Raw genomic sequence first — 130,436 nt, 5'->3', positions numbered from 1 at the left:
CCGGGTCCACGCGCTGCCCCGTCTGCAGCCTCCCCCCCACGCCGAGCCCCACTTCTCTCCAAGATGCTTCAAGCCTCAACTCTGAGCCCCAGAGCCGGGTCTAGATGCTCTGAAGTTCCATTCCGAGCCCGGCGCAGCTCCCCGTCTCCTTAATTTCACTTTGATCACTGCCCCTCCCGGGTCCCCCAACTTTCGATGCTGTGACCACCCGGCCCCCGCAGGGCACACACCTCTCGGTCTCCCGGAGGGACCTCGCCACGCCCCTCGGCCGCGCCCGCGCCCCCAGCCCGCGCTCACCCGCGTTGTAGAAGGAGTCCAGAGCCGCGGTGTCCCCCAGCGCCAGGGTCCCGAAGGGCAGGCTGTGCAGCTGCGGCCGCGGCCGAGGTCCGCTCAGCTGCGCGCAGGCCTCGCGCAGGCAGCGCAGGGGCAGCGGCTCCGCCTCGCCGCCCGCCTCGCCGTCCGGCGCGGGCTGCGGCTCCCCGGTCAGCACGTAGACCACGCGGAGCGGCCGGCTTCGCGCGCAGCCGCGGCCCGGGGGCGCCGCGTGCGGGCGACCCCGACTCAGCGCCTCGGCCAGCGGGTCCTGCCAGCAGCTGCCCGCGCGCTCCAGGACTCCGGACCGCGGGCACGGCCCCGTCGTGGGGGGCCGCTCGGGCATGGGGCGACGGTCTCTGGGCACTCGGAGCCACCCTGGAGCCAGGGATCTCGGGCTCGGGAGTCTCCTCCTGGACCTGGACACCCCGAGCTCCCGTTCCGGGGGGTCCAGGGCGAAATCCGGACTCGGAGAATCGGAAAGCGGGCGCTGCGTCCCGGGAATCCCGGGCATCTAGTGATCCGAGTCACGTGGAGGGCCCCCGGGTTCGGTGTGGCTGCCTTCGCCACCCAGACTCCAAAGGAGAGTGCCCGCCCTCCTGCCCTCACCCGCAGCCGGAGCCCAGCCCTTTCTCAGCCGACTGGGAAAGCCCCACCCTCGGCCCCGGGCTGCACCACTCCCCAGAGGCCGGGGATTCGCCTCTTCCCTCCTCCCTCGCCAGAACCTCAGAGCCCGGCGTTTCCGGAACAGCCCGTGCCCCTTGCTCGCCAGCACGGCAGGCGCACCCGTGTGTCGTGTGTCCCGGCTCTGGCGAGGCAAGAGGTGCGAATCGCTGCCCCTCCCCGGAACTCGGAACCTGACGTCTGAGCCACAGCCTGGACCTTTCCCCCGGGGCGCCTCCCAGAGAATCCCACCTGCTGTGCACGGACACCGGCGGAGAGCTGAAAGGGCTGAGTGCGTGCATCTCAGGCTGGAGTCCCACGAACCCCTGAGAACCTTTAGAGCCACCCTAAGCACTGCTGGGTGTGTGCTGCCCCCCAAAAGTAGCGCCAATGCCATGGAGCCCTACTGACCTTTGACCTCCACCCAGACAATGACCCCATCAACTGTGAAGAGTTCAGCAATTATCTCTCTAGCCACCCAAAGGAGAACCCCCTGGGGCTGGAGTGGTAGTGCAGTGGGGTAGGGGGCTTGCCATGCACACACCCGGCCCAGATTTGATCCCCAGCATCACATACTATCCCCAGAGACCACCAGGAGTGATTCCTGAATACAGAGCCAGGAGTAAACCCTAGGCACCGCTGGGTGTGACCCAAAAACCAAGGAGAGAAAAACCCAAAGGAGAACCACAGAAACCCCAGAACCCCAGACCTTAGTCTGCCACAACTACCTAGCCCATAACCTGGCTATCCCAGAGTTCGGGTGGAAGCAGGTACTGAGAGGGACGGGCAGGGGGCAACAGAGAGGATGAGAAAGCTGTATCCACCTGCGGCACTAGGAGGTCCCAGGGCATCCTCTGGGGGGATGTTTGAACTCCTTCAAGCCTCCCAGCATCCAGCTGCCCCTCTCACCCTGCTTGCTACTCCCACATCTGAAAGCCACCTTCCTGAGTGGGAGGGAGGTTTGCTGGGATATCCATCTCCATCTCCAGGATCTGCCCTCCTGAGTTTTGACCAGTAACTGAAAGAGGCTCCTGAGCCTAGAAAGGGCTAAAGTGATTTTATTTTTCAGCATGGACAGGAGTGCTGAGGGCGGAGTGCCGAGGGCTCTGAAGCTATGCAGGAGAGAGAAGCGTGTCAGCTGCTCTGAGGGCCCTACCGAATCATCATGCGAACCTTGCGGTAAGGGTTGCCCACACCGAGCCCTGAGGCCCAGTCAATGCCATATTTGTGGGCGGTGGCCTTGGAAATGGCATAGCGCCCATTGAGGTTGGCCCTATAGCAGGAACCGTACCACCAGGCACCTTGGACAATCACAGCACAGTTGCCACTACTTCTGTCGTTGTCAGCGTCCATGGTGGTAAATGGCTTCCCACTGTGGGAACTCAGGGAATCCCCTAGAGGAAGGAGATGGGAAGGAGGCATGTTGGTGGCTGTCACCTGCTTTCAGCAGAGCCACAGAGCAACCGAGTGTTATCAGAGGACAAGGGGCCAAGGGTTGTCCAAGGTCCCTCTGCTGGTCCCAGGTGTCCTGGGGATTTGGACACAGGACTGTGATTCCAAATCCACTAGTTTCTCCCCAACTTGCCCCTCCCCCAATCCTCAGTTCCCTCGGGCGCCTTTGTATCCTGCTGACTCCAGCCCTGGGGAGCTGGGAAGCACTTCTCTGATGCCCATGCAGAAATAGGGGTGCCTCTCAAGCACCTCCTCATAACCACTTCCCTCTTTAAAGTCTCTCCTCAACAGCTGATGCTTCTCTGGGAAAAAAAAAAAAAAACCGCCATTCCCGGTTCCTCTTTTGAAACAGCTCATGCTCCAATGAACCTCTGCCGGCTACCACAGCCCCCTCCCTGCCTCCATGCCCATATTCCACAGAGGAAAACTGAGGTGCTGCCTTGAAAGGGCCATGTCCAAAGTCTCATAGTGACAGAAGGACAGTGGTCCAGCTATGTGGCCCAATGGTAGTGCAGAAGCCTGGCACGTGCGATGCCCCGGGTGAGTCCAGCATTACACCAACAAGAGAAACCCTACAGAATCCTCAAGCTCAGTTGTTCGTCTCCTGAGCCCAAATTTCCCCTCCTGCACCTTCCTCTCACAGTTGCCACTCCTCAAACAAGGAGACTGAGCCTTGCAGAGAGATGGGATGGGTCTGGAACATTCGCAGAGGCCGTGCTGATGCAGGCAGAGGAGTCTCCCTCACCCCCTTCTTCTCCTCTAGGGCCCCCCTCAGGCTCACTCACCTGCTGTGCCCCCTAAGAAACTGCCCAGCTCTAGCTGGTAGTGGTCGGCTTCCCCCAGGAGGCGGAAGCTGGCGTAGTGGGCAAAGGTGTGGTTGTCCTCAAAGTCCTCCAGCTCCACCCGCAGCTCCCAGGTACCTGAGGGGAGGGGATGTGGAGGAGCCCCAGAGGCCAAGTACCCCTCAGGCCCCTGGGGGTCCCCTGGGAACATACCCTGGAGAGTTAGCTGGTACAGATTCTCATTCCCCAGCCAGAACTCGGACTCCTGGCTCCCAAACCCTGCTTTGTAGGAAGACCAAGAGCGGAAGAAATCCACGGAGCCGTCCTGTCGCCTCTGGAACACCTAAGGGGGCAGAGAAGGCTAGAACCCTGCCACTGCTCCAGGCTGGGAATGGAAATCGAGGGCCAGTGGCAGCTGAGAGGTGTGGGAGGGCACCCACCTTGGACTGGGAGTGTGTTGTTAGTGAGTAGTGAGTTCAAGGGGGTTTTGCCTGTGAATACGTTGATTCCCTCAATAATTTTTTTTTCAGCATGAGGGATCAAACCCAGGGTCTCTCACACATGTAGAGCAAGTGCTCTACCGGTGAGCTCCATTTCCACTCCCTTTTTGTTTTGAGGTATGCATAGGAAGGCTTTGGGCTCAGGGGCTGCTCCAGATGCCTGGGGTCCAGCCCCGGGGTCCCATAGGCAAAACAAGTGCACAGCGCTTTTAGCTATCCCTGCTCCCTAAGCCTCCTTTTTAATTTGTTTGTTTGTTTGTTTGGTGTTTTTTAAATTATTATTATTTTGGTTTTGGGGTTTTTGTTTTTTTTTGTCATTTTTGGTCACAGGCTCAGGGCTTGTTCCTTGCTCTATGCTGAGGAATCGCTCCTGGTGGGCCTCAGAGATGACCTGAGGCATCCTGCATGCAATTGACTCTGGTTCAATCCTCAGCACTCTTCTGCTTCCTTGCATTTTTTTCTCCCTCTACCTAGCATGTCTTTCTGCATCTCTTCTAGCTAAAGAACTTCTACACAACCCTCAAAACCCATTTCAATGATGCTTCCTCTGTGATGCCTTCTCAGACTTGCTCCAGCTCTCAGGAAGCTCCGCAAACATTTGTCCAGTGAAACAAGCCCAAAGAATGTCTGGGCTCCAGTGGGCTCTGGCTCCCCCTAGGGGACAGAAGGAAGAAGGGCCTCTGGGGCTTGGCCTGTGAGGTAGGGCACTCACCAGCCAACCACCCCCTGCCGTGTCCATGTCACAGAAGACTGGAGGACTCTGCTCTCTGATAGGCACAGATGGTACCAGCCACTCAAGGTAGCACCGAGGCTCAGAATGTCCTGACAACTTCTAGGTCCTGGAAAACACAACAAACTGAGCAGGGGACCGAGTGACTTCCGACCCCCCCATCCAGAGAACGGAACAGACCCGGGGGTGGGTAGGGGGTAGTCCCGTGGCCCCCTCAGTCCCTTTGTGCACTGCAGCATGTTCTGTCGAGGCTAGGGCCAAGCCCGATGATTCCACCACACCCCAGCAAGGCCCGTTCCAGGTTTCAGGCTGCTGGGAAGGCTGCCTCACCCCCAGGGCACTCAGACAGCCGGCCAGGTGATCCTGCTCGGAGAGAGGGGGAGGGGTGCTGCTCTGAGGGCTGAGAACCCCCCACGGGGAATTCCCGTGACCCTCCAGAATGGAAGGGGTGCAGGCCCTTCCCCAGGCCTCCCCACCCCCCCACCCTCCACACCCAGAGGGGCCTTTGGCCACAGCCTCTCTGGAGTCCAGGTCCAGGAGCAGAATCAGAGTAACCCCAACCCCACACTCACCACGCTCTCCCTTGGGGCCCATCTTGCCTGGTGCTCCAGGTGGTCCTGAAATCCCAGAGGGGTCTTAAGTCCCGTATCGTGCCCAGAACCAGAAAAACAAACAGGGCTTGGAGCCAGGCACCAAACTCTAGTTATGCTCCGTCCTGGCTCTGACCCCAGAAAGGAAATGCCCTTATCCCCTCTGAGCTGCACTAGCCCCCTCTACAAAGTGGGGACAGTACCTCATCTGGGGCAGGGGTCACCTTAAGATGTGGAGGGGGGCACTCAGAACCTGGCACCCTGCCCTGCCCTCCCCAGACTGTGGCTTTATTTTGTTTGGGGACCATGCCCACGGGTTTTCTGATGTGCAGGGGTTATTCCTGGCTCTGCACTCAACAATTACTCCTAGTGGTGCTCAGGGAACCATACAGGATGCCCCAGATGGAATCTGGTCAGCTGCATGAAAGGCAAATGCCCAACCCACTGGACTATCACTCCAGCCCCTGACCGTGGCCTAATTAGCACCATCCATGCTCCACTGGCCTCTCCCTCACCCCGGCCCCCAGCCTGCTCCCTGACTTCTCTTACCTTGGGGACCAGAAGCTCCTTTCTCCCCAGGACTTCCTGGGGCTCCAGGACAATTAGGCAGGAAGACGATTTTGCTGGCTTGCAGTTCCCGGGGTTCTGCTGGGAGAGGCGGGGTGGGGGCCCGGGGTGAGGAGAGAAGGGGATTAGTGCGCTGGTACCAGAGCTGGCAGGATTACACCATCTACATCCCCGTATGGAACAGTCTAGGTTCTCACACCAAGGGGGAAGCATTCCAGTGAGGAGGGTTGGCAAAGAGGGGGCCCTAGGCCACTACCTGGGCAGCTGGGCTGCTCCTGGGTCCTCACTAGGGTGGGGTCCCCGAGCAAGAGGAGCAAAAGGGAGAGTGGGGTCCACTGGAGATCCATCTTGCTGGTGCCCCCAAAAAGGAGATGCTCCTTTATAGAGGGATCAGGCTGCAGGAGGATATGGAGCAAGATTTCCTGCCATTGTCCCTTTCCAGGCATATCCGACCCCTTTAGGAGCCAACGGGAAGGGGCAGCATTTCCTTCTCTTACCTCTGACACAGAGAAAGTGAGATTATTGCTGCCCTAGCCTCTGCCCCACCCCGCCCCATCTCTCCAGGCATCGGGCTCACACAGGCTGCTCTTCCTTTAAACCGTAGCTTGTTCTGTGTCTTCCACCTGGAGTAGATCCTCTACCTCGACCAGGGTCACTGCCCGTCCTGATGTCGTCACAAGCTTTCCTTCCCTGTCTCGTCATCAGGACTGAAAGACCACCAGCCCCGGTTGTTGGCACCCAGTGCACCCCGAGTGGTGCTGGGTGCAGGCTGCCCAGGGCCTTACCTCCTCACAGTCTGCTCAGTCCTTGTGACTGGGCCTCTCCTATTGGCCCTGTAGGTGTTCAGTAAAACTGGGTTAAATGAATAAATAGACCCAGAGAGACTGAGGCCCAGTGATGGGAAGGGGCTTTGTTCTCTCAGAGCCACAGAGACTCTGCCCAAGCCTAGAGAGAAACCTCTGTAACCAAGCCACAAGTCAACCGTAAGGCCACCGGGAACTCCTGGCAAAACCTGGAAACAGCTGCCAAGGCCCGTCCCATGGGCCGCCCACTCAGGGCATGCCAGGAATGAGGCATGGGTCGGGGATGGTTGTTGGAGAGAGACATCATGGTCCAGATGCGAAGGGTGCAGTCTGAGCTGAGAAGGCCCTTGGGTGATACGGGAAGAGGGGGGGTTGTTCATTCATTCATTCATTCTCTTGTTCATTCATTCATTTGTGGCCTTTGTTCCGACCACAAAGTTCTCCTCTGTGCCAAGACCATAGAGGTGGGGTGGGGTGGGGAGGGCTGAGGTATGAAAGGATGTAAAGAAAAGTGGTGGATGGGTGTTTGAGCATTGTATAACTGAGACTTTAACCTGAAAGCTTTGTAACTTTCCACATGGTGAATCAATAAAAGAATTTAAAAAATAAAAAAATAAATAAATAAAATAAAAAAAAAGAAAAGTGGAAGTGAGTTTGTCGGGCTGGAGGGATCGAGTGAGGTGGACATGAGGGCCTCTGCCACCCCACCTCTAGGTGCTGTCACCTAAGGTGTCTGACAGGCACCCCATGCTCTGCAGGCAAGCTGGCCCATCAGCGCATTCCTTATGGTCATCAGTGTGCAAATGGTCACTGGACATTACAAGCCCCCAGGCAGGTTATGACCTTCTGGCAAGCTAGAACAGACAATTAGGTTTTGCTTTTTGTTTTGGGGCCACACTCGGTGATACTCAGGGGTTTTTCCTGCAGGTGCTCTGGGGACCATATAGGATGCTGGGGATCAAACCTAGATCAGCAGTGTGCAAGAAAAACACACCAACCACTGTCCTATTGCTCCAGCCCCAGGTGGCTAGTTTTGTTTTGAAGGCCACGCCTGGTGGTACTGGGGGTGAGGGGAGAATGTTTCTCCCAGAGGTGCTCGTTGGACCCCCAGTGGTTTAGTCAAACCCAAGCTGCGCCCACGCCAAGCACAGCCACAGCCATTTTGCTTTCTCTGGCGGAGGGAGCGATCTGATTGCCCGTGAATGCGGCAAGCTGCAGCACTGCACGAAGAGCAGGATTCCACTCAGTGTCCCAGAAAAACCCAATGTGTGTGTAGCTTCTAAGCACACAGAGAGAGGTCTGCCACGGAGATAACCAGCATCATTTCTGGGTAGTGGGACCAGAGGGGAGTGCAGGTCTTAGTGGGTGGAACTCTTGGCATCAGACATTCGAAGCACGAGCTCTACACGGAGCTGCCCTGAGGCCCCGTGATTGTCATTCTTCCCTGCCGGCCCCTTCCCGAGCCTTTCTTGCTGCAACGATCAGGCCACACATTTTAGTTGCAGGTTGCATACACACTTAAGTTGTGGTGCACCATAGGCTGCACGTGTGTGTGTGTGTGTGTGTGTGTGTGTGTTGGAATCACAAACCGCCAGTGCCGTTTTCTCAGAGGCATTTACTGCTTTCAGAAGAGAAGCCATCCAATAAAGAACCATCCTCGGCTGGGTGGAAAGCCCACAGGAGGGACACTTCTTTCTGCAGTCTCAGAGGGAACAGGCCTGACCCCTGCGGGCGCTTGCTTGTTGGCGAGATGGTCCAGGCAGGAGAAGCTGCTGCTGCAAGGCAGGCTGGGGAACAACTAGAGCCAAAGAGCTCGAGCAGTGCCCGGGGAGGGGCGAAGGAGCTTTCACGGAACCAGGCGGGGAGAGGAGGGTGCTCACTGGGAGGCCAGGGAGGGCAGGGAACCCCTTGGGGACCCAGGGAGGTGAGGAGGGGGTGCATAGGCTTAAGTGCAGTTTGTACTGATGGAGTGAGGTGTCCGCTCCATATCCCCTGGAATGGGACCTGCCACTGCCTCCCCCCCCCCCCCCACATGCCCCGCCGCCTGGTGTTAGCAAGGAAACTGAGGCCCAGAGCTCTGGGAGAAGTTGTTTCTTCTCAGCAGACAAGCCCAGGGCCAGACTCTTGGACACGACGTGCCTGGTTTCAGGCGAGGGCTTCCTGGGTGGGTGGAAGCTGTGATCAGCTGGGGGGCGAGCTCTTCAATGCCAGGCTGGGGGGGCACGCCGGAGGCAGGCAGGTGGGGTCAGACTCTCCGGGATGGAGGGAAGTGGCAAGTGGCAGGGCGGGTGGGCATCTGAGTACCCCAAGGGCTCTGGCAAGAGACCTTTGCAGGGAGGGGCCCTTGCAGTGGAGCTGGGACAGTCCTGCTCAGTCTGAAGCCAGAGAAACCAGGATTCAAGTCCCAGCTCTGTCTAGGCCTGCGGGTGACCTTGAGCCAGAGGATCAACCTCTCTGAGTCCCGACCTCCAGGGAGTGACTATGACAAAAGGTGACTGTGGGTCCTGGCTGAAGTACATGGAGCAGAAAGCGGCCACCTCCAGCCCCCCCAGTCCATACTCCCTGGACACAGCAAGGCAGCCAGGGCTGGAAAGAGATCCTTTATTGAAGGGCAGGGAGCCTCAGAGCCAGGCCAGGCAGAGACCCCTGGAGGGAAGATGGATGAGGCAGCAGGAGCTTGAGGGGGGCTGCAGGCCCCCTGACAGGGGAGGTGGCCAGAGAGCAGGAGTGGAGCCTGCCAGTGCCCAGCGCGGCCAGGAATCAGGGGTCAGAGCACCCCACCCCCACGCCCGCAGTGGGCTGGCCTCTCGTCATCCTCTTCCCTCAGTGGAGAGTCCAGGCCGAAAGAGCCTCAGTGTCTGTGGAGGCCAGGCAGAGGCATCGGGTGGGCGCCCAGACTCAGGCAGGACCGTCCCCCACCCCCTGAGCACGGGCAGCAGATGGAGAGCAATTGTGAACAGAGGCTGCGGCAGCCCTCCCCACAGCACACGGCACACGGAGCCCCCAGCAACTCCCCTTCTTGCAGGAAAAGCAGACAGATGCACACATGGCCGGGCAGTGCCCGGTCCCCACGGCCTGCCCCTCACCTACTGGGTCTGAGTCTCCTCCCTGCTGGCAGCATGAGGGGACAGACGGGAGGGCTCAGTGTGGCTCCCACACCGGGTTCCTGGCAGAGGGAACCCACCAAGGCAGGAGGGGCCAGGGTGTGGTGCCAGGGAAGGCTGCAAAATCTCTTGTGCGGCTGGCAGGGGGGTGCCAGGTACTCACAGAGACTCGTACGGGTTGTTCTTGGCCTTGAGGAAGCGCAGCATGAAGAAGATCATTGTCTGCACGCTCAGCACCAGGATGATGCCCCCCACGAAGCTGGCACTGTCAAAGTCAGGTCCACTGCCCTCGGGGACTAGGGGGCTCCCTGTGGGGTGCGGTGGGGGGAGGTCAGAGCAGCCACCAAGGATGGAGGATCTGGCCCTGCCCCGACAACCAGCTCACGGGGAGCCTCAAGCCACAGCCCAGCTGGTCAGCCCAGGCAGGGCAGTGGGAAGCATCTGAGGGTGGGCACAGCATGGACTTGAACGCTGACCTGCTCTGTGCCCAGACAGCCCTGACCTCCCACTGCCAGGACCAGATGCCACGAGATCCCTTCAGCCTCCCTGTCCCACTCCGATCCGGTTGGATGAGGAGGGACCTCCCCGACCCCATCCCAGAACTCAGGTTTCCAGTCTTCAGCCCCAGGTCTTGAGGTTCAAAGCCCAGCTGGAGCTGAGGTGCCTCCTTCAGGATCCTACTCCTGAGACCAGGTTCACCCCACATCTTCCTTCCTCAGCCGGGAAAGGCACTGAGGGAGGAGAAGGGCGGAGGCCAGGAGGGGAGTGACCTACATCAGAAGGCGAAATGGCCAAGGCCAGACGGGTCCCAAGTCATTCGGATAGTGCTCCCCCACCCCTTCCCTCTGCCCAGCCTGAGGGACATAGGGGCTGCCTTTGCCCTTCCAGCTGTGCCAGTTTGCCATCAACTCCCACCAGGGATTCGGTGTCAGGCTCTGGGCCAGGTGCCCAGGGCTCAGCTGCTGGTGCCAGCACCCGCAGGAGCAGCAGCGGACAGAGACCCAGAGGGGAGGCAGGTCTCCTCCCATAGAGGGAGGTTGTGAAAGGGATTTGAGAACACAGCGGGGGAGGTGGTGGTGGTCACAGTTACATCTCAGGGAGCCCTGAGAATTGTCTGCACGCTCAGCACCAGGATGATGCCCCCCACGAAGCTGGCACTGTCAAAGTCAGGTCCACTGCCCTCGGGGACTAGGGGGCTCCCTGTGGGGTGCGGTGGGGGGAGGTCAGAGCAGGCACTGAGGGAGGAGAAGGGCGGAGGCCAGGAGGGGAGTGACCTACATCAGAAGGCGAAATGGCCAAGGCCAGACGGGTCCCAAGTCATTCGGATAGTGCTCCCCCACCCCTTCCCTCTGGGGAGAGGGCAGAATAAGGGACAGAATGTCCCACCCGAGGGACAGAGTGCAGGTACAGCAGGTAGGGCATTTGCCTTGCACCTGGCTGACCTGGGTTTGATTCCAGCACCCCATATGGTCCCCTGAGCTCTCCAGGAGAGATTCCTGCGCATAGAGCCAGGAGTAAGCCCTGAGCACGGACGGGTGTGCCCAACCCCCCCCAAAAAAAAGAGAAAAGAAATTAGCCACCCGAGCTGAGGTAGAGCTCAAGCCACGGGACCTGAGCCATCAATAATTCAGCCTTTGAGATCCTGTTTCTGCCTTTAATTAACCAAGAGCCTCTTCCACCACCCCTGCCAAGCCGGCGACCTCCTGTCCTGAGGGGCAGTGGGAAGAGAGGGATGGGGTTCTTGCCTGCTTTGTGACCTCCCCCACTTCGAGCCTGGTGGCAGAAGTAGGTGGAGATCCACTGGCAGACTGAGCCCTACACCCATCACCTAAGGGAGGCCTGAGGAGTCACCCCAAGTCTCCAGGATTTTCAGAGCTTTCTCCACATCAGACACTGAGTCAGGAGTTGTAGGGCCTCAAAAAATTCTCACAGTGACTCTTGTTAGGTATTTGCCAACCCATTTCACAGATGTGGAAAAGACTGGGAGGGAGAAGTCCAAGGGTTGAGGCCACGAGCGTGCCTGAAACTCGGCCTCTTTCCTGCACCCCCTGCACCCAGCCCTGGTGGCACTTACCTGTTGTGACCATCTTCGGCTCATAGGTAGGGTGGTGGTGGGCAGCTGCAGAGACAGAGACGCCGTTAAAAACCCAGAACCCTGCTCTCTAAGGCCCTCCAAGTTAGAGACTGGACCTGTGGCTCAGATTGGGCTCCTGTGCCAGGACCACCCAACATATTTTCAAGCCCTTGTTCCTGTAGTTCTGTCCAGCAGATGTGCCCTCTCTCTTCACAAGGCACCATGGTGCCGCCTCTTCCAGGGAAGTCCTCCCCTCGATACCTTCTGAACTTCCTTCCCACTTGACAGCTTGGAAGCGCTAACTCCACTATCCTCTCCGTTACCAATTTCGGAGGAGAAAAGAAGCCAGAGAAAGGATCTTTCCGAGGGAGCAAGAAGTCAGGACGAAAATCAAACCCAGGGGATCCTGGGAGTGGGCCACTTGTTGGGAGAGACGACTCCTTTCAGGGCTGGGGGCGGGGGTGTTGGCTCTGGCTGCTGATGCCTCAGAGACTCCCTCCAGCTCAGCTCAGGCCGTGGGAGCCCCTTACCTGGACAGGACGCTGAGTGGTTGTAGACGGAGCAACCTTCCTTGACGGCCTCAGCTGGGGCCACGCAGTGTCCTGGTGGGAGAAGGTGCAGGGCAGAGGTTTGGAGAGGGAGCCGAGGTTCTGGGGTTCAGAGTTGGGATGGGGGGCGGGGAGGAGGGCAACTACTACCTGGCTCCTGATGACACTGCTCCCACACGCAGCCAGAGAGGTTGTGAGCCCGTTGGCTCTGCACACAGTGCTCGCAGAGCTTCAGGTGTTTGCAGCCCCCTACGACAGCTGGCCCAAAGTTCATGCGAAAGAGTGCGCCCCGCCCAAAGCCTCGAGCTCCTTTACCTAGGATGAGGGGGCGAGCAAGTGCGACCCTCTCCTAGCAAGGCTCTCCCTTGCCTCCCCTGCGCCCCTCTCCACAGGAGCCCCGGCAAACATGGCCATGCACACCTAGAATCTCCCATCTTCACCCAGAGGCCCCTCTCCTTGAATCTGAAGTTGTCCCCGCCCCACCTCACACACCTGGAGCTTTTCGCTTCCGGAAGCTCCCTACCCGCCACCCCTGGAGCTCTGCGCTCCCTGGGGAGTGCCCTGGCCCCTAACCAGCCCCCGTTACCAGCCACGGCGAGCTGGGCACACAGGAGGAGGCAGCAGCAACCGCCACAAATAGCTTGTAAGGTGCGGGGTCCCAGTGCGGCCATGGGCGCGGGGGCGGGGGCTGGGGGTCCGCGGAGAGCTGGGGTGGCACGTCCCTTCCGGACTCGGCTCTGTCCGAGAGTGGGGAAGGAGCCCGCGACGGGGACAGAATAGAGACGAGTGGGCGTGGCCACGGGGGCGTGGTGAGTGACGCAACCTGCGGGGGCGGGGTGGGGCGCGGACAGAGTGGGTCTGGGGGGGAGCTTGCGAGCACGCAACTGAAGTTCTTAGACCCGCTTCCCAGGTGTCGGAACTGCGGCACCGAAGAGGTCAGAGTTAGCGATAACATCTGGATTTGATTTCATCTCTGCGGACTCTGAGGCAGGAGAGTCGCATCCCATGACCTCCGCACCTGCTGCTCGTCCCGGCCCCTGACCCTGCTCCAGCGCGCCCCTTCACCTCCTTCCCCATCTTGCATCCTTCTCTCTGCACCCTTCCCTCTGCACCCTTCTCTCAGCCCACCATCTGCACACGGACACATCTCTCTCTCTGTCTCTGTCTCTCTCTGTTTCTCTGTCTCTGTCTCTCTGTTACTGTCTCTTTCTGTCTCTCTCTGTTTCTCTGTCTCTGTCTGTCTCTCTGTCTCTGTCTCTCTCTGACTCTATATGTCTCTCTGTCTCTGTCTGTCTGTCTCTTTGTCTCTGTCTCTTTGTCTCTGTCTCTCTGTCTCTGTCTCTCTCTGACTCTATATGTCTCTCTGTCTCTGTCTCTGTGTCTGTCTCTGTCTCTGTCTCTTTGTCTCTGTCTCTCTGTCTCTCTGTCTCTGTCTCTCTCTGACTCTATATGTCTCTCTGTCTCTGTCTCTCTGTCTCTATCTCTCTCTCTGACTCTATATGTCTCTCTGTCTCTGTCTCTCTGTCTCTGTCTCTATCTCTTCTCTCTGACTCTATATGTCTCTCGTCTCTGTCTCTCTGTCTCTCTCTTCTCTCTGACTCTGTCTCTCTCTTTCTCTGTCTCTATCTCTGTCTCTCTCTGACTCTGTCTCTCTATGTCTCTGTCTCTGTCTCTCTGTCTCTCTCTCTCTCTCTCACACACACACACACACACACACACACCTGACCTCTGACAAATCACCAGCTTCATTGTTCCTAGGACAGATGGGCCTTGCTGCAGCCCTGGCACCTGCCCCAACACCTGCCCAGGTGAAGTCTTCTGAAGGCATCATAGCTGCTCCCCTCTTGTCAGGTCCTGTTTGAAAAACACGTTTTAGGGCTCAGTGGTTCATCTGCCTTGTATGTGTGAGACCCAGGACTGAACCTCCGGGTCTCATTGTAAAGCTTTGCTCTCAAGAGCACTGTAGCACTGTCATCCCGTTGCTCATCGATTTGCTCGAGCGGGCACCAGTAACGTCTCCATTGTGAGACTTATTACTGTTTTTGTCTTATCAAATATGCCACGGGTAGCTTGCCAGGCTCTGCCATGCAGGTGGGATACTCTCAGTAGCTTGCTGGGCTCTCCAAGAGGGGCAGAGGAATCGAACTCCTCTCCACAGGAGTCCCCGCAAACATGGTCACGCATACCTAGAATCTCCCACTTTCACCCAGACCCCCCACTTCTTGCATCTGGGGTTGTCCCTACCCCACCCCACACACCTGAGGGCTCAGCTCCACAACTGAACCCTCATCAATCTGCCAAGCCACCAAATTGTTCTAGAACTATAACTCCTAGATTGCTAGGCAGCTCCTAGCAATTAATAACGCTCACTCTCCTCTTCCTGGTATCCCCTGGGGAGGCGAGGGGTTACTTGCTGGGTGTCTCCATAGTTATGATGCTCCCGCACATCTTGTTCACAGACCTCACTGGTGGGACCACCTGACCTCTGCACTCACATACTTTTAGTTGCAGGACTCGAGCTGTGGCACTGTGGGTGTGGCCACACTACCAACAGTGTTGTCATCAGAATTGCACTTGGTGCAGCGCTGGTCTCAAGCTCACACTCTCACTCGTGCAAGCAGGTACTTGGCTACTGAGCTGTCCCTTTCCCTTATTTGCAGTTTCTTTTGGGTTGTGTTTTTTGTGGGAGGTTGGGGTTACTTCAGTACTTACCATGTGGTGCCGAAAAAATGGAGCATGGGTCTACAAAGCATGCATTTACTTTTTATTTTATTTTATTTTATTTGCTTTTTGGGTCACACCCAGCGATGCTCAGGGGTCACTCCTGGCTCTGCACTCAGGAATTACCCCTGGCCTAGCTTAGTGGACCATATGGGATGCTGGGAATCGAACCCAGGTTGGCCACGTGCAAGGCAAATGCCCTACCCGTTGTGCTATCACTCCAGCCCCTACAAAGCATGCATTTAGATCTTTGATCCATCTCTCTGGCCCTTACTTACTGCTTTTTAAGCTAGTTTCCACAAATGTCTTAACCCTCTGGACCTGTATTTTGTTAGCCCAGGTGCAGACTTCAGCCGGAAGTCACCCACCGGGTCACACAGTCACACCTGTGGGCCAGCCTGTAAAGGCAGACTCCAAAAGTAGTCAAAGGCTGTCCTTCCTCTCTGTGCCTCAGCGCCAGCTCTGGCTTCTGGAGCCTCCTGTAACTGCTCGTGAACATATTTCTCTGTCCCACTAGTCTTGGAGACCTCCGAGGGTTTCCTTCTCAACAGCATATTAAGCATCTAATTGCTCATTTCCCCGTCAGAATGGCAGCTTCAAGAGGAAGGTAGGGTTGGCGGGGCTGTAGCTCAGTGTAAAACACTTACCTTATATGTAGGAAGCCTTAGGTTTGATCCCCAGAATCTGCTCCCCTCAAAAGAAAAGGTGATGGCTTTTGTCCATTGCTTGTGCTCTGTGTCTTGAACCATGCCTGGCAGATAATTTGTGCTTGGACCCACCTCCCCATTTCTCTGAAAACTTTTATTGGTCTTTTGGAGAGAAACAAATTTACAGGAAGGGATGATAACTCCTACTTCTGCCAGAACCTAAATATGGTCAGTATTTCTTTTGCTTCAGGGTTTGGTACCAGGCAGCCTGACCTCTGCAGACCTGGCTTCACAGCCACGTAATGTGCAATTTGGGGGAAAATTAATTCTGCTTCTCTAGGCAGGTTGTTGCAAATACTGGATGCTGACCTGCCCCTGGGAGGTGACAAGGAAGGACGGGAATGTGAGGGAGCGAAGCAAGGATGTAATGGGGACAGAAGGGGGGAGTCACATCTCCAAAAGAACATGATACCACCATATCATCCCAGGTAGACTGGTCTGGGCTGACAACTCTGGGACCTTCTCAGAATGGGGGCGCGCAGATTCCCCTTTCTGCATAAAGGCACAGCAGTCTGCAGCCACACCCGACACCCTCAACACAGAGGCTCAGCTCCACAACCGAACCTCGTCAAGTTGCCACACCAGCAAATTGTTCTAGAACTATAGCTCCTAGAATGCAAAATTTCATAGTCCTGTCAGCCCAGTAGGATCGCAGCAAATCTGATGGGAAAGACGTTGAGCAGTCCACCAAGCTCAGTGAGCCAAAACAATGACCAGGAGGCTCAGCTGGCACCAACCAGCACGGCACATCCTCGACGACTTTAGTAACATCATTGGGAGATAGAATAATGATCACAAATGGACTCTTATTCATCTAAGCTTTTATAATTCCTTCATGTTGTAACAAACAATATGAAGTAAATTTATTTGTGCTGCAAGGGGTTGGGAGGGAAACTGGGGACATTGGTGGAGGAAAGGGCGCACTGGTGGTGGACTTGGTGTTGGAATATTTAATGCCTGAATCAGCTTGGCAGAGTCTCTTGCCCCTGCGCCTGGCTGTCTTCACCAGGGCCCCTCAGAGCAGGGCGGGTTGAGTTTCCCTCCCCACCCCGATCAGAGCCCCAGCAGCCAAAGACCTCTGGAACCCAGCCACAGCCATGCTCAAGGCCCCTCTCCACATGTTCAGATGAGCCTCACGCATGAAGGAACTGGCAGAGGAACCCAGCTGTGTGGGACCCGAGGCTGAGATCTCCAAGCCTGCTCGGATCGGGACTGGGCCTCCTCCACCCAGATCCCCCATTTTCTAGTAGCTTGGCAGCCACACCCACAAACTGCCCCCGGTGCCGTGTAATCCCATCAATGGACAACATCCAGAAACTATAAAACAACGCTCCTGGAAGCAGGGGGCCGAATTCCCGGCCGCTCGACCTCTTATAGCCTATTTCTCCCTCTCCAAAAACCTGGCAAGCAAGGCACCGAAAGCATACTGTCCACACAACAGAGTCTGGCAAGCTCTCCGTGGCATATTTGATATGCCAAATATGGTAACAATGATGGGTCTCATTCCCCTTACCCTGAAAGAGCCTCTAATGCAGTACCACTGGGAAGAACAAGTAAAGAGGGGCTGCTAAAATCTCAGGGTTAGAACAAATGGAGATGTTACTGGTGCCGGCTCAAGGAAATTGATGATCAACGGTATGACTGTGACTGTGATACAGTGATTGGTAAATCATGGGATTATAATAAAAAATTTTAAATATTTTTTTAAAGGAATGCATGAGAGAGAGAAGACAAGGGTTACTCTTTTTTTTTTTTTTTTTTTGCTTTTTGGGTCACCTCCAGCAATGCACAGGGGTTACTCCTGGCTCATGCACTCAGGAATTACTCCTGGCGGTGCTTGGGGGACCATATGGGATGCTGGAAATTGAACCCGGGTCAGCCGCTGTGCTATTGCTCCAGCCACAATAAGGGTTACTCTTGCCTCACAACAGCAGGTCTTGGGACAATCCATCATTGGATGGGCAGTAAGTGTGTGTGTGTGTGTGTGTGTGTGTGTGTGTGTATCTGCTCCTGAGTTTCTCAGATCAGACACTGTCACTGCACTCTCTTCCTCCCTGGCTGCCAGAGTTGCAGCTCCATCCTGAACAACACAGTAATTCCCTGGATTGGGAAGCTCTGGCCAACAACTACTTCAGCACAAGCAGCATCATCCATGTTCTTTGCCGTAAAGCAACCTCAGCAGAAATTTTTGGTGGGGGCATATCCAGTGGTGCTCAGGGCTTACTCCTCACTCTGTGTTTAGGAATTACTCCTAGCAGTGCTCAGGGGGCCATAGGAGATACCAAGTATTAAACCTGGGTCAACTGCATGCAAGGCAAAAACCCTACCCACTGTACTATTGCTCTGGCCTCCTGAGACAGAAATTTGAAGAAAACTAGTCAAAGGGGATAAGAGCATATATCTCTGTACTTCACACCAGGACCCCTCCTGTTTTATTTCCCCCCTTTTGTGAAGTTGGGACTCAAACTCAGGGCTATACGTACATGAGACACACATTTTCCCACTGAGCCACACCCACTAGTATTCATTTTATTTTAGTTTGGACCAGTGCTCAGGCTTACTCCTGGCTTTACACCAAGGCAACACTCATGGTGGGGCTTAGAGGACCATTTGTATTGCCAGGAATTGAACCCGGGTCAGCCACATGCAAAGCAGGTGCTTCACCCTCTGTACTATCTCTCTCACCCCAGAATCCATTGGGGTAGCAAGACAACTGACTTGGTCACAATCTAGGATTCCTTGGATTATGCAAAGGAAAGTGAACCCAAACACAGATGTGAAAAATATGGCCTGTTTGAGAGGGAGATGCAAAGAAAACAGCAAATGAAGCCTGAGAGCAGAATGGAGTCAGCGTAGCTGCAAAGGCCTATGTGGGATCAGTGAAAAGGAGTAAGGACTCAGCAGTGACTGTTTCTTTTTTTTTTTTTTTGCTTTTGGGTCAAACCTGGTGATGCACAAGGGTTACTCCTGGCTCTGCACTCTGGAATTAGCCCTGGCGGTGCTCAGGGGGCCATATGAGATGCTGGGAATCGAACCCGGGTCAACCACGTGCAAGGCAAACGCCCTACCCGCTGTGCTATTGCTCCAGTCCCAGCAGTGACTGTTTCTTGTGGGGGAGCACACCCAGCTATGCTCAGGGTTACTCCAGACTCTGTGTGTGCTCAGGGATCATTCCTGGTGGGGCTCAGGAGGCCATAATGGGTACCAGGGATCAAAATTAGGTCATCTGCCTGTGAGGCAAGCTTCCTACCCCTGTGCTACCTCTTGGGCCCCTCTGCAGTGACTTTATCAGTGGTAATTGTACAGACTTTCTGTGAAAGTCCCAACAAACTATGAAAACAAGATCTGTGACTGCTGCTCAGAATAGCAGAAGAGAGTCTATCTGCCACACCCAAGTCTCTCTGCTGCCAGTCTCCCAGCAGCCTTCGCCCCTGTCTGAGAATGTACGGGGAAGAAATGGATCCCTGAGCCTAAGAGATGATGCCCTGGCATACATACCCTCTCTAATGCCCCCATCTTCCTTAATACACAAGTCACTGTTTGCTCTGTTCTCTGTCTCTCTGTCTCTCTCTGTCCCTCTCTGTCTCTGTCTCTGTCTCTCTCTGTTGCAGGGGGGAGGTTGTTTTGTTGTTGTTGTTTTTTTTACTTTTTGGGTCACACCCGGCGATGCACAGGAGTTACACCTGGCTCTGCACTCAGGAATCACTTCTGACGGTGCTCAGGGGGACCATATGGGATGCTGGGAATCGAACCCAGATCTGCTGCATGCAAGGCAAACGCCCTACCTGCTGTGCTATCGCTCCAGCCCGGGGGGGGGGGGGTTGTTTTGTTTTAGTTTGGAGTAACATCCAGCAGTACTCAGGGCTGACTCCTGACTCTGCGCTCAAGGATCACTCCTGGAGGGCTCAGTGGACCATACGGGATGGAATCAGATTTGGCTGTGTGCAAGGCAAGCACCCTACCCACTGTACTATCACTCCAGCCTGATGTTGTGTTTAATCTCCCAGTCAGCAAATCTTTGTAGAAGGTCGCTCTGCACGGGGTGCTGTTCCCAACGAAGAACAGAGCAACATCTCCACCCACCTGGAGCTCAGATTCAAGTACAGCCAGCACACGAACAAACCTCATTTCAGGGGTGCTGCGTGCTTTAAACAATAGCAAATCAAGGACAGGGAGTGGAGAGGGTTGGGGAGGGGAGAGATAGTCTGAGTTATCTGCTTCAGGAGGGGTGACAGGCACAGAGATCTGAGTGATATGAAGGGGTTCTAGGCAGAGACAGGCAGGACCCAGGCCCTCCGATAGTGAGTTGCTCCAAGGAACCTCCTCAACATTCTGTCTCTCTCCAGGAGGTGTCACCATTCCTAGACTCTCAGTGCCCACCTGCCCCCCTGTGTGTGGCTGCCAGGGATCGTGTTCCTGACAGAGGGGCCCTTGGCACCAACACATCCTGTTCTTGGCTTACCAGGCCCTTCCCAGCAGGCTTCAGAGGTGGGCACCAGCACTATCCTTACCCTAGTCAAGAAATCAGCACCGGGGGCTGTAGCGACAGTACAGCAGGTAAGGCGTTTGTCTTGCACGCGGCCGACCCGGGTTCGATTCCCAGCATCCCATATGGTCCCCCGAGCACTGCCAGGAGTAATTCCTGAGTGCATGAGCCAGGAGTAACCCTTGTGCATGGCCGGGTGTGACCCAAAAACCAAAAAAAAAAAAAAAAAAATCAGCACTGAGAGCTAAGGCACTCAGCCCACCAGCCAGCTCAGGCAGACAGGAACTGAGCCTTTGAATCCAGTCTGCCTTCCTGATCACCATCACCCACACAGCACCCCTAGCTCAACACACGCAACCACAGTGTCGTCATTGTCCCCATTCCAGGACTCGCTTCTTCTTACGTAGTCAGCCACTGGCTGGTCCCTCCTTCACTGTCTGGGGTCTGTGGTAGTGTGGCACTGGCAGGAGTAGCGAGTAGGGGGGTGTGCTTCAGACCCTCACCTGCCCAGCCCTCGCCCCTCCCCCCTCCCCCTGTGTCTGTGGTCTGGGTGGTTCTAGCTAGGATGAGAGCAGAGGGAGGCTGGAGGGGTAGACAGCTTTGGAGGGTGGGCTGGGGAGATGAGAGTCTTCTAGATCAGGAAGGCAGAGCTGGGGGTGAGGAAGTTCCCCCATGCCCTGTCCCGCGAGGATGCTAAGATGCGGGGCTCAGAGAAGCCCTGGGCACTAAGCTGCCAGGCTTTCTGCTTCCAGGTTCTTCCCGGATCCGTGCCCCACTGCTTCAGGGAAGTGTTCCCACTGTCCACTCTGCCTGCCTTCCAGATCCTGCAATAAATAATTCAGTTTCTGAAACTGTGCCAGGTCCCCTCAGCCCATGCTGTGAGCACGCTATTGGGCAGACAGAGTGACGTCACTGGTCACCGGCTCTGTCCTGGCCCTGCCGCACCAAAGGATATGCCCTGGCAGGATTGACCCTCCAGGTCACTTGGTCCAGACCCCTACCCCTGCCCTGCCCACTTGAGCACAGATCTCCTCTCCAGCACCCTAAACCTGCTTCACTTAACTTTGTCACCTCAGTGCCTGAGACAGGAGACAGGGTCGTAGTGACCTGAAGTCCCAGCACGGGGTCACTCCCTCTTCCCTTCCCACTGCCACCATGGGCTCCTGGATCTTGTCATGCCACAGAGTCACCTGGCAGCGCTTGTGTTGCCCTGAGGTTACCCTTCCTACAGCAGCATCCCACCTCCGCCATCCCCCAGATCGTGTCACCGCACATACCGTCATTGCCACCCACCTCTGCTCCCTCGTGCTCCTGTCACCGTCACCCCAGAGCCCCGTCATCCTCACAGGGGACGCCCATTCAGCCCCATCCCTGGAACTCCGTCACCTGAAAGTCGTCGACTTGTCTCTGTCAGCCCGGGGTCCCATCACCCCACAGCCCACCCAGGCCCCCTGTCCGCTCCCCCCATCCCTCCCTCAGGTCCCCTGCAAGCCCCCTGCGACTTTTCCCAGGCTCTCCCACCGGCGCCCGGGAGCCCCGGCCCGCAGAGGGCGCGGCGTCAAGGACAGCGCAGGCCGGCCTGAGGGGGCGGGGCCGCAGCGCGGCCGCTTTTTATGAATGGGGGAGCGGGCGGCGCGCGGCCTCATTACTATGCGGCGCACCGCGCGCTGCGCCCCGGCGGGCGCGCCCATTGGCCGAGAGCCTCGCTGACGTCAGGGAGCCGGGGGCCGGGGGCGGGGCGGGGCGGGGTGACTCACGCCTCCTCTCGGCGGCCGCGGGGGCTTCTCGGGGTCCGCGCACACGCCCGGAGCAGCCCGGACCCGAGCAGAATCTCCCCGCGGCCCGGCCGCACCTGCTCCTGAGAGGTGAGTGCGGGCACCTGCGCCGCGGGGCCCCGGCCTCCGGGAGGAGCCTGAGGGATGCTGGAGCACTGGGCCCGCGGGGAGGCTCCCCGCCGCTGACCCGGGTCGGAGGTCGAGACCGCGAAGTCAGATTTGGGGCTTGCAGGCGGGGACTCAAGTGTCAGGGTAGTTAGAACCATCATCTGGGGGACCTGGCGAGGCGTGAGCACTTGTATAGGCACCTGAGGCCCAGGAGGCGCTGGCGGCCGTCAGCGATGCGATCGGGGCCAGCTGGAGGCTGCTAGGGCCACCGGCCCCCGGGCTCCGGGGGCAGAAGGAAGGGTCTGACTTCTTGGGGGTCCAGACGTCCGAGCAGAAGGCGGGGTCAGACCCAAGATTTCGGTGTCCAGGCAGAAGAGGGGTCTGATTTCCAGCAGTGGGGGGGTGTCCACTCTCAACACCAGAAGTCCGGGAGGGAAGAGGGACTGCCAGGTACAGAAGTCTGGGCCCGTGTGTGTTGGGGTGGCGGGAGGGGTACGAATTTCCAGGGCTTGTTAGCTGAAGAGTACAGAGTGGGGGGCAGCGGGAGCTCACGCTCATTCCCGAGGGGCGGAGCAATCTTGAAGCTCGTGAGGGGTTGAGGAAGCCTCAGAAATTGAGTGTCATCCTATGGAGAGCGAGCAGAGTCATGAGATGTTTCCCTCCCCCAGTCCGGAGCCTTCCCGGCATCTCCTGGATCCTAGAGCTCCCCCCAACCCCCCATCTTCTAGAGTTCACAGACTTCTCCTGGGTTACACACGTGGGACCCTGCCAGCCGGACCCTTGAACCGCAAGGAAGGGGGAGAGGCAGGGGGTCCTTTGGCATGGAGACTGCCAGTCAGCCTGGGCCTGGGAGAGCACCAAGGGAAGGAGTTCTAGGCCCGGATCCTGGGATGAGGCAAGGGGACCCAGCCACTGAAACTGAAGGACCTCAGTAGCCTGTGGTCACCTTCACCTGCTCCTGGCAGTGCCCAGCTCTGCCGGCTTCTCACGGGCCTTTCTCCTACAGGTACCATGATGTGGGGTGCAGGCAGCCCCCTGGCCTGGCTCTCGGCTGGCCCAGGAAGCGTGAACCTGAGCAGCGTGGGTTCAGCAGAGGGACCCACAGGCCCCGCAGCACCGCTGCCTTCACCCAGGGCCTGGGACGTGGTGCTGTGCATCTCGGGCACCCTGGTGTCCTGCGAGAACGCGCTGGTGGTGGCCATCATCGTGGGCACTCCCGCCTTCCGTGCCCCCATGTTCCTGTTGGTGGGTAGCCTGGCCGTGGCCGATCTACTGGCAGGCCTGGGTCTGGTCCTGCACTTTGCCGCTGTCTTCTGCATTGGTTCGGCGGAGATGAGCCTGGTGCTGGTCGGTGTGCTGGCAATGGCCTTCACGGCCAGCATCGGCAGCCTGCTGGCCATCACAGTCGACCGCTACCTTTCTCTGTACAACGCCCTCACCTACTACTCGGAGACCACCGTGATGCGGACCTACGTGATGCTGGCCCTCGTGTGGGGCAGTGCCCTGGGCCTGGGGCTGCTGCCCGTGCTGGCCTGGAACTGCCTGGATGCCCCGGTCACGTGCGGCGTGGTGTACCCACTCTCCAAGAACCATCTGGTGGTCCTGGCCGTGGCCTTCTTCATGGTGTTTGGCATCATGCTGCAGCTCTACGCCCAGATCTGCCGCATCGTCTGCCGCCATGCCCAGCAGATTGCCCTCCAGCGGCACCTGCTGCCCGCCTCCCACTACGTGGCCACCCGCAAGGGCATCGCCACACTGGCCGTGGTGCTGGGCGCCTTTGCCGCCTGCTGGCTTCCCTTCACCGTCTACTGCCTGCTGGGTGACGCCCACTCGCCGCCCCTCTACACCTATCTCACCCTGCTCCCTGCCACCTACAACTCCATGATCAACCCCATCATCTACGCCTTCCGCAACCAGGACGTGCAGAAGGTGCTGTGGGCCGTCTGCTGCTGCTGTTCTTCTTCCAAAATCCACTTCCGATCCCGTTCCCCCAGTGATGTCTAGTGGCATGACCCTTGGTGACCTTCAGCCCTGATCACTCCAGAATACCAGGAAATTAGGTCCTCCAAGGCTTTGTCCCAACCCCCCAAGACCCAGCTGGTTCTGGAGTTCTAGGACATGGGGTGTTTCACAGGAGGCTGTTCAGAACCCTGCAGGGCCCACTGGCCCCGTGGTTCTAGAATGTTCAAGTGGTCAGAATTCCACTCAAAAATGTCCCGCAGCCCAGCTGGCTTGCAGTTCTAGAATGCTGCCTGGGTATTTTACAGTGCCATTCCAAGTCCCTGAGCCTGTCCCTTCCTTGACCTTGACCATGTCACTTTACTTTTGAGTTTGAAAGCGGAAGAGTCAGAGAGATTAGACCTCAGCTAGAAGAAAGATGGATCTGTATATATGTACACATACAGAGTATCTATTTATGATTTATTTATTTATTTATTTATTTATTTATGGGTGGTAAGGGGAATAAAAGAGACCCACACCTTGAAATCCAGGCCATTCCAGGGTACCCCCTCCCCCTCCTAAGTCCCACACCCCCATATCTGACCTCAGTTCCTAGAGGGGGAATGGGAGATAGAGAAACCACGTATTTTGTTATTCTTTTTGCTTATTTTTTATCAAAGAGATCATAGAAACCAGAGCCTTCTCCCCAGGCCCAGCCCCCTGCGGGCTTGCTGGGGGACCACACCAGCCTCTGGTTTTTTATTTTTTTAAGAAGCCATCACCTGAGCAACCAAGAATTCCTCTACGCTGGGGGCCGGCTGCCCTCTGGTGGCCATTTTGGGGAACTGCAGCCCGGTCAACCAGCCGGGACCAGGACGTGCAAACCCCAACCCCATTCCTGCCTCAACTCCAGCGCCACAGCCATGGCCTGGGGGCCAGGCCTCACCCTGCGGTGCCCTTGAGGAGCCAGGGCATGAGCCAACACCTGACCCCTCTGCCAACTGGGGTATGGTCCCTAGTGCATTCCTTACTCCTGTCCCTGGCCCAGCCCACAATAAAAAATGATTTTGTGATAACCATGTTTTGTCTTCTATGGGAAGAGAGGGAGGGTGGTGTGGTCTGACTCCAGGTTAAGGTGTCTTTTGGAGAATCCACAGAGCTGGAGATCCAGGGTGAAGGGTGACTGCGCAGGCCACCAGGACTCAGGGTGCCAAGCTGATGGGCCCCTTGACTCAGAGCCAAATGCTGTAAGGCCAGGACCTACCTGCCCTCTGGGGTGTCACAGGGACTAGGGTGCTGGATCCTTTTGGGACCGAGGGTACACATATTCTACCCACAATAACCTTAGTTGGGGGCTTTGACATGAAGTATTTGCTCCAAACATGGCAGCCTACTTAGTAATGGCTAGGTTTCCCTGTGTGACGTGAAGGACACGTTACCTCATTTATGCCTAATGAGAACTCTGGGGACCCACCTATGCACATTTCATAGGTGAGGAAATGAGGTTAAGAGCAGGTCAGAGCAGGTCAGTGACTAACCCAAGGTCACACCGCTAGGAACTGTTGGAGCCAGAGTTCAGACTGCTAAGATCCTTCTAGAACTTGTGCTCTTCCTCTCGTCTTACTTCTTGAGCAAGGAGTTCAGGATAGTGTGATCCTGACTTGTGTTGGGGTTCATCCTCAAAGCTCATGGCTTCATTGGGTAGAATCTGGTCTTTCTGTCTTCATGTTTTGATTTTGGGCTTTGGGCCACACTCAGCTGTGCTTAGGGATCACTCCTGGCAGGGTTCAAGAGACCATACGTGACACTGGGATTAAGTGTCATGCAAGGCATGACAGGCAAGTGCTGCATGCAAGGCAAGTGCCTACGCGCTGTGCTGTCTCTCCGGCCAAATCTGGTCCTTCTGAAGTTGGGAGAATTCAGGGAGTGATGTCCGCTGCACACACATGCTCTTGAGTACAGCTTGAATTATGTGAGGGAGTCAGGAGGGAGAATTTCAGAATCTGTTTACCTGGGTGGAAAGTACCAGGATTAGGACACTTGACCGGCATGTTCCAACGTGGTTTGAGTCCTGGCACCCCATATGCTCCCCTGTGCATTGCCAGAAGTGATCCCTGAGCACAGAGCCAGGTGTGGCCCCTCCCACCCCCAGGTTCAGTGTGTGACCAAAAGGAACCTGGCTGGACAAGGCTCCGGGCGGGCTAAGCCTCAGGGGTGGAGTATTCTGTCACCTGCCCATTGTACAGGGGGAGAGACTGTGGCCCAGAGAAGAGCAGTCACTTGCTCACACTGCCCTGGCAGCTCCAGGAGGGGAGCCAGGCCCCTCCCTTTCCACGGCCAGAGCACTGGGCCTGGTGTCTAGAATCCCACCCCAGCAGCTAATGCATTTCTGCTGCTCCAGGAGGGCAGTGAGCTTTGGGTGGGCTCAGAGGTGGGTGCAGACCTGGACCAGCCCCACACAGCCATGCTGCGGGCATGGAACGGGGTGGCCAGGGCGAGCCTCCTCCTCTCTCCCTGGGAAAGCACCCCCACCTCAGGGTCCCTGCCCGGCTGGCTGAACACGGCCTCCTGGGGGCGCCTGCTCTCCCCATTTCCCCGCATGGACCTTGAGGCCTGGCGCCTGGTTTCTCTCTGCTGTCCCTGTGACCAGGTCAGAGTGTCTTGGGGAGACAATCCTCAAGACTGAAGGCCAGAAAAAGAAAGAAAAAAAAAAAAGAAAAGACTGAGGGCCAGAGACCTGTCGCACCAGAATGGCGGGGAGTGTGGCTGAGCTTGCAAAGAGGGTGTGCAAGAAGCCCTGCTGAGAGGTTTCCTCTCTAAGAGGTTTTTCCCCTTCTCTCATTCACCTAAAGTCACTGGGACTTCAACTAGGATCTGTTTGGTTGTTTTTGGGGGAGGGGTGAGGCTTGGGGCCACATCTGGTGGCGCTCAGGGGCCCATGCGGTGGCAGTCCAGGGACTGAACTGGGGTCAGCCACATGCAAAGCAAGTGCTTTAACCCTTGTCCTGTCTCCTGCCCTGAGCTGGGTGTGAACCCAGCCCCATCTAATTCCAAGTGGTCCTTTTGGGGGTGATGGAACAGATTTCATGAGCACCACACAAAGGGCAGGCAGAAAAATGGGTATGGGAGGAGCCTTAGGCTAGGGAAAAGTTGAGGGTTCCCAGGCTCTCTCCCCCAGGCCTTTGGTAGGAGAGGCATAGAGAAAGCCTCTTTGCTGTCCCCCAAACTCCTTAGGGGCTCACCTAGACCACAAAGGGGATGTGACCCCTGCCTTCCCACCCAGGTCCTGCTCCAGGGCCCCGCAGGCAAGAGCATGGGGGCTCATACCATATGGGCTCATACCCCAGCCCGGGCCCATACAGGTCCTCTGCTTTGTTCCATGATCTACAGGGGCTCAGGGGCTCAGAACTACTCAGCCTGGCTGGGAGGTGCTGCTGGGGGCCTCCAGGGACTGTGTGGAATTGGAGATCAAACTCAGGGCCTTGTTCATGCCAGGAATATAGCGTTACCCCTTGAGCCACAGGTCCTCTTCTGGCCAGGGGACGTCTGAGCTCTGGGCCTCCTCCCGGTCCCTATCACGTTCCCCCCAGGCTGAGCCCTTCCAGAGCAGGAACTGGGCACCCCCCTGTCCCCACCAAGTATGGGCAGTCTTCTCCTTCCTCCTCAGATGGGGGGGGGGGTCAGGGAGAAAGGCAGTGTCTGGGACAAGGGCAAATCCCTCAGATGGGAGCCTGTCTCCTTCAGCCCCAGACTCATCTGGTGCTCAGCCTGGGGCTGTGTGTGTGTGTGTGTGTGTGTGTGTGTGTGTGTGTGTGTGTGTGGTGTGTGCGTGCACGTCTGCGCGAGTGCTTGTGTTTTCTGGGGGGTGGGCAAGCCGCCTAGTCTCTGCTTCTTTCTACCAGCTTGCCAACCCCCATGCCTGACCCCACCCGCTACCAAGGCCCTGGAGTGAGAGCCGAGCAGTGGGGGCTCCCCGGGCTGGGGGAGGAGCCTTCCTTCCTTCTGGGGTGGGCTCTGGGGCGAGGGGGGGCCATGTCTCCTCCCCCCTCCCCAGGCCCTGTGTGGGGGAGGGGGCAGCCCCGAGTGCTGAGCCCCCAGCGGGGCCGTGACCGCCTCTCCCTGCAATAAGTGAGGAGACAGCAGCTATTAATATAAGATGAGTTCACGGGCTCACAGCTTCCGCAGGCTGGAAAACAGGCTCCCGGGGCCGGGGGCTGCGGCAAGACTCGTCTGCCAGATTCTCTCCCGGAGCCTGGAGCCCTCCAGCCCCAGCAGCTCGGCATCCCCCCCTGCTGAGCACGGTGTGCAGGTGGGAGTGTGTGCACGGACACACACTGGCAGCAGGGGTGTTGAGAGCACACAGGCACACGCAGACATGCATGTATAGACACCAGCATACGTGGACACAGATGCTGACTCCACGTGTACGACTGCAAGCCAGAGAGCGGCCCTGCCTGCACCAACCCTGCTCATGCATGCATACAAGGTCCCTCGCAAGCGCGCGTGTGCATGGCCCAGACATGCTCGCATACCTGAACCTGTCTGCACCCCCACACGCCACCCTGCACATGTGTCTACAGAAGGGACCCGGAGCCAGGTCGCCTCTGCATGCAGGTGGGCAGAGTGCGTGCACATACGTGCCCTTCTGCACACAGTGTGCCTGACTCAGCACAGGCTCCCGAGGCTGAGAGCTCAGCCGCGGAAGCCCACAAACAGGTCCAGGGTTTGCAGCACTGATGGAAGGACCTGGCCGCCAAGCTCTCCCCTCCCCCACCTCCTGACAAACAGCTCCAGCTCCTGCCAACTGCAGTGCCTGCCTTTGACTTCCCACCCCCCTCCCCCCGCCCCGGGGGTCCCCAGATCCCTGATTAACCCCCTCGCTAATTGGCCACCAGCCCCTTGACTTTGCTGCAGGCCTTCTGGGGAGCTGGGAGCCAGAGGCTGCAAATTGGCCGAGTGGAATGAATCTGGGGAACTGTGTGCAGGGGCGGGCGTCTGGCTGGAGCCAGGCAGGTCACCCCTATTCCAGGGCTAGAGGGAACACTGCATCTTTCTCTCGGGATGATGGGCGCCAGGCATGCACGTGGCCATGTGCCACACCACTCTTGCACACAGCCAAGAATACTCAGGAAGAAACCCAGTATACGTGGCATGCACGCAGAGGCACTTCCGAACCCGCCTCTCCACATACAAACCAGCCACGTGACAGGCATCCACACACTTCCATGCGCTCCTAAGCATGTTCACAGGCCTTGTGAGCAGATCCTGAGTGTAGACCCCAGGGGCCCATCACGCGGCACACCACTCACGTGTCACCTTCTGACAGGCTGGGGTGAAATCCCCTCAGCCCACCTCGGGTGGTCCCCTCCGTGACAGTGGGGAGTGGTGGAGCCCCCCAGGCTTCCTGCAAATACCTAAGTCTGGGCCTGCTCTGACTTCCCCTTTGCCTTGCCTGTGTCCTGACCGGAAAGGCAGTTTCTGGATTTAGTCTCTTAGCTCCCGTCTCCCTGGCTTTGTGCCCTGGTTCACTGGGTCCTCTGCTCCCTTGGAGCATTGGAAATAAGGGTTTCTATTTCCATGCCTGCTGCCAACTTGCTGCGTGACTTTAGTTAAGTCACTGCGTCTCTCTGGGTCCTTTCCTTATCTGTAAAAGGGATATGTGTACACTGTGCTCGTGACACCAGGTATTGTATGTCGTCCTGCACCACCAGGGTGGTCCTGCTGACCCCCAGCACGACTGGGCCTGGGCAAGTGCCCCATCACCACATCACCATGAAGTACCACTGAACCAATCCCAGCCAGGCCGAAAACTGCTGGCAGAGGCCCTGTAAATAAGCAGGACTGCTCGGTGACCCTCCTGGGACTGCCCAGAGGAGTGTCGGCCATGTTTACGGCTGTGCTTAACTCAGGCACACAAGTCTGGAGGGGCGTTAGTTTCCCCAGAGGCAGAGAGGCCCGAGGGGAGGGTCCCAGACACCATCCAGGCAACTCTGCACAGGCAGGAGGCAGCAAGGCGTGAGAGTGAGCAGAGCTGACCCTGGGAGGTCCCGGGGCAGGCGCTGCTGGGGGCTGGGCGGGTGGTGTCTGCGCAGGCCTCCCTTCACTTCCTGCTGACGGTTCTGCCGGGAGACTCCTGGAGGGCCTGCTTGTGTGCGAGTGCGTCTTTCATCCTGCCCAGCTGCAGAATGTCCTTTCTAGCCCCCCATCTCCCGGGACCGCGAGGCTGCCCATGGGGAGCGTTTGATTCTGCTCCCCGCCTGAGGCCTGGGAGGAAACTGGCTGACCACGGGCCCGGAGCAGAACTCGCAGGAAATGGGGCCAGGCTGCCCTGGCGGCCGGGCAGCCAGGAGGGGGCAGTGAGGAACTGGTGGAGGCAGCGAGAAGGGAGGGGCAGCTGGTGTGGTCTGTCTGGAAAGGGCCGTGAGCCCTGAGCGAGAGGGCAGGGCGCTGCCTCACGAGGGCCCCTGGCAGGGCTGTGTGTCTGAGTGTGTGTGCGTCAATGTGCCTCTGAGCACGTGTTGTGCAGCACACGCATGTGTGTGGGGGGGGAGGGGGAGAAAGGGAACCAAACCACCGTGCCCGGCAGGTGAGGCTGCAGGTCACTCCCAACTGCCCGTGTCCAGCAGGGTGGGGGCCTCAGTCCAGCCTCCTGATTCCTGTACCCGAGCCCAGGGCCTGGGGTGGAGCGCACACGCCCTGCGGCTGCAGAGGCCGGGCCAGGGGAGAGATCTGAGCCCACGGAAGGCAGAGGGCGCGAGAGCTGTGGGCCAAGGCCCGTGCTTCAAGCACACCAGCTACGTGGGCTGAGGCAACGCAACCTCTCAACCTGCTGCCCCACGTGGGCAAGGGGTGGCCACTGACTCACAGGACGGAAATAGAGCCGCGGCGGTTCTCGGGCAGGGGGAGGCATGGACGGGAGGACTGGCGGGAGGACTGGCGCGCCCGCCTGCGGCTCCCCAGTGCGGCCGGCTCCCCACACCACCATTTTGTCTTCTCCCAGGGCGGGCGTCTGGCTGCTTGTCAGTCACTGGCCTCGGGAAGCCAAGTGCTGACTAAACACAGGCCGGAGCAGGAGGGTGGAGCGAGGGGCTCCGCCGGGCGGGCTGGCTCGGCGCCCCCTCCCCTGCACCCCCACCTCCAGCGATGAGCTCAGAGCGGCTGGCGCAGCAGTTGCTGACAATTGAAAACTTCTGCCCCTCTCCTGGGATGCCAGTGGGTGAGTGAGCGGCAGGCGTGACCGGAGGACTCACCAGCCCTGCTCCCCGCCCCTACCCCGGGGCCACCCCGCCGCGTCTGCAGGGCGGAACTGGGTGTCTGCTCGTAAATTACCCCCGGGACAGTTACCCACAGCAGCTGGGCTCCCAACGACCGTTGCTTCCTGGGTAGGTAGTTTTTTTGGGTCAGACTAAACCCAGCCTCCTCGCCTCCCTGGCAGGAGAGGGGCTGCCCGGCAGCCGGGCCCTTTTATCGGATTCCATTGTGAACCGTTCTATTTAGGGGAAGCTGCTGGGGTCTGCGAGGCAGACAAGATGCCGGCCAGATGTGGGAGGGCCTCGGGCTGCACCAGCATTCAGCCCGTCCTCTCCTACCTCGTGCAAGGAGCTGCCCACAGCTGCTCTCCCCCAGGCCCCGGCACGTCCCCTGCGGCCAGCCGAGGGGCCTGGTCTGGAGCCCTAAACTCTGGGCTCCTAAACCAAAGTAATTCCTGGTCGTTAGCCCCAGCTTGCGTGCGGGGTGTCGCCTCCCACAGCCAGAGGCCTCCTGCCCTCAGCCCGCACACAGCCTGGTTTGGAGCTCTGGCCACCACCTGTGGCTGTCCTGTGCCCCTGTCAAGTGTTTCTCTCTCTCTTCCCCACCCCCCCTTTACACACACAAAGAGCCAAGTCTCACACACACACACACAGGCAAGTGAGCAGCTACAAAGGCTTTATCAAATTATTAAAAATGTTGGCATTTATGTATTTGTGCATATTCCTCACATGGAATCTCGAGGCTGCTGGTTTCAAACGTGATGCACAGGAGCCAGGACACTGCACACAGGCAGGGGCACTGCCGGCTGGAGCCCTGGGGAGCGAGCGGGCCGAGAGGAAAGGGCCGTGTGGGAGCCCGGATGGACCCCACTGCTCACGTCTCCATGGCAGCTCCCCTCCCGGCCTCTTGGGAAAGGGACCCGCTTTCAGACTGGACCCCACCACACTACAGACCCACTCCCTGAAATCTAGATGTGGCAAACATTTCCAAGAATCCACCGGAATCGGTCCTTATAAATATATTTATGTCAGAGAAAACAAGGCACTTTGGGAGCATTACGGCTTATTTTCCTACACGTACAACATTCTAGACGGAAAGTAAAAATTGGTTAGTTTCTCATGTGAGTTAATTGAGTCAAGTTAATACAATAATAAATTGTTCCCTACTCCTCTCCGAGGCACAAGACGAGGTGGGTCTCTGGGTGGCACCTGGTCCCGCAGAAGGGCTGAGCCCCGCTCAGAGTCTGCCGCTTTCGTGTCTCCTGAGCAAAAGCCTCTGGCCTGGGGCACCGGCCACGGCAGACCTGAGGTCAGGCGAGGGGCTGTGGTGGGGGGCAGGCCGAGGGCCAGGAGCCAGTGGGAATCCTGTAGCAGGGTCGCCAGCGCCACCGGGGCCTCAGTCTGTCCAAGCCGGCAGCCGCGTCAGAGGGTCGGCGCCGCGGGAAGAGATTCCCCACTCGGCCTGACAACAGCGCCTCGGCTCTGCCGGTGACATTGGCCAGGGTCGTCTCCGAGGGCGCCTGAGCTTCTGTCAGAGGCAAGCTGGGGCCTGGGCCAGCTGCTCTGAGCCTCCGAGGGATCCCCAAGCCCACCCGTGCAGCCCCTGCCCCCTCTGGAATGTGTCCCGAGGCTGAGCGGCCACAGGCCTCCACACTGAGCGGCAGGCTGGGCCCCCCAGCCCCAGGAGCCGCGGGAGCAGGAAGGGAGGCAGAAGAGTCCGTAAGGGCCATTGTTTCCCACTCCTACCGGCCTCAGCCCAGTTTAAATAATCACTAAACTCTGCATTCTACATTACAGGGTTCCGAAAACACACAATTACCTGCACAGGATCCTTTATCATCTTAAAGGGCTTTGGGTTTAAAGAAGCTTTTTTTTTTTTTTTGGTGCACATATGCATAAGTAGAGCCCAGAGGGCCTCTCGGCTGACTGGGTCCCCAGCCCCCCCAAGCTGAGGAGGCTCCGCAAGGCCGGCTGCTACAAAGCGCCGAGCTTGGCTGCATAGATTTTAATGAGAGCGTCAGGCAGAGCTGTGCTGTTGCTCTCCGGGACTTGCAGATCATTACCAAACCAGCTGTAGGATGAGAACACAGCACATCGAAACCCTAGGAGGTCACTGAGCTAATGATCTAATCCTACCTTCCGCAGGCAGCGCCCCTCCCCACCTCCTCCTGCCCCCCAGCCCTTTCCACTGCGGACGGACAGCAGACGCTGTCCATTCCACGAGCCAGGCCAACACCGCCCCTCTCAAGGTCAGAGCAGAACCCTGGCGAGTGGTGCTGGCTCCCCCTTTTCCGGAAAGGAGGGGGAGGGGTAATTTAGTCAAAGCCATTAGGCGCAAACCCTGGCCTGGCCGGGCCCCAGGGCTCCTATCTGGGAGAACCACTGCCCTCGGCTGCCTCTCCGGCCCCTCAGGGCTCTGAGAAAGCACCTTCGGCATGCACAGAGCAGGCTGGGAAACCAGGCAGAGGCACAGAGCCCGCTCAGCTCCGCACTGGACCCCGGTGCCAGCCCAATGCCAGAGACACCTGAGCTAGGGAGAGGGAGGAGGGCACGGGCCGGAGCAGCCGAGCAGAGGGCCTGCTGGCACCTTCAGGCTCAGTTCCCAGGCCCCGAGTTCAAGGAAGGGAGGAGAGGGGGAGCGTTCAGCCAGGGCACCGCGGCAGGACCCGTGATTACATGCTCTCCTCCAGCCGGAGGGGTTTACAAGAGCTTTGGCAATTACTACAACCATTTGCTGCGCTGGGCAGAGACAGATCCTGTTTCTCTTTGTTTCAGGGCTCTGAAAGCTCGAGAAGCCAGGAGAAGCCGGTTTCAGCATAAGAGGCTGCACAATAGTTCGGACGGAAGAGAAGAGACCTCGCTGTTGGCCACAGCTGACCAGTTTTCTCCCTGAATAATAGCACCTGTGTGTTAGCTCCGGGGAAGGGGCCTGAGCGGGGAACAGGACTGTGTGCAGGGACAGGGGGAAGCTAGACGCTGCCTCGCAGCCCCCCTTGCGGCTACCAGCCCCCCCCCCACCTCCCGGCAGCTACCAACAGAGGCTGCCAGCCTGAGGGACTGAAGTTTCTACACTTGGCAGAGCCTGGGCTTAAATTGGGGAAATAAAAAGAGGGGGGAGCTGAGAGGAATTGAAAACAGCACCTGTCAGAAGCTGCCGAGCCGCTTCCTCCTCTCACTACCTCTGGGCCCCAAGGCCATGCGGGAGGGGAGTGATGGGAAAAGAGGAGCCAAGGATTATGGGAAGCTGAGGGCCTGGGACAGGACCCTCGCCCCACCACTGGGACCCCACCTGTGGTGAGAGATGGAGAAGCAACGCCCCGACTCCAGCAGGGGCCCGAGATTTGGTCCCAGAAAGCACAGGTGCCTTGGAATCAGGAACGCTGGGGTCTCCCCGTCACCACCCAACCCTGTGACCCTGAGCAAGTCTCCTCCCACTTCTCGACTTTCAGCGGGTCAGACGGGAGTCTCAGTCCCCTCCAGTTCCGGGTCTCGATGGCCAGCACAGGCACGGGCCCCTGTGTGGCGGGGGTGGGGGCTGGAGCGATAGCACAGCGGGTAGGGTGTTTGCCCTGCACGCGGCTGACCCGGGTTCGATTCTCAGCATCCCATATGTTCCCCCGAGCACCGCAGGAATAATTCCTGAGTGCATGAGCCAGGAGTAACCCCTGTGCATCATTGGGTGTGACCCAGAAACCAAAAAAAAAAAAAAAAAAACCAAAAAACAAAACAACCCTGTGTGGCGGGGCTAATTTGGTCATGAGTATAAGGGGTTAGAAGTAGGAGGCAGTGCCAGGTGGCACTTGGAGGTGAGGGCGGGCATTTCCGGAACACCCAAACATCACACTCTTCAGAAGGACGCCGGGCACGGAGGCAACGAGCTCAGCCTTCTGAAGGGCGTAATTTCTGGGCAGCGGAGTGAGACATTCTTGAGGGGCCTGGCGGAGCCTGGGAAAAAAGGGCACCCAGACACAGAAACTGTTTAGCAAAAGGCAGCCTCCCCCGCTGACCTGACCGCCGGGAAGCGGTGCCCAGGAAAGCGCGCACGCGCGCCGGCCGTAGGGCCAGAGATGGCTGCATTATTTGAAGTAGCTGAAAGCTAAGCCTTGTGGAAGTCCACAGCTGAAAATGGCTCCCAGGGAAAGGCACCAACGCCAATTTCAAACCATTCAAAGAGATCTGCTTAAAAACATGAAGGGAAGGAAGAGGGAATGTCTAAGCTACTACACCCCAGAAGCTCCACAGGGCCTGGCTAGGGGGGGCGGGGTGGGGGTGGAAAACAGACATTGATCTGGAGGAAGCACTTGGATATATCTTTGGTTGCTTCAGGGAAGACTTTGGCCCCTTGAAATTCCTTTTTTTCCTCCCTTTCCCACCCCCCGCCACGAGACTGCTGGGGTAGGCATCAAAGAAAGCAAGTAGGAAGGAAGGAGAAGGTGGGGAGCGGCCAGAAGGCGTTAATCCGACCAGTCTTCCTCATCAAACTCCGAGGAGTCATCTTCCGAGTCGCTGTACTCCACAGCAATGCGGCGTGACAGGATGGTGGCCACGTCATTGCCCACCACATCCCGCTTCTCTTGTTCCCGTTGTTCCTCAACCCTGCGCAGCTGAAAGCCTGGGGGCGGGGAAGCAAGAGAAAAGGCTTAGGGAGGCAAGTGCTCACCCTCGGAATCCACCCGGGCTGAGGAGGGGATCGTGGCTGTGGGTGGGGGGAGCAGCCGGCAGGTGGAGAGAAAGAGGGGTCCCCTGGGGAGGTAGAGAGGGAAGAGGGGCACCGGCAAAGGTGCGGGCTCATGGAACACTGGCTCCGCACTAGACACGCGTCTGAGAGGAAGCTGCCATTCTTCCTCATTCCCACAGGGAAGGCTGCTGCTCACCGGGCGGAGGATCTCGTACCCCAACTGGCGGGGACTCCGTCTGCCCAGTGCCACAGTTATCACGGGGCTCAGCTACCTGAGATCCCCCTCCAGATAATCCTCCGGATCGCTGAGAGTCACAAACAGAAGAGACCACCTTTGGGCCGGAGTGATAGTATAGCACGTAAGGTGCTTGCCTTGCACGTGGCCAACCCGGGTTTGATCTCTGGCATCCCATATGGTTCCCAGAGTAAGCCAGGAGTGATTCCTGAACACAGAGCCAGAAGTAACCCGAGTACCACTGTGCAAAAAAAAAAAAAAAAGGGACCCCTACCTCCTCCCACAAAAGTGAAGAAACCACTCTATCAACTTGAACAAGTCAGTCGCTGACAGAAAGAGAATAAATATTCCATTAGGGTAAAATGGTGAAGGACAGGGGGAAAATGAAGGGGAAAAGACAGATGTGGGGAGGGAAAGGAGCAAGGGAGAAAGGAGAAAGAGCAGGCAGGACGGATGTGAAAGGCAGAAGGGGGAGGGCAGATGTGACTAAGTCCCACTGAGGAAGGCCTTTTGAGGACAGTGGTTCTGGCTTTTCTCTGCAGTGCAAACCCTTTTCAGAACCTGTTGACAAATGAAGACACTTGTCCAAGGGGGGAAAAAACAGACACAAACATATACAAGGCACAAATTCTCAAGAGTCAAACATCCCAGGTCAATGGGGCTAGGGAGAGAACTGAAAAGGACTGAAGCATATGACCCAGGCCCTGAGCTTGACCCTTGAAATTACCTGTCCCCCCTGCCCCAGCTCTACTAGGTATCTCTGAGAGCAGCCCCTGCCCCAAGGATTGCAGATTAAAAATCCTTTACCTGAGGCTGGAGAGCGAGTACAGGGGAGTCAGGCACTTTCCTTGTGTGCAGCTGCCCCTGGTTTGATCCCTAGCACTGCACTGATCACCACCAGGGCTCACTCCTGAGCACAAAGCCAGTACAGCCTTGAGCATCAGTATTCTTTTTTTTTGGGTCACACCTGGTGATGCACAGGGGTTACTCCTGGTGGTGCTCAGGGGACCATATAGGATGCTGGGAATCGAACCCGGGTTGGCTGAGTGCAAGGCAAACGTGCTATCGCTCCAGCCCCTGCATCAGTATTCTTTTTTTTTTTTTTTTTTTTTGCTTTTTTTGGATCACACCCGGCGATGCACAGGGGTTACTCCTGGCTCTGCACTCAGGAATTACCCCTGGCGGTGCTCAGGGGACCATATGGGATGCTGGGAATCGAACCCTGGTCGGCCGCGTGCAAGGCAAACGCCCTACCCGCTGTGCTATTGCTCCAGCCCCATGCATCAGTATTCTTAAAAAAATTAAAAAAAAATCCTTTAGGGGGTCAGAGAGAGATAGTACAGCAGGTAGGGCATTTGCCTTGCATGCGGCTGACCCGGGTTCAATTCCCAGCATCCCATATGGTCCCCTGAGCACTGCCAGGGGTAATTCCTGAGTGCAGAGCCAGGAGGAACCCCTGTGCAACGCCAGATGTGACCCAAAAAGCAAAAGAAAAACCTTTACTTTGCATAACACAAATATAGCCAAATGCTGGAGTCTGGCGTGGGCGAGACACCGATTTTGACCCCTGGCACCAAATGCCCCCCTGAATGCTACCAGGTGTGGCCTTGGTGACTCATGAGGAACGGGCATTCGACATGACACACTGTGTCTTGCATGTGTCAAGGCTCTGAGTTGGATCCCCAGCACTTCCTTAAAAACAAAGGGCCAGAGAGATTGCTCAATGGCCTGAGTTCATGTATGTTTTGTAGGTGGAAGGCGCTGTTAGTGCCCCAACACTTATGAGTCCCTAAGCACTATACTAGGAGCACCTCCCTAAGTACCAGTGGGTAGAGGGAGAGAGCAAGAGGGAGAGAGAGAGGTGGGGGTGGGGGGAGAGAGAAAGAGAGAGAGAATCCTTTAAGCAAGGTGGAAAGACTTCCCAGTCTTTATTTTGTCTTGTCAGGGGCCAGTACCTGGTGGTCTCCGAGCACCATGCAGAGCTGGGCATGGAACCTGGGTCTCCCGCTTGAGCCAGCTCCAGGTCTCAAAGCCTAAATCTTACTTTGGTGCTCAAAGCCTTTCCTCAGGTTGATCTTAGGGCTGAGGCACCAATTTCTATTCCCCAGTGAAAACTATTTCTTGCGAAGGGCGGGGCCCCTGCACTGCCCCAGTCAGCCACCCCAGGTGCAGGAGAGACAAGGCTTTACAAAACTGACACTCCCCCCCCCCGCCCCCCACGGTGACTTACCTTGACGAATGGCTGAAAGCAAGTCGCTGCGGGCATCGCTCACAGGAGGCAAATTAGACTTGGGCTTGGCAGCATCCGAAGGTGGAGGTGGGGGGGCAGGCTGGCTATCCACACCGCTGAACAGGGGAGGAGGGGGGCCCGGGGGAGGAGGAGGGGGCGGAGGGGGCGGAGCTCCCCCTGCTGGCTGGGACAAAGGAGGTGGTGGCAGGGTCGGATAGTCAGCAGCAGGTGGCGGGGGAGGTGGTGGAGGGGCAGCAAAATCGGGGTGAGGTGGGAAAGATGGGGGCGAAGGTGGCGGAGGGGGTGGAATGCCCATGACGGGAGGCGGCGGTGGAGGCGCAGGCGGGGGAGCAAACCCAGGCTTGGGGCCTGGTGGGGAGACCACAGGAGGGGCTGGTGGGGGGTGGCTCGGGCTGACCACACTGGACCGTTTGGTTCCGACCAAGCCAGACCCCCCTTGGTTGTTGTCTGATGAATAGCTACAGGAACAAAGAAAACAGAGCCCCAGTCACTCTCAAGGCACAAACACCGACTTAAGAGTCTGTCCGGAGTCCCCGCAGCTGAGGGATCAGTGGTGGGGATCACTTCCCTCAGGCTCCCACAGAGAGAAAAGCCGGGGTGGGGGGGCGGGAGGGGTGAACTAAGCAGCACAGCTACAGTGTGTGTGTGAGTGTGTGTGAGAGTGTGTGTGAGTGTGTGTGTGTGTGTGTGTGTGGGGGGGTGCTATCTGCAGTAATCGAAAAGAACGGGAGGAGGGAGGCAACTTAAAAAGTCAGTTCTTGGGGCTGGAGTGATAGCACAGCGGGTAGGGCGTTTGCCTTGCATGCGGCCAACCCGGGTTCGAATCCCAGCATCCCATATGGTCCCCTGAGCACCGCCAGGGGTAATTCCTGAGTGCAGAGCCAGGAGTAACCCCTGTGCATCGCCAGGTGTGACCCAAAAAGCAAAAAAAAAAAAAAAAAAAGTCAGTTCTTAAAAATTCTCCCACCAGCCACCACCCTTCCTCTTCTGTAAACGGCCTTTGGTCATCTCAAAATGGCTCCCACCACCTCGCCCAGGGAGCCCTACAAAATCATACAAATCAAGAGGCTCCAAGCTTCTGGTCCACTTTAGGAAGACGCAGGAAACCGGCCAGGCCTTGCAGGGCACGTGTACCCAAAAGGTTACCCGGTAGGGGTGACATGCTGGCACAGCGGGGCAAATGACTGCCTTACATGTGGCCACCCAGGGTTTGAACCCCAGCACCTGATACGGTCCCCAAGCTTTGCCAGGAGTGATTCCTGAGCACTGCCAGGTGTGGCCCCAAAATAAAAGCAAATAAACAAAAAAAAGGCAACGTAATGGAATAATGCTGAACTTCAGGTCTTTGATGCAGAGTCTCCATCACTGAGCATATCTCTGTGGATGAAGCCCACTCGATGCATCAGAATTTACAGGACTCTGGTTGGATTAATCCCACATGTGCACTCAAAGTGCAGAGCTTTACTCAAAGTAAGCTCTAAGGTTTGCTGGGTGTGGCCTCCCCCTACCCACAAACAAAACAAAACAAAACAAGAAGAGCTGGAGCGATAGTACAGCGGGTAGGGCGTTTGCCTTGCACATGGCTGACCCGGGTTCGATTCCCAGCATCCCATATGGTCCCCTGAGCATCACCAGGGGTAATTCCTGAGTGCAGAGCCAGGAGTAACCCCTGTGCATCACCGGGTGTGCCCAAAAAGCAAAAAAAAAAAAAAAAAAAGAAAATGAAGAAGAAAACTGGGCCAGAGACATAGTACAGTGGGTAGGGTGCTTGCCTTGCATGTGGCCAGCCAAGGCTGAACCTGATGGTTGTATCCCATATAGTCTCTGGTACCCCATATGGTCCCCGGAGTACTGCCAGGAGTAATTCCTGAGTGCAGAGCCAGGAGCACAGTCTGGTGTGGCCCCCAAATAAAAATAAAAAGAAGAAAATGAAAACTATTAAGGGGGAGGGGGGGAGGGAGGGAGGGAGGAAGGGAAGGAAGGAAGGAAGGAAGGAAGGAAGGAAGGAAGGAAGGAAGGAAGGAAGGAAGGAAGGAAGGAAGGAAGGAAGGAAGGAAGGAAGGAAGGAGTAGCACTGTAAGGTGATGAGCAATTCATCAGGAGAGGAATTGTAAGGGGACACTGAGAAAAACCACCAGAAACTAGTGAATTGGTATACCCGGCGAGGGAGGCCACGCCCATCTCTCAGGCACTCCTCAGACCTCACAGCTCTCCTGCGAAGGCTCTTTCCTGACCTTCCTCTAAGAGGAACCTCAGGGTCAGCTTTGGAGCAGGATGAATAATGTTTGTGAGAAAAGCAGAGGCTGGAGAGAGCTGAGTGAGCCGAGCACATGCTCTGCATCCAGGAGCCCAGCACAGCACTGCCCCCGCGCCCCAGCCCGGCGCTTAGGAGAGACCCCCAACCACCAAGCTGGAAGGAGTGCCGGGCGTGGCCCCAACACACAAAGCAAAGATGATATATTAAACCAAACTGGTTTTGGTGCAACATTAGGAAGCAGTGGCATCCTCATTAAAAACCATGGCACCGCTCATGCGGTGAAAGGGGGCAGGAAATCTTCACGAGCCCGAGGGCCAGGCCTGCGCTGGGCTCAGACTCAGGTGAACACACCTTCAGTGCTCACGTGGAAAAAGTGGGCAGAATGGAGGTTCTGAGGGTCAGCAGAGACAGGAAATGAATGTGACACCAGGCCCGACGCTGGCGGAGGGAAGATGCAGGGCGCCGCTCCGGGTAGGGCTGCCTGGCGGCCGCTGCCAACCCCAGGCGTTGTGCGGGGCTGAAGAGTCCTTCCACCTCTCCCTCTGCCCTGCACTAGCAACCACGCCTCAGAAAAGCATCCATCTTGGAATTTTCCACAGACCGTCAGCGCTCGCTGCATCAGACAGGGCTAGCAGCAGGCAGGGATCTGAGATTAGTGCTTTCAAGAGCCATGAAGAATGGTCTGGGGCGGGAGGCACTGATTCAGTCTCCACCGGAGGGGCTGTCCACGCCGCTCCTCTGCGCACCAGCAGTGCCCAGAGAGAAAGCGTGACCTTTCAAGGCTCTCCCTGGCCAGGCATCGGCCTGGGAAAAGATGTGGGAGACCCTGGGATCAGACACCTCACAGAGGCCTCTGAGCCAGTCTCTGCTGACCCTCGCCACACCTCTATCCACAAGGACAGATTCTACCTTTCCTCTCACAGTCCCTTTGTTTCTTTCTTCCTACAGATTTTGTCCAGCAATAAAATGAGTTGGAAGCAACAAAGAGAAAGGTGACTGCGAGGTTCTTAGAGAGCTGTGCAAGGCGTCAGCGAAATATTGTAAGGATAACAGATCACACCACATTTGTTTCATTAAAACTAAGAAAAACAAGGAGGTATGTTGGTAACTCCCAGCTGGTCAGGAATAGCTGATAGGAACACGGCTTTGGGCTGAAGAGATAGTACGGCAGGTAAGGCACCTGCTACTCAGGTCTGACCCCGGCATTCCATCTGGTCTGCCAAGCACCACCAGGAGTAACTCCTGAGCACTTGGATGTGCCCAAACAAAACAAAAACAACCCTCCCCAAACAAACAACAACAAAACAGTGTCTTGATTCAGACTGACCTGCTTTCCTATCATGGAGTTCTTATTGGCTGTGTGACCTATGTAATTTCATTGCCCTCTCTCTGCCTCATCATTTACTCATTTGCAGAACAGGTACCTATCTCCAAAGCACCCTAGTAGTTAGGTTACATTATGTCTTTGATAATGCTCAGCACCTTGTAAACATGACAAAACTAGTTACTTCTATGAGCTACACAGACTTACCTGAAGCTATTCTATTACACTATCTGGACCTGGGACGATCATTCTGTTTTCCTAAGTACTGACCCAACACCCAACAAGGGTCGATGTAGGAGATACAACCATTTACCTGAATTCAGCTGGCGGGGGAGGCAAGCTGTCTTCAGAAAAGGACGGAGAAGGCGGAGAAGTAGCGTCTGTCTGTGGTGGTGGTGGGTAGCTGACAGAGTCCACGTTTTCCACAGAACCGATGCTGCCATTCTGGTACACCAAGGAGGGTGGATACCTAACAACGAACCCAATACCAAATGTCATTTAGGGGGCTGGAGCAGTAGTACAGGGGGGAGGGCATTTGCCTTGCACGCAGCTGACCCGGGTTCAATCCCCAGCATCTCATATGGTTCCCCAGCAGCACCAGGAGTAACTCCTGAGTGTAGAGCCAGGAGTAACCCCTGAGCATTGCCAGGTGTAACCCTAAAAACAAGACAAACAAAAGTCATTTAAATAGAGCCTGAAATGTCATTAAAAAGCCCGAGCAACAGTACGATGGGTAGGGCTCGTGCGCTGCATGTGATTGACCCAGATTTGATCCTCAGCATCCATTGGGGTCCTTCTAGAACCGCCAGGAGTAATTTCTGAGTGCAGAGCCAGGAGTAACCCCTGAGCATTGCTGGGTGTGGTTCCAAAACAAACAAAAAATAGGCTGAATAGGACTCTTGGGTTGTCTTAAAAGATCCGACAAAAATGTATCTGATACAAAAGCTAGGGAGAAATAAAATAAATATATTCCCCCTGAATCTTGTTATATCAAAATTTTATCTTAGGGTTCAATATTCTATTGCTAAGTATCGCCTAGATATTTCTGCTGTGTTGTCTGTAGGCACAGAATTCAGCCCAGATTATGAAAGCTGTGCTGTTTCTCTCCCAGTGTTGGCCTTGTCAGATCCAGCAGTTCTTTTAAATTCCCTCCCAAATGTTAGGAGCAGCCGATGCCCAAATCCCAAAGTCTGTCTTGTGGCAAAGGGCAAAGCCAAGCCCCAAGGCTACTGAGCTGCAGACACGTGACTGGCACACAGCCTGGTTTTGAGGTCGGCAAGCCTCTGGAGTGCTCAAAGGCCAAGGAGGCATTTGATTGCAAAACCATGCTGAGGACAAATGCAAGTTGCTGTGTGGTAGTTAGACAGTCTGTTTGCCAGGTCTCTTTTCAAAGAAAATGAACAGCAGATTAAAGCAGGCAGCTAGGGAGTGGGGAGACAGTACAGGGGTTAAGGCACTCGCCTCGCACATGGCTGAGCCCAGTTCGATCCCTGACCCTGCATATGGTCCCCCCCATAAGCACCACCAGGAGTGGCCAAACAAATAAACAAAAAGGTAAGGAGCTAGGCTTTGTCTCATAAAAACACTGTCCTTCGAAGCATTAGGCCTTGGGTGAATCTGCTCTTGGTGTAACAGCAACAAGCCTCTGAACAAGTACAAATACACAAAACATCAGCGGGCAAAATGGAACGTTGCTTTGCTCCCCCTCCCCCTTTCTTTCCACCACTGCTGGGTTCTAAAGAATTCACAGAACACAGACCTGAGGGAGGGCAGAGTGGAGGAAACTCTCTGAATCAGATGATGCTGCAATGCAAAATCCCCAAGGCCTGGAACCCTGAAGCCTGGCCTGTCTCTTTATAGATTTACCAACAAGCATCTCCCCGTAAACCAGATATGCCTTCTGATCCCCAAACTCTTAGACAACAGATAAGTGGCAAGTTTAGGCTGGAGAACAGTACAGCATGGAAGGTGCTAGGTTTGATCTCCTGCATCCTGTATGGTCCCAAAAGAGATTACCATAGAGGGAGGCCAGGAGTAGGGGGTGGGGTGTTGGGGAATGATGGTTGCAGTGTTTGGGGAGCCCATGGAGGCACTGGATGCTATCTGGTCATGTGGGCTGGTAGTTTAAAGCTAGGTCTTAAAGACGCAGTACTACTAGGGTCCTACAGTGCCTGGGACCACCAAGGCCACCCCAGCAGTGCCAAATCCAGAGATGCTTAGGAGGCCCTGAAAGTGCTGGGGATCAAACCATGCAGTGCCCAGCACACATCCTAGCCCTATAACGTCTCCCCAGCTTCCATCTTCATTACTATTTAAAAATCATTTTATTTTTTGTGGTTTTTAGGCCATATCCAGCAGTGTTCAGGGTTTACTCCTGGCTCTGTGGTCAGGGATCATGTGTGGCAGTACTCGAGAGACGATATGTAGTAGCAAGGGAACTGAACCAGGTTGACTGAACGCAGGGCAGATGCCTTAAGCCCTGTGCTATTTTGCCAGCCCTTTATTAGCCCTTATTTTTTCTTTTTGGAGGGTCACACATGGCAGTGCTTAGGGTTCACTCCTGGTGCTGCTCAGGAGACCATCCATGCTGCTGCTACCCAAACCTGGGCCGGCCTTGTATAGGCAAAAAGCCTTAGCTATCTCTCTGGCCTCCAAGCAAATTCATTTTTGGTGTTAGTGGCAGGGGGGGGGGGTGGGGGCACAGGTATACCTGGCAGTACTTCGGGCTTACTCCTGGCTCTGTATTCAGAGATCACTCTGGTGGGCTCAGAAGACCATATAGGGGGGCAGGGGATTACTGAACCCAGGTTTGCTGTGTGCAAGGCAAGTGCCTAATCTGCTGTACTATCACTCCAGCCCAAACAAATGTCTTTCTTTTTTCAGTTTTTGGGTCATATCCAGCTGTGCTCAAGACTTAATTCTGGCTCTGTGCTCAAGGATCAGACCAGGAGGGTTCAGGGGGACATATGAGGTGCAGGTGATTGAACCTGGGTCAGATGTATGCAAGATTCCCAAATAAATTCCTTTAGTTCAGTTAAAACAAGTGTCTCTCTATATATATCTGTCACTGTATCACTGTCATCCCGTTGCTCATTGATTTGCTGGAGTGGGCACCAGTAACATCTCCACTGTTTGACTTATTACTGTTTTTGGCATATTGAATACGCCATGGGTAGCTTGCCAGGCTCTGCCATGTGGGTGGGATACTCTCGGTTGCTTGTCGGGCTCTCCAAGAGGGGTGGAGGTATCGAACCCGGGTCAGCTACATGCAATGCAAATGCCTTACCTGCTGTGCTATCACTACAATTATGTATCTCTATATATTAAACAATTATATATCTCAATATATCTATATATAAATAAGTCACTGTATCACTGTCATCCTATTGTTCGTCAATTTACTCGAGTGGGCACCAGTAACGTCTCTATTCCTCCCAGCCCTGAGATTTTAGCAGCCTCTCCTTACTCGTTTTCCCCAATGATTGGAGGCTCTTTCAGGGTCAGGGAAATGAGACCTATCGTTACTGTTTTTGGCATATCGAATACGCTATGAGTAGCTTGCCAGGCTCTCCAAGAGGTGTGTATGTATGTATGTATGTATGTATGTATGTATGTATGTATGTATGTATGTATGCATATATATACACACATATATATTACATATATATAAATAAACCAAGTGTCAATATATATACACACATACATACACATATACACTGTAGCACTGTAACACTGTCGTCCCGTTGTTTATTGATTTGCTTGAGCGGGCACCAGTAACATCTCCATTGTGAGACTTGTTACTGTTTTTGACACATCGAATATGCCCCGGGTAGCTTGCCAGGCTCTCCGAGAGGGACGGAAGAATCGAACCCGGGTTGGCCGTGTAGAAGGCAAACGATATACACACACACACGTTTATATATGCATTTTTTTGTTGTTGTTTGTTATTAACAATAGCTATTACATAGGGAATTGTTTTTTGGGGCCAAAACTAACTAACTCAGGAATCAAGCCTGGGTCAGTGGCCATGTGAAAGTCAAGTAACTGCTGAATTATCTCTTTGGATTGTTTTGTGGTTTTTTTGCCCATACCCAGCAGTGCACAGGGCTACTTCCAACAGGAATTTGGGGGAAAGGGCTTGCGCTGGGTGGGGCACGAGGCACCATGTGACTAGGGGCTAGAACTGGAACCTGGGCTCCAACACATACAGCATGCACACCAGCACTATGTTATGTGCATCTCCTCGCCTATGATAAGGTATTTAAAGGCCACTTTTTAAGGGGCTGGATCGATATAGGCCAGCAGTGGAGCACCTGCCTTGGATGTAAGCCAGCCCTGGTTTGATCCCTGACCCCCACCAGATGAGGTCCCTGAGCAAGTCCTGAGCACTACCAGGTGTGACCCTCAAAACAGTAACAAAAAAGAGACTGCTTTATCCAGTCTGGAGAGATAATACAGCAAGTAAGGCTCTTGCTTTGCCATGTGACCAACCAGGGTTTGGTTCTGGACACTCCATAAGATCCTCTGCGCCGGGGCTGCAGTGATAGCATAGGGGGTAGGGCGTTTGCCTTGCACTCGGCCGACCCAGGTTCAAATCCCAGCATCACATATGGTCCTCTGAGCACTGCCAGGAGTAATTCCTGAGTGCAGAGCCAGGAGTAACCCCTGTGCATGCCAGGTGTGACCCAAAAACCAAAAAAAAAAAAAAAAAAAAAAAGATCCTCTGAGCCTTGCCAGGAGTAATCCCTGAGCATAAAGTTAAGTCCTGAGCATTGTTGGGTGTGGCATCCCCTCAAAAAAAAAAAAAAAAGCTAAGATTTTTATGGTAGGGTGGGATAGATGGTTCAAAGAGCTAGAGTGCATGTTTTACATGCTGGAGTCCATGCTTCAAGTTCCTGAGCACTGTCACTTATGGCCCCCAAATCAAGCCCCCAACCTCCAAAAGATGATTCCATAGTAGTTACTCCTACACCCAAGAACAACTCAACCTTTTCCTTTTCTCGTTCACAGACACACGGCACAGGCTGGCAAGGTTCTCTGCCAGTCAGGATGTGATGTATTCAAGGGGAAGTCAGGGTGACACTCATGCCAAGCAGTCATGGTGGCTTGGCTTTGAATGTCACACAGGTTAGAACACCAGGATAAACATCAAAACAAGCTTTAAAATCATTAAAACAACAACAAAAACAAAACAAAAAAAACCCTGAAAAACAAAACCCACAAACCCCCAGTGTTACTTGGTATTGGGAAATGAGGTCGGACTGACAGCGACCATTTCTCCAAGGAGATATATAGCCTGAATACTGGCCGCACGACCTTTCCCACACTGTCTCTGAGATCCACTCAGTCCCTTGGCCGGCCTCTCTCTCAAGACTGACAAAGGCTCGCTGAAAAGTTGCTTTGACGCACAAATACCCTGCCGGCTCCCGTCTCCGCTCATGCAAACTGCATAGCTCTTAGGCCCGACCTTCAAATCAATGCACTGGAGACAAAGGGCTCCCAAGGCTACTTTTCCTCTCCCATTTCCTGTCTTTCCTTTGTGGTCCTGAGATATTCCAGCATCCGACAAGATAAAGGCACTCGAAGTCATAGATTTTCTTTTCCACAACCATCCAATCACCTCCTGCAAACAGCTAAGTCTCAGGCCCGAGAAACCACACAGGGTGGAAGGCACTTGCCGAGCAGGCAGCTGACCCTGGTCTGAATCCCCAGCTCCACACACAGTCCCTGAGTGCCACGATGAGTCACTCCTGAGCAAAGAGCCAGGAATAGCCCCTGAGCACTGGCAGGTGGACCACCTGCCCCCACTCCCCCCATGAACTGCTGAGTCTGAGGGTCAGAAAGAAGGTGGCTCAATGATGGAGTACAAATCTCACAGTACTGGCACTGCAAAAAACAGCACCTTGAATCAGATCAGATATTTCTCAACCTTCAGGCATTCCATTCTGGTGCCACGCACAAACCCCAACTCAGAGTACATTATTTCTTTTTTTTTTTCCTATTACTTATTTATTTTTTTGTTTCATTTTGGGGGTCACACCCGGTGATGTACAGGGGTTACTCCTGGCTTTGCACTCAGGAATTACTCCTGGCGGTGCTCGGGGGACCATATGGGATGCTGAGAATCGAACCCAGGTTGCCACATGCAAGGCAAATCCCCTACCCGCTGTGCTATTGCTCCAGCCCCATCGGAGTACATTACTTCTTAAGTATTGGAACGCTTCTCTTCTCTTTTCCTTTCTCATATTTCCTAAATAAAATTATTTCACTTCACTAAAATAAAATAGAATTGGGAAGACAGTAGCCCAGGTTCAATCCCTGGTACCACAACGTCCCCTGAGAACTGCTGGGAGCAAGTTCCAGGACACCGCCAGGCTTGGTCCAAAGAAACCTAAATCAAATAATCAATTAATTAATATTAAAAACACCTTGCGGGGCTGGAGCAACAGCACAGCGGGTAGGGCGTTTGCCTTGCACGCGGCCGACCCGGGTTCTAATCCCAGCATCCTATATGGTCCCCTGAGCACCGCCAGGGGTAATTCCTGAGTGAAGAGCCAGGAGTAACCCCTGTGCATCGCCGGGTGTGACCCAAAAACCAAAAAAAAATAAATAAATAAAAATAAAAAAAACACCTTGCTAAGTATCTTGACTCATCTAGAATTTTTTATTTCACTGTTAGTTGTGAGTCCTCATCTCGTCCGCAGTCTCATGCTTGTGAACCCAACCCAGGACCTCAAACATATAAGGAATGCACTCAACCCCTTGAAACTAAATTGCAGTGGCCAGAGCAATAGTATAGTGGGTAGGGCATCTGCCTTTCACCTGGCTGACCCGGGTTTGATCCCCAGCACTTCTCATGGTCCCCCCAGCCCATCAGCAGTGATCCCTGAGTGCAGAGCCAGGAGTAAGCCCTGAGTACCAGCAGGTGTGATCCCCTTTCCCCACTAACCCCTCCACAAAAAAAAGAAACCACATTTGTGGTTCTATCAAGCAAACTGAATCATCACATGATGTACTTAGTTTTGGGGGAATACCCAGTAGTGCAAAGGGTTAATATCAAAGATATATAAGGCACTGGTAGAACTTTACAAGAAAAAAAATCCAACCCCACTCAAAAATGGGGAGAAGAAATGAACAGAAACTTAATCAAAGAAGAAATACAAGGGTTGGAGCGATAGCACAGCGGGTAGGGCATTTGCCTTGCACGTGGTCGACCTGGGTTTGATTCCCAGCATCCCATATGGTCCCCTGAGCACCGCCAGGAGTAATTCCTGAGTACAGAGCCAGGAGTAACCCCTGTGCATCGCCAGGTGTGACCCAAAAAGAAAAAAATAAAAGAAGAAGAAGAAGAAATACAAATGGCTAAAAGCTACACGAAAAGATGCTCTACATACCTAATTATCAACAAATCAAAACAACAATGAGATGTCATCTCACACTCTAGAGACTGGCACACATCAAAAAGAACAAGAACAACCAGTGCTGACAAGGATGTGGGGACTCTCATTCATTGTTGGTGGGAATGACAACTAGTCCAGTTTTTCTGGAAAACAATACAGGCATTCCTCAAAAAACGAGAAATTGAGCTTCCATACGATCCAGCAATACCACTCCTGGGAATGGGGCCCAAACATATGCAGAAAAGCCATCTGAACACCTATGTTCATTGTAGCACTATTCACAAGAGCCAGAATCTGGAAACAACCCTAGTGCCTGAGAACAGATGATTGGATAAAGAAATTATGGTCCATCTACACAATGGAATACTACTCAGTCACCAGGAAAAAATGAAGTCATGAAATTTGCTTACACAGGGATGGACATGCTGAGTGAGTCAGAGCGGGAAGGACAGACATAGAATGACTGCACTCATTTGCGGGACATAAAAAACGTAGCAGGAGACTAATACTCAAGCACAGTAGAAATGAAGGCCAGGAAGACTGGTCCATGGTTGCCTCAAGTGTGTGTATATGTGTGTGTGGCGGGGAGAGGGGCAGTCAGTACAGAAAAGGGACCACTATGACAATGACAGTTGGAAATAATCACACTCGACAAGAACTGAGTGCTGAAAGGAGGTAAAAGGACATATATGATAATCTTTCAGTACTTGTATTGCAAATCATAATGTCCAAAAGGAAAGAGAGAGCAAGGGGAATGGGAGAGGGGAGAGAGAGGGAAAGTGTCTGCTACAGAGGCAGGGGGCTAGGGGTGGTTGGGAGGAAAGTGGGGACATTGGTGGTAGGAAATATACACTGATGGAGTTGGAAAACTATGATGAAACTGATCATGAACAGCTAGAAACAGCAGCACCAGCAGCTGGTAAAGGGTCAGAGCCACAGTAGAGCAGGTAGGGCATTTGCCTTGCATGCAGCCAACCCCAGATTGATCACTGATATTCCATATGGTCCCTCAAGTACCCCCGGGAGTAATTTCTGAGTGTAGAGCTAGGAGTAACCCATGAGCATCGCTGGGTGTGGCCCAAACCTCCCCCAACAAGAAGCTGGTTAACTGGTACTGATCAATGCCTCACAGCCAGCCTTTGGAAGCGTGAAGGGGGTCGCACCACAGCAGTCAGACTGCTGCCCCCAGCCCTTGGGCCTTCCAAGAATGCTAGCAACAGGACAAAAACATCACCTACCCAGAAGGCCCCAACTTTTCTTTGGATTCCACAAATTCTTGTCCCATCTTCATTTTCTCCCACTCTTCTTTCCGTGTTTTGATTTTACGTGGATTTACATTCCCTCGATTTGGATTATCTTTCTTTTCTTTCTAGAATGAAAGAAATTAAAAAGGTCTTGTGAAACATTTTCCAAAGTTCTCCATTAAAATCCCATTTACCCTCACGAATGCACACCCAGGAGAGACGATGTACCTAGGTAATATATAGTGACTACAGAAATACTAAATTATTCGGTTTGGAGTCACTTAGAGGATATGCAATCCAAATGCGATCTCCTGGACTCAAACAGAAGTGCTCGATCCCATACTCCAACACCTCCAGTGATGAGCACCCCACTACCTCTCTGGGTAATTCATTCACATTTCTGAGCGGCTCTAATGGTTAGTAAGTTATCAGACTGCTATTAATTTGCTCTGCCTCAAAGGTCAGTCAACACAGATGAAAAGTCAAGATTGTTGTAGATTTCTGAGACAGACACAAGTAAACAGCTTACAAAAACAACTGATGAAGAATTCTCCACGCTGCCACATTAGCCCCTGCTCTCTCTGGGGCCTCCCAGCAGCCATGCTGGTGGGACTGAGAGAGGCAAGTCTAAGGAGAGAGATACATCTCCTAAACCTGGACCCACGGCCCCACTCCAGCCCCGCCCAGTCAGGAGTGAAGGTGTTAAATGGACTCTGTTGTAAATCAAATAGTAGAGCCTTGTGCTGATCTCAGAGAAATGAGCTGCAAAACTGGCGGGGAAGGGACTCGCTGAGCTTGAGTGTCCAGCAGAGTCAGGTGCAAATTGCAAGAGAAATAAATGGTGAATAGAAAAGTCAATTTCTAAAACTCAGCCTGAATATACTCAATTGTTAATAGCGCTGGGGGGAACAAACACATTTTTGGTGTGACTTATACTTTCATCTTGGTTGTGCTTGGGAGTGGACACATTTTTTTAAGAGTTTCACCTGGCATCCAAGCAAGCAGCCACTCAGAATGATTACTTCACATAAGACTGGCTTCCTTTTTATCCCCCCTCCACAATCGAGCCTACTGATGTGTAGAACAGAGGCCCCTTTCCCCTCACCCTTTGCTTTCTCTTCTCTTTCATGATATCCTTGGTGTCCTGCAGCATCTGCTCCTTCCAAAGATCAAAGAAGTGCGAAGGGTCTGTGTAGAATTTGAGTGCCTCTTTCCCATCGTCCCTGGGATAGAAATGAAGACAAGTAGCTGTCAGAAGACAGATGAGCTCCCAACCAAATCCAATATTCCAAACACCTACCAGTTAGCAGTTTTACACGGAGGAATCAAGAAGTCGTTCAAATCGATTGTATATTTCCTTTCCCACACCAGCATTCCAATGCCCCTGAATGGCACTTTTTCACTTACCTGGCTTTTAAAGAACTTTAGGCTTACTTTCAGTCCCTGGTAGAAAATTTGCATGATCAGGGCACGAATGAGCTGGAGCAGCAGGGAACCTGATTATTTCTAATGATCTGCATGGCCATAGCTTTCTCCCTGAGGATGTCCGCATTTTGTGGCACATCAAAGGAGACTTTTACCACTGGCTTTCTTACCCCACCAACCCCCTCAGGACTATCTAGGAGGCATCAGTGCCTTCCCACCCACCTGAAACTGTGTAGACATGAGTGCTTACATACACAGACACACACACACACACACACACACACACACACACACAGAGTTACGAGTTTATACAGCTGCCATTTTTCTGCAGATAACTACAGTACTTTTATCTTCTTGCTCCCTTTCATAGCTCAGCATTGCCCCCAGCCACAAGGGGGCCCCAGTGAGAACAGACAGCCAGATGTTTTATGACCACAAGATTTAAATATCGTATCTCAAAGTACCGGGGGAATCTACTGATTGACACCATAAGGGGAACCTGCCAGACTCAATGATACTGGCTGGAATCTTGCATACTGGCACGATTCCATCTCTCACCTACCCAAAAAACATGTGTAGAGGAGAAGATTTTTCGTTTATTTTTTGGCTACACTTGGCAGAATGCTCAGGGGTTACTCCTGGCTCTGAACTCAGGAGTCACTCCTGGTGGTACTCAAGAGATCAGCTGCGTGCAAAGCAAGCGCTTTACCAGTTGTACTATCTCTCTGGCCCTGGACATTAATTTTAACACGACTCTGAACTAAAAAGAGTTAGAAAGACAATTTTATTCCCTGGACTACAATCCCATCACAACAGACAGAAAGCTTTTCCAGGGACCAGAGTGATGTACCAAGCAAGGATCAAGCCCGGGTCAGCTGCATACAAGGCAAATGCCTTACGCTGTACTACTGCTCTGGCCACTAAGCAAGTGTTTGTTCGGGTGGGTAGGTGGAAGGAGACTGGAGTCGTACCTGGCCACGCTTACTCCTGATTCTGTACTCAGGGAATCATTCCTGGTGGTGTTTAGGGGGACCATATGCAATGCCAAAGATGGTTTGACAAGCACCTTAACTCCTGTACTATCTCTCAGGTTCTTGGTTTTTACATTAAATATTATTATGAGCTAACTACACCATTTTTGTTAGACAAAATCTAGATGTTAGTTCTGATACTGCATGTTAAAAAAAAGATAATGTCATTAACTGAAAAATAAACTTGTTCTAATATCATGTGTTTATCCTATCCCAACACACAAACTTGGTGTCTTACGCCCCCTGTTCAAGTGTGTACTCCCTCTCTGCCCCCAATACTGTCCCTCTGCCCAAACCCAACTTGACTAACTAAAGAGGCTATAGTCAAATCTCTGTCTGTTTTGCCTGCGAGCCCCAATCAAAGTCAAGGGGCAAACAGAATTTCACACTGTCCACACAGGACAGATGCCGAGTATGTTCTATTTGTGTGAGAAGCCACTGAGCACCTATTCCAGGCTTCCTGAATCAGGCAGGTGTCCTTGAATTTCACACACACATTTTCCTCTTTGCAGTGTACCCATGTCTCACAGAAGACATCTGCCTCCAGCTATCTGTAATTACTTTTTGCCTGTTCCGAAGATATTTATGGATGCAAGCAGGATATCTGCTTCCTGCCCCTTAGAGCAGCGTTCTGTGGGATCACACTGCCCAGCCACTATCTGCAAGGGGCTTTAAACTGCCTTTAAAGGCTACCTTCTTTCTCAAGTCCTGCTGCAGCAGCTAGTCCTTTCTGAGGGGAATGTGAAAGGATGTTCAAGACAAAGTGAACGATACGCGTTTGGAAGAATGCCAATTACTCCTTAAGTCTTGGAAGGGCCCTCAGGGCCCCTGAGCAGCCAGTCCACAAGGCTGGCCCCACTCACTCGCCCAAACATCTGGTAATCTAGTGGTTTCCTAGTAAGTGGGAGCCTTGCTAGAATGTTGCCCCTGGGATGCATGCTGTAAGACTGCCTTGTAACAAAGTCCTTTTGGTTCTATATTAACTAAATTCCTTGGACAGAATCCAAGATGGACCTGGCTTATACCAAATTAAACTCTGCACATGCGATAGTGGTGCAAACTTTCAATACGTATTATACTCACGATAAATTTCAGAAGCTCCACAACAGTACGTGACAACTGGTTAGATGGCAAACATTAGCTTCTGCTGCCACAAGCAGCTCCGGGGTAGGGTAGTAAGCTGTCTGACCAAAGGCCCTCATGTACACATTTTAAATAAAAAGGCAATCTAGTGTCTCTGACCTCAGGTCTGAAGAGAGGAGTGAGTCAGATTACCTGTAAGGGGTGAGATTGTTGAGAGGTGGAGGAGTATCACAGGCGTTATATGTTTCTAAGACAGGTACTGGGAGAGAGTTTCTGTCAAAAAGCTTTTGGTCTTGAATGGTGGAGCTCTTGAAGGCCTTTCGGGTGTTGATGCCTTGTAGTGACACTGAGAGAAGATGGAAGGCATTAGAAAATGGACGACAGGCTATTTGAGCAAACACTGAGTCACACCAGTCAGAAAGGCCTCAGCTGCTGCATTTCTTGGCTGCGGCTGTCTGCAGCCAGGTTTTTCCCTCCCCCTCTGGGGAAGCCCCACAAGGCTGTCAGCAGCCCAGCTATTTCACGACTGAACAAAATGAGGCAACACAAAGGTTTACTATGTGGCCAGATCTAGCAGGCCTCTCCTTAGGAGGAATGAATCTTCCAAGTACTTTTATGGTAGCAGATTACGATTGGAGGAGGGGGAATCTGAGAAAGAGGGAATTGGGGGAATGGGAGAAAGGGAATATGTGGGGGTGTGGCAGAGCTAAAAACGTTCCTTTACACCACCCAGGCTCGTGTCATTTCAAACAGAACTCCAGAGGTCTCTGCGATTTCTCCCCTCACTTTTTTATAAATTGGGGGGGTGGGGGGTGGGGAGGGGGATTCTAAGAAACTGCTCAGCAGAGCCTGCAAATGCTGAGCTCAGCTTCCTTACCTTCTTCTTCCTTGGGATCCAGCTGAGTGACTTTCACTTGTAGGTGGTCGACCCTCTCAGCAAGGGAGCTTACCCGAGAGGCAAACGTTTTTGCCTCAGTAAAGAGCTCTCCAAAAATGTCTTCTGCATATTTACCTGTAAGAGCAAAGAAACCAAGTCACTAGTGCATAACAGTGACATAAGTGGTCCGAAAAACTAGCTACTAAAGACAATACCCCCCACCTCCCAAACATACTCAGTCCTCAGATGGTTCAGCTCACAGGCAGATGCCTGCTCTTAGAAATAGAGGCATGCTCTCCAGAGCTTGGGCAGTCTGCAGATATTCTAAAATTAACAGAGGCTTCTTAGCAAACTCTAAATAGTCACGGAACTCACAGTAGGCTAAATAAAACCAAAAGGTATAGTGCAAACTATTAATCCTGGAAGAGCAGGCAATATGTCTGCACACTTGCCAATAGTCCTTGCCCTTTTGCTGTTCTGCGCAAGCACATTGTAAATGGTTCTGGAAAGCAGACTGGGAGTGAGAAGAACCTCGGAGGTGGCCACAATTAACATGAAATTAGCAACTACCCCCTCAAAGAAGTTTCGGAAGTACATGAACCACCATGATGTAGTAAGTTGTGGTATCTTCAAGGGGCCTTGAACTTATCAACAACTCACAGCAGAGACTTACAACTTCTTCTAAGGGCTGAAAAGATTATTTTTTATTTTATCGCCTACAACTTTCAAAGTTTTCGCTGTAGGCTGCAATCCGTCAAATCTATATCTTGGGGAAAAGTGCAAAGCTGAAACTTTCAAACCGTCCCTGAAAAACAGCATACCAGTGGTTTCAGTCCACAATGTCTTATTTTTTAGAAAAAGAAAAAAAAAATTCCTACTTTCAACTCTGGAATGCAAGGAGAATCTGAAGCCAAAGAGACATAACAGCAATCTGACACTACCTCCATATTGTCATTCCAAGCCACAAAGCACATTCTTGTTCGAACGGAAAGTGGTGCACATGAATAAAGGTACCATCAGTTTCTTACTTGCAAGATGAAGGCAGCACAAGTGACTGTACCCAACCAAAAGTTCATTTCTTTGAGAACCATTTGAAAGTGGACTTTGATGTTGCTAAACTACATTTATGCTTATTCCAAACTTTGGGGGGGAAGGGGGAAATAGTTCAAAAGGCCAAAGTGCACCTTCCTGGTGATCTGCAGGTCACCTTTCCAGTGTGACCTGGCAAGTAAAGATCATTCAACTCTATATTTTGAAATGCTGATAAATTTAATCAAGAAGTTTCTAATAAGGAAGGAGCAAGTCTTTGCATACTCAAAGGTTTTGTGATCTAAACAACCATGAGCTCCTGGGTTCAAAGAATTCAAAGTGACTAATGAGAGGCATTTCTACTTTGCAAGTTAAAAAGCCTGTCTGATTTCCGTCCCTACCAGACTAAGTTCCTATAAAAACCACATGAACGGGGGTCTGAGAGATAATACAGTGGGTAAGGCACTTGGCCTTGCACACAGCCAACCTGGGTTAAATCCTGGCACTATATATGGTCCTACCAAAGTCCCACCAGTCCTACCAGAAGAGATCCCGGAACACAGAGCCAGATGTAAGCCCTGCACACAGCCCAACCACCCTCCCAACCACCCTCCCTAGGCAAACAAACACACAAATAAATGAAAGAGCACCCTATACTAGAGCCAGGGAGGTAGCTCAGGGGTAGAGGCCTTGTCGTGCATGTGTGAGGCCTTGGGTTCAATTCCTAGCACTGCAAACAAATAAACAAAAACTGTACTATAAATCACATTGTATGGGGAAACTGTGATAGAAAGGTTAAAGCAGAGAAACACACAACATTTAAGTATTAGACCAGCTTCAGACACATCATTAACCATCCAGCTGTTCTGGAGGAAAAGAAACCCCCAAAACGACTTACCTTTGGGTCAACAAAAGAGTACTCAGGACTTCCTGCTTTTCAATGAAGTGAAGAAAAGGGTAAGAGTGGCCAGGGTGGTGTGAAGTCTTTCCCCATTATTGTATCAGGTCTGGCCCCGGGCATACTTAGAACTATAAAATGATGCCTGGAAAAAGCACTAGTGGACTTCAAATCAGAAGAATCTGGATGTAAGTCTCCTATTTATATCTGTGTACTCCAACAAGCAAAAAAACTCATAGCCTCAGTTTCCTCATCTGTACAACAGAATAAGTACACCTATTTTGGGCCGGAGAGATAGTAGAGCAGGTAAGGTGCATGCCTTGTGTGCACCTGACCTGGGGTTGGTCACAGGTGCCCCACATGGTCTCCTGAGTCCCACCAAATGTGATCCTTGAGCACAGAGCCAGGAGCAAGCTGTAGAGCACTGTTGGGTGTGGCTCCAAAACAAAACAAAATGAACAACTATACCTATCTCAAGGATTAAATGAGCAAAACATAGTTACAATGAGATTCTTTCTTATATTGCTCAATTATATCAGTTGGCTTTTAAAGGGGCTGCAGAGACAGCATGGATTAGTGATTGCCTTGCATGCAATCTACCCCAGTTTAAATCCCTGTCACCACATACAACCACCAGCAGGGGGCACTTCTAAGCACAGAGCTAGGAACAGACCTTGTACATGAATAGGTGAATAAATAAATAAATAATGACTTTTAAGAGTACACATATCTAAATTAAATTTTAAGCATCGAGGAAAATTAAAATATAATTCCAGTCAGTAATTGATAGTTTCTAGTTACATTTACTCTAACCACTGGGGGGCCGAGCCTCAAGCATGAGTGAACATATTTCTGGACCAAGTGGCTGCTCTGCGGCCATACAAAACATCAACGTAGAAGGAAACATATATATATATATATATATATATATACATACATATATATATGTACATATATATGTATATATATGCCTCTTAGAGAGCCCGGCAAGCTACTGAGAGTATCCCACTGCACGGCAGAGCCTGGCAAATGGTGTATTCAATATGCCAAAAACAGTAACAACAACAGGTCTCATTTCCCTGACCCTGAAAGAGCCTCGAATCACTGGGAAAGACGAATCTCAGGCTGGGATGAATGGAGATGTTACTGGCGCCCACTTGAGTAAATCGATGAACAACAGGATGACAGTGACAGTGATACAGTGATATTGGGGGGCTGAAGAGATAGACAGGCACTTGTCTTAAATATAGCTGACCTGGATTCAATCTTCAGCACCCTATGAGTCCAGTGAGCTTCTCCAGGAGTGACCCCTACGTACAGCGCCAGAAGTAAGCCTAAGCACTGCTGGGTAGGGCCCAAAAGCCAAAAAAGTACTCCAATCTCAAAAACAGAAGGGTGATGCTGGGGCTGGAGGGATACAGTGGGTAGGGCGTTTGCCTCACAGATCGCCAACCCGGGTTCAATCTCCAGCATTCCATATGGTCCCCTGAGCAACGCCAGGAGTAATTACTGAGCAGAGTCAGGAGTAACTCCTGTGCATCACTGAGTGTGACCCAAAAAGAAAAAACAAAACAAAACAACCAACCCTGACTGGGAGTTTTAAAGTTCACCAGTGGCATAGCCTTCCTGTACCTCTCTCAAAAGCCTAATATCAAGGACGAATTTCCTAATGGCCCAGGCAAAGGGTCCATGCTTCTGGGTGGAGAGGCTACTGATTCCAGGTATTGGCTAGTGACTATGCCATAATTTCTATAATATGGCAAACTGATATATAACTACTAATCTCATTGCTCTGAGGGAAAATAAGTCACCTGGTTATGTGGTCCTGGGGCAATTCAAGGTTGTGTAATTTTTAGTCCGGGTCTTTTACCAGATAGAGCACTTTCATGATGCAGGCAAAGTCAAGGTCATGTGCTTGAAGCACATACCTGCCCATTCCTACCTCTCTCTGTGAGATCCGAGTCATCTTTTGAGCCCAGTTTAAATGTTTTCCTACGAAGCCTTCTTTGACTGTCTCTGCCCAGCTGTGTTCCCACTTCCCACAAAAAAGCACTCCTCACTCCCCTGCATTCTCTTGTGCAGCAACTTCATAAAGTGGTGGTGAAAATACAGATCGAAATCATTCAGCAAACATTTACTGAGCAACTACTGGTGCCAAGTACGACATAAAATGCTAAGGTTCAAGGGCAACACAGGGTTTCTGTCCTCTTAATAACTTCTTAAAGATAAATAACTTTCAATATAATATGGTAATAGTATGGCTGCTGGAGTTCAGACCAACCTGGAGGAAAAGACCCTTCAAGGAAGGGCCTTGAAGGTCTGCTGTAAGGATGCAAGGGTCCATGTGCCTGGGGGAATAGCCTGGTACCGCCATGGAAGCCTGAGAATCTATGGTCTGTCTCAGAAGTACAAGGAGTTGGTAATTCACTCTTTTTGCTTTTGGACCCCACCTGATGGTGTTTGGGAACTGTTTCTGACCTGGTGCTTGGAAGTCATTCCTGGTGCTGCTCAGAATGACACAGGGCCAGGGGTCAAGCCTGGGGATTCTGTATGCAAGTCTTGTGCTCTAGACCCTTGAGCTCTCTCCTTTGCCCAATAAGTCCTTTTTTCCATCCTTCACCCCATCCCCTTCTTCCCTTTTCTTTTTGGGCCACACCCGGCAATGCACAGGGGTTACTCCTGGCTCTGCATTCAGGAATTACTCCTGGTGGTGCTCAGGGGACCATATGGGATGCTGGGAATCAAAGCTGGGTCGGCTGTGTGCAAGGCAAACACCCTACTCGCTGTGCTATTGCTCCAGCCCCCTTCTTCCCTTTCTTTCTGGTTTTTTTTTTTTTTTTTTTGGCTATACCTGGTGTCACTCAGAGGCTATATTAACTAGGTGCTCAGGAATAACAACTGGCAGTGCTCAGAAGACAATTGGGTGCTAGGGATCAAACCTGGGTCTCCTACATGCAAACCTTGCACTCAGGCCTTTAAATTCTCTCTCTAACCAGCTCTTCTTTTTTCATTTTAAAAGAATATTTGTGGGGGCTGGAGTGATAACACAGCGGGTAGGGTGTTTGCCTTGCATGTGTCCAACCCAGGTTCGATTCCCGGCATCCCATATGGTCCCCCAAGCACCGCCAGGAGTGATTCCTGAGTGCATGAGCCAGGAGTAAGCCCTGTACAATGCCGGGCGTGACCCAAAAAGCAAAAAAAAAAAAAAGAAAAAGAAAAAAAGAAAAAAAAAGAATATTTGTGGCCTGGGAAATGATATGGCTGGAGTGCATACTTTCCATGCATGAGGCCTGAATTCAATTCCCCACACTGCATGGTCCCCTGAGCACTGTACTAGGAATGGTTCTCAGTACCGCCAGCTATAGCCTCCAAATTAAAAATTAGTAAAATTGGGGTGTGGTAGTTTGGGTCACACTTGTTGGTGACTAGAGGCTAATCCTGGTCCGTCCTGTGCTCTTGAGAGTCACTCCCAGCATTGTCCATGCAGTGTTAAGGATCGAACAAGGGTCATCTTCATGCAAAGCATGCACTCAACCACTTAAGCTATCTCTCTAATCCTAAATAAATGTTTTTGGCTTTTTGGGGGGTGTACTGGGAGGGTCACATCCAGTGATACTCAGGAGTGTTACTGCTGGCTCTGCTCAGGCCATATGGTGGGTTGGGCTACACCCAAGGCAAATTGGTGGGTTGGGCCATATGGTGGGTTGGGCTACACCAAGGCAAATGCTCAACCCACTGTACTATCTATTGCTCTGGCCCCTAAATAAATTTTTTTTAAATAAAAGAATCTGGGGCCAGATCGATAGTATAGCAGGTGAGGGGTGCTTGCCTTGCATGCAGCCAACCCGGGTTTGGCCCCCCTCATTCCATATGGTTCCCCATGTAGGCCAGGAGTAATTCCTGAGCACAGAGCCAGAAGTAATAACCCCTGAGCATTACTGGGTATAGCTCAAAAAACAAAAAATTTGAAAATTTGAAAAAAAAAAATAAAAACTTGAACACAACTGACCTAGGTTTGAGCACCGCATAAGATCCCAGGGCATTCTCAGGAGTGATCCCTGAACAGAGCTAGGAGTAAACACTGAGCAGAGCCAGGTGTGGTCAAAACAACAACTAAAGATTTGATGCCTGACAAATAATTCCATACAGAGGAGCTGAGTAAAATTGTATTCTTACTTTAAAAACACATTTAAAATTGCAAAAACAAAGAATGGCTCTTATAAATTCAAATGGCTTAGAAGTCTGTAAGTAAAAAGTGAAATTTGCATTTTAGGCAGACTATTTTGGCAAGGGAATAGGTATCAAACTAAAAGATTATGCAAGATTTTTAGGTTTGGAACCCTAACTCAACCCTAAACAGAGCTGTAGAGACTTGCCTTGCTCGCAGGCAACCCAGGTTCGATCCCAGCATCCCATGTGGTCCTCCCGAGCACCACCAGGAGCACTTCCGAGTGCAAAGCCCGGAGTAACCCCTGATCATTGCTGGGTGTACCCCAAAACCAACCAACCAAACAAAAAAAACCCAAAGTCTAAATAAAAATAATTTTTTAAAAAAAGGCATCTTAAACGAGGGGGGCTGGAGTGATAGCATAGCAGGTAGGACGTTTGCCTTGAACTTGGCTGACCCGGGTTCAAATCCCAAAATCCCATATGGTCCCCTGAGCACCGCCAGAGGTGATTCCTGAGTGCATGAGCCAGGAGTGACCCCTGTGCATTGCTGGGTGTGACCCAAAAAGCAAAAAAAAAAAAAAAACCAACAACAACAACAACAACAAAAAACCCTAAGGGGATTGAACAAAGAAAGGGAAACCAGAAGGAAGCTAGAGAAACGGTTTAGGTGATCACCAAAAAATGTCTGAACCAGGAGAGTGGTGGCAGAGATAGCCAAAAACAGAACTAAGAAATTCCTTACCCCACCTCCCCCAACCCCGCCACTGTTTTTTGGGCCACACCCAGTGATGCTCAGGGCTTACTCATGGCTCTACACTCAGGAATCACTCCTGGTGGGTTGGAGGACCACATGGTATGCTGGGGATTAAACCCAGGTCAGCAGAGTGCAAGGCAAGTACTCTACCCTTGCCTTGCTAGACAGCCCAGAACTGAGAAATTCTCAGGAAATTTGAATTTAAATACTGACTTTGCCTTTGATTGGCCTATATCCTTTTTAGTTATCTTACTTACTAATGTGAGCCTTCTTTTTCTCATCTGAATATTGGGAATAGTACTACCTACTTTCATGGGATTACTGTAACCAGTACTGGCACCAGTAACATCTCTCATTGAGAGACTTATTGTTACTGTTTTTGGCATATCCAATACACATGGGTAGCTTGCCAGGCTTGCTGTGTGGGCTCCATACTCTCGGTAGCTTGCCGGGCTCTCTGAGAAGGGCGGAGGAATCGAACTCGAGTCAGCCGCGTGAAAGGTGAACGCCCAACCGCTGTGCTATCGCTCCAGCCCACTGAGAGGGTTAAATGAGATCATCTAGGGGCAGGGCCAATAGTATGTCATGTGCACAGGTTTGCCTTGTCTCCTCACTCTCCACCGCCAGCACCACCAGAAATAATTCCTGAGCTTAGAGCCAGGAGTAACCCTTGAGTATCGCTGAGTGTGGCCCAAAAACAACACAAAAGAGATCATCTATGTTAAGATGCAGCAAATGAATGGATGGATGAATTTTGGGGTCTGGGGCCGTATCTGGCAGTGCTGGATTTGGGAGGTAGCTACTCCTTGTTCTGTACCTGGGGCGACTCCTGGCAGTGTCCAGGAGAATCATGTGGTGTCAGAAATTAAACCTGGAGCTCCCTCATGCAAAACAGGCACTCCAGCCCATTGAGATAGCTTTCCAGGTTCAAGATCCTATTTAGAAAACGTCACAGCAGGCCAGAGTGACAGTACAGCTGGGTTCAATCCCCGGCATCCATATGGTCCTCCGAGTACCACCAGGAGTAAACCCTTGAGCATTGCTGGGTGTGAACCAAAAAAGCAAAAAACAAAAAGTCACAGGGCCAGAGAGTTAGTTAAAGTTAGAAGCCCATGCTTGGGCCAAATCTTCAGCTCCCCCCAAGCATTACCAAAGTGAGCCCCCAAATTGGAGAGACAGTACAAGGAGTAGGGAGCTTGTCTACCCAAACCCCATCAGGAGTGATCCCTGGGGCACAGAGCCAGGAGTGAGCCCTGGGCACGACTGGTGTGGCCCAAAAACAGAAACAGAGAGTAACCCCCCACAAGCACTACAAGTAACTCCTGAGCACTGCTAGGGTGTGGCCCAATTAAAAAAATAATTTGGCTTTGGGTGGGGGAGGGTGGTGGTGAGGGAAATAGCTCAAAGGGATGGAGTGCAAGCTTTGCATGCAGGAGCCCTAGATTCAATCCCCAGCACTGGCAAAATACCCTCTCAGCACCGGGCATGGAGTAGCCCTTCTTTTCTTTTTCCCTTCCCCCACTGCTGCTGGGATATGAATCAAAACCAAGACCAAAAGGGGAAAAGGAAAATCCCAGGACAAATGAATTTAAAAAGGTTTATTTTGAACAGGGGGAGATGTCTCAAAGGGTTGGTCACGTGCTTTGCATGTCAGAGCCTCATGTTTCATTCCTGGTATCACATGGTCACCTAAGCACAGCCAGGTATGAGGCCACCCCACCATCCCCGACCAAAAAAAAAAAAAATCATTTGTTTCTGTATCTTCTGGTAGATTATGAGCTCCTAGAAGGCACAGGCCATGTCTTATTAACGCTATATCCCTGCAGCATTTGGCACATAAACTACATTTCAATACATGTTTATTGGATGAATAAAGACTCCGTGTGCTCCACAATGTGAGGAAATCTTGTTTCCGTAGGCACAAGCTGACCCTGGCCTGCAGATCGGCTTCCTGAAGATAGGAGTGGCCTGAACACAAGTGGGGGAGTGAGCAATGGCATCCATCAACACTACCCTGGAAAAACACCTGAGAGAGAGCATAACTCCTGCTGAGTGAGAATAAGAAGCATCATTAGCTAGATGTCCTTTGTCCTACGGAGAGGGAACCAGTGTGTGATTGACTTCCTCCTATTTGGCCTTCTCAGGGTGACAGAAGCAGAAATGATGCTTTTAAGAAGCAGTGAGGCTCTCTGCAGCCTTCATGTGCTTCCTTGTCAGTCGTGCTGCTGTCAATGTTCCTTTGTGTAAGACAGGCACTGGCAGGGTTTCATTTCTTCCTGACACCCCATCCAGGTTCCCCTAAGCCCTGGATCAAGTGAGATGGCCTCTGAGCTAGGTGAAGGCTTAGGAATCTCAGACCCCATACATCATCTGGTCACAGAGCTCCGTTTCCTCGGGCCCCAATTTTAAAGGCAGGGCCTATTACTATCTAGGGGAATGCAGGCTTTCTTGCTATTCCATTGCTTTCACGAAGGGCAGTGATGCGATAGGAGGGGTGAATGTCTGAAATAATTCACACCAAGATGCCTCTGCTAAGGAACATCACTAAAATGGCATTTTGACGAAGGTTCTTAAAGGAGCTTGAGTGGCACTAGACAAACACAAAGCCTATCCAAGCATCTGCCTTCCCCATACCTTGGCTACAAGCAAACAAAGTCAGCTTGATTCAGAATGAAATCCAAACCACATGCATGTACCGCACCCAAGGCAGCCTCATTCACTCTTGCCAATTAAAAAAAACAAAACAAAACAAAAAAACCCCCACAACATTACAGTTGAGCTGGCTTTCCATCCGCTCCTAAGCAGACTGGGCTAACCCCCTTCTTCCTCCTCGAGAAGAATGGCTCCGGCTACATTGTGTCACTGTGTGTTCACACAGCTTGCAAAACTCCTAATACCCCAGAGACTGCAGAAGTAATTTGTACCCTGAACTTGGACCTGGGGGCTTGCAGCACAATTAAATGTGTACCAGGATAGACAAGTCAGCCAGAATCTGAGTGCATGTTTGCTTTACTTCTCTTTGGAAAGAAAAGGTGTGTGTGGGGTGGAGGGGGTGGGGGTGTTGAGAGAAAAAGACTATTGGCACATTTGAGGCTTCAACAAAGTCAGGCTACATCGAACAGCTCGTGCAATTACAGGCACATTCCCCAACCCGAGATACTGCTCTGTGAACCTCCCACTTTACACACAGAGAATTCTGCTCTGTCATTCCATCTGCAGCTTCTGCTGCAGCCCTTCCTGCCACCCTTCCTACAGATTTCTTTTGAAGCAGGTGGAGGGGGAAGGGGAGGGAACCTGGAAGGTTCTGGTAGATAAAGAAAGGGCTGAGAAGAATCTATATGAAAAAGGAGCCTCTCTTTGGGGAGAGGGGCGTGGGATACGGTTTTTCGCATTACCTAGGGAAGGCAGATGGGGGAGAAATAGGAACACGGGAGGAGAGGGAAACTAAATAAAGAGCACCAACGACCCCTGAGGGTGAAGCACAGGCTCTCTGCGGCACTCACTCAGGCTGCCCAGCTGTCGGATGACATTTGCCAGGGTGATGTTGGTCACGCATTCCAGATCGCTTGGAACTCTAGGCAACGTCTGACGGCACAGGTGCCTTGGCTCGATGTTCCTCGTTACTATCGGCATGGTGGACCTGCTTCAGGCAATGTTCTGAATGATGAAAAACAACCTAAAAAAGAAATAACAGGAAAGTATTACTCAACCACAAATTCCAGGCACACCAGGGCTGTGCAAATCTTTTTTTCTTTTGTCTTGCTCTGATCTGAAACAGCTTTTAAAAATCTTCCCTCCTGTCTTTATTTCCTTTTTTTTTTTTTAAAACTTTTTAAGGCCCCTACCTCCATTTTAAGATTTGCTAGTAGAGGGTTTGCTGGTAAATTTAGAAATTTGAAAGGGCTGGCTGCAGACTGAGATACCCAAGCAGCATAAAAACCTAAAAAAAACCCTGAAAACAGCAACTATGCTATAACCAACAAGAGTCTCCAGAGGCAAGGTGGTATGGTTGGAAAACTGCCCATTCAGCAGCCAAGGATGGTACAGATCCTATCCTGGCTTTGTGTATACCAGGATGCCCCAGAGTTCAGATGATAAATTTTAAGGATCCAAAAAAGAACTTCTGTCATTTGATAATCACCTCAATGAAATTAAGTTGCCAATAGTGATTCCATTAATCTATATCAGGACAGAACTTTTCCAGTTCTGCCCTGACTGTGAATGTACAACTAAATTCTAACTGCCAGTATCTATTAACACCACTAAAGTTTAGCTTGTAAATTGACAGAATGAAAGGAGATACCAAGAAAGAAAAACTTTGATTTGTTTCATACGTCAAACAAAATGCCAAGCAAACTGTGCTCTAAGATTCCCTGGCCCTTTCTCCTCTATCCAATAGCTTCCTTCCTCTCTCCCATCAGGTTCAACACACCTGGGCCAAAAGGCTCTTGAGACAGCAGGAAGTGTCTGGAGCAGATCCGGAAACCTTCCAGTTGCTGTTTCTCATCCTGTCAGCTGAGCGAGCCCCTTTCCCTAGGAAATCCCCCAGCACTTCAGGTTCATGCTGAGCTATTGTTTTAGCATTAGATGACCAAATTCTTTGCTTCGCTAGGAGAGAAGGCAGTTTCAGTCTCAACTGAATGGATACAACTACTACAGCCAAGGCTCATTGTGCTGGTCCTGCTTCTGGATCTTGTGACACGAAAGAAATCTAAAACAGCCAAACAGTTTTTGTGGTAGGGAAGAACAGCAAATCTGCTTCACAGGAAAGGCTAAGGCTGAATAGTAATGTACCCACGTCCCCAATACTGCAAATCCCTCTTAAATAAAGCAAAACCAAGGCATACTTACAGTAAATCTTAAAACACCAGCTCATCACCAAAAAAAAGTTGATTGTAAATACAAAATGTTTACATCAAACTAACCATCACAAATATAAAATTGAACCAACATATTGTCTGACCAAAAGAGAAAAGAGCTCTTCAGACTCAAAGGGGGAATAGAACCCTTTTGAACAGACTGCTCCTTGTTATGGACATTCTGATCTGCTAAGAGTAAAAATAAAACAGGAAGCCAGCAGCTTGGGGAACAAGATTTCCTGTCACCAACAGCAACAGCCTAAGAACCAAAGAATCAGCTGTTTGCTCATAACTTCGAACCTCCCCTTAATAGTTGTTGTGTGGCAGCTGTGCCTATCTTTGGGGTGCAGAGGTGTTTCCTGAATTATTTGTCTACTGTTTAAGGAAATGATTTTCATTCCATTCCTCTGCTAAATTCCCCTTTGACTCAACAAGTTTTCTAACCTGAACTCTGGACTTCCCAGTTCAATAATGCAAAAGTTATCAGGTACTAAGACCCAGTCTCTAGTACTACTACACAGAGTGACAAGCGTAATAGAATAAAAAAGCAGGACCAAAAAAAAAAAAAAAACCTTGCAGAGCTTCATATCCTCTGTGTGCCTTAGAGACTCCCAAATTTCAAGTTATTCTGAAGAACCAAAATTTAGGAGTGTAGTGTGTAGTCAGCAATGACTGAGAACAGACAAAGGACTATGCTTCCCTTCACCAGCAATCATTCCAATACTTGTTCAAGCGCTGCACAAGAGGCAAAGGAGCCAGACTACCTTGAAATTCTGTTGAGCATGGCTACTGACAGGGCATCCCCGGGCTCTCAGAATATCTAGTGGAACGGGATTCCAGATGGCTAGCTAAATGTCAGGTTGAAGGGATGGAGTCATTTTTAATACCTTGGTATTTTAGTATTTATGCTTCTTCAAGGGCCTGGGGTAAGCAACCACAAATGAAGTAAACACTCTCTAACCTGGGTGGGACTTTTACCTGGAACCACTGTTTTCAACAATAAAATGGTTTTCTACTGACAAAAGAGCTAGCTCCCAAGACAAGCTACAGAGTATTCAGGAAATAACAATTTGTCAATATCCATCAAGACAAAACAATAAGAAAAGTACATCTGCTACTAAAAATAAGAGTCATATACTAATTTGTTTCAGCACCACCAAAGAGAAACAAGATCCCATTATATAGTATTACCTGCCTCACTGCTTATTTTCCTTTTGGATAATCAAGGTTAAATGTATTTTGCATATTAAGTATGGAGTTAGGCATGATCTGAACAACAATAGTAACTTGAAAAAGAAAAGAAAATCCCTATGTTCTGAGACAGACAGACAGATAGTGCAGATATTTCTTTGCATGTGATTGACCCTGGTTTGATCCACAACACCACACATGCACCTCCTATGTATCACAACTAACAATCCCTGAGTAATTCCTGAGCAAAGGATGTGTGTGCGCGCACACGCACGCGCGCTCTCGCACACACACATACACACACACACACACACACACACACACACACACACACACACAGAGAAGATAAATTTTGAAAGGAGCAAAGGCCTCCCCAGGTTCTTGACTCTCAGCTTCAAGTTGCAGAGTTGAGACATACTCAGGTTAAACTCTGACTGTGCCATTTTACTAATGATGTGATCCTGGTCATTTTCTTGACAAAATTAAATAATGTTAACATCTATAAAATGACTACTTAAGGACAAGCGATAGTACAGAGGATAAGGCATTTGCCTTGCACACAGATGACCAGTTCAATCCCCACCACATTTGGTTCCCTGAGCACCACAGTGATCCCTGAGCACAGAGAGCCAGATATAAGCCCTGAGCACTGCAGAGTGTTGCCCAAATACAAAAATACAAAAAAAAACAACTCTTTTAGGGCTAAAAAAAAAGGATACTTAATTGCATTTCTAGAGACCCAGGTCACATCTTCCTGTAGAATTAATTTGATTTATTGATAATTTTTTTGTTTTGTTTGAGGCCATACCCAGTGGTATTTAGTGGTCTTTAGGACTTACTCCTTGCTCTATGCTTAGGAATCACTCCTGGCAGGCTCAGGAGATAGGATGGGATGCAGGGGATCAAACCACGATAGGAGGCCATGTGCAAGACACAAGCTTCCCACCTGTTATACTTTCACTCCAGCCCCTATTGATAAATATTTTTAAAAAACACTTTAGGGAGGATCAGAAAGAGAGCTCACTGCTGCAGAGGCTCCCCCAAATAAAAATGAAAACACTCTAACCATAAACATACTATGAAGTACAATGTAATATTCACACACATATGTGGTATATATTTCTGGGCCACACCAGGTGATGCTCTGGACAAGCTCTGGTTCTGTGCTCTGGGGTTATTCTTAGTAGTACTAAAAATTAACCTGGGCTTGCACAAGCAAAGCATGTGCTCCAACACATTGAACTAAGTCCTTTGCTAGTCATATATATTTATTGTATTTTATTTTTTGGGGGGAGGAGGTGAGGGCACACCCAGCAGTGCTCAGGGCTTACCCCTGGCTCTCTACTCAGGGATTGCTCCTAGTGGTGCTCAGGAGACTATGAAGTTTCAGGGATCAAACCAGGGACCATGTCTACATACAAGGCAAACACCTTCACCCCTGTACTTTATCTCTCTGGACCATCATGCATATTTAAAGATAAACCCAAGACTTCAATGAAGTTTGGTGGTATTTTTTTCTGGAGAATGGCTCCCAACCACGCTTCTAAAACTCCTAGAGTCTACTAGTCTCTCTTCTCTTGCATGTGTTCATTCATACTGGATTCCTAGACCACAGAACAAAGAAAACTATGAGAGTGACTATATTTCCAATTTTCCTCAAGACCACGTAACTAGTACCATTTGAGATGTACTGGGAAAGTTAATACATTATGTACAATGGATGTCTAATGACATTAGGATTTAATTCTCTCATGGAAATTCAACTGAGAAAGGCTCCTCTAGCCAGCACAGCAATCACTGAATAGAAAACTCATGGTGTACTGGGCACTGAGGAACTACTAAATTAAGGAAGTGACACAGTCAAATTTGCATTTCAGACAAACCATTCTAAAAGAAGCAAATAAGTTTTATTTGAGCAGGCCTAAGCTGGAAGGTAAGAACAGTTGGGAAACTCTAGAGGCAAACTCTTCACAGATCACACCTAGCAGTGCTAGGGATCAAAGAACCTGTAGCCATGCATATGTAACACATATGCTCTACCACTTGAGTCATATCCTTGGCCCCAAATTATACTTTACTTTGATTACAGAATTATATGCTATATTAGCATCTGCTAATTTGGGGGTGTGAGAAGGTCTTTGTGGGATGGCACATAGGAGGGGAATTAAATTAGAACCACTTAGATGATGAAAGTTATGAGGAAATAAATTTCAATGTAGTTGATTCCTCTTCAATAAAGCGGTCCTGTATTAGAAAAGGTTCTCTGTAGAGGCTGCATTTCCTCAGTACCATCCTCTGAACAAACCAGTTACCAGGCATGGGGTAGTGGGTATTCCTAGCTTGTATAATGGTGAAACAGGTTCATATGGGATAATTTCTACAGAAAAATTGTGTAACTTTTTTTTCCTTTTTGAGCAATGCTCAGGGGTTACTCCTGGCTCTGCACCCAGGAATTACTCCTGGCAGTGCTTGGGGGACTATATGGGATGCCAGGAACTGAACTCGGATCAGCCACATGCAAGGCAACACCCTACCCGCTATACTATCACTCTGGCCCAAAATGATATAATTCTAACTCTTAATTTGTAGGTATTTTGTTTGTTTTGCTTTGGGGGAGGTCACATCTGGTAATGCTCAGTTCTTACTACTCCTGGCTCAAGTGTCACTCCAGGTGGGGGGTGGGGGACCATATGGGGTACCAGGAATTGACTGGCCACATGCAAGACAAGTGCCCTACCCATTGTACCATCACTCTGGCCTTGATATTTTGAACCCAGATCTCAAGCATGCAAGGCTCTTGTTTCCTACTGAGCCACATCCCTGTCTTTATATTCTTATTCTAAATTTCAGTTTCCTCATTTGCAAAATAGAGACTGAACAAGCTGCTCCTTAAGCTCTAAAATTCCTGAATTTGCTTCTAGTTAAACTACCATAACCTCATCACTTAGCTAACATCAATTTGCATTCTGAACACAAAGCCTGCTAAAAGCACGAGCCCCACCCGGGTTCTGACAGTCTAGGCTGGTTCTGTATACTAGCCTATGGACTGTAAAGGTTCAAAAGATCTGTCAGGGCCAGGAACATGGCCCAGCAACTGGGCACTTGCCTTGTGTCTGTGAGAGCCTGGATTTGATCCACCAGAAAGGAACCCTGAAATTACGTTTTACACCTTGGCCCCCAGATCCACAGTTGGTTACCTAAAGGAGTCCAAAGGAAAAACTGACTTTGGACCAGTTCCAGGTACTCAGGTCAGAGGCAACCCCTATATGTATCCCAAGCTACTTCCAGTTCATGGGATTTCAGAATGAGTCTGAAAATACACAACTGGGGGGTGGGGGTGGGGGGCACAGAATGATAGTATAGCAGACACTTAACTTTCATGTGGCCAACTCAGATTTGATTCTCAGCAGCCCTTATGGTCCCCCAAGCACCAACAGGAGAGTCAGGAGTAAGCCCTGAGCACTTCTGGATGTGCTCCCCCTCTCTCCCCAAGAAAAATAAGCTTTAGGTATCCTTTCCAGGCCTGGTGATATACTGACCAGTGTAAACTGTTAGTACCGTGATGGAATTCATGCTTTGAATTAGAAACTAGAAAGAACAAATGTGTTCTTTCAGGGGCCAGAGTAATAGTACAGCAGATTGGGCACTTGCCTTGCACACAGATGACCAGGGTTAGATCCCTGGCATCCCATACGGCCACCCAAGCCCACCAGGAATAATCCCTGAGTACAGAGCCAGGAATAAGCCCTGAGCACAGCCAGGCATGACCTAAAAAACAAAAACAAACAAACAAAAAAAAGCAGAGCCAGGAGTAATGTGTTCTTTCAGAATCCTTCAAATAATAAAATTCTATGTTTATATACTACAGTTACCAAGAAATATTTATGTATCACTTTTGGTCAGCATGAAGTGAGAGACTCTGACATCCACAGGATACTCTAATGTCTCAAGGATGATCTCAAACCCTAAGGCAAGAGTGGGTGAGATGAGAGATGGGGATTAGAATGGAGGAAGAAGGTAATAAGGGGAGGCTGCTCCTGAGAGGGTCTTCATCTGTAACCCACGCTCTCAATTTCCATCTTACCAGGACAGAAGACAGATGACTTTTCATTCTGACTATGAGTTTATCACTGATTGTTTATTACAAATAAACAAACAACACTTCTTTTAGAACCAAGATACTACCTAAAATCACATCTGGATATAAGCAAGTAAATCTGAGTTATAACACTATCACAACAGATACGCTTCTCTCTCTCTCTCTCTCTCTCTCTCTCTCTCTCTCTCTCTCTCTCTCTCTCTCTCTCTCTCTCTCTCTTCATACCTTGTGGTGCTTAGAGTTTACGCCTGGTTTTGTGCTCAAGGATCACTCCTGGAGGTGTTCAAGGAACCATATGTGGTGCTGGGGATTCACCCAGGCCAGACACGTGCCAAGGCAAGCAGCCTACCCACTGTACTATCTCTCTGGTCCCCAGATAAGCTTCTTAAGACAGTTCCTCTTTGAAACATATTCCCAAAATGCTGATTAGCAATAGCAGGGGATGTTGTATATGTGGCAATTAGGACTTCTGCTTTCACTTCAGCATTTCCCATGTTCTACACTTAACAGCACTTTGGAAAGGGGCTTATGAAAAAATCTTCACTTTGTTAACCAGCTTCCTCTTTCTAAAGAGAGAAAATTTTAGGTCCCAAAGTATGCATTTCAAGGGGGCAGAAAGATAGCATAGTGAGTGAGCTGTTTGCCCTGCATACAGCTGACCCTGTACAGCCAACCCAGGTTTGTTCCCTGGCACAGCCTATGGTCCCCTGAGCACTGCCAAGAGTGATCCCTGGGCAGAGCCAGGAGGAAGCCCTGAGCGAGCCCTTAGTACAACTGGGTGTGATCCAAAACCAAAATCAAACAAAACAGAAAGAATATGAGGTCAGCGGGAAGGGGGGAGAAGGAAGCAATAGGACAGTGGGTGGGGCATTTGCTTTGTATGCGACCAACCTGGATTTTATCCTTAGCATCCCATAGCATCCCCGAGCACCACCAGGAGTAATTCCTGAGTGCAGAGCCAGGAGTAACCCCTGAGCATCATCAGGTATTATCCAAAAATTAAAAAAAAAAAAAACATAAAAAGAAGAAGAAGAAATGTGGGGCTAAGAAAGAGTATAGCAGATAGGGTGTTTGCCTTGCACATGGCCAATCCAGGTTCTCTCCTCAGCATCCCATTTGGTCCCCTGAGCACTGCAAGGAATAATTCCTCAGTGAAAAGCCAACAGTAACCCCTGAGCATTGCCAGGTGTGGCACCAAACCACACACACACACACACACACACACACACATACACACAAAAACACACACACCCGCATTTCAGAGGGGTTCAAGAATTCCAATTAAAAGGTTAAAAAAAAAAGTTAAGTAACCACTTGACTTCAAAATGATAAGACAACACACATGTTTACTACAACCCAACTGTATCTATTAAAATGTTTATAGAACCATGAGTTTACCACGGCAGACAGCAGTCTTCACTGCCATGTGACAACCACAGCAGGAACACCTCACTGTAACCCACCCACTTCCTGTTGAAATACAGGAAGGGGCTGAACCTACAACTATAACCAGCATCTCCACAAACAGCTACAGAAAATCAGCTCAGGTCACTAGAGTCAATATAGAAAAGAGCTACCAGACAGAAATGGATCTCCTAGGTTAAACACAGTAAGTACCAAACTGGAAGAACCAAAAAAAAGAACCTCATGTGACCTAAAACCAGAAGAAAGTTCTAATTCCATAAAAGAACAATACCAGAGGCTGGAGCAGGTAGGGCATTTGCCTTGCACATGGCCGACCCAGGTTCAATCCCCAGCATCCCATATGGTCCCCTGAGCACCACCAGGAGCTAATTCCTGAGTGCAGAGCCAGGAGTAACCCCTGTGTATTGTCCGGTGTGACCCAAAAAGCCAAAAAGTCAAAAAAAAAAAACCCAAAAACAATACCAGACATGGACCTACAGTCAATAAATTTAAGTTCTCTTGACCTGATTTGGTTGGAGGGAAATAACCAAAGAAACAGAACTTCTAAACTGTAGTATCTTATTCCTTAAGTGCACTGTACATCTATCAAGGATCATTCATATCAAGTAATTCCATAACTTTCTACGATCTCTGAGGGGTAATACCACCTTTTGTTCTTACCTTTATTATTCTTTAGGCTCTAATCATAGCTTTGTTCTTAAAGCTAAAATTGGGGGAATTACTTTTACCTTCAAATCGGTTTCTTCTAGTATCAACTATTCCACAGGAAACTGCCTCTTAAATGGCCAAAATTAGGCTCTCTTTAGTAGGATCCATCTGGGTGTCCAAAAGAAAATAAATTTAAACTGTGAGTTGGAAACCTGGATTCCATTTCTTAGTCTAATGATGACTGGCAATTGGGAAAATTTTTCAATTCATCCATCTAGTTCAGCTGTGAGCTACACTGAAAAAAAAATGCTAAAGAAATGCTATATGAAATACTTTTTTTTTGCAAAGTATTCTGAGCTCCGAAGAAAAATTTCTGTTTGTTTTTAATGACAGGATCAGATTTTGGGTCTCCTATTGGGCCTCTCATATTGGAAAAGTATATGCTTTACTGCTGTACTATATCCCTGATCTCTCAAAGAAAAAAATTATTAACATAAAATATTACTTGCATCTCCATCTTGGCTCCAGTTCCTTTTTATGGACCCACTTAAATCATACTAAGTCTACTATGTTATTATTATGAATTTAAGTCATAGAAATTTAAAGTAAAAGTTCACATTACTTTCCTGATCTAATGCCAATTTCTAGCAGTACCCAAGTCATCAAAATGAAACAGTTTGAAATATTCCAAATTACTATTGTGTATGCATGTGTAAATGAGTTTACTCAGAAATGGAGAAATCTTGGGGCCGGAGTGATAGCACAGCGGGTAGGGCATTTGCCTTGCACGCGGCCGACCTGGGTTCGATCCCCGGCATTCCATATGGTCCCCCAAGCATTACGCCAGGAGTAATTCCTGAGTGCAAAGCCAGGAATAACCCCTGAGCATCGCTGGGTGTGACCCAAAAAGCAAAAAAAAAAAAAAAAAAAATTAAAAAAAGAAAAAGAAATGGAGAAATCTAACCCCTTAAATTTGTGAGACCAGACTTCTTTCAGCTATTAGCTGAATACTAAGCTCTCACAGAAGTATTACATGAACAACATCAAAGTTGTTTTACGCACACACGCTCAACACACAAATGACAACTAAAAGTCTCAAGTCAGTTCACAAATTTACAAAACATGTCAATAATTTACATTAAGTCTCAATAAAGTATCCTTGATTTTTAAGAGCCACCTTTCCATTTATAACCAATAACAGAAGAGAGTAATCTCCAGTTGATGGAGTCTCAAAATTGGAGATAAAAGGATTTACAATGTGTTCCCTGGTACCCATTTGAGAACCTGGAGGAAGCAAACCTACGCATATGCTACCATATGCGAATATACAGTTGGCTTTTTAAAGAAGGGTGTTTCATCCCACTCGACCACCTTATTCAGGAATGGAGGAATGTTGCTAGGCTGTAATCTTTTATTCCCCCTTCGTTCTTGCAAGCACCATGAGGACCCACTAGGTACAGCTCCCTATAGTGAGCAATGAGGATTAGATACAAAGACAGGTTTGAAAATGAGGGAGGAAGGAGATAATCAGAGCTGAATCGCACATCAGGCCCCGAGTAAGTCTCATTTCATCCTGCCAGCTGTCTAGCCATTCATTTAAATTTCCATGATGCCTCACTTCTTATTTCAAGCGTCTCTCTGCAGTAACTGTTCCCTCTCTGGGATGGAAAGGCCAAAAAAGAAACCGACTTTACACAACTGAGAAAGGCCAGGGAAAAAAGACTCAGAGCAACAACAAAAAAGGAAATTCAGCAAAATGTTTTGCTGACAGCTCTAGGGCAATAGAGAAACACACCGTGTGGTCATAGAGCAGGCAGAGCAGCAGTCCTGGATGTGACTGTTAATACATGAACTTAAGTGAAGAGAAATCTAGCAATCACAACTACATCTGAACACCAGGGACTGGAACTATGGAGCCAACTGCCATGCAATTCCAAATCAACTATTCTCTTCTGCCAGCTGTAACAAGAATTCATTTCTGAAAAAGTGTCACACACTCATCTGTCACTAATGGCCAAGCCGCCAGCACCAAGAGTCAGCAGCAAAGGGCAGCTGTACATCTACTCCCTCTCACAAGGTCTATTACCACTCAAAATACAGATTTATAAGGGAAAGTCCTTGAGGAGTGGGGGAAAGTAAGCACCTGTTATTTTCAGTCTACCCTCAGTTTACCAAGCTGTTACTAAAGCCTTCAACACTTAATAAGATACGGTCTGGAGCAGTAAGAGAGTGAGCAGAAGAGAATAAACAGAATGAAGTATGGGTTTCAGACCACTATTGTCAGAATTTAGCTTTGAGAACTTGTAGTCAAATCTCTCATTATGCTTCCTAATTTATTAATCTGTGTAATGCTTCTAAGTTTGTAAGATTATGGGGGAAATAAAATAATGCAGTGTAAGTTCCTAATTTATTAGCACAGTGTCTGGCACAGGACAGCAATTAAAACGACGGCAGTGACTGTAGTAGCAGTGGTTATGGAGGAGGTAGCAACAGTGGAGGTGCAACTTGTACATCTCTCTAGCATCAGCCGTACACCAGGCACTATTCTTCCTAAATGTATTATAAGTGGTTCTCTTGACCACCAAACAACACTACAGGTAAATTCAGGTTACATTAATGGCTAACTACTAATGATGGTACCCTTCTCAACCAGCAAATATTAATCAAGTAGGTATCAGTGGACACAAAGAAATATAAAATACACCCCCCCAAAAAAAACACTTAGAATTGATGAGGCAAATAAAGCAGTTAACAATAGAAAATAAATAGTTCAGTTATTCAAGGAATAATGAAGAGAATGATGACAAGAGAAAGGATGAAAGGATGAAGAAACCGAACAGATTTTCTGAAAGAAAGATTTGAAGGAGATAAAAGAATTAAAAGGGAAATGCTTTCAAGGTAAGGGTAATATAAACAAAGTTTTGAACTCTCCCACTAAGAATTTATGGAAAAGTCACAATTCCACTGGCTTCTAGAGTATTTCATCAGATCTAAGATGCCACCTACTGTAAGATACAACATGATTCAAGAGATATAATGTGGAGAGGGGCTGTGAATGTTGCTCAAGCGATAAGCACATACCTTGCACGTGCAAGGCGGTGGATTCAATCCCTAGCACATACACCCGGTGCCAGCACCACCAGAGAACCTCAGAGCACCGCCAGGCGCACTCACTCCCCCAGACACCACAGCAACACCCAGCAGAATCACAAGAAATGTGCAGAGAGGTATATAGAATCTATAAAATAATTTTTTTTCTATAAATGAACTTTGAAAATCCGCTGCATGAGCTAGAGAGAGTATAGGGGTTAAAGCATATGCCCCGAATGCTGTGGGCCTGGTTAGAGACCCAGAACCATGCGGTTGGGTGTGCTCAGAGATCACTCCTGGCGGGGCCTGGGGCAACTTAAGCCCTACTTGCTACATCACCCCAGCCCCACTGCCATTTTTTTTTTCTTTTTGGGTCACACCCAGCGATGCACAGGGGTTACTCTTGGCTCTGCACTCAGGAATTACTCCTGGCGGTACTCAGGGGACCATATGGGATGCTGGGAATCGAGCCCGGGTCAGTCTCGTGCAAGGCAAACGCCCCACCCGCTGTGCTATCGCTCCAGGCCCCTCCCCCCCACTGCCCTCTGAGACTTGTTTTTAAATTCTGTTAGCATGGGTCAAGAGTAGCCTCTACTCTATTGATATTTTAGCCAATGTAAAGATGAGGTACCTTTGCAATCTCTGTTAGAGGTTCCCAGTGTGGAAACGGCTGGTAGGGACCACACCACCTCCCTGCTCCAGGAATCAGAGCTTCCCGGATACCCTTTCCCAACCTCCTGGAGTTTGATCCATGGGATATGTATGTGTGTTTGGTCAGCAAGGATCAAGGGAACCTGGAGGAAAATTCTGGAACAGTTTTTCTGTAGTTATCTCCTTTTAGAATTCTACCCCACAAATTCCTGCTGCATCAGCTGCCAATCTCAATATCTATAGTTCAGAGACTGAACTACAATCCCTGCTGTCTCTTTGGGTCCACTCCCCTGCTCCATGGTAGGAGGAATATATGCTGAGACAGAAAGCCAGAATAATCACAGGGTTCACTTCTATTTCTTCCTAGTCTTGTGCTTTCTGTTCAATTTGGATTGATTTCTACTCCAAGTTTGCAAGGCCTCCACTCATAAAGTGTAAGATTCCTCAAATCACAGGGCCACAGACAGTACAGGGGTTAAGGCACTTGCCTTGCAAGCAGCCAACCCTGGTTAAATCAACCCTGGCATCATACATGGTCCCCTAGCAAGGAGTAAGGAGTGACCCTTGAGCAGACAGCCAGGAGTAGCCTCTACAGGCAGTGGGGTATAGAATGCCTGACCTCCAGAAATTCTTCATGTAAGATTAAATTTCTTTTGTCTTCTGGGGCTAGTACAGTGGGTAGGGTGTTTACTTTGCATACGGCTGACCCAGGTTTGATCCCTGGTACCCCAAATAGTCCCCAAGCCTGCCAGGAGTGATCCCTGAGCACTGAGCCAGAGATAAGCACTGAGCACCACTGAGTGTGCCCCCCCAACAAAATATATATAAATGTGTGTACATATATCTATATAATATTATCTTTAATAAGTGTACACCATAGAGTATTATTAGGAGGAGTCACAGGAAAAAAAGTGGTGTCCTGAAAAGCACTTCAGGGGCTGGAGCGATTGTACAGTGGATAGGGCGTTTGCCTTGCATGCAGCTACCCGAGTTCGATTCCCAGCATCCCATATGGTCCCCTGAGCACCGCCAGGAGTAATTCCTGAGTGCAAAGCCAGTAGTAATAAGCCCTGTGCATCGCCGGGTGTGACCCAAAAAGAAAAAAAAAGAAAGAAAAGCACTGCAAATAGGTATTATTACCATAAGCATAAAACATAGCTAAATAACTTTTTTTGGGGGGGGCACACCCGGTTATGTTCAGGGGCTACTCCTGGCTCTGCACTCTAGACTGATCTCTGGTGGGGCTCAGGAGAACACATGGGATGCTGGGGATCAAACTTGGATTGACAATGTGCAAGGCATATGCCCTACCTGCTGTACTATTGCTCCAGCCCTACACCCCCCCCCAAGCTTTCAGCACCACCATTCATATGAAAAACAACCCTGTTCCCTAAGCTAGGGTTAAGTCTCAGCTCACAAATGGACTGCACCAGCTAACAAAGAAGGGACAGGTGCAGTGGTGGGTGACTGAGCACATTTAATTTTTTGTTCTGGAGTTACACTCAACGGTACTCAGGGCTTACTCCTGGCTCTGCGCTCAGAGATCACTCCCAGTGGGCTCAGGGGACCAAATGCTGGCTTGCTGCAAGGGAGGCAACTAACTGCCCTGCCCCCGTACTATCTCACTAGCCCCAATATTTAATTTTTGAATGACCACAATCGAGAATGACAGAAAATCTCAAGATCTTTTGGGGGTAAGTTACAGGGATCAAATCTATGGCTTTCCACATTCAAGGTACATGCTCTACCACTGAGCTATATGCCAGTACCATCTTTAACTCAGAGGTTTCTAAACTTATTTGGCCTTCTACACCATTTAAAAAAAAAAAAAAAAACAATAACCTGAGGGGCTGGAGCGATAGCGCAGTGGGTAGAGCGTTTGCCTTGCATGCAGCAGACCCGGGTTCAATTCCCAGCATCCCATATGGTCCCCTGAGCACCACCAGGGGTGATTCCTGAGTGCAGAGCCAGGTGTCAGCCCTGAGCATCGCTGGGTGTGACCCAAAAAAAAAAAACCAACCTGAAGTTCCCCCCCTGGAAATCTACTTCTTTACACGAACAAAGAGACAGCACCCCCAATTACACTTAAGGCTACAGCCTACCTCCCGTCACAGTTCTAGTCAGTGGCCCTGGAGGGAAGCAGTATCCTTCACATGAGGAAAGACTGCTCTAACTTACACTCACACAGATGCCTCTCATGTCAAAGAAGGAAATATAACTTGGTGAACCCAGATATACATTCAGTCAGGTGAATCTGGGATTCTCTGAGCCTCCAGTTATATGACCTTAACTTGTTATATGGCTAGTTCATGTCTGTCTCATCTGTAAAATGGGGAAAATGCTAAGGATAAAATGCTACAGCACACATAAGCATTCTGGAGGGGTCCAAACCCCCAGCAGGTACTCAGTAATCCTCATTACTTAGTCAAAGGACTCCCATGTTTGTCTGGACTCTCCTTCTAGTGATAATGGAATAATCTAAGGAGAGTAGGTTAAATTAAACAACATTATACATTACACAAAGTTCTCCTAATGGGCCCTGTTTTCTTTGGTCTCAGTTGAGACCAATAAAAAGTGAGTCTCTTACCTGCTAAGACAGGCTCTCCAGAAGTATAGAGACAAATACTGAGAACAAAGTGGATGGCCTTTGCTTATATTATGCCAATTTTAAGGACTCAGACAAATGGTATCAGTCTTCCAAATCATAGTCAAGAGTCAATTCAGTATTTTCACTTTATGTACTTTGAAAGCAAAATAGTCTCAAAGGCACTATTATCTGGATTATGGCATTTCTTAAAAATAAAATCCTTTCATCTTAAAGGCCCAAGGCAAATGTTACCACTTCTAAGAAGCCTTCCTTGACTTTTCTAGTCTGAAGTCATTTCTCCCTCTCCAAAGGTGCCAAAGAGGTATGTCGACCCTCTTTTAAGGCACTCAGTCCATTCTATTTTGTAGGGACTTTTGGAATGTATAACTCTTAAGAGTATAGGTAATGAAAAAAGAAATCTTTAAACCTAGAAGTAATAACAACACCAGCAAAATATCTAGGCTTAAGAATGGGATTCCTTGTTGTTTTTTTAAGGGACCATGATTTACTGTTACAATAGGGTTTCGTGTACAACATCATCCCTCACCACACCTCCCCCAGAGTGTCCGCCTCCCTCCACCCTGTTCCAGCAGCTCAAGAGTGGGATTCTTAAACCTTCATTGTATCCTAGTGTCTTCTCAATAAATACTTGAAGTGGTCCAGCCATTTATTCATGTCTTCTAAAGCATCTCTAATCCTTAAAACACTTCTGCAAGGTAAGTAGTAGCATTCTCATTTTACAGATGAAAAAACAGAGTGGCTCTATAACTTTAAACAGTTGGCTTTTAAGTCCAGGTCCATTTGTGTCCAAAGTTCATGCTCTTTCCATGACAACACATCAACTCTTCACAAAACACCCAGACTGTCACATACTCGTGTCATGAAACCCTAGATTAATGTCTTCCTTCTAAAAAAAAGGACTACATGCTAACGTAAGAAGGCCTTCCTGCCATATTTACCCTAGAACTGAGATGGTGTTAATGAGGATAACACACTGCTTCCTCCCTCTCCACACCCAATTTTAGCCAGCTGCTCAGGGGCTGAACATCTTTCATCTGAAACAACATAAACACTGGCTTATTTAAAGTGCCAGCCTCAGTGACATGTTCGAATGCTACTGCTTTTCAAACAAAATCCTGTTTCAGTCTGTAGACATTTGGGGCTTCGTCACTTCTGAGATCTGAGGGGGTTACTTTTACTCTCAGGGTCCCTAAGAATTACTTCAATTTTCATTTTCTGTGCATTGTTCAACTCATCAAATCTTGTCACTTGGGACTTTTTTTTGAGGGAGGGTGAGGGGAAAGGCACAAGCCCACCTGCCCAGCAGTGCCTGGAGACCTACTCCTGGGGGGCCATGCAGTGCTAGGGATGGAACCCAGGAATCCCACGTGAAAGCCTGTCATGCTCTGTTCCCTTTATTTTTTTAAGAAAAAGCAATCTTTCACATTCTTTTTCACAAGGAACCAAAATTTACATTCCCATAGGTTATTTATTTATTTATTTATTGGGCCATATCTGGAAGTGCTCAGGGCTTATTCCTGACTCTGTGCTCAGGGATCACTCCTGGAAGACTTGCGGAACTATACAGGGTGCTGGGGATCAAACCTGGGTCAGATGTATGCAAGGCAAACAGCCTACCTGCTATACTACTGCTCCAGTTCCTCCTATAAATAAATTTTGAACTATATATGTATATTTTTTAAAAAAACCTTCTGACCCTTTTTCAAAAAGCACAGTTGTTTTTCATTTTAGCCCCAAGTAAAGATAATTATATCAGAACTATATTTTCTGCCTCCCATCTATTTCTGTATATGGGGAATACTAAAAAGATAAGTCTTTTTTAATTATTAAATGTAAATAGCTCATTAAATATAATACAATTACTTTAATTGTAGAAATGAAGTAATTACAATATGTACATGTATTATTGTCTCCTAGATTTAATACCTTAAATTAATCTTTTCTAGCATTAATATTTTAAATTAACCTCTGACATTAGAAAAATACAAAAACCTAATGTCTCATTTGAAATACATACATATATATGTATATATATATATAGATAGATAGATAGATGCACTTTATACAATTTTGTTGTAATTTCACCCACAATTTTGGTGGGATCAGTTCCACTCCCACCGAGAATTGTAATTAAATAACACCTGCCCCAACTAAACTGGTTTTTCCTGTCTGCTATAAATCATATTAAAGGGTCTGTTTTAAATTCTAATGCCTTTGTGGGACAAAACACTGAGAGATAAATTCTGTGGCATTCCAAACATCACAAAAAGGTAATTTATAAAGGTAATTTCAAGCCAAAATTTGTTGGGGGCATGTCTTTGGCACAGTAACCTAAATTTTCTATTACCTAATTTCCATTCTGTTATTATCATAGTTCCCTGAGATAACCCCCAAGCATTATTTTTGCTCTCTGGTGTTTAGCCTCTCAAGTTTGCTGTTAAAACATTTTCCCTTAGTAGCCATCTGGTTCTCTGATTTTTCTCTTTCTTAATGACCAAGGGTAAATAAATTGTATTGCTAAATCTCTATGAACTTCTTTGAAAATGGGCTCTGTCATGGTCTGTGCACTAAAGAACTTCTATTAAAAGGGAGGAAAAGACTGGAACTAAGAAGATAGATGTCAAGGATGGAGCTCCATGGCAGAAAGTCTGCTTCGCAAGTATGAAGTTCTGGGTTCAACCCCTGACATAACCCTGCCCCCCACAAAAAAATGAAACTTCACAACTTAATTTTCTACTTCCATCAATGAGTACTGTTTTAAGATATTTAGAAAAAAATCGCATCTCTAGCTCTTCAAATTTATCTTTGTTTTGCTTTTTTGGGCTTGGGGCCACACTCAGTAGTACTCAGAAGCTACTCCTGGCTCAGTGCTGAATGTGGCTCCTGGTGGTGCAGAGGTGAGCAGGTGGGACCAGAAACTTGGGCCTGTGGTCCACAAAGCACATGCTCAAGCCAGTAAGCAATTCTCTAATCCCAAACTTATATTTAGATTAACATAAAAAAAAATATGAGGGACAAGGGAAATAGTACAGTGTTTAAGACACTTGCTTTGCATGCAGCTGCAGTCATAAACCTGTTTCAAAGGGCCTGTAGGGACAGTATATAGCAGGTAGGGCATTTGCTTTGTTTGAAGCCAACCCAGGTTCGATTCCTGGCATCCCATATAGTCCCATGAGTGTAATTCCCGGCATCCCATATAGTCCCAGGTGTAATTCTTGAGTGCAGAGCCAGGAGTAAGCCCTGAGCATCACGGGGTGTGACAAAAAAAAAAAAAAAAAAAAAAAAAAAAACAAAGTCTGTTTCAAATCCAGGGGCTAATTATGGTCTCTACTACCAGGTCTGGCCCCCGCAGCACAGAGCCAGACATGGTTCCTGAGCACCACCGGGTATACCCTCCCACCCCAGATACATAAAAACATAAAATGCTTTTCTCACTTTTAGAAATATCAAGAATTGTCAGGCTTGCATGATAGTACAGTGGGTAAGGTGATTGCTTTGCAGGAAGCCAACCCAGGCTTAACCCTTGGCATGCCATATGGTCCCCTGGGCACTGCCAGGAATGATTCCTGAGTGCAGAGCCAGGAGTAACCCATAAGCATCACCAGGTGTGCCCCCCCCCCCAAAAAAAAGCCCTGTATGAACATACATACATGTTTCAACTGGAACTATGTTTGTGCAGCACTTTTCCACAAAACAGAAACATTCTATTTAAAGTTGTAAGAAGTGGAGCTGAAGCGACAGCACAGCAGGTAGGGCGTTTGCCTTGCATGAGGCCAACCTGGGTTTGATTCCCAGCATCCCATATGGTCCCTTGAGCACCCCCGGTACTAATTCCTGAGTGCAGAGCCAGGAGTAACTATTGCGCATTGCTGTGTGTGACCCAAAAAGCAATAAAGAAAGAAAGTTATAAGAAGTATCATGTATTAGCAGCTACTCTCAAGAACTTCACTAAAGAAGAGTTTTCCTGTTCAGAGCCTGTTTAAATGAGCCAAACATGCCTTTTTGTTCTGCCTCACAGGTACCATTCCCCAAGACAAATGGAAGAAATGAATGAGGCTGACTGTGACTAACCTCTCTGGTCAAACTGTAACCATGTTTGAGGAGTTCTGGAGTACAGAGGCTGGCTTGTCAGACATTCAGACTAACCATGGAAGGTTCGGAAAGGACAGTGAGATTGGTTAATACAGGTTCCCTCATCCCAAACACTGTAATGGATTCTAAGCAGTTACCAACAGTTCACAGAAGAATGCAGCCTGATACCTGATGATCACAGTCCTCCAGAAGGTCAGCATCATTAAAAGACAGCCAAGAGTAATTTCACGGGTTAAAAATACACCAGTAGCTAAAACTAAGCCCTTTCCGAGATTTTAATGATTCAAATCTCATCTTAACATGGTTATTTTTGTACAAAATATACCTTATTAAGCCAACTCCTGAAAGTTAAAAAGGTGTCTTTAAATGCCTGCTGACCTAAAATTGCCATGTTCCATGCTTGGAAGGGATTGATTTTCCGGAGAAAGACAATAAGATGCCAAAGTCTGTTCAATAGAGATCAGAACACTATTTGGTGGACCTATTCTGCACCTGTGGAAGCAAAAGAATAACACTAGCTCACACATCCAGAGGGAGCATGGTATTTATGTGGGCTCTCCCTATGACCTCTTTGGCAGCAAATGTAAGAAAGTCCTTTCTTGAGGTTAAGGGGCGGACCCAGGACTTTCAACTACCCATTCATGCAGGGTTACTATTCCCCTCCTCCATAATTAAGTTCCCTTTCCCACTATCTGATGCATGCATGAATTGCAGTGACATTGACATGGGGGCCTGACACTAGTCTTTGAAGGTCATTTAAATCCTCCTCCTTCCAAGCTGCTTTAAAAGCAATGCATCACCTACTCCACAATGCCCAAGTGTGGGGTCTGTCTAGATGGTACTCAACGTGGAGTCACTAAAGCATAAAGAGTTCCAAGTATAGTTATAAAAAGAACAAACCAAAGAAAACATGATAAAATTCAATTGCCAAAGAAGAAACAGTAAGAGAAATACTGAACAATTAACATCAGATGAATGAATACCCTTCAATTGTTAATTCCTTTTCTTTACAAAAGAAGAATCGCATCCAATATGACCTTTATATGACTACCTTCTCATCTCATAACATCTTTATTTACATGTTCATTCCCTGCAGCCCTACAGACCTTTCCAATGGCCGCCCATTAGACCACATTCTCTCTTAATTCTACTTTTGTTTTTTTGGGGGAGTCACACCTGGCAATACTCATACTTTGATCAAAGCACAAAAATTCTCCAGGTGGGCTTAGGGAACTAGATGGGGTTGTGGCAATTGAGCCCAGGTAGATTGTAGGCAAGGCAACCTCCCTCTGCACTGTCTCTCCAACCTCTTGGCTTCATTCTTTTATTTTGTTTTCTGAGTATCACTTGGTGGTGCTCAGGGCTTACTCCTGGCTCTGCACTCAGAAATGACTCCTGGGGCTGGAGCTATAGTACAGTGGGTAGGGCATTTGCCTTGCAAGCAGTCAATCTGGGTTCGATTCCCAGCATCCCATATGGTCCCCCGAGCACCACCAGTAGTAATTCCTGAGTGCAAAGCCAGGAGTAACCTCCTGTGCATTGGCAGGTGTGACCCAAAAAGGCAAAAAGGAAAAAAAGGGAGTACAAGGTCGTGTACAAGGGACCATATGGGATGCCAGGGATTGAACCCAGGTCAGCCACATGCAAGGCAAACACCCTACCCACTACACTGTTGCTCTGGTCCTTTGGCTTCATACTTTTGTTTGGTTATTTAGCACACCTCAACAGACCAACTTCTAAGGCCTTCCCCTGGAGAATTCAAGTGAAACTTCTTTTCTTTTTTGCAGGTGGGGGGCAGGATTTGGGCCATACTCAGCTGCACTCAGGAATCACTCCGGGCAGTGCTCATGGGACCACATGGGATGCTGGGAAATGAACCCAAGTTGGCCGCATTGAAAGCAACCGTCTTACTTGCTGTGCTCTCTCTTCAGCTCCACCAATGACAAGTTGGAGATCAGTGGGCTGAGACAGGTGCTTCACGTGCTGGAAGCCCAAGTTCAATTCCCAGTATCAAAAGATTCCCTCCAGGCACTGCCAGAACTACTCTCAAGCCCCAAGCTCAGAGCTGCCCCTAAATAGCACTGGGTATAGCCCACCAACATTAAATTATTTAAATGTGGAATTTTTATAAAGTAATGCCTGATTATTTCTTCATTCATGTATTCATTCACTCATTCAACAAACTCTTAAGTACCATGTACTGTGTCATACATATACTGAGGAATGGGATTCATTGTTGCTCCTGCCTCATGAAGCTCAAAGGCTATTGAAGACAAATAAAGGGGATACTACCCAGTGCTAAGTGTGACTACAGATGTTAATTGAGTTCAAGGTATCAAGGTATCCAGCTCAAGTTAGGGGCAGAGGAAGTCAGTGAAAAAAAAAACAGTATCTAAAAGGACAAATAAGATAGTTAGGTGAGTTTCAGATGAAGGGAGCTGTGTGTGTGGAGGCAAAACACTACTCCAGAAAAGCAAATAGCTTGGTGTGGCTGAAGTGCAGGAAGTCGTGAGCGATGAGGCTAATAAGGCAGACAGAAGCCGAGGCACAGAGAGCCTTGTATGCTGCACTACAGCATTTGGGAGTGTGCTGAAGGCTACTGGGAACTATTTAAGATTGAGGCCAGAGAGTAACATGATTGGATTTGCATTTAGAAAGGTCTCTCTGGCAGCAGCTGGAGAACATACTACAAGAAGGGGTGAAAGATTGAGGCAGTAATCCAAGAGGAAGCACTTCTAATTGATCAATAGAATCTACCTAATGGGAGAGATGCAACATCAGAGAGTGCTCTATACCTGGTCTGAAACCAAGCTGTCGCTGATCAACTTTCATTTTTGAACTATTGAATTATTTAATCTTTCGGGGCCTTGGTTTTTACATTCCCAAAAATGTAATTGTGTCAAAGCAGAACATGGTGAGACACCAGACTAATCAAGTATCACAATCTTTTCTCAATGCTTTAAAATTTATAGGTATGAAAAATATTTTTGGTGGTGCCAGGACTACACTGAGGGTCTCATGTTTGCCAAGCACATGTATCCCAGCCCCCTTGGACATTATATATATTTAAATAAGTCTAAAGCAGCTGAAGAGATAATATGGCAAGTACAGTGCTTGTCTAGTGTGCAGATGAGCAGGGTTCAACTCCCAGCACCCCATAAGACCTCCTGAGTCCTGCTGGGAGTGATCCCTGGGTGCAGAGCCAGGAGTTCGCCTGAGATTGCCAAGTATGGCCCCCAAAAAAGCAAAACAAAAACTATGACTATTTTAATTTTTGAAAGGTTTAAAATATTTAAAAAATTAAATATTTAGGCTTGCTCTTCAAGTTCATGTTCTCCCTTAATTCATAACTTGCTTGCTTGTCTCTATGTTTCTTTGTCGTGTTTTCTCTTAAATATATATTTCCTCTCTTTCTCTCCCTCAAATCTTATTTTTGGGGGTGGGGGGATACATCCAACTGTGCTCAGGGCTTACTCCTGGTTCTGTGCTCAGTGATCACCCCTATCAGGCTTGGGGGACCAAATCGGGTGCCCGGGATCGAACCTGGGTTAGCCACAAGCAAGGCAAACACCCTACCCACTGTGTTCTCTCTCTAGCCCCTCCCCTCATATCTAAGCTTCATTCATTAAAAACGGTTTTGCTTCACTAAAATAAATAAGAAAATATGTATAGGGTCAGAGAGATAACACAGGGGTTTGGATACTTGCTTTGCATAGAGCCAACCCCAAATGGTCCAGCACCACATGGTCCCTCAAACACCTCCAGGAATGACCTGAGCTCTAAGTCCAGAGTAGCCCCCAGAACCAATGGTGTGGTCCAGCACCCCCCACTGCCCAAGTGCATCAAGTATAAATAATTAAGTTAAGGTAGGGGGTGTAGCCCAATGATAGAGCACTTGCCTTGTACATGTGAGGCACCCGAAGTTTTTTTTTTCCTTTTTGGGTCACACCCGGCAATACACAGGGGTTATTCCTGGCTCTACACTCAGGAATTACCCCTGGCGGTGCTCAGGAGACCATATGGGATGCTGGGAATCGAACCCGGGTCAGCTGCGGGCAAGGCAAACGCCCTACCCGCTGTGCTATTGCTCCAGCCCCTAGAGTTTTTTTGTTTTGTTTTTCCTTTTGGTTTTTTTTGGCAACACTCAGCAATGCTCAAGGATCACTCCTGGCCTTGCTCAGGAACCATACTGGGTGTTAGGCAATGAAACCGGGTCAGCCGTGTGTAAGGTAAGTACCGTACCTTCTGTACTTCCTCTCCAGTCCAAAGCCCCAAGTTTAATATTCAGCACCACACTCCCCACAAAACATTACAAAAAAACCCACGGATATAGCAAATATCACTGGATCTATCTCCTAGTTGAAGAATATTATCATTAGCTTTACAGTCCACTGCAGGTCTCTCCCTGAACCTCTCTCTTTCCCTTTGTACCCTGAAGTAACAATACCCCAAAATGTCTTTGCCAGTCCATCGTTCTACCACACTCATATCTATATATTTTATCACCAAGTTTTACAAGTTTTTGAACTTTACACCAATCTTATAATATACATATTCTTCTGCAACTTTCCCCTCTGCACTTTGCTGAGACTCATTCATTCATTTCATTCATGTTGCTATACTACAACTTAACCATTTCACTGTTATAGAGTACTCTGATGTATGGTCATAGCCTTTACTCATAATTGGGGCTGGATGAATATTGAGATTTTTCTCAGTTTGGACTTTTGTTTGTTTTTACTAGCACTAATACTTCTGCTGTGGGTACTTCTGTATAGGTCACCTGGTGCATGTGTCTAACGGTCCTCTGGGGTAGATACCTATGAGTGGAACTGCTAGGTCATAATGTATGCCCTACTTCAATCATGAGATAATGCCAAAACGCTGTGCAAAATGATCATATCTACTTATATTTGTACTGTGAAGCAGGTTTCTGCCTGCTTCCAATCCTTGTCAACCATTTGGGTCATATCTGATAATCTGATGGACATACACAGTACATCACATTAGTTTTAATTTGTGTCTGTCTGATCACTAGTAAAGCCGAGCATCCCCACCTTTTTACTTCTTTTTTTTTTATTTGAAAACATACACTGTGGTATTCTAGTACCTTTCTACTTTCAAAAACTAATTCATCCCTTTTCTGAAAGTCTAGAATGACTCAAGGTAATTCAGATTGCTACCTTCCAATTATTAACCAACGAAGACCAATGCCTTTCAGCAGTAATGTGGCACCAAGGTAGAATTATATAACCAGAACTCAACCTTGTCAACAGCGGATACAGAGGCAAATCTGAAAATTTTCACCTGAATATTGAAGGTAAGTTAGAAATTTTAGGGTTGAGTTTAAAATGGAAAAAAACCAGATGGACGGATCAGGGCAAATGTGTGGTATCTAAGGCTTTTGACACTGGATATCAACATACTTTATTAGACTCTGTTTTAATAGCATTCTATCTTCCTTCACTGTAACATGCATTCCAGAGTATAACTCCAAGAGGGGTCTTAGATTGTGAGCTCTTTCAAGCATCACTTCCACTATCCCCATCCATCAATTTTTTTTTTTTTTTTTTGGTCACTTCTGGCGGTGCTCAGGGGACCATCATATGGGATGCTGGGAATCAAACCCAGGCTAGCCAAGTGCAAGGCAAACACCCTACCTGCTGTGCTATTGCTCCAGCCCCTCATCACTTCTTAGAAGGGTAATATGAGCAGAATATGCTGAGAAAAAAATCTCTAAACAATGAAAAGGTCCTTTCTGACTTTTCGCTAAGATGACAAAATTGGAGAAAAGGAAAAGAAGGAGAGAAAAAAAAAAGGACACAATGCAAAATAAAGCGTGACAACTAGTTCCCTTATTAGAGACCCAAGGCAGAAAGTGAAAATGTAAACCATATAGTCATTTCTTCAAGGGAGACAGCAGATTAAAAAGTAGAATTTCTGATTCTAAAGCCTTCAAGCTATTCTTGATGTTAATCTGAAAACTATTTTAACATTTTTTTCTTTCTCTCTAAAGGTTAAAAGTTTCTCTCTTTTTTATTTTTTTGTTTTTATTTTCCCCCTTTGAATCACAGTGGTACACTACCTTTTTCTAGAAGTTTGCCCATTTTACCTGTATTTCCAAATAAAGTGATACAGTAGTACTTAAATTAACAGAAATTATTGTTACTAGGATAAAGTGGCAGGAAGAATGGAATAAAGTTAGGGACATGGATCAAAGACAAGAAGCAGTTAAGATTCCAAAATATTGTGGTATTTGGAAGATAGGACAGGGATTAAGGTACTTGCCTTACAGGTAGCTGATTTCAGTTTGATCCTCAGCACCATATGAACTGGCTGGCTACCAGGGGCAAATCCCAAGCACAGAGCAAGGAATAGCCCTCCAAACACCAATAAGTGTGGCCCAAATGAGCCCTTCCTTCCAAAAAGAGGCATCATGACACTTTATTGTGTTTGTTATTAGAGTACAAGTTTCTTTCTTCTTTACACCTAGCCGTGCTCAGGGCTTACTTTTTTTTTTTTTTGCTTTTTGGGTCACATCATGGCACAGAGGTTACTCCTGGCTCATGAACTCAGGAATTACTCCTGGCAGTGCTCGGGGGGCCATATGGGATGCTGGGAATAGAACCTGGGTCAGCCATGTGCAAGGCAAACGGCCTACCCTCAGGGCTCTGTGCTCAGGGATCACTCTGGCAAGGCCTAGGGAATATGAGATGCCAAGGACCAAACCTAGGTCAGCTACATGCAACAAAAGCATCCTACCCACTGTACTACTGTCCTTCAACAGTTATTTATTTTGGTTTTGGGGTCATACTCAGCAGTGCTCAGGGACAGTATGTGATGTAAGGATTCAAACTGAAGTCAAGTATTTTAACCCAATACTATCTCTCTGGTCTAGCTTCTTTTGGACAGAAATCTTATCTATTATATCCATTTGCAATTAATGTATCTCAAAATTATTAATTAGTAATTTCTGCAATAAGAAAACTATAAATTTGATCAAGGCAATAAGATATTTTTTTCCCTGCAGTGCCAAAGACTGAGTCCAGGGCTTCACAATTGCAAGACAAGTGCTCTACTGTAAAAATACATTCCCGGGGCTGGAGCAATAGCACAGCGGGTAGGGCGTTTGCCTTGCATGCGGACAACCCGGATTCAATTTCCAGCATCCCATATGGTTCTCTGAGCACCGCCAGGGGTGATTCCTGAGTGCAGAGCCAGGAGTAGCCTCTGTGCATTGCCAGGTGTGACCCAAAAAGCAAAAAAATAAAAATAAAAATAAATTCCCAGTACAGAATTTTGTGATTTTTATTAGTGCACAGTTAAACTGGCTGATGACTACAGTTGTCTATCACATCTAGGCCATAGTTCAATTCATGCTAGCACTGTAGCACTATTTTCCCATTGTTCATCGATTTGTTCGAGCGGGCACCAGTAACGTCTCCATTGTGAAACTTGTTGTTACTGTTTTTGGCATATCGAATATGCCATGGGGAGCTTGCCAGGCTCTGCCGTGTGGGTGGGATACTCTTGGTAGCTTGCCGGGCTCTCCGAGAGGGATAGTGGAATTGAACCTGGGTTGGCCGAGTGCGAGGCAAATGCCCTACCTGCTATGCTATAGCTCCAGTCCAATTCATGGTGCTGCTCATATTTATACTAAGTGCTGGCTCTGTTTTATGGGACCCTTAGCACCACAACAAGGAGCACTCTAGAGCACTGCAGCCAGTTGTGAGTTCCACAGTTAAAGTGTGACACCCCCCGAGCACCACAATTAAAGATGTGCAAGCACTGTGGCCAAGAATGCTACCTCTGATGGCACATGTGTAAGCATCACAGCGACCCCCGGTGAAGCCAACCAGACTATGCAAAACCACCGATGAAAGAGCACAGCCCCCAGCAAGCACATGGCACAAACCCGCATTCTCAGGCCTCACATTGAATCTCCAGGCCCAACTGGCCAAGAATGACAGAGTGGCCCCCAGACATCCTGAGCACCAACTGGGGCAGAGTGTGGGGGGGGGGCAGAATTTTTTTTTTAAATACAGTGAAATAAAATGTAGTTATTAGTATTATTGTGGGTATAGGGTCAGGAATATGGCTCAATATTAAAGTGCATGCAAGTCTTGCAGAAATATGGCCCTGGGCTCATTGAAACTCCAGAAGTGGAAAAAAAAAAAAAAGAAGAAGGAAATGGAAATAAAGAACTATAGGAGGGCTGGAGCGATTGCACGGCAGGTAGCCAACCCAGGTTCAATTTCCAGCATCCCATATGATCCCCCGAGAACCGCCAGGAGTAATTCCTGAGTGCATGAGCCAGGAGTAACCCCTGTCCATCGCCGGGTGTGACCCAAAAAGCACCCCCCCACACACAAAAAAAAGGACTATAGGAATACAGTCATAATTAAGAAGTCATTTCAGTGATTAATAATACGACCAGAAGAATATAGTACAGGGGGGCTAAGGCACTTGTCTTGAACAAAGTTAACCTTAGTTCAATTTTGGCACCATATATGGTCCCTTAAATACCACCAGGAGTGATCCCCTGAGGAGAGGGTAAGACACGAGTATCACCAGTGTGGCCCTAACCCTCCCCGCAAACACACACACACACAAAGGTGTCTGGGAGGTAAGATAGCAGTTAGGGTACAGGTTCAATCCCCAGCATCACATGGTCTCCCAACTATTGCAGGTCCCAGAGCATCACAGGGCCCAAGCAGCACCATACCCTTGGCCCTAGCACAGAACCACTAGCCCAGTTGGCTGAGTAATCTGGGCTCCCTGAATACTGCTGGGAGCCCCCCAAAACACACACACATATTATCTACTCCTTCCCTGAGCATTATACCATAGCAGCTAATGTTAAGTATATAAGGCAGAGGTTCTCACTTACTTGGCTTACGCTCCTCTTTCAGCAGGGGGAAGAGGGGAATCCTTCACGACCCCGGTATTGGAAGTCTACCTTCTTTAAGCAGAAGGAAAGAACCCTAAAACTGCAACTGTGGCTACCACCACTCTCCTGAATTGCTTCAGTGCCCACTTCCCCAACAAGCAGTACAGCCCACTTTGAGAAGAAGGTAATATACGTGGTTTAGGTAGCTAATTTCCTTTCCTAATAGAAGGGAAACTACCTGATTTAAATTTAAGAGTCTATGCCCTGAATCACCCTCTCTGAGATCTAATCTAGGATATGTACTTGGTTTAATACACCCCATATAAAGAGAAGCAAAGAGCTTGATCTTTAAAAATCCTGAACATGGGGTTGAAGAGAAAGTACAGCAGGTAAGGCACTTGCCTTGCACAGGGTTGATCCTGACTCGATTCCAGCACTACAAATGGCCCCCTGACCACTGCCAGGAGTGATCCCTGAGCACAGAGTCAGGAGTAAACTCTGAGCATCACTAGGTGAGGCCTCCCCTATCCCCCCACACCCTGAAAAAAAAATCCTGAGCAGACTGTGCTAGAGTCATTTTGAAAGTTTATAGAGAATGACCGAGAGACATTCTTCTCTATCAGTGAAGGTCAATGTCTTTAATTGTACACAACTCTAGGAGACTATTATTACAAGTATGATGAGAAGAATGGCAATGGACACTACCTAGGCAACAGATCAATGAGGAAGCACATAAACGTCTTTGATTCCAGACTGATATCCCTTTTAGCAAACATTTGCACAGCCTCCAGGACCAAACAATAAGATTTTTCTAAGTATCTATGTGAAGTTGAAAATATTAACACTTCTCAGCCAACTGAGCAATATAGTTGCATTTCACCAGATCCTCTCCTTGTAGAAATCATGTTAATAAGAATGTTTCCGGATTTATAGCTTTAAGTGTCTTTTTTTTTTTTTTTTTGGCAACACTCAGGGGCTACTCCCCACTCTGCACTCAAAAATTACTCCTGGGGCTGGAGCAATAGCACAGCGGGGAGGACATTTGCCTTGCACGCGGCTGACCCGGGTTCGATTCCCAGCATCCCATATGGTTCCCTGAGCACCGCCAGAAATAATTCCTGAATGCATAGCCAGGAGTAACCCTTGTGCATTGCCAGGTGTGACCCAAAAATTAAAAAAAAAAAAAATTACTCCTGGCTGCACTCAGGGGGACCATACAGGATGCCAGGCACTGAACCAGGATCAGCAACATCCCTATCCACTCTCTCCAGCCCCAAGTGTCTATATATATATATATATATGTATATTGCTTTTTGGGTCACACCTGGTGATGCTTAGGGGTTACTCCTGGCTCTGAACTCATTAATTACTCCTCGTGGTGGTCGGGGTCCATATGGGATGCTGGGGACCAAACCCAGGTTGGCCGTGTGCAAGGCAAATGCGTTACCCGCTGCTGTGTTATCGCTCCAGCCCACACATATATATATATATATACATATGTATATGTATATATATATGTATATGTATATATATACATATATATATATTTTGGGGGGGTCACACCTGGCAATGCTCAGGGGTTACTCCTGGCTCTGTACTCAGGAATCACTCCTGGCGGTGTTTGGGGGACCATATGGGATGCTCGGAATCGAACCTGGGTCGGCCATGTGCAAGGCAAACACCCTACCCGCTGTGCTATCGCTCCAGCACCCCCAATATTTTTAAAAACCAGATAAGTGCTACAGAAATTTCCGTTGGCATTCTTTTTTTTAATTTGGATAAAACTGTGTCTGACAAAGAATTTCCCAAACAATATGGAAAAAAGCAAAAGAATTAACAAAATCAGGAGGAGAAACTATCAAAGTGGATCAGGTGACAGTCTGAGGTTTGCTGACATTTTAAAAAAAAAGAAAAAAGTGTGTCTGTACTGGGTGAATAGGAATCCAAACCAGGGGCAGGAATCCAAACCAGGGGCAGGAGACAGGGCCCTGGCCTTGTATGCAGTTGACCCAGGTTCAATCCCCAGCACCCATTTGATCCGCTGAGCCCCATCAGCAATGATCCCTGAGCACCAATTAGTGTGGACCAAAACCCCAAACAAAACAAAATTCCAAATGAAATGTAATTATACTGAAGCAATTATCGGCTCTTACCACATTTTAAAAAACTTGGTTCTTCCAAGTGTTTTTTAGGGTGTCTGTCATCCTGGCTTACACCAACTGACACAGGAAAATTACTCACAATATTTTCTCTTACTCTCCAAAGTAAACAGGGATACACAACAAATGATATGATCACTCTATCTTTGAAGAACCAGAAATCAGAGGTGTTAAAACAGCTCAAGCGTTGAATGTTCAGGATACAGAGTTTCAATTATTTAAAATTCAACGTAGGGGCTGGAAAGTACATTAAGTACATTAAGGTGCTTGCCTTACATGAAGCTGATCCTGGTTCGATCCCCAGCACATGGTGCCACTGGGCATGATCCCTGAGCACAAAGGCGGTCATAGCCTCGAACACCACCAGGTGTGACCCTACCCTTCCTAAGAACCCCAAAATAATAAAATGAAATTCAGTATAGATACACCTCACTTATAAAGTATCACAAATACAACAAAACCATAGCTTCTAAGCATATGCATTCTGGGAACTAGGACAAGGTCACATGGGTTCAATTCTGGCACCCTATTTAGTTCCCTGAGTGCTGCCAGAAATGATCCCCAGGCACAGAGGCAGAGTAATCCCTGAGCACAGCAGGTTATGGTCTCAAAACCAAAATAATACTGACAATAATAATAATATGCATTCTGGGATCGTATGTCTGGAACTCCAATCTAAGCCTATAGTACAATACTCAGGGCTTGTTCCATACATGCTACTGGGGATCAAACTGTGGTTAGCTGCATGCAAAGCAAGCACCTTACCCACTATACTATCTCTCTGGCCCCAATTTAGTAAATTATTGGACCAGAGAGACAGCGTAGTGAGCAAGGCCCAACACAAGGCCCATCCTGGTTCAATCCCCAGCACTCAATATGGTACCCAAGCCCCACAGGAGTGATCCCTAAACAGAGTCAGGAGTAAGCTCTGAACACCACCAGGTATAGCCTAAAAACCAAAAACAAACAAAAAAATAGTACATTCTTTAACTGTGTGAACTTGGGAAATTTTTGTTTCTATACTTTAAAAAGGGGGAAAGAGGTTCCAAACTTTGAGTACAGTCCCAAGAATAGCACAAAAAACTCCCCTAAATCATTCTTCTAGACCTATCAATTATTAACATTTTGCCACATTTCTCTATCTTCCTGGTGATGCTAAGGAGATGATATGGTACTAGGAATCAAACCCAGGCCTTCTGCATGCAAAGCATGTGCTCCGGCCTGTACAGCGATCCCTTTGACCCCTTGAAGCTATTTTAATGACAATCTCTGTAATTTCTGCATATTTATTTGAAGGGAGTCTCAGTGGTGCTCAAGTGGTCTGCAGGCCACTCTGGTGTTACTCAACCAATCAGACTGATGGCTCCATTTTTGGGGTGTGAGGATGTGGTGCTGTTCTGTTCCTGCTAAACTGGAGACTACCAGGTCCACCCTAGTAGTATAAGGGGGCCTCCAGGGCCACACCCCACAGTGTTCGAGGGTCTCTAGGACTATACTCAGTGATGCTTGGAAGGCCAGATGGTGCCAGTGATTGAATCCAGTTCCAGCACATAAGCCCTGTACTATCATTCCAGTACTTTTCCTTTATTTTCTATAATAGAGGCCATAGCAATAGTACTCAGGGGTCCCTGGGTCATTCCCAGAAATGCCCAGTAGCACTCAGGGGCCACCAGAAGCAATCTCAGTGGTGCTAGGAGGTCATGTGCTATAGGGGGTGAAACTCATGGTTTTGCAAACACTAAGCACATGCTCTGAGTGCTCTTACCTATCTTCTCCAACTCCAATATACCTTCTTTCTTTGTTTTTGGGGAGGGGCTGGAGGGGCAGGGGTGGGGAACCATATTTGGTAGTGCTCAGGGGTTTCCTGGCTCTGCACTCGGAAATTACTCCTGGCAGTATTCAGGGAACCATAGGGATGCTGGGGATCACACATACAAGGCATACAAGGCAAGCATACAAGGCAAGCATACGAGGCAAGCATACAAGGCAAGCATCCTACCTTCCGTACAATCACTCCAGCCCCAAATATACACTTTATTTCTTAAACAGAATATACTAAATGTACTTGGGGTCTTCACATCAGCAGTTATACTGTGTTATGAAAGCTTGATGTCAGGGCTTGCAAGATAGTTCAATGTGATAAAGCACACATTTTGCACTCTTTTCATGAAAACATTTCTGGGAATGACCATTGAGCACTGAGTCAGGAGAAGGCACCAAGCACCACTGAGTGTGGCCCAAAAACAAAACAAACAAAAAAAATAGAAAAAAAATCCTCATAATATTGTCAGGGACTCATGAGGTCTGAAGACTCCTGGAGATGCTCAGGGGACCATATGGGATGCTGGGAGTCGAACCCAGGTCGGCCACGTGCAAGGCAAACGCCCTACCCGCTGTGCTATCACTCCAGCTGGAGTAATTCCTGAGTCCATGAGGTTGAAGACTCCTTGCCTCTAGGGGGAGGCAGCTGTAACTATAAAATTTGGGTATCTTCGATCTCTTCCATCTGCTGTCATGTTTCTACGGATTAGTATATATTAGTGTAGCTGATCTTTATTATTCTAATAATACCATGGTAATACAAAGGTTCTAGTTAAAAAAGCATTTTCACACCATCTCATTAATTTTATGAATACTATGTCACTGGATTAATTAGTCATTTTCAATCTCACAAGAGGTTTGTAAAGGGGGCCAGAGCCCCTTTAAGATAAGAAGCTTGTCCTGCATGCAGCAGACCCCGGTTTGATCCCTGGTATCCCATAGGGTCCCCCGAGCCCATCAGTAGTGATCCTGAGCATACAGCCTGGAGTAAGTAAGTCCTGACCACTGCTGGGTGTAACCCCCCAAAAAAAGTCTGTAAAGTTAAAAAGACATGTATTACTACCCCCAATTTTAATTACTTTATTACTGATGAACAAATTAAGGCTCAGAGAGGCCAAGTAACTTACTCTGGGCCATGGAGTCAACAAGCAACACAGTTCTTACACATGTGAACTAGCTCTACCCCTCGACATACACAATTATCTTGTGTGAGACTTAAGATGAACCGTAGGTGTGAACTTTAGGGTGATGCTCTTTTGGGTAAGTAAAAAGCTTCCTGAAAGCTCCTGATCACTCAAAAGCATTACAGTTGGCCAAAATGCCAGACAGTTGACTTCCAAATGCTCTTCCTCTGTACTTTCTCAAATCTTCTCTCTAAAATTCTCTATACTTTATTAATATAGATGCCACACATCTGAAACAAGGAAAATTCAGACTTGAGTTAAAGTTTACCTCTGCACTCTAACAAAGACTGGCTAAGAAAACAGAGTAAGATTCCAAGGATAAATGTTTAATGAGCTGTTTTTAAGCTTTTCAGGGGTCTAATTTACATACAATTAAAGTTAAATTGCACATCATTCTCTGCTATTCATTAAAGCAGGTACACAGACCTCTACCTAACAAAATAACCTGGTAACACTATTAGCCTAGTTTCAGCTACTATATGATTCAAAGTAACAGCTGTACCCAAAGAAAAACAACATACAACACTCTCACTAGGACTTACCCCAATTAGCCCAAATTAATGAGGTTTGATTGTACTTCCAATGATGACCCACATAACCTACCTTCCCCTGATGGCTTAGAGTAGGAGCTCTTCAATTGCACTTAAACCACCTGTCCTAAAAGCTATTAAGAGGATGCACCACAAAAATGGCAAGAGTGGGGCCAAAGAGATACAGCAGGATAAGCAGGTAGGACACTTGCCTTGCAAACACAGCATATGGTCCCAAGCCTGCCTGGAGTGGTCCCAGAGCACAGAGTCAGGAGTAAGCCCTGAGCACCACCCGGTGTGGCCCAACAACCACCTCCCACCCAACAGGCAAAACAGCAATAGCAGAGTAGCTAATAGCCAAAAGACTAAAGTTCTAGACAAGATTATGCTGCTAAATCTTTGTGACTGATACTACTTCTTCAGCCTTCAGTTTCCTCACTGACAAAATAAAGGATCAATAATATAATATCCAAATACACTATTTATTAAAAATATTTCACAGACAAAAAAAGTACATTTGGTAACTTTTTTTTTTTTTTTTTTTTTTTTTTTTGCTTTTTTGGGTCACACCCAGCGATGCTCAGGGGTTACTCCTGGCTTTGCACTCAGGAATTACTCCTGGCGGTGCTTGGGGGACCATATGGGATGCCGGGGATCGAACCCGGGTTGGCCGCGTGCAAGGCAAACGCCCTACCCGCTGTGCTATCGCTCCGGCCCCACATTTGGTAACTTTTAAGAAGCCAACCCTTCTCTTTTCTCTGTGTATGTGTGTGTTTGTATGACATGCTCAGGGCTTACTCCTTGTTTTGCCTCAGGACACTCCAGGTGAGCTCGGGGAATTATATGTGGTGTTAGGGATAGAATCCAGGTTGCCTGCAAGCAAGGCAAAGGTCATATCTGCTGTACTATTGATCTGGCCCCGCAGTCAACCCCTTGTCAAATCCCACCACTGTATATGGTTCCCTGAGTACTGCAAGGGGTAACTATAGAGCACAGAACCACGAATACCCCTGAGCACTACTTGGTATGGCCCACCAACCCAAAACTTGCTGTTCCTGGAAGGTATAGGGGTCCCATACCCAGGTGGAGGCAAGGATTGATCTTGGCCCCAAGATGCTTGCTTGCACATGGCTGACCTGGAGCCAACCTAGGTTTGATTCCTGGCACCACAAACAGTCCCAGGAGCATGTCAGAACTGATCCCTGAATGCAGAGCCAGGAATAAGCTCTGAGCAAGCCAGGTGTGGCCCAAAAACAAATAAACAAAAAGGGGATAAAATACCTATAAAACATTAACTACATGTTGAAATAAGTCTGCAACTATGAGATTAATAAAAATTATTAAAATTAATTTCTCCTTTCTTCTTACTGTTTTAATGTGTGCACTACAACATTTAATTTCAGGGGCTGAAAGTACAGCAGGTAGGACACTTGCCTTAGCTGACACTAGTTCAGTTTTCAGCACATATGGTCCTCTACGCCCCAATAGGAGTGTTTATGCCACTTAGCAGCCCAGTGTGGCCCCTCCCTCCCAAAAGACCTGGCCCCAGCCAGGACCACTTTGGCCTATCAAAGTAGACAGAGCTGTCGAAGGAATACAGGGTATACAGAAGGGAAAAACAAAGAGAAGAGACATAGGAATCATATAAACTTAATGTATAAACCTTCTTGAGAGCTTGATTTGAATAAATGAGAGAAAAGAGGAGACAAGGATGAAGACAGAAGCAATGAAAGGATAAAAAGGAGCAACTATGGGGCTGGTGTGATAGCACAGCAGGTAGGGCGTTTGCCTTGCACATGGCCGACCCGGGTTCGATTCCCAGCATCCCATATAGTCTCCTGGGCACCTCCAGGAGTAATTCCTGAGTGCATGAGCCAGGAGTAACCCCTGAGCATCGCCAGGTGTGACCCAAAAAGAGAAAAAAAAAAAAAAGGAGCAACAGTGAAAATCTAAATATTCACTGGTTATCCGAATGTGTGTGCATGCAAGGCTAGACTCCAACCCAGAGCCTCATATGTGCACAAGACTATGTTCTGCTACTAAGTCACATCCCTGGCCCTGATTATATCTTTCTAAGAGGCCAGGATGTGGCTCAAGTGGCAGAACACATGTCTTGCATGTGGAATGCCTTGACTTGAACCCTAGTATCACCCGTCCCCTACTATCTCAGCACTGCAGGAGCCTCTGCCATCCATTAAAAATTATTAGAGGTCTCACAGTGATTCAATTTTAAAAAATTAATTAAATTTAAAAGGGCCTGAGGGGGAGGAAGTAGTGATTAGGGCACACACCCAGTAAGTGTCCAACCCAGATTCAATCCCTAGTAGTCCATGCCATCTGAGCATCACTGGGTGACCTTGGTGGTTCCCAGCTCTGCAAGGTTAGAGATGCAATGATCCTCCAGCATCAGCATCAATCTGCCTACTCTGTTGGCCAAGTATCAATGGGAGTGATTCCTGGCCTGGATGGGCACCACTTGGGAAATGCTCCCCACCCCACCCCACCCCCCCCAAAAAAAACCCACAGAAACCTGGAGCCAGGGAGATGACTCAAGTTTGATCCCTGGCACCATACTGATTCATGGGGGCCCAACCAACTCTTGACCACACCAGGAGTAGCTCCTAAGCACAAAAAAAAAAAAAAAAAAAAAAATCCTATAGTGGCCTGAGTGCAGCCAGGTACACACCCCATCCAAAAAAAAAACCCAAAACCACTTATTTATTTTGCTGTTTGAGTCAGACCTGGTGATGCTCAGGGGTTACTTCTGGCTCTGCACTCAGGAAGTACTCCTGGCTGTGTGTGGGGGGGGGGGGGAGGGCGGAGACACGACACGGACACAGGACATATGGGATGTCAAGGATCAAACTGGGGTTGGCTGCATGCAAAGCAAGTGCCCTACTCACTGTCCTATCGCTACAGCCCCCCAAACACAAGTTATTTTTTTTTTCTTTTTTAGGTCACACCTAGTGATGCTCAGGCTCTGGCTCTGCACTCAGGAGTTACTCCTGGCGGTGCTTCAGGAACTATATGGAATGCCAGAGATTGAACCCAGGTCAGCCATGTGCAAGGCAAACATCCTCCCCGCTGTACTATCACTCTGGCCCAAGTGTCTTACTTTTTTTTTTCCAAGTGTCTTACTTTTTAATTTTCAAAGCTACCTACTGAAATGATTCACAATTTTAAATAATATGGGGATGGGGGATGGAGAGACAGTACAGCAGGTAGGGCACTTGTTTTGTATGTGACCAATCTGCTTTAGATCCCTATTACCCATATGGTCCCCCAATTCCTCCAGGAATGATCCCTTAGCATAGTTAGAAGTAAGCCCTAAGTACCACTGGGTGTAACCCAAAAATAAAAATTTAAAAATAATAATAATAATATGATAAAGGGGCCAGAGAGATAGCATGACAACTGATTTGCACACAGCTGACCAGTTCAATCCCTGGCTGGTCCCCTAAAGCTGCCAGGAGTGATCCCTAAGCACAGAGCCAGGAGTAAGCCCTGAGCATTGCTGGGCATGGTTCAAAAACAACAACATAATAATAACAGTAATATGATAAAGGCTGGAGAGTTAATACATCAAGTAGGGCACTTGCAGTACATGTGGCTGGCCTGAGTTTATCCCTGGAACCCTTTAAGGTTCCCCAGATTCCACCAAAAGTGATTTTTGAGCATAGAGACAGAATCAAATGTGGCCCAAAATCCAGAAAAAGAATTTATTAAGGTGGTAAGAGAGAAAATGTAGATACAGATATGCAAGAAAGTCAAGAAGAATTGTTGAAGCTGAGAGATAAATGTATATAGGTTTATTTTTAATCATCCTAGCTATATTTGTGTATGTTTCAAATTTTTCAAAAAATATTAATGTGAAAGTTCAATCTATAGATACTCTGAGCTCTTGAATTTATAAAAATAAATTATGGGAGGGTCAAGGATAACTTATTCTGACCCTAGGAGCACTTAACTTGCATGTGTGAGACCCTGCGTCTGATTCCCCTCTTTTTCTCTTTTTCTGGGGGGGGGTGCAGGGCGGGGCAGCACACCCAGCAGTGCCAGAACTCACTCCTGGTGGTGCTCGGGGGACCATCTGGGATGCTGGTGATGAAACCTGGGTTGGCTGTGTGCTAGGCAAATGCCCTACCTACTGTACTATCACTCCAGTCCAATTCCCAATTTTCAAAAACAAAAAACAACAACAAAACATTAATATAATGGGGCTGGGCCAGAGAGATGGCTCCGTGGCTGAACACACGTTTTCAGTGCAGGAGGCCTGAGTTCTATCCCAAAGAACCACATGGTCCCCAAAGCACCACCAAAAGTAACCCCTGAGCACCACCCAATGTGGCCCAAATGAAAACAAACAGTAAAGGAATTACGGAGAGGCCAGCCAGATGATATCGAGGATAGAATGCGTGTCTTGCACGGAACCAATCTGAGTTCTATCCCCAGTATCCCATATGTTTATTCAGCACTGCCAGGAGTAATTTGTGACCAGAGCCAGGAGTAACACCTGGGTATTGCTGGGTATGGCCCCCAAAATTAATCAATTAAGTTAAAATGAGCAGGATTTGAACATTCGGAGATACTTTTCCTGTTCTCTTCTGTCTTTGGAGTCACATTCAGTGATACACAAGGGTTACTCCTGGTTGTGTGCTTGCGGGGACTATGTCATACTGGAGATCAAACCCATGTCTCCTGCATGCAAAGCATGCACTCATCACACTAAGCTATCTTTCTGGTCCACAAAGTGCATTTTAAGGTATTACTGTCTTTTCCTTTATCCACACTTTGTTGTAGTCATAAAGACAATGTGCATTTCACTCACTTGGTGGTGGTGCTCTCCAGGGCTGCAATCTAGCTGGAGAGCACACACACTGGCTGCAGAGTATGTGCAGGGTTGCAGTGCTCACACATTTTCAGTTGCAGTGTTCATATGCATCTGCCTGTGGTACACCGGAGGTCAAATACTCTGCTGCAGTTCGAGGGGTCCCAAATATTAGTTATAGGGACTAGGTACTTAGAACACATAGGAGGCACCGAAGAGCGAACTCCTGGCCTCATATTGGCAAGGGAGGCCCTTCTGCCATGGAGCCAAGTCCCAGGTCAGAGACTAGAAGAATTTTATCTGAGGTTGGATAGACAGTTCGAGCCAAGGCAGAAAGTATTGACACATAGTGAGGAAAGAAAGAGTAGTACATTGGGGCTGGAGTGACAGCATAGCGGGTAGGGCGTTTGCCTTGCATATGACTGACCGGGTTCAATTCCCAGCATCCCATATGGTCCCCTGAGCACCGCCAGGGGTAATTCCTGAGTGCAGAGCCAGGAGTGACGCATGTGCATCACCAATTATGACCCAAAGAGCAAACAAACAAACAAACAAACAAAAACACCAAGGAAGGCAAAGGACCAAAACAATGTTTGACCACGAAAGGTAAGTTTCCAGAGTCCAAGCAATAGTACAGAGGATAGAGCTCTTGCCTAGCATGTGGTCAAGCTGGGTTCAATCCCTGGCACCCCATATGGTCCTCTAAGCCTGCTAGGAGTGATCCCTGAGTACCTGCAGTAAGAGCCTAGAGTAATCCCTGAACACCATCATGTTATGACCCAAAAACCAAAAAAATAAAATGAGTAAATTATTTGACAAGTAAGTTATATCTCAAAAATCAAAATGCAATGTCAATACATTTATATACAAATATGCACTGCTACTTCATCAGGACAGAACAGAGTGAAAACTAACAGCAGAAAGAAATATTTAGGAGTAAAAGATATACCATGATGTTGACCTTGGTGGTGGTTGCACTGGTATATCTGTATATTAAAGTCTAGCAAATTTGAGGGCTGTAGCAGTAGTACAGTGGGTATTCATTTGCCTTGCACAAGCCCTATCTGGGTTTGATCCCCTGCATCTCACAGGGTTCCCTGAGCACCACCATAAGTGTTTCCTGAGTGCAGCATCAGGAGTAATCCCTGAGCAATAGGGGGTGTGACCCAAAAAGAAAAAAAAATTAAATATGGGAAATAAAATAAAAGCACTAGTTCTAATGTAAGCCTTTAAACAGTTGAAGTTCTATAATCCAGATAATAATTTAGTACATTTTTGCTGGGGAGTTTGTTTGGACCACATCTGGCGGTGCTCAGGACAAGCTATTCTCAACTCTACAATTGGAGGTCACTCCCAAGATGCTCAGGAGACCATATAGTGCTGGGGATTGAATCAGTATCCACTATATACACTATATGCAAGTCAAACACTGTAACTCCTGTACAATCTCTCTGGCCGGATCAGAGTGCAGAGAGAGAGAGAGAGACAGAGAGAGAGAGAGAGTGTGTGTGTGTGTTTGTGTGTATGTGTGTAGGAGAGAGATGGGAGAGAAGAGGAAAGAGGGAAGAGGAAAGAAGGGGGAGGGGGACCAAAAAGGAAAGAGGAAGGGAGGGAGAGATACGGCAGGGAAAGAATAGAGGACTTTATATAGACAAAGTACACATGCTACTACTAAAATAATTTTTAAAAACTCTTCAGTGGCGAGGATGTGGCTCAAGCGGTAGAGGATACACCTTGCATATGTGAGGCCCTGAGTTAAATCCTCAGCATCACCCATCCAAGCACAAGAGAAAAAATAAGTAGGGGTCAGAATGAGATCATAGTGGGTAGCGCATTTGCCTTGCATACAGCCAACCCAGGTTCAATCCCTGGCATCCCATATGGTCCCCTTACCTGCCAGGAGTAATTCCTGAGTGCAGAACCAGGAGAAACCTCCCTGCGCATTGCTGGGTGTAACCCAAAAAGCCCAAAAACATTTTCTTTTCAAAAAACATTTTTTTAAATAAATAAATACACACTGGGGTTGGAGCGACAGTACAATAGGGAGGGCATCTGCCTTGCATGGGGATGACCCTGACTCAATCCCCAGCACCCCATATGGACCCCCCAGCACTACCGGGAATAATTCCTGAGTGCAGAGCCAGGACTGACTCCTGAGCACTGCCAGTTATGGCCCAAAAGCCCCCCAAAATTACAAATTAAAAATATAAATAAATAATTACCAGAAAAATAGTTCAGCAGTCAAGTAAAACAAGGACCAGAACCCAAGTTCAAACCCCAGTACCACATGGTCCCCCAAGCACCACTGGGAGAACCCTCGTTGCCGCCAGCAGTACTGTGCCCAGGCAGCACCAGTTCAAGATCACCAACAGTGGTACTTAGGCACCTTGAGCACTGTTTTGGAAAACCTCCCAAGAAAACTAACTAAAAGTAGGGGTCAGAATGATAGGACAATGGGGAGGACATTTGTCTTGCATGCAACAACCCTGGTTCAATCCCCGCCATCCCATGTAGTCAGTCCCCAGAGCAGCGCCAGGAGTAATTCCTGAGTAAAGAGCCAGAAGTAAGCCCTGAGCACTTCTAGTGTGGCCCCAAAACAAAAACAAAAAGAAGAAAAGAAAATTAGGGGCTGGAGTGATAGCACAGTGGGTAGGGCGTTTGCCTTGCACGAGGCCGACCCGGGTTCAATTCCCAGCATCCCAAATCGTCCTCTGAGCACTGCCAGGGGTGACTCCTGAGTGCAGAGCCAGGAGTAACCTCTGTGCATTGCCAGGTGTGACCCAAAAAGCAAAAATAAATAAATGAAATAATTTTTTAAAATTTTTAATTAAAAAATATTTAGGCTGGGGCTGGAGTGATAGCACAGCAGGTAGGGCATTTGCCTTGCACGCGGCCGACCCAGGTTTGATTCCCAGCATCCCATATGGTCCCCTGAGCACTGCCAGGGGTAATTCCTGAGTGCAGAGCCAGGAATGACCCCTGTGTATCGCTGGGCGTGACCCAAAAAGAAAAAAAAAAATTTAGGGGCTGGAGCAATAGTATAGCGGGTAGGGCGTTTGCCGTGCACGCGGCCAACCCGGGTTCAATTCCCAGCATCCCATATGGTCCCCTGAGCACTACTGGAGTGATTCCTGAGTGTAGAGCCAGAAGTCAGCCCTGAGCATTGTCGAGTGTGACCCAAAAACCAAAAAAAAAAATAAAATAAAAATTAAAAATAGGGGCCGGAGCGATAGCACAGCGGGTAGGGCATTTACCTTGCACACAGCCGACCCAGGTTCGATCCCCGGCATCCCATATGGTCCCCCAAGCACCGCCAGGAGTAAGTCCTGAGTGCAGAGCCAGGAGTAACCCCTGAGCATTGCTGGGTGTGACCCAAAAAGCAAAAAAAAAAAAAAAATTAAAAATTAAATTTTTATCAGTTCTACAAAGCACTGAAATATCTTGCCCTTACAGTTCCTTCTACTAGGAACTCTCATCTCTTTCATTTGACAAGCTCATTTTCTTCTTTTTTGGTTTGGTTTGGTTTTGTGTCATACCCGGCAGTGTTCAGGGTCTATTCCTGGTTCTAGCTGTCTCAGGGATCACTCCTGGCGGTGCTCAGGAGCCCATACGTGGTGCCAGGAATGGAACCAAAGTGAGCTGTACACAAGGCAAATGTCTTAACCCCTCTACTATCTCTCCTACCCTTGACTGGACTTATTTTAATTCTTCAGTTTCAGTTTGTTTCAGAGAGGGTTTTCAGGGCTAGCTTTACCTAAAGTCCTCCATTAATATCTATTATAACACTCTATTTTACTCTCTAACATTTGTCTTTTAACATTTTATTTCTGTGTTTAATATCTACCCCTGTCACTGAATTATACGGCACAGAGCAGGTCGGTACTCAAATTTGCTGAATTCTAAACTGCTAACTCACTACTGGGCTATATCATTGCTAAACATTTAATATAACAAAACCTTACAGAGAACCTATGTTCACAAGATTTCATGTAATAGATAGGCAGACAAACAGAGATAAAGATATACCTGAGATAAGGGAATATATAGCACAGTAAAAATTAATTTAAAAAAATTTTAAAACTCTCCACAGACTACTGAAAACAGCATATAAATGTGATTTAAGAAGCCCATTTACCCCCCCCCCAGGATTCACTTAGAAAGAGAAATGAGAGTTCTAATACAGACCCTTCTTTAAAGATGCAAAAACAAACATCCTCCTCCCCCACCAATCCCTAGGGACTGATGCTGCACCCTATCACAAGCAGTATTTTTAGAAATTATCTAGAAAAACACTAGTGAAATCTTCCCAGTTTGTAGGTGACTCTGGCAGTAGGTAGAAGCATGATGGTACAAATTTGTGTGTCAAGAAATATTGAGAATAGCTTCTATGTAGACCAAAATAAGGTAATGCAGTCATGGAAAAAAGTCCAACTACAATTATCAGATGATGAGCTCTAAAGCTACCTGTTACAAGAGAATAGTTTCAGAGTTTCTGGACTGTATCATGAATACAGTTACAAAAAAGCAAAATACTGACTGTTTCTGTGAAAAGCTCTGGAATACACAGAACACATTATCCTACCCTTGTACAAACCAAAGTGTATCTGTACCTAGAATAGAATGTGCAGTTGTGGTTATCATAGCATTAGAAAGTAAAATAGAAGGCCCAGAAGGGTATACAAAAAAGACCAAAAGACAGAGGTTTCTATGTAAGTCTAGATTTAAAAATAAATAAATAAATAATAGAATAATAGCTGTGGGACTGGGGATGTGGCTCAGTGGTAGGGTACCTGCCTCGCATGTGTGAGGCCCTGGGTTCCATCCCCAGCACCACACATAGAAAATACTCATAATAATGAAGGCCTTCTCTCGATAAAGAACACTTTACTATGAAACAAAAGGTAAAATGGGGTAAATACTAATTTCCCCTCAAATCTTAAAATGCTAAAAAGCAGGGGGCCTGAGGGATAGTAGAGTGGGTAGGGTATCTGCCTTGCACAAAGCTGACCCAGGGGGCTGGAGAGATAGCACAGCGGGTAGGGCGTTTGCCTTGCACGCGGCCGACCCAGGTTCAAATCCCAGCATCCCATATGGTCCCCTGAGCACGGCCAGGGGTAATTCCTGAGTGCAGAGCCAGGAGTAACCCCTGTGCATCGCCAGGTGTGACCCAAAAAGAAAAAAAAAAAAAAAAAAAAGCTGACCCAGGTTCCATCTCCAGTATCCCATATAGTCCCCAAGCATCACAAGGAGTAATTCCTGAGTGCAAAGGCAGAAGCCCTGAGCACAGCCAAGTATGCCCCCATCCCCCAAGCCCCCCCCCCCCCGCAAAAAGATGCTGAAGCCAAGTAAATAGGCCAAAGGGCTGGAACGCGTGCTCTGCATATGGAAGGTCCAGGTTCAATCCCTAGTATCAACCCCCAAGCATTGAGTCTGGCCCACAAGCAAAAAAAGAAATAAAAAACAAACTGAAGCTAAGAGAAGATGCTAAGAGCCACTGCCCAAGTTACATACAATGCTATTATAATGAAGGGGTCATATTTGAACCCAAATGGTCTCAATCCCAGAATCTATACTCAGAGCCATAGAACTATAGTGCCTCCTACTCTATAACAAAGGCTGCATATTAGGTATGTAAGAATGAGGCAAGTAATAAAGAAGTGTATAGTAAGTATTGAAAAATGTTGTCAGATGAGGCCAACTCAGCCAAGGTGACTAACAGCTAGTTATTCAGATTTAGAATGGCCTCAAGCACGAACAATGAAATAATAAGAACTAATTAATGAGGATGTGACAAACCTAATAAAGAAGGGGAAGCCCAGACTATAGTAAATACAGTTAATACTGCACTGCATACTTGAAAGTTGTGGAGAGTAGATTTAAAAATTTCTCATTGAAGGGGCTGGAGTGATAGCACAGCGGGTAGGGCGTTTGCCTTGCAAGCGGCCGACCCGGGTTCGATTCCCAGCATCCCATATGGTCCCCTGAGCACCGCCAGGGGTGGTTCCTGAGTGCACAGCCAGGAGTAATCCCTGTGCATCGCCGGGTGTGACCCAAAAAGCAAAAAAAAATCTCTCATTGAAAAAAAAAATTTTGTAACAATGTACAAAAGCAGATGCTAACTAGATTTAATGTGATGACCAACTCAAAATACAATCATAAATTACTGTGTTATAAACCTAAAATTAAAGCTATATGTCAATTATAACTTCAAATTATAAAAGGGAAAAGCCTAAAATCCCAAGCTTATGGTCTTAGCTAATGTAATAAAAAAAAACAAAAAACAGAGAAAAATATCAAAATACTCAAATGGTGAGATCCTGGAGTGATATTCAGTCTCTACATAGTAATTCTGGAAATGTGCAGGGTTTTATTTGGTCGGGGGGTGGGGGAGGTACTCCAGCAATACTCAGGAGTTACTCCTGACAGTGCTCAGGGCACCATATGCAATGCCGAGGACTGAACTCAGGTTGGCCACGTGCAAGGCAAGTGCCCTGCCTGCTGCACTATCAGGCTGGCCCCTTGGGGTTGTTTTGTTTTCTGGTTTTCATTTTTGGGCCATACCAGTAGTACTCAGAAGTTACTCCTAGCTCTGTACTCAGGAATCATTTCCTGTCGTGCTTGGGTGACTATATGGGATGCTGGGGATATAACCCAGGTGGGCCACATGCAAGGCAAAAGCCCTACCCGATGTACCATCACTCTGGCTCCTTGTTTGATTTTTAGAAAGCATCTGGGTCTCAAGAGGAAACCTAAAGGGTTGGAGTGAATGCTTTGCATATAAGAAACCAAGTATGTTTGTTTGAATTCATTTATTTTTTATTTATTTATTGGTGGCTAGCAGGGACTATTCCTGGCACTGTGCTCAGAGATGACTCCTAGGGGTGTTCCTAGGAGAACCATATGCACAATGTGGGGGATCAAGCCAGGGTCAGGTGCACGAAGACAAGCATCTCACCAATCCAAGACTTGAATTTGGAGGTTGGAGTGATAGCACAGCAGGTAGGGCATTTGTCTTGCATGCAGTCGACCCGGGTTCAATTCCCAGCATCCCATATGGTCCCCCGAGAACCACCAGGAGTAATTCCGAAGTGCATGAGCCAGGAGTAACTCCTGTGCACAGCGTCGGGTGTGACTCAAAAAGAAAAAAAAGAGAGAGAGACAGAGACTTGAATTTGGTCCCCAGCACCAATTATCCCCAGAGCACTGCTGGGAGCAGAGCACTGCTGGGAGCAGCACTGAACCAGGAATAAAACCCTGGTTATCACTGGTATGGCCCCCACACAAAAAAAGTAAATAGTACCAAGGGGTATAAGGATCAGAGTACAAAGGTTAAGAGACTTCCCTAGCATAAAGCTTTAGCTGTGACTGGTTCGAATCAGGATATTGCCCCCTGTGTACTACCAACCATGACTCCTGAGCACAGAGCCAGGTGTGGCCCCTAAGCACTGCAGGATGAGGCTCAAAAACAAACACTATTTTCATAATAGAAAAGGCAGAAATAAAACCAAATCTGAAGAGGGACTGAGGGATGAGGCTCAGTGATAAAGTACAAGCTTTGCAAGTGTGAGGACCTGGGTTCCACACAGGCACTATTTTTTCAATTCTGAGGAAATGCTTTATTCTTTTTTTTTCTTTTTAATGATTGCTCCTTTATTTTTGTGGGGGTTGGGCCACACCTGGCGGTGCTCAGGGCTTATTCCTGGTCTGCCCTCAGAGATTACTCCTCGTGGAGCTGCAGAAGTACAGGGAATCAAACCCAAGGGAGCCACCTGCACTTGAGCACCTTACCCGCCACACTCTACAGCACTGTTCTATCCTTTTATTTACTTCTCATTGTGTGATTTGCTGCAATGAATATATACTATTTTGTAAGTGCAATGAGATTCATAAAAATAAATCAGCCAGAGAAACAGCACAATGGGCTGGAGCACATGCTGTGTATGAGAGAGGCCCAGTTAGATCCAGACACCTCCAGGAGTGACCCTACAGCACCGAGCCAAGAGTAACCCACAGGTGTGGCCCAATTCCCCTGCTAAAAAAGGACCCCCACCCCATCCTGAGTTCATACTGACACACACATCATCGGGGGTGAATCTCCATAACTATGAACACAGAACTTCAGACACAAGGAAAGTCATATTAAGACCAAAAAAGGCAAAATTTAGGGGCTGGAGAAACAGTGCAGCAAGCAGGGAGTTTGCCTTGCAGCTGACCCAGGTTCCATCAACTTCACCCTGTTGATGTTCCCCAGGCACAGCCCTGTCTGGAGTGACCCCTGAGCACAGAAGCAAGAGTGAGCCCTGAGCACAGGTGTGTGGGGAAAAACAAAACAAACTACAAATAAATTAAGGGGCTGGAGCAATAGTACAGTGGGTAGGATGCTTGCCTTGCACACGGCTGACCTGGTTTCAATCACTGACTTCCCATATGGTCCCCCAAGAACTGCCTGGAGAAATTCCTCAGTGCAGAGACAGGAGTGATCCCTGAGCACTGCCAGGTGTGGCCAAAAGAAAAGGTGAAATTAATATGTAAAAATAAAATCGGAAATGACTACCTAAACAGTGATGACTGAGTAGAAAAGGGGCATGAGAAAACTCTGAAAAATTAGGTAAATATTCTATCTCCTTAAGGGCCAAAGAGCTGGTTCAAAGTGCTGGAACATGCTTTGCATGCTGGAGCCCTGGCTTCCATCCCTGGCATCTCATAAGCCTCGAGTACCACCAGGAGGAAAAAACAAACCCATTAAATAAAGAGGATTCAAACGCCCGCTATTTATTGACTGAGTAACTTTATGGATATTACTTAAACTCTCTGAGACTGTTTATCTATAAAATGTAGCTACTGAGGCTCTGGAAAGCTCATTAGGCTAAGTACCTGCTTTGCATGCAGGAGGTCCAGTTCAATCCCAGCACCACATGGTGTCCAGAGTACCACCAGAAGCAACCCAAATCACTGAGCTAGGATTAACCCCTGAGCACTGCCAGGTATGGCCCAAAACACTAAAACTAAAATAAAATGTAACTACAAAAATAATGCAATTTATCTCAAGGGTTAGGTACTAAATGCAATGGTACATATCAAGGTAGGAGTGAAATACTATGCAAATTATTATTCAGTGAATGCTGAAGGAGCTTTAAAAGTAAAGGGAAGACAAGGACAGAGCAATAATAGTACAGTAAATAGGGCGTGTACCTTGTATGTGGCTGACCTAATCCCCACACCCCATATGGTTCCCTGAGCATCACCAGCAATGACCTCTGAGCATAGCCAGGAGTAAGTCCTGAGTATCACCACACACCCGCAAAAAGGAAAGGGTACAGCCACAAACACAATACAAGGGTTCAAGTGCTTATTTTGCACTCAGCCAACAAGGTTCTATCCCAGGCATCGCATGTGTCCCCTGAGGATTGTCCTCAGTGATTCCTGACAACAGGGCCAAGAGTAAGCCTTGAGCACAGCTGGTTGTAGTCCAACCCCTACCTCCTCCCTCAACCTCCAGCCCCCCAAAAAAAGGTAAAGTGGACGTAGAGGTTAGTCTTACACTTCTCCTATTTCCACCTTAGTGATCAAGAATGCTTTTCTTGGAGCTGGAACTACAGTACAGTGGGTAGGCGTTTGTCTTGCATGCGGCCAACCCGGGGTCAAACCCCAGCATCCCATATGGTCTCCCAAGCACCTCCAGGAGTAAGTCCTAAGTACAGAGCCAGAAGCAACCAGAAGCAACCCCTGTGCATTGCCGGGTGTGACCCAAAAAGATTAAAAAAAAAAAAAAAAAAAAAGAATGTTATTCTCTTTTTGTTTTTTGGCTACACCAGGCTCAGGGGTCATTCTGAATATTTTCAGGTTACCAGCCAGTATCACTGTATCACTATCATCCCGTTGCTCATCGATTTGCTCGAGCAGGCACCAGTAATGTATCCATTGTGAGACTTGTTGTTACTGTTTTTGGCATATTTTTTTTGAATTCTATTATTAATTCACCATGTGGAAAGTTACAAAGCGTTCAGGTTGTTTTTGGCATATTGAATATGCCACGGGTAGCTTGCCAGGCTCTGCCGTGCGGGGAGACACTCTCAGTAGCTTGCCGGACTCTCCGAGAGGGGTGGAGGAATCGAACCCGGGTCAGCCACATGCAAGGTGAATGCCCTACTCGCTGTGCTATCGCCAGTAGCCCAGGATCAAACCTAAGACCCCCCACATCTAAATCATGCACTCCAGTCCTTTGAGCCATCTCCCCCAGTCCTACCCAGGGGCTATTCTTGAGAGTTTATCAGCAATTTACAAAAAAGAAACTTATATGTGGCTGTCAGTTAAGAATAAAAGGAATATTTATAGGTACAACCTAAGTTACTCAGAAGTAACATCTTTCTACACAGCTAAACACAATTTCTCAAGACACAATTTGAGGGGCCGGAGCAATAGCACCGCGGGTAGGGCGCTTGCCTTGCACGCGGCCGACCCAGGCTGACCCAGGTTCAAATCCCAGCATCCCATATGGTCCCCTGAGCACCCCCAGGGGTAATTCCTGAGTGTAGAACCAGGAGTAACTCCTGTGCATCGCTGGGTGTGACCCAAAAAGAAAAAAAAAAAAAAAGACACAATTTGAGCTTTTCGCTAAAACAATGCCATAATCAGTGGGGGAAAGATCTCAGTTCTAAACGCTGTGAGTCAAAGAACTCTTGTTACTCTACTCTAGCAATTACAAAGCTTAAATGTAACTATAAGTCACACCATGCATGTGCACGTAAGTGCAGATATGTGCACACACATATACATTTACTTGAAAAAAAAAAAACTGAACCACTGTTTCTTTCCAAAAGTGTACGACTATTCTACAAAAATGAAACTTGGGGCTGGAGTGAAAGCACAGCAGGTACTACAGTGTTTGCCTTGCACACAGCTGACCCGGGTTCGATTCCCAGCATCCCATATGGTCCCCCAGCACCAGAGTAATTCCTGAGTACAGAACCAGGAGTAACCCCTGTGCATCACTAGGTGTGACCTGAAAAGCAAAAAAAAAAAAAAAGAAAAGAAAAGAAGCTTAAAAAAAAAAAAGAAGCTTGATTTTATTCAATTGGAAATTGGAATTCATTTACAAGTAAAAGATTTCCCAATATTTTACCAAAAAAGAAAAACGGCAAAAAAGTAGTATCACAAGAAAAGTTTAACAATCTTTTGCATCAATCTCAAACTGTTCTTATTAGCACATAGAAATAATCATAAAGATGAAATTTTTCTGAGATTCTGCTATATATGAACATTATTTCCTCTGAAAACATTCCACAATTCTTGCTTCTATTCTTCTCTTTTCTCTAATTCAATTCTGTTTGGCTTCTAAGTTAAGAAGTGTTTTTCATTTGCATAAATGGTAACTATTCTGAGATACCATTCATAACTATACATTTGAATTCCCTAGAGTACCATTCATAACTCAAATGGAACAGAAAAAAATACACTCATTCAACTTCACTTTAATGGTGACTAAGACATGAATGATTATAATATTATGTCATAGAGGGTTGGCCAAAGCCAAAAGAAGCTCCCAAATGTTGCTACAAACTTGTCATGAATTTATGAATACCTAAGGCATCAAGGACCAATCTATCACAACCAAACATATAAACTCTTTAGGGGTCAGACAGTACAGAAGTTAAGACACTTCCTGTGCATGGCAGATCCTAGTGCTGATCCCCAGCATAACATATAGTACCCAGAGGTACCAAGGAGTGTTCCCCCCACAAAAAAAATACTGAGCTGGGGCCAGAGTGATAATACAGCAGGCATGCTGCTTGCCTTGCACCCGGCTGACACAGGTTCATCCCCCAGCATCCCCATGTTTCCCCAAACCTGCCAGGAGTGATCCCTGAGTGCAGTCAGGAGAAAGACCTGAGCACCACAGGGTGTGGCCCAAAACAAAACAACAACAAATAATGAGTATAGAGAAACAATCCCTAGAGAACCATGTTCTTAGAGTTATAAAGTATCCATTTAGGGACATCAAAGATACAGTAGCAGGAGTCAGAGAAACTGTACAGTAGGTAGAGGGGGATAGTCTTGCAAGTGGCTGACCCAGGTTCAATCCCCAGCATCCCATGTGGTCCCCAGAGCACCCCAGAAGTAATTTCTGAGTGCAAAGCTAAGAGTACCCCTGAGCACCACCAAGTATGACCCCATCCCCCAAGGGTCAAGCAGGGGAGAGTGAGAATACAGCAGGCAGGGTGTTTGCCTTGCATGCAGCTGACCTGGATTCAATCCCCAGCACCTTATATGGTCCCTGAGCCTGCCAGGAATGATCCCTGAGTGCAGAGCCAGGAGCACTGACAAGTGTGGCCCCACAACAAACAATTATATATATATATATATATATATTTTTTTTTTTAAAGGAGGGAGCCTGAGGCTGGAGGGATAGCACAGCAAGTAGGACATTTGCCTTGCACACAGTCAACCCGGGTATGATCCTTGATATCCCATGGTCTCCCAAGCACCGCCCGACCCCTAAACACTGCCAGATGTGACCCAAAAAATCAAAATAAATAAATTTTAAAATATAAAGAATTAAAACAATTAAAGGGGGAAGCTGGAGTGGATAGTACAACGGGGAAGACATTGGCCCTGTATGTGGCTGACCCAGGTTCAATCCCTGGCATTCCATGTGGCTCCCCATGTACTGCCAGGAGTGATTTATGAGTGCAGAGCCAGGAGAAACCCCTGAGCTCTGCTATGCATTACCCGAAACAGTCAAAAATCAAAAATAAATTAATAATAATTTTTTAAAGGTGTGGTAGGCAATTTCATAGCTATCATCTCCTGATTTCCCTCGTTGTTCTTTTTCTTTCCTTCTTTTAGTTCAGTTCTGAAAGATGAGCAGTGAGCATCTTATTGCATAGTCATTGATTTCTTCAGTTAACAAAACGCTATGGGGCACCAGTCAAATTACAACTTTCCTGTTCTTCCCCAGGCATCACTGATGACCAGCAGGCCTGATTTTCTCATCCATATAAAAATACTTGCATTTCAGGGACTTTGGAAACAGTACACTGTTCATGGTAAGGTTTCTGTCTTGCATGCACCAACTTGGCCAGGTTCAATCCCTGGCAACACATATGATACCCTCTGCACTGCCAGGAGTGATTCTTAAGCGCAGAGCCAGGAGTTTGTCCCAAAAACCATCAGATGCTGAAAGATCACCCTCACCCCCGAAGAAAAGTGTAAGACAAAGTTACTGTCCTAAAGAACTTAACCACAGTCACAGTCACAACAGAGTAACTTGGAGTAGGAACTCAGTCCACAAATTTATAATCCTTTTGCTTATGAAATAAGTCTTATGAAACAGATGCTTATGAAATAAAAATGAAGCAACTTAGGACCAGGAACATAGTACAACAGTTAAGGTGCTTGCCTTGCATACAGCAGACCCAGGTTTGATCCCCATGTGGTCCCCCAAGCACACCAGGAATGATCCCTGAGCATAGACAAGAGTAAGCCCTCAACACAGCTGGATGAGCTCCAAAACAAAAAGAAACAGAGCACCTGAATAAAAAATTGTTAATAGGGGCTGGATGGATATGTGGGTAGGGCACTTGCATTGCAGGTGGCCAACTTAGGTTCAATCCCAGCACCCCAAATGATCCACTAAGCCCCACCAGGAATGATAGCTGAACACAAAAGCAGAAGTAAGTCCTGAGCACTGCAAGGTGTGGGCCAAAAACAAAACCAATTTTTTTTCTTTTTGGATTTGGGTTCACCTGGCTGTGCTCAGGCTTACTTCTGGTTCTGAGCTTAAGGATCAGTCCTGGAAGGTTTGGGGGAACAATATGGGTCACCGGGAATAAAACTCGGGTCAGATGTGTATAAGGCAAGTGCCTTACCTGCTGTGCCATCTCTCTGACCCCGAAAATGTTTTTATTTGGGGGCCAGAACCATAGTACAATGGGTAAGGCGTTTTTGCCTTGCCTGCCAGGGTTTGATCCTCAGCATTGCATATGGTCCCCCAAGCACCACCAGGAGTAATTCCTGAGTACAGAGCCAGGAGTACCCCTGAACACCACCGGGTGTGACCTAGAAAGAATAAATAAAATGTTTTCACTTTTATTCATTTTGTTTTGGGTTAGCACCTGGAGGTGTTCAGGACCTACTCCTAGTTCTGCACTCAAGGATTACTCCTGGTGGGGCTTGGGAGATCCTATAGGGTGCTGGGAATCGAACCTGGGTCAGCCACATGTTAGGCAAGCACCCTACCCACTGTAGTATCACCCCTACCCACTGTAGTATCACTCTGGCCCCTGATTTTTTTTTTTTTTGCTTTTTTTTGTTGGGGGGGGGTCACACCTGACGATGCACAGGGGCTACTCCTGGCTCTGCACTCAGGAATTACCCCTGGCGGTGCTCAGGGGACCATATGGGATGCTGGGAATAGAACCCGGGTCGGCTGCGTGCAAGGCAAACGCCCTACCCACTGTGCTATTGCTCCAGCCCCTGGTTTTTAAAAAAATTATCTCGACGGGGGTTGGAGCAATAGCACAGTGGGTAGGGTGTTTGCCTTGCATGAGGCAGACCCGGGTTCCATTCCCAGCATCCCATATGGTCCCCTGAGCACCACCAGGGGTAATTCCTGAGTGCAGAGCCAGCCCCTGTGCATCGCCGGGTGTGACCCAAAAAGCCAAAAAAAAAAAAAAATTATCTCAACATTGAATACTGAACAAATTACAATAACATTTTTCTATGAAAGCAAAGTCTTGGGAAGGGACAGTCTTAAACATATTCAAACTGGAAGAAGAATTTCACAGTTCTTTCCTTCCTCCTTCAACTGCTGCCTTTCTCGTTTTAGAACTTCAAACAAAGAAATACATATTGGCTCCACTGCTAAGAAACGCCCTCTTTCTCAGCAACTTCCTCTTCCAATTTTCTCCCCTACCATTGACATATGAGAACAATACACATGGTGGATCCTGCCATTTTGATTAACCAAAAGCTCTGAGGTTCAGAAAAATCAAGGACTTCAATTTTAATAACTAATTACCTCCTATACTAAGTCCATAACCTTTACTCATCAGAGAAGTCAGATAAGAGGGAGAACAAAGAAAGGAACTTAGGTTTAATCAGAGGTGGACTATTGAACCTTTCACCCCAGGAATACCAAGACATTTGAACTAACAAATAGGAAATTCCTCCTGTCCCAAGAAAATGTGGCCTTGGAAGTTACGTAGGCTGGCACCAAGAATCCAGATTCAATCTGTATGCCAGTCGTTAATGAACCATCTATAGGCCACCCAGCCAGAATTCAAACTGAGCTCTCATATTTCTAAGCCACATTCTACAATGCTGAAATGATCCTCTCCAACTCACAGACTGAACAAGAGGGATGGATTTACCATCAACCACCCAGTGATGGAATCTGTCTCCAAATCCAACACCTGGGACCACACACCTCCCCCTATTTTTGGCAAAGCTAACTTTTAAGTGGACAGTAACTCCCCATCCAGTCTCCTCTCCCCCCCACACCCATTCCCAGAGGAAACAACTTAAAAGTTAGCAAGCAATGCACCTTACTGGGTGACCTTGGATAAATGACTTAACTCTGAAACTTGAGTTTCCTGATTTGTAAATTCCAGCGGGTGGTTGTAAAACTTAAGTAAGAAAATATGGGGGCCGAGAGAGATAGTACAGTGGGTAGAGCACTTGTCTTGCAAGAGGAAGACCCGGGTTTTATCCACCCCAACTTCCCACCCCCGCATGGAAAGAAAGAAAATATATATGACACGTAGTAGGAGCTCCATAAATAAACCCTCCTCTTCCTTCTCCTTTGGTATGAAGAAGCTCCCTGCTGATCCTCAAGACCCAGAGACAACTCAACCCCAACAACTGGAAGCGCTCTCTCCGACTCTGTGTCTCAGTCCTGCAGCCCATTCAGTGCTCACTCGTGTGTCACCCGGTCCTCCCCGCTGTTCTGCCACGGACTGACTGGTGGGGGTGGCACAAAGGACACCTCCACTCCCAGAGATGGCCCTGAGACGGAAACTGAGGCTCGGTCCGCGAGAGAACTCAAGACAAATCAAGGGATCCAACTCGTGCACAGCGGCCTGCAGAAGCCTTCATTTGACAAACGGGGAAACTGAGATCTGGGGAGGGAAGTGACTGGCCCAAGGTCACACGGGAGTTGGTGGTGGCAGGAGGCGAGCCGCGTCGGGTTTGGGCACTTTGGCGGTCTCGGCTACTCGCGGGCCCCGACAGGTCGCGGTGGGCACCGGGAGATAAGTGGCGAGGAAAGCGCCAGCGCGCGCGGCCCACTCGCCGGCGGGAGGCGCGACCCCCACTCCCGCGGGACCCCGCGCGGCTCGGGAGGGGCGGCCCGGCCCGTCGCCTCTCGGGCCGCCCGCGAGGACTTGTTGCTCACCTGGTCTCGCGCGGTCGCTCGCAGCGACAGAAGGGCCGGCCGGCCGCCCCTCACCGCGCGGGGCGTGATCCCGCGGGCCGCGTCGCGCGCAGCCACACAGCCGGACCCCCGCTCAGCGCGCTACGCCCCCAGCCGCGCTCAACCGGCCCGCGTCCGCCATTACGCGAGGCCCCGCCCCGGGACGCGGCCACACCCCACCGGCGATCCTGATTGGCTATCCGCCCCACCCTCCCGGGGCTCTCGCGCTTCCCATTGGCCTGAGCCCCCTGCCAGTTAAGTAAGTACGCAAAAGACGTACTCAAGGGTCCCGTCCGGGGTGCTCCACCCGAGCTACTTCCGCAATCGGAGTAAACAGCGGGAGGCAAACCAACTGAAGTGGGGGCTGAGAATCAAAGTTAATCAACTACTAAGTTCAGCTCGAAAAATATCCCCCCGAAGAAAGTGTTAAAAATCCACACAAAGTAGATTCAAAGGCGAGTTCTTCTGCTTGGAATGCAAAGAACTCGTGGTTTTGGTGGAAGGAAGGAGTCCAACCCACGAACTTTCTGCAGACACCCCTAAACTGCGGATAGTTTTGTCCCTTCCCACCCGGTTTCTGGCCCGCCCGAAAGTAGGGTGGGGAGAGTGAGTGAGTCATTTGCTCCAGCCCTGCTGCTAAAGGATCCGCCCAGGGCGGGCCTGGGTCCCGGGACTCGTGCTAGTTCTGAAAGTCCCAGGGCCAGGTGAGCTGAATCCCGGTTCTGCCGCCACCACCCTCTGGAACCTCGGTAGTTCGCTGCCTCAAGCTGGGTGTCAGTTTCTCCCTCTGCAAAATAGGAGCAGTTCTGTCCGCCGGGTGTCCCGAGTGGCGGCTGAGGATCCGGGCACGACTGGTGATACCCACGAGTGTGGCTCGATTCTAAAAGGCTGCAGCTCTCCCCGGGGCCGAGTCACAGCCGAGCAGAGCCGCGGCGGGGCTTTCCAAGCCGGCTCTGGACGGCACTTGCTGGCCGCATGTTGCGGAAGAGAACGCGGCGCCTCCGTGACGTCCCCGCCGGGTCACCGGGGATTTGGGACAGCTGGGGCAGCCCTGGCGCTCTGGGCCGAACTTCGGGCTAACGGCCCGCGAGTCTGCCCTGCCCCACGTGGCCCTGGGCAAGGCTTTCCCCACCCTAGTGTCTCGGGGAAGGGCGTGAGGGTGCCAGGTAAGCCCCCCATCTCCCAGGCCCGGACGCCCCACCCCGTCGCTACTCACCCGGCTGCCCGGGGATCCCCGCCGGGGTGCGGAGCTGTGTGTCCGGGGGCTGGGGGTGGGGGGCCCGCCGTGCCAGCACGTCCGTCCCGGTGTCTGCTCTCAGAACAGGGCTCCTTTCATTGCGGGACTGTTTTTCCCGGTAGGAGCGCCTTGGCCGGGATTCCGGGTTCTTTTCCGTTTCTGGAAAGGAAGGCGGCCAGGAGGGAGTGGGAGGGGACGTGGGCTGCAGACGGGCACGACCACCAAAGGGGTGGTGCCCTCAGGGCCCCAGGGCTGCTGAGTCACTGACTTCCAGCCGGGCTGTGCAGTCCGACCCCCAATAACCGTGGCTGGAGGGGCTGGAGGCAGCAGGTGCTGTGCAGGAGTCAGTAACTTTGATGTGAAAATGACCCGAGGTTGAGTCATGCACCACCATTTTTTTTTTCTTGTTGGGTCACACCCAGCAGTCCTTGGGGCTTATTCGGCTCTGTGCTGAGGGATCACTCCTGGCAGTGCTCTGGGGGACACGTGTGATGCGGTGGATCCTGGCTTGGGAGGTGCAAGGCAAGTTCCTACCTGCTGTACTAGAACTCAGACACCTGCCATTTTTATTTAGGGCCACAGTGCCCAGGTTCTGCATTTAGGGCCAACTACTGAAGGGGCTTCCGGGACCATGTGGGGTACTGGGGATGGCATCCAAGACAGCGTGTGCAAGGCAAAGCGCCTTATCCACTGTACTCTCGGCCCATTTTGTTTGGTCGGGGGCCACACCTGGTTGTGTTCAGGGCTTGTTCCTGTCTCTGTGCTCAGGGATCACTGGCGGTAGTCAGGGTACCAAATGCTACACCAGGATAGAACCCATTGGTCACTACATACAAGGCAAGCGCCCCACCCACTGCACTATCTCTCTTTTTCCTGCACCACCATATTCAGCATTCTGAGACTCCCCATGTCTTTTTTTTTTTTTTTCAAATGAGGACAACAGGGCAGTTGTGAAAACAGGGCAGTCTGTGACTTAATTGTGGAACTAGTGAGTTGTGAAGTCCTAGTAGCTATGAATTCTTTCATGGATTCTTTCATTCAATAAAAAATTATTCAGTATAGGGACCAGAGCAATAGAGCACTTGACTTGCAGGCGGCCGACCCAGGTTTGATCCCTCATATTCCATATGGTCCCAAGCACTGCCAGTAGTGATTCCTGAGTGCAGTCAGGAGTAACACCTGAGCATCTCTGGTTGTGACCCCCCTAAAAAAATTTATTCAGTGCTTGCCTTGCTTTGTTCAACCTTTCTTAAGCAACAAATTTGTCAAAATTGCCAACCTTTGTTTAATTCCTGCACACAACTGCCTCACACACCTCTTAAACACTGCAGGGGGTAACACTCCCCTAAGTTCCCCACAAATAAAATAGAGAGCTAGAGAGATAATACAGCGGTCAGGACATTTGCCTTGTACACATCTGAGCCAGCTTCTATCGCCAGCACCCCAGATGGTCCCCTGAGCCCACCAGGAGTGATCCCTGAGTGCAGAGCCCTGAACACAGCCGAGTGTCACCTCAAAACAAGCAAAGCAAAACAAAAACAAACAAGTGATAGCATGGAGTTGAGTATTTGAAAAAATATATTCAAGGTGCATTCTCCTGCATCCTCAACCTAGGATGTGTCCTCTCAGCTTTCTCCCTTCTGAAGAAGCCCATGTACCTCTCTTCCCCTCACATTTCTCAAAGTAAATTTTCTGTAAAATTCAAACTATTTTACTTTGGAGGTGTGCTGTAATGATAGCACAGCGGGTAGGGCGTTTGCCTTGCACATGGCCGACCCGGGTTCGATTCCTCCACCCCTCTCAGAGATCCTGGCAAGCTACCGAGAGTATCCCGCCCGCACGGCAGAGACTGGCAAGCTACCCGTGCTGTATTCGATATGCCAAAAAAAAGTAACAAGTTCACAATGGAGACATTACTGGTGCCCGCTTGAGCAAATCGATGAGCAACAGAATGACAGTGATACGATGAACTTTGGAGGCCTGAGTGGTAGTACAGCAGGTAGGACACTTACCTTGCACTTAGCTGACCTGGGACTCTATATGACTCTATATGACCCTGGCACTCTATATGGTCCTCTGATTCCTCCAGGAGTGATACCTGAGCGCAAAGCCAGGAGTAAGCCAGAGCACTGCCGGGTGTGACCACAAACCCAATAAGACTTCAAAGAATACATCTAAAGTAGTTATCCTATAGTACGGACTGCTGGTGGTGTAGCCGTGATGGTGAGCCAAGCAGATGCAAACCCTTATGAAGCTTATTAGAGTTTGTAGACAAAATCATTCAATGAACAAATAAGTCCAAGCACAGCTAGAAACTGGTGAGGAACAAAAAGGCAAAGTATCAAAAAAGACAACAACAAAAAAAGTATCTCTGAGTAACTATTGGGGAGGGGGAAGGTCAGAGCAGCTCCTTGAAGAGAAGTATCTGGACTGAGTTGATGGGCAGGACAGTGGTGTTTTGGAGAAGTGTTGCAGGCCAAGAGAAAGGGTGTGCAAGCACCTGGGTCAATGTGGATATGGCAGACGGGGAGCAGAAAAGATGCCAGGACTGAAATAAACAAGGTGTTGGGGAAGGGAACCTCACTTTCAAAGTGAGACTGTTCAACAGGAATCTGGTTTCTACTTTGTTTTGGTTTGTTTTTTTGGTCATATCCAGGGGTGCTCAGAGTTTAATTCTGGCTCTGTACTCAGGCATAACCCCTGGCAGTGCTCAGAGGACCATATGGGGTGCTAGGGATCAAACCTGGGTCAGCAGTGTGCACGGCAAGTGCACTCTACCTGCTGTACTATCTCTCCAATCCTCTGCTTTTCTTATGGTCTCTGAAAGAATAGAAGCTTTCAGTGCAGGAGAGATACCAGAGTATTTGCTTTGCATGTAACTGACTGGATTCAATCTCCAGCACCCCATTTGGTCCCCTGAGTTCTGCCAGGGGTCATGCCTGAGCACACAGCCAGAACTAAGCCCTGAACACTGCTGGGTGTGACCCAAAAACAAGCAAACAACAGAACACAAACTTTGACCAAAACATTGTACAGTGGCTGAAAGCACCTGCCTTGTAAGCAAAAATGATCACAAGTTCAAATCCCCGGAGTCCCATATGTGCCAAGCCTGGTCCCACCAACTCTGCTGTTTGCCCTTGGCAGTTCTGCTGTCTGCCACCCCAGCACTGCATGTGAATTCCACCAACTGGGTGAGCACTGCAAAAAGTGGTTGGACTGAAAAGAGAGTTAAGGCACTAGTCTTACATTGTAGCCAACCCTGGCTCAGTCTCAACAACATAAATTGTTCCCTGAGCAGTGACCTCAGTTACTTTTCTGAGAAATGGGTATCAATATGAAGGTCATGCAGTGAGGGTGAGCCTTCAGTTGGAAATGTGCATAAGCTGACACACACAAGATACTTCATACCCCATACCTGGCCTTCAGAGCATGGAGGGAAGTGTACCTGAATCAGCAGACCCAGAAGATGTGCGTGGCAGATAACTGATGCCAGCATTTATGCTGAGGAAGGTGTCATCTACCCTCACTGTCACAGGAGTCAAGCTAGTCTCAGTTCAGATCTCTGCCACTCCCTAGCTGTGTGTCCTTGGGCGGATAACTTGGCCTCTCTGTATCTTTTATTAGATTTGAATTTCAGTTCTGCTGCTTCCTAACTGGATGACCTCATCACTTTTCCTCTCTATGCTGCCTTTGTCTCCTTTGAACAATTATGATAATTGGGGCTGGGGCAATAGCACAGCAAGCAGGACATTTGTCTTACAAGTGGATGACCTGGGTTTGATCCCAGACACCTCTTATGGTCCCCTGAGCACAGAGTGAAGTGTAAACCCCAAGCCCCACTGGGTGTGGCTCACACATACAAAAGACAGTAACAGGATTTTATTTTTATTTTTATTTTTTGCTTTTTGGGTCACACCCGGCGATGCACAGGGGTTACTCCTGGCTTTACACTCAGGAATTACTCCCGGCGGTGCTCAGGGGACCATATGGGATGCTGGGAATCGAACCCGGGTCGAACCCGGGTCGGCTGCGTGCAAGGCAAACGCCCTACCCGCTGTGCTATTGCTCCAGCCCCAGTAACAGGATTTTAATTCACAGTATTCCTACACGGATTTAATGGAGTGAAATGGAGTTTTCTTGTCCCTAAAATGGGGACCATGCTTGTTTCTCTTTGCCAGTGTTGTGCAGATCCAGTGAGGTATCAATGTGGTGCGCTTAGCCCAGTGTTTGACAGAGTAGGCAGTTGTTGAAGGTTGATTCTAATATGTTAAATTGACGTCAGTGGTTACTATCCATCCTGGAATCGAAGATTCTGGTTCTCTGCTGGAGCTGGAATGTTGTCTGGCATCTGCAGCCTCATGTTCCTTTCAGGCAATGACAGTAGACCACTTGCTTGCAGAGGGAGTGACACTGTGTGTTTTCACAGTAATGCTAATAAACACTACCTGAACATATACTGTGTGCCAACCATGTGCTAAGTACTTTATGTCCATTAACGCCATTAAATTCTTGTAGGGCTACTGTAAATCAAAATTCTGTTTTTATCACTTTTGTGTGTGTGAGCCACATTTACTGGTGCTCAGGATTTACTCCTGGCTCTGTGCTCAGGGGACCATATGCGGTACCAGGGATCAAGCCCAGGTCAGCCACATGTAAGACAAGTGTCCTGCCTGCTGTTCTTTGCTCCAGCCCTAATTATCATAATTTTCCAAAGAAGACAAAGGCAGCATAGAGAGGAAAAGTGATCAGGTCAAGGTCATCCAGTTAGGAAGCATCAGAGCTGGAATTCAAATCTAATCGTGAGGGCCAGACAAGTAACTCAAGAATCCTGACACTTGCCTTGTATGTGCTCAACCACGGTTCATCCCTGGCATCATACTCCGTCCCCCTATTGTCACTAGGAATCACCAGAAGCACAGAGCCAGGAATAGCCCCTAGCACCACTGAGCATGGCGCGACCCTTACCAAAAAAAAAAAAAAGAAAAGAAAAAAAAAAGGGAGGAAACCTACTTTTCAAGGACTTGGACTATCTCCCTGGTTCCCAAGCTCTTTTTGCTGCCCTGTATCAGCTCCCCAGCTTTCAAAGACCTGTTTCTCTCTCAAACCCTGTTCTTATCTCTATCACATTGTCACACTGTCCTCCCGCTGTTCATCAATTTGCTTGAGTGGGCACCAGTAACATCTCCATTGTGAGACTTGTTGTTACTATTTTTGGCATATCAAATACACCACAGGTAGCTTGCCAGGCCCTGCCATGAGGGCAGGATATTCTCAGTAGCTTGCTGGACTCTCCGAGAGGAACTGAGGAATCAAACCCGGGTCAGCCATGTGCAAGGCAAACGCCCTACCCGCTGTGCTATTGCTCCAGTCTCATGAGTTCTAAAAAGTAGCACCCCCCTCCACCAAGGGGGCCAGAGCAATAGTACAAAGAGTATGACTCTGGCCTGTGCTCAGCTGACCCTGGTTTGATCCCAGTACCACATATCCCTTGAGCCCTGCCAGAGTGATCCCTGAGCACTGACCCAGGAGTAAGCCCTGAGCACCACCAGGTCTGGCCCCCAAAACAAAAATAAATTAATTAGGGCTGGAGCAATAGCACAGTGGGCAGGGTGTTTGCCTTGCACGCGACCAACCCGGGTTTGATTCCCAGCATCCCATATGGTCCCCTGAGTACCACCAGGGGTAATTCCTGAGTGCAGAGCCAGGAGTAACCCTTGGGCATCGCCTGGTGTGGCCCAAAAAGAATAATAAAATTAATTAAAAGTAGCCTGTTCCCTGTCCCTTGAGGCTACAAAGAAACAAAGAATAGACCCGCTGTCTCTGGAAGGAGAAGCAAAAAAAATCTACTTGGATTTACCAGACTTGGACTCAAGTTCTCATTTTGCCACTTTCTGGCTCTGTAATTTTTTTTTTGCGGGGGACAGGGGAGCACACCCAGCAAAGCTCAGGCCTTATTCCTCACTCTATATTCAGGGATCATTTCTTGCAGGGCTCAGGAACCATAGGGAAGGTTCCCTGTAAGGCACACACCTTACCCACTGTACTATCTCTCCAACCCATTTGTTGTTGTTGTTGTTTTTATTTTTGGGTCACACCCAGGAATGCTCAAGGATTACTCCTGGCTCTACACTCAGGAATTTCTCCTGGCAGTGCATGGGGAACCACATGGGATGCCAACGACCAAACCCGAACCTGGGTCAGCCACATGCAAGGCAAACACCCTACCCACTGTACCGTCTCTCTAGTCCCAGCCCTGTTTTTTGGGTTTTGGTTTTGGGGAGCCACACCCAGAGATTGGGGCTTTCTCCTGGCTCTGAGCTCAGGGATCACTCCTGGCAGGGCTCCAGGGACCATTTGGGATGCCAAGAATTGAACCTGGGTCAGCCATGTATAAGGCAAGTGCCCTACCAGCTCTGGTGCCCTTTCTTTGTAATCTTGGCTGAGTCTTACACCCTCTCTAAGCCTCAGTTTCCTTATCTTGGAGACAGGAATGCTGACAACTCTGCACACCAGGCTGTTGTGAAGAACAGGAAAACGAAGGCCTGCATTCACTGAAAAGTGAGATCAGCCAAGAGTTCTTCTCACTGTTGCTATGGGGATGGCGAGCACTCCGGGGAAGCAGCTTAAGTCAGGATAGCAGACGAAATTGTCTTCCCTAGACACTAGACACAATCTTGAGTTCAAATCCCAGTCCTGTCTTGAGGCCCCACTGCGGCCTCGGGCAAGTTATGTAAACTGGCTGAGCCTCAGTTTCTCATTTAGAAAGTGGAGTGAATAATTTCCAGATTTCATGAAGCTGGAAGGAAACACAAGGAGAGACTGCATCAAAAGTCATGAGCCAGGGCCCAGGAGATCATTCAACAGACGTGTGCTTTGCAGAAGCACATGCTTTGCATGCAAAAGGCCTGGGTTCAATCCCCAGCGCTGCATGGTTCCCTGAGCACTGCCAGGTGTGACCCATGCCCCGCCCCCAAGCACTGAGCAGGGTGTAACCTCTCCACACCACTGGGTGTGGCCTCAAAACCAAAAGGAAAAAAAAAATGTTTTGAGGCTGTGAGCCAGTACCTAGTGCAGAGCTGGCAGAACAGACAGCAAAGGGATTCTAGAAGAATAACTCTGACGCCTCCATGCCCCTCCTATGTCAGGGAAAAAGGGGCGTGTGCTGTGCTCATTGCCCAGAAAGGCCGCTCCCTCACCACCTCAGTGCTTGCTGGGACCAATGCCACGTGTATGCGTGTGCGTTTTACACACACACACACACACACACACACACACACACACACACACACACAGAGAGGCACAAACACACACACTCTGATTCTCTTGTCTCTCGTGTGTGTGTGTGTGTGTGTCTCACATACCCACTCTGTCTCTTGTTTCTGTCTCTGCTCTCTGTCTCTGAGCTCTCTCTCTCTCTCTCTCTCTCTCTCTCTCTCTCTCTCTCTCTCTCTCTCTCTCTCTCCCCTCTCTCGTTCTTCTCCACTAAGCAATCCCAGGGGGCCCCAACCTCAGTTCCAGCCAAGCTTGCAGGCTTTCCCCGCCTCCACATCCTTAATCCACAGCCTTTGCATTTGCCATTCCTTCCACCTGGAATGCTCTCTCCTCCGGAGTGCCTTTGATGGGGAAGTGGGGGTACTGGAGGGAAAGGATCTGGAATGATGCGCCCCCACCTCCTCCCTCCCCTCCCCAGCATCCCCCACGCTGCATGCCTGACCTCCCCCCTCCCAGCGTGCTGGGCGGGGGAGGAGCAGAGAGGGAGGACTCAGTGAAGGGCCCTCTGTGGGGTTTTTCACCTGCTCAGAAGAGGCAGACGGAAATGAAAGCTCTAGAAAAAAATGCCTGCCGCTCCACTCCCTTAGGCCCAGCTCAGTGAAGCCTCACTGCCTTCCCACTGAGCCGGCTCCTCCTGCAGGCGGGTGCCGCTGTTAGAGAACACGGGTGCGTGGGTCGCCAGAGACCTAGGTTCAAATCCCATTACCACCATCTACTTTGGGTGGCCTGACCCAGGAGAAACTGCTTACTCTTCGTCTTATTTTGAAAAGGACAAAATGGGGCAAGAGGTAGTACAGAGGATAAGGCCCTTGCTTTCCTTGAGACGGACCAGGGTTCAATCCCCAGCACTCTGTATGGTTCCCTTAGTGCAGAGCCAGAAGTGAGTCCTGAGCACCCCAGCGTGTGTAGCTCAAAAAACCAAACAAACAAACAAAAAATAGGACACAGCGGGGGGTCAAGAGACAGTACAGGGGTTATGATACTTGCCTTGCATGTGGCCAATCTGGTTTGATTCCTGCCCTTCATGGCCCACCAAGCACCCCCAGGAATACCCCCCAGACTAGAGTCAGGAAAAGCCCCTGACTCCCTCTGGATGTGGCCCCAAAACAACAACAAGGAACCAGCAGAGGCCAGGGAAAGAATTCTAAGGTGTGCTTAATTTGCATGTGGGAAGCTCAGGTTCAATTCTCACCTGGTCTCCAGAGCACTGCCAGGGAGGAGTTGGTTGTGACCCAAAAAAACAAAAATGAACAAGAAAGGACACAACAATGGCTGGCCTCTCTGACACTGTGAGGACTGAGACACCAGATAAAGTGCAGTGCACCAGGAATTCTAAGCAACAGCTTAGAACAATGCAAGCACACACAAACATACACAGTGCCCCTGTGTCTGGCGCAGCCCGCAGCACCTTACACATATTAACTCATTTCTTTCCTAGTGTGATAGATTCCTTACTGGCCCCATGTTATGGATGAGGAAACTGAGGCACTGAGAGACCATATAACTTGCCCTAGGTCACACAGCCAGTGAGGGACTGAGCTTAATCTCTGTTCATGGTACCTGGGACAGTAGCCCTCGTTACTGCTAATATTTATAGTTGTCTAAACTGAATGTAGGGTCATGTTCCTCCTACCCTCAAATTCCTTCCTGAATTTCCCCTCCTTTGTAGCAT

General features: G+C 49.0%; 4 protein-coding genes across 8 annotated transcripts; 1 reads left to right on the top strand and 3 right to left on the bottom strand.

Moving 5' to 3' along the window:
* Nucleotides 1-2,127: 2,127 nt before the first annotated feature.
* FCN3 (ficolin 3) lies at nt 2,128-5,943 on the bottom strand. The gene is given in 8 exon segments (XM_004603491.2): nt 2,128-2,369; nt 3,213-3,347; nt 3,423-3,552; nt 4,422-4,465; nt 4,468-4,548; nt 5,012-5,056; nt 5,579-5,674; nt 5,853-5,943. Coding segments are annotated over 8 exon segments (864 nt in total).
* Nucleotides 5,944-8,986: 3,043 nt separating this feature from the next.
* On the bottom strand, nt 8,987-12,884 carry CD164L2 (CD164 molecule like 2). Of its 2 annotated transcripts, XM_055140102.1 has the most exons (6): nt 12,712-12,884; nt 12,276-12,440; nt 12,108-12,179; nt 11,578-11,622; nt 9,667-9,811; nt 8,987-9,257 (listed from the first exon to the last, which is right to left on the bottom strand). In XM_055140102.1, exons 1-6 carry the CDS (start codon nt 12,794-12,796, stop codon nt 9,251-9,253), a joined length of 519 nt encoding a protein of 172 aa, XP_054996077.1. In that variant the 5' UTR covers nt 12,797-12,884; the 3' UTR covers nt 8,987-9,250. The 2 variants fall into 2 exon arrangements, with proteins under 2 accessions (XP_054996077.1, XP_004603549.2); XM_004603492.2 differs by lacking the exon at nt 8,987-9,257 and having other exon boundaries at nt 9,663-9,811.
* Nucleotides 12,885-21,772: 8,888 nt separating this feature from the next.
* Nucleotides 21,773-24,939, top strand: GPR3 (G protein-coupled receptor 3). The gene is made up of 2 exons (XM_004603493.2): nt 21,773-21,904; nt 22,929-24,939. Exon 2 carries the CDS (start codon nt 22,934-22,936, stop codon nt 23,924-23,926), a length of 993 nt encoding a protein of 330 aa, XP_004603550.2. The 5' UTR covers nt 21,773-21,904; nt 22,929-22,933; the 3' UTR covers nt 23,927-24,939.
* Nucleotides 24,940-32,119: 7,180 nt separating this feature from the next.
* WASF2 (WASP family member 2) lies at nt 32,120-121,606 on the bottom strand. 4 transcript variants are annotated; one of them, XM_055139626.1, is made up of 9 exons: nt 121,472-121,606; nt 65,273-65,445; nt 54,919-55,053; nt 54,234-54,387; nt 51,608-51,725; nt 50,497-50,627; nt 42,172-42,327; nt 38,257-38,735; nt 32,120-35,725 (listed from the first exon to the last, which is right to left on the bottom strand). In XM_055139626.1, exons 2-9 carry the CDS (start codon nt 65,400-65,402, stop codon nt 35,568-35,570), a joined length of 1,461 nt encoding a protein of 486 aa, XP_054995601.1. In that variant the 5' UTR covers nt 65,403-65,445; nt 121,472-121,606; the 3' UTR covers nt 32,120-35,567. The 4 variants fall into 4 exon arrangements, with proteins under 4 accessions (XP_054995601.1, XP_054995598.1, XP_054995600.1 ...); XM_055139623.1 differs by lacking the exon at nt 121,472-121,606 and adding an exon at nt 120,238-120,412; XM_055139625.1 differs by lacking the exon at nt 121,472-121,606 and adding an exon at nt 66,621-66,765.
* Between the last annotated feature and the right edge of the window lie 8,830 nt (nt 121,607-130,436).

The sequence above is a fragment of the Sorex araneus genome, chromosome 5 (genome assembly GCF_027595985.1).
Source record: "Sorex araneus isolate mSorAra2 chromosome 5, mSorAra2.pri, whole genome shotgun sequence".
NCBI classification, from domain to species: Eukaryota; Metazoa; Chordata; class Mammalia; order Eulipotyphla; family Soricidae; genus Sorex; species Sorex araneus.
The sequence above is the reverse complement of the archived record's forward strand: the minus strand, read 5'-3'. Positions and strand labels throughout refer to the sequence as shown.

Bases quoted from the DNA above. Each gene is read 5' to 3' on its own strand.
- WASF2 (XM_055139626.1), bottom strand. From the start codon at position 65,402: ATGCCGATAGTAACGAGGAACATCGAGCCAAGGCACCTGTGCCGTCAG. The intron at 42,328-50,496 runs GTAGGTGATGTT...GTTCGTTGTTAG, and splicing joins GAAAAGTTGGGGCCTTCTGG to GTATCCACCCTCCTTGGTGT. The intron at 38,736-42,171 runs GTAAATGGTTGT...TTGTTCCTGTAG, and splicing joins CCCCCGCCAGCTGAATTCAG to CTATTCATCAGACAACAACC.
- CD164L2 (XM_055140102.1), bottom strand. From the start codon at position 12,796: ATGGCCGCACTGGGACCCCGCACCTTACAAGCTATTTGTGGCGGTTGC. The intron at 12,180-12,275 runs GTAGTAGTTGCC...TTCTCCCACCAG, and splicing joins GCAGTGTCATCAGGAGCCAG to GACACTGCGTGGCCCCAGCT. The intron at 11,623-12,107 runs GTAAGGGGCTCC...CTGTCTCTGCAG, and splicing joins CCACTCAGCGTCCTGTCCAG to CTGCCCACCACCACCCTACC.
- GPR3 (XM_004603493.2), top strand. From the start codon at position 22,934: ATGATGTGGGGTGCAGGCAGCCCCCTGGCCTGGCTCTCGGCTGGCCCA.